This window comes from Perna viridis, chromosome 10, assembly GCF_037379345.1.
Source record: "Perna viridis isolate PV_CMFRI_1.1 ecotype Kerala chromosome 10, ASM3737934v1, whole genome shotgun sequence".
In the NCBI taxonomy this organism is placed as follows: Eukaryota; Metazoa; Mollusca; class Bivalvia; order Mytilida; family Mytilidae; genus Perna; species Perna viridis.
The window spans coordinates 34,691,321-34,835,499 of NC_142454.1; the positions used below are offsets into that span (position 1 = coordinate 34,691,321).

The window sequence follows — 144,179 nt, forward strand, 5'->3', positions numbered from 1 at the left end:
AACATAAACTCCTGACAATGTATGCACATCCCAATATAGTAATTAAACATTCCATTAATTTTCATAACAATCCTGTAAGTCGTTTAATCCAGTTCAGTTAAAAAGACAATTAAGCAGGAAGATGTTCCCATGATATTGTACTTCCATATAAGGCTACTGTCAAAGCATAAAACAATGGTGTGAAAAGTAGGAGCCGAGAAAACTGTAAAGAAAAAACATACCGTCAAAAAAGCCTATAGGATCAAGATATCTTGACAAGCCATGTATAGGTATACTACTCCTATAATTTATATCTTACCCCTGTGGAATACTGACATTTTTAATACGTTTTTTTTTATTAAGTCATATTTCTTTGGCCCTCTACATCTCCATAATTACTGTACACACCCACTAGGCCTTTGGGAGATACATGACAAGATCCATTTTAAATTATGGATGAAATTCATTCGTATTTCAATATGGATGAAACTGTGTTTATAAACCACTTCAACAAAAGTTACTAAAAGATATAAGTATACTATGGTTAAAGTTCTCAATTGTGCCGATAGTTTAAGTGTCAAATTCATGATAAGCAAGCATACACTTTAATTTCTATCAGGAAGTTGGATAATAAATTTGCTGGCAGAGTTAATGGTAAGATCACATGCAAGACGGGTATACTTTCCCCAATCAATATTTCACATGCTTTTACATAAATAAGATTTCTAATTGTATCTACGGTAAATTATTAACATTATTCCTGTCCACTAATCATTTTGTCTGTCCTCTTCTCTGTAAATAGCTAGCTAACTCAATAAATCCAAGTTGTGTAGCTCTTTCTATTGCAGTCATGTCTTTTAGTGAAATTCTTTCTTCTCCACTTTCATCACAACAAGCATACTAAAATATTAAGAAAACCCAGATTAGATTTGTTCTTGATCAGGCTCATACATCTTCAGTACAAGTTCACTTAATTGCAAAATGGAAAGCCTTCTTAAACTACATTTTTGTTGTATATACACAATACGTTACATTTTTAAAAAAAATATTTTTTATATATAGGATAAAAACAGACTATTATTTACATGAACAAATGCGATTTAGCACCAGCCTTGAATGAGTCTAGGTCTGGGCTAGTTGCCATCTGATATGGTAGGGAATTCCACAACTTTATTGAATGGGGAAAATGAGTTTGAATGGTAATTTGTGTGAGAGGATGGCTGTAAAATTTATGTTCTCGTGTTGGTATTAAATAGTTTGGTGGTACTATGATATTTACAAGTTGGTGTGTGATTTTATAAATCATGATGACAGATGTTAGGTCACGTCTTTGCTGTAATGTTGCCCATTTCAGTTGTGTAAGCATAGCACTTACCCTACTTTGAGAGTCGTACTGGTGTGAAGTGTACCTTGCAGCTCTTTGTATCATTTCTTATTTTTGGGCAAGTTGGTTTTGCCATGGGTTCCAAATAATGCTGCGATATTCAAGTTTTGGTCTTACGTAAGTTTTGTATGCTGTTTCCTTTGTTTTGATGCTGTTAGATCTGATATTACGTTTAATGAGTTTGCCTTATTTGAGATTGTGTTTAATATGACTGTTCCATGTGAGATGTTTTGTTAATGTTACACCTAACTATTTCGCTTTTTCAGTTGTTTTGAGGATCTTATTTTGAAGAGTGTAGTTTAAAATTACTGGTTTTTGCTTTCTTGTGATTCATATAATTCACATTTGCCTGGATTAAAAGACATGAGCCATTCATTCTCCCATTGTTCCAATTTTTGAAGGGTATTGTAATCAGCTATGGTTGATATAGTCAGATAAACAATTATGTCATCTGCAAAGAAGAGTACATTGCTTTTGTCGGTGTTTGGCATGTTATTTATGTAAATTAAAAATAGACAGGACAGAGAACAGAGCCTTGTGGTATGCCTGACAGTACCGGACAGCTGTTTGAGGTCTGACCATCAACTGCCACTTTCTGTGAGCAGTTTAACAGCTATGCATTGACCCAATTAGCTGTTTTGTTATTACTCCCATGCATTAATGCTTTGAACTGAGTCTCTGATGGTCGACCTTATCAACCGCTTTGCATTACAGCAGCATCAGTTTTTTTGCTACTGACCATTTCATCAATTTTTGTTGTGTAAATGAGTTGGGTTTCACAGCTGACTTTTGATCTCAAACCATGTTGCACTGGATATAAAAGGCTATGTTTGTCAAGGTGTTTCATAACTGATGATAGTACAATGTGTACGAGTACTTTACTAGGTTGATTGGTTGGTAGTTTTCTGGTTTTGATTTTGATCCTTTCTAGAAGACTGGTGTTACTAGTGCTTCTAGCCAATTGTTTTGTACTTGAAGACCGGTGTTACTAGTGCTTCTAGCCAATCGTTTGGTACTTGACCTGTGTTAAGAGAAGAGTTGAAAAGGTCTGTTATAACAGGTGCAATTTCATTGCAAACCTCTTTTAGGAAATGTGGTGATAAATTGTCTGGGCCAATGGCTTTTGAGGGATTTAAGTTTTTTTAGCAATTTTGATGTACCCTCTGGTGTTATAGTGATCTCATCCATCTCATGTTGGTGTTGGCCTGACCTGTTGTTTTGAAGTTCGCAGATGTTGCTTAATATTAGTGGTTTAGGCGTTGTAAATGCAGAATGGAATTGGTGCTCGAGTGCTTCAGCTTGTTCTATTGGTGTTGTTTTTGTTATACCATTTACTTTGAGTAAGGCAACTCCAATATTTTCACTCTTCTGGTTTTTCACAAATTACCAAAACTTTTTTCCTGGTTTTGTGTCTCCTGTTTTGCTATCCTCTGTTATAATTTTGTCAATGTGGTCCAAAAATGACTGTCTGAGTTTTTGTTGCACTTGGTTTTTGATGGATTTGTATTTTATCTACATTTTTCTCAGGTTTGCATGTTTTTAATTGTTTATGAGTGCGGTCTCTCTTGCTTATTAACCTCTTTCTTTAAAGTCAAGCCATGGAATATCTTGCTTTGATCTGATTGTCTTTTGTGGAATGTGATTTTTTATAATACTTTCTTTATTGGTTTTGATGGTAGTCCATCTGTCCTCAGTAGTATTTGATGGTGTTTGATTTGCAAAATATGTTTCTTTAAATTTTGTTACTTCAGATCTTATTTTTTGACAGTCTGCGTTTTTTGTACTGGTGTATTGTTCTTGGTGTTTTGTGCTTTCTACCTATAGGAATATTGAGCTCTTGGAATACAATATCATGGTCTGATGTTGCAAAGCTTGGAAGAGTTTTTTATATTCTGAACCGTTAATGGCTGGTTTGCAAAAAATAAGTCTGGGATGTTTTCTTGTCTAGTTGGAATTTTGACCACTTGTTCTAAGTTATGATCTTATATAATGTCCAGAAAATTGTGATAGGTGTTGACATAGTTACAATTTGGTTTAATTTCTTCCTTATCCCAGTCATACTTAGGTAGGTTGAAATCACCGAGTAACCAGATTTGGCTATTTGCTGGAATATTCTGTAGCGATTTTCTAAGTTCATTTTTGCTCTCAATGTCACTTTTTTGTGGTTTGTAGTAAGCCCCAATGCAGATGGACTTTATGCCTTTTATATCAAGTTTTGATCAGATTATTTCACAAATTGAGTCCAGATTTGGTTGCTCAGACGATAGAATGTCAGTTGTTATTGCAAGGAATACCCATTCTTAACTTATATAAGTGCTAACCTGGTGAGAAAACCTTTGTTATTTTAACATGCTATAGTTTTTTTTTAAGTATAAACGTTTATAAAATGACGTCTCCTTTACAAAGAAATCTTACTTTAACAATATTTATACCTATTAGGTATTTAGATACAATTTTAATAACTGTCTCATGTTCCAAGGTTAAAAAAGGTGATTAATAGCATTTAAAGCCCATTATTTATCCCATTCAAAAGTATGCCTTTGATGGATGACATGGCGTACGGAGAAGGTGATGCCAATGAACCACCCAATCGTTGAGTGGGGATATAATATAAGCAAAATTATTGTTTAATGTTATTCAGAAACATTACATTTCACAAGGTTTGAAAAAATTGAAGCACAGGCAAGTTTGGCAGCAGTGCTTTATGCACGTTTATAAAGGGTCTGGGGAGAGATGGTCTTTTGTTTGGACCAAGACTCTTAAGGTCAAATAATCCACAAATTGTTATATGTTGTTACCTTTTCTGTTCTGTTTAAGTCAGCACCAATGTCTGCAAATCTTTGAACTATGTCTTGTTTACCATAATCTATAGCTAGAAAAATCAGATCTCTGAAATCTTCCACAATAGGTGATAACTGAAAAGAAGAGAAATAATTACCTGATAAACAATCATCCCGTAAGTTATATTATGTTGTTAGGACTATTATTGTTTGATTGAGGAAAAAAGAAAAGTGTTTTGTTAATTCAATAAACTACAGCTAAATACATGGTTTATTCCCATTTGTCCAACATTTGTAAAAAAAACTATATTCCCAGTTGTCCAACATTCTTATAACAACAAATAATTAATTAGTGTTTTGACAAAGTTATAGTCTTTTTCTAGTACTCCACTAACACCATCTAGTCATATACATGTAGATACATATTTTTGATCGGAATTAAAAAAAATAATAATAATAAAAATAATAAGTGAAGTTAATCATTTTAACTAATTAAACCAGCAGTCATATAATAACTTTTAATAACTGACCACATTAATTAGCTAATCAATTTCTTTCTAAGTGGGCTTGCTTATGAGCAACATGCCACTTCAGCTTGTTGAAATCAATGTGAACACATCTCAAAAGAGGTATATATAGAAAGTAAAAATGTCAACTTGAATCAAAGTCAAAATGGCTAATGCACAACTAAACACAGAATTCATAGAGAACAGTAGAGGTGGACAAAGTCTTGTTTACAACAATTACCGTTTCCAGGTAAAGAATCGTCGTGAAGAAAGGGTTTACTGGCGGTGTGCTGTCAGAACATGCCCAGCTACTATAAGAACCTTAAACAACATACCAGTAGGTTACAACATTCAACACAACCACAGAGCAGAGCCATATAAGTTAGAGGCAGCAAAGGTGTTAACACAATCAAAAAAAGATGTAGAGAAGAAGCAACAGCTGTACCAAAACTCTATGATGAAGAGGTAGCAAAATTGAGAACACCTGAATGGAATGAAGAAGTACAAAATATGGTTGAAAAACTACCAACATTCCAGTCTTCTAGAAGCATACTTTATAGACAACGTTCCCGTCTACTACCAAAGTTGCCAACATCAACCAACGACATTGATTTACAAGGTCAATGGACCCAAACATCAGCTGGTGAACAGTTCCTTCTTGCAGATGACAACAATGGACAACGCATATTGGTCTTCGCAACGCAACAGAATCTTCAACTACTAGCCAATAACGACACCATCTTTGGAGATGGTACATTCTTCACCTGCCCTTCTGTATTTACTCAACTCTGCACAATTCATAGCAAAGTAAATGGTCAGATGTATCCTCTTGTTTATGGTCTACTCCCTGGCAAGAGTGAAGACGTTTACAGAAGGTTTTTTAGTATTGTACATACCAACTGCACAAACCAGCAACTTCAACTTCAGCCTTCAACTTTTGTTCTGGACTTCGAGACTGCGACAATCAATGCAGCAAAGACTGTCTTTCCTAGCATTACAATTCGAGGGTGTTTTTTTCATTTCACGCAGTGTATTTGGAGGAAGACACAGCAATCAGGACTACAAACACAGTACAAAGAAAATGAAGTCATCAAGACACTGGTACGCAGAGCAGCAGTGCTACCCTTAGTTCCTCTGCAGAGTGTAGAAGATGTGTGGTTTAATGCTTTGACTGACTTGGAAAATGCCGATATTAACATCAACACAATACCATTTACAGACTATGTAACAACGCAGTGGGTAGAGTCTGATCAGCAAATCTGGAACCACTTTGACCATGATGAATCCAGAACAACCAACCACTTAGAGGGATGGCATTCCAAGATTAAGAAACAAATACAGCAGGCACATCCGAACATCTACACATTCATTCTCATCTCAAGCAGATCCAGTCAGCCAATGAAGTAAATATCATCCAAATTAGAGCAGGGGGACTACCAACAAGAAAGCGCCGCAAATACAGAAATATTGACAACAGACTGCAACTACTCAAACAAAGACTACGCAACGGGGAAATCACAGTTGTCAATTATGCTGATGCAGCATCTCAGCTTATTCACCTTGGGTAGAAGTGTATGAACATTTTACTGTTTGTTTTATACTGTAATAGTGCATTATTATCATTCTCTGTTAATTTTTGTGAATCTTGTTATTTTCATAAATATTGAAATATATCATAAAGCAATTAATAAATATTAGAAAAAATTATTGTTGTTTCAATTATCACCCAAGGAGAAAAATATTAATATGGAAAAAGCATCATCAAAAAGCACAGTTCAAAATGCATTCAAACTATCCACATGGAATATCTCCCTCTGTTACCAGGCATCAGTACAAAGGATTGGAAAAGATCTATTTTATTTTATAATAAGTTACATAATTTATAGCAATAAATATACTTCAGGAACAATTTATCTATAGATACTACATAATACAATCAGATAATATTCAGAAAAAGACTATACATAATTATCTATTGTAATAAGGGTGTGAAAACAACTAATTAACATGTACACAATTCCCACTTGTCCCACACATTTTTACCTGTAATTATAAAATGTGGGACAACTGGGATGACACCAAATACATATTGGGGAGATCCCTGCAAGACAAGCATTATCCACAATGCTCTATTATTTGACCATTTCATCTACATCTTGTTGGCTAACTTTTTGCAATATCACACCACGGAAAAAATAATATGAACTAGTAATATAAAATAACAGTTGTTGTGTATCATTTTCTATAAAACCCGATTGGTCAAAAGTAAAATTAAACCGTTGCTAATGTTGTTATCCCGACACTATTGGTGACGCCATAGGGTTTGTAAGTCTCGATCTAGCTTTAGTTTCCATTCCGGAATCTCCAATGTAGAACATATTGAAATTCTGACCGATTTGCATTTTATTGTTTACTTCCAGGAAATCGAAACCCTGTATCACAATGCTAAATCCACTATTTTATGCTTTTCTTAACATTTTAATCCTGTAGAACAAGATATTTGTCATTTTTTATCGGTATTTTCACACAGAAAGATATTTTGCTTTTTATATTGAACTCAACGCTAAGTTAATGATGAATCTCCATGCATTTGAATGGTAGATGAGGAACCATTCTTATGAAACCACGGAGTCACGTGATGAGACTTACATATCCTATAGACGGACGATCGCTTTTCTGCTTTGACAGATGCTGAATGTAAAGTGTCCAAATTTTTTCAAAATAATCATAGAGAAAAAGGTTTTATAATTGATGAAAGTTGAATGTCACTAAATATCACACCATGAAACCTATAATTATAACACACACACACAAATTAGAAACACTGGCTCAAAGACTGAATGATACAATCTGTAATATCTGACAAAAAGAGCTATTTAAGCTCACCTAATTAAAATAGATATGAAGCTTAATACATCAGTACTCGGTTATGATAATAGCGAGTACTTGAAAAAGATTGGATTTAGGTGAAAAAAAAACTGCCTTTACTTGTGATAGGGTATATTTGTTATTGCCGTTTATACATTCAAGTTAAACTGTGATGACATCACCCCACATCTTAATGGAAGACAAATAAATAAACCCAGAATTCAAATAAAGAAAAGTACAAATTGCTTTTTTTTTTTTTATAAAAACGTATCTACAAATAACCTTTCATCATAATAGCAGTTATTATTTGTGTGTTTATTTACTTAATAGGAGGCATGTTAAAAAAAAAACATTGTCAAATTATGAATAATTACATAATAATTTGGGGTTTAATATTAAATATTTTGAAAACCAAGTGTCTTAACATCTCATTATTTCAACAATTCAAGGTAAGTGGTCTTGTTATTTATTGATGCATTCAATGAAAGCCTTGAGGACTATTATTGAGCTGCTATTCAAAACAAATTGTATTTTGTTTTTTGTTAATGAGTTAAGTTTTCATTATTATTTTTAAGCTTAGTAATTAGTTCTTTTCTATATGAATTGTAGGCTAGACAATGAATAAAGAAGTGCAATTTATCTTCTATTTGCCCAGTGGTACATTTTCTGCAAATTCTGTTATTTTGAGGGATATTTTTATAGCGACCTTTCTCTATTGCTAGGGAGTGGGCACGTAATTTATATTTACAAATTGTTGACCTATCAGTTGATTGATTGATTACTGGGGTTTAACGCCCAAGCAGCAATATTTCTGCTATATTCAGGCGATGGACATGAAATGGGATGATAAAATGAACATGAAATGATGATGATGAAAGGAAAAAAGGGATGGGACACAAGGATAATAGAGTCAACAAATTTTGATTGCCGCAAGGAAAAGGCAGGGATGGGTAGGGTCGGGCAATTTAGCCTCCTGTGGCGGAGCGCAAGGTTCCTACTCCTATCGAATACCACAGCAGGGTAAGCAAGTAAAAGAATTTAATTAATGTTTAAGCATAAGTGGTCAAATACTAGTTATTATAAGCACATCTATTATCACAGGTTTTATCATATGTTTTGTTTTCAAGGTTAGTAAATGGTTTCAAACACTCTCATAATTTCAGCTTATTCCATCTTCCTTCATTTCTATGAAGATTACATGAGTGAAAGTTAAGATAGATATAAACAAAAATATGTCCTTTTTCTATAACCCTACTTTAAAATCATACCAGGAAATTCTGTATCAAGTTACTTGCTGAGTTCCACCCATCATTTCAATGCAAGCTGTATACACATAATACATGTAGGTATTTGTGTTGGCTATAGAAATGAGCACCAGAGGTTCAGGGTTCTTGAATTTTCACTTTTATCATTTGCCTTACCAGTAGCTCATGTTATATGCTTTTGGTTTCAGTGGTATGTGGGAAGTCCGGAAATATAACAGTTCGTCACTGATAGGGAATATAACCAGTAATGTAAACAAATGACGCAACTGACAGCTTTGCAGAAATTTAAAATATGATTCCCTTAGAAAAGCAATGCTTTGATTTAAATAATACATTTTCAAAGGCTTGTTAAGTTCTTAAATTTCAAGTGGACTGGTGAGAAATATTCGTAAGTTTTCAAGATCAAATGTATTGCATGAAGAAGGAAAAAGATAAAGGAATGAATTTAAAATAAGTGTATTTTTCAATTAATAAAATTAACAGTAATATATTTTTATTTAGCGTCATTTTTTTGCCACAGAATTTCCCTGTAAATGCTATTTGAGCATTTTACCGAACCCAATCCAGTTTAACTGATGACTATCACCAGGTGGGCATTCAAAGATTTGTGTTCATAAACACAAATGTTACTGTTGAGCTCATTTTATGCCTGTTAATATCAGGGCTAGATAGATTGTATAAATCTATCAAGACTATGTGAAAACATACTAATAAAGGAGGAATTTTGGATAAAAAAACTATGTGTTTAAAATACACACCGAATTCTTAGAAAATGTTTTTTTTTTATGTTTTAATTACCAGTACTCTACATTCAATACCTGTTTTTACTTTTGTTAAAACTAGCAAATATGTGTTGATACCATCTGCCCCCAAAACTATACAGGAAAACCCAAAATGCATTTAGATAGAAAACAGAATGAAAGTCACATTGGATTCTTGTGATAAAGAGTGAGTATCAGTTTTATGATATTCCATTCAGGGTTCTAAAGGAGCGGAGGTAGTCCTTAGGATTAAGTCCTAAACCCAGACACCATCGGAGACAACTTTAACGGTAAATTTAAACCCGCACTGTAGACCAATAATACAAAATCCTATATCCCTTTTTAAATTTACTCTCGTCAAATAATTAGGATACCAAAAACTGGAGAGGCATTATAAACTATTTTGATTATGCCATGGATTATATTATTACCATTAGATATGCTTCAAGAATGAAAGATGAATGACGTAATCCAATAAAGATGTTAAACTATCATGATCCATAATCAAAGATAACCCTATGATAGAATTACAACCCCATTATACACAGAAGTGCTGTCTATTCAAAGAACCTATGTGAGCCGACGAGTACACATATTGGACTCTCAAATAAAAAAAAGTATTTAAAACCAATTCAAAGGGCTTTAATTCATTGAAAGTTACAATCAAAGTCATAGCAAAACGGTCTCCATTCTTAGTTTTTTCTTTCAGATGATGTTTAGGGTCAAATTTCCCCCCTTTTTCTGCGAATGGCACATAAAGTTTTAAAATTCATAATATTTATATAAAAGGGTTTTAAAAAAATATAATGCCGTTTTTAAAAGCATAATAATGTTACAGCCTGGAATTAATAAAACATTTTGGGTATCAGCACAGTTTGTCTAATCACAGTGTCCGGAAGTATTTACTTAAGTAGGATACACAAAAGGCCAATCTAAAATAATGAGAAATAGTACCATTCTACCTTCATGGAAGACTCGCATACCAAAAAATCTGCTCAATATCTGCAAGTATTTAGAAAGAAAATCCGGAAAACCGCTATTTCAGTAAAATTTCCCCAGTCCCGAAATTCATGTAAAAATCAGTGAAGCAGAACAAAACATAATGTTTACCTCTTCCTAAGCATAGTAAACTCACATACCAAAAATCAGCCCAATATTTGAAATGCGTTTGAAAAAGAAGTCTGGAAAACTAATGGTTGATTGACTGACTGACGGACGGACTGATGGATGGGCCAAAAACATTATACCCTCTGCAACTTTGCTGCGTGTGGTAAAGAAATGTACCCTTTTATAGACGAAAATATGAAAAAAAACTAATCCCAGAAAAGCTGATTCGATTTGTATTTAATCACCGAAGCTGCTATTGAACATTTTATGATACTGGTTTGGTTTAAATTTACTGAATAATATGAAAAATCAGTAATGCACGATGTATCGACACTTGGCTTAAATCATCCTTCTGGCCACAGACATTCTTCAAGTGTTGATACAGCTAGCCATACAGGTTTACAGTGTAATGTTCACTATAAAATAGCAATGGGCCGAAGACTTTGTAATCAATTTAAGAAAATACACATGCAATCGGGAATTCTAATAAATTTTTATGATGTTCTACAAACGTTAAATGATATATAACCTGATAATGCAACCATTAACACTAACTTTGGAAGAGAATTTATGGTGTAAAGATGATAATTCTAAAAGTTAATCATTTTCTTTTAATTGATCAGTACTTTGCCAAATTTTGCTTTTAATATACACTAAAATACTATGAGCAAGCTCACAAAGAGAGTAGTGCATTCAAATGCATAACCCCAAATCTTCTCCCTTTTGGAGGACTCTTCAGCAAGTAACTTTATTCCATCATGCTCACCTATTTCCCTATAAATATTTTGAAAAATAAAATATTTTAAAACAAAACTTACTATTTCTGGAAAATCAGCTACTGCATATCTAAAAACTTTTATTGCCTTTGAAAATGCCTCTAGTCCTTTTTTCTTGGATTTGATAATTTTCCTTAATTCTTCGTACTAAAAAAAAAGACATATGTAACACACAAGTTTGTTGAGAAAGGCAGCAGGAGTGGACCACTACCGTGAAAGAAATGGATAGTTAAACCATATACATGAACCATCCAGTTGCAAAAAAGACTGTATCACAAAAAGGACTGTGTCTACCACGGATTTGACTATATGAACAACTTGGCCGGAGTTTCTAGAAAAGCAGATGACGCTTACTCTACCGGTGCAAATGGTCCATGCTCCCATTTATGTGGCGTCTGAGTTACTCATTTACTTTTGCTGCTTTGTATTTAAGTTATTTTATGTTCTTTGTTGTGTGTGGCTGTTTTCCCTGTTTGGTCTTTGTAACTGGATTACATTCCTCTGATTTCTGCTAGAATCTTGGTTCCCTTGATAACTCTTTAAATAGATTTTTGGAAAATCGAATTATGAAAATATCTAATTCACTGAAGGCCAAGTAGTCTCGATATAATGATTTTACAGTGAAAAAAAATAAACATGCCTTGAAATTTGAAGACTGATAAATGAGTTAAGCTCAATCACTTTATAACAGGAAATAGAAAAAAAATGTGAGCACAGAACAAAATAAAACTGGTATGATACAATGTATTTAGGTAGCATTTAATACATTTGTTAAAAAGCTAGACAGCAGCCCACTGTACATCACCCGAACTTATGACTGATTTCTTCCTTTATAAAATGACATTTAAAAATGAACAATACTCGACAAAATCAGCAGTGCATGATGTACTGACATCCTTTAGGCCAAATATATTACTCAAGTGTTGATACAGCTTGCCATACAGGTTTGTAGTGTATTGTTCACTATAAAATATCAATGTGCCTTAGTCAAGAAAGACCAATTTATGAAAAAACGCATGCCATCAGGAATTCTTATAAATTTGTATGATGTTCTATAAATATCAATGAATATATAACCTGATGGATATCTATCAACCCCTGAGAATTTCAAATGCAAAAATAGTGTTTTTGCCCTGTTAGAATTGAAAAAGTCAAGTTAGGAATGGTGTTGTACTCCCGCTTTCCAGCACTTTAAAGAATCTAAAAAGGCTTGTTAATACTGTGAACAAGCTTACAAAGTGAATACTACCCGCTGAAGTTAATTTTTTACCCCTAGGATAACTTATCTCCCTCTATAGCCTTCCTATAAAATTAAATCAAAATCCCTTGAGTGGTTTAGGAGGATTTGCACTAACGAGGTAAAAAGCAAAGACTCCTTAAATAAAGTAGACATTCTCGATATCTCAATTACGGTTCTCAGCAATTTAACGTTTGTTTGACCAAGCTACGATATTCGGCATCTTTCCTAAACTGCAATGTATATAGATTTCATATTGTAATTGATCCTGTGTGTAGTGGCAGAGCGCCCTTTGAAAATGTTTCTTTTCATTCATTGTACTATAGTTCTGCTTCTAGTGTTTTATTGTCCTGTTGAATCGAATTCAATGTTGTTAATGCTAATGTAAACTACCAAAACAAACACTGATTAAACTGGAAAACTGGTTGAACTAGAAGTCTTGAATTCTGTAGAAGCCCAAATATTCTGAACCTAAAACCTGCTTAAGCAGAAAAAAAAAAAAAAACCCCAAAAAAAACAAATCATAAGTTCAATAGGTACGGTTTACACAATTTTTTCTGTCATGTTCCTTTACAGTTTACAGATATTCACCTTTTTCATGCACATCACTTCCTTAATCATTCCATATTTAGCCTGTAAAAAGGAAAACAAAATGACAAGTTTTCTAAATACAAATCAGGGAGAATGAAAGATATTTGTCAAAAAGCTTTCAATTAAATGTCATATAAAATCTCTCATATGAAAGATAAACAGGTAAAATCAAAAGTTTAACTTTCCTGAAAGTTACATGGAAAATATGACTATGAATTCAAGAATGTAAAATTAATTTACTATCAATAGTTTTTGAAATTATCTCTAGCACTAAAGAACCAAATACAATACAAAACAAAACAACAATCTGAACTTGAAAACCCCTTCATTACAAGGTCCAAATCTATGATTTTGACCCAAATTCATGATCATAATATATGCCGTTGTTAGGCAATATCCTAAACAAAAGATGTTATAATACGGGCACTACAAGAAAAATATGTTCAGAATAAACATAAAGACCACAAAACTTGTTTTAATACAATGGAATTAATCACATCTTACGTATGAATTTTTTTTTCACAAAAGAAAAAATAAAATTTTCTTATGAGCATGCACAACCAAATAAACGTTTTAGATATGCATAATCAAAAATAGTTGCTATGTATTTGAAAAAAAAAAAAAAAAGCTTTGCAAGGTAAAATATATAGGAGAAAAATACTTAACCGACTAAGAATTGTATGCTTTTTGTTTCTGGGGTGTGTGTACGATTGTGCCTGACAGCAAAATCATTAGAATCGTAAACAGTAAGGAATCTCTTTGTATGTATTCAAAAACAGACTTTGTGTGATAGAAAATTTTATTCATGGAATAGATCATCATGGTAGAATGAAATAGCTCCATGTTGATTGGCAAATATTCTTGTTACAAAAAAAAAACTAAATTCAACTAGTGAAAAAAAAATAATACCCCTCTCCTTGTGTGATAATATACACTTTTTCACCAATGACCTTGAAAATAAATCTAAATATTTTCATCAAAGGCAAAACCATGTTTCATAAATGACCCCCCCCCCCAAACTACACAAAGTCGTATGGTAAACATGAAAAAAAAAAAAAAAAAAAAAAAATATTCCTAATATCTAACCCTCCCCTTTTGTAGAAGCAGAGAAATCTGTACGAAAATTCCATTAGGCAGCACCATAAAAACTAAAACAGTCGATGGGTAAACAGGAGGCAGATGAGCAACGAATCTGACAAGGGGAAACATGATACAAGTCATCATGACAAAGCAATATTCCAAATATTTTATCATTTCCTTTTGAAGAAGCTGAGAAATCTGTTACGAATATTCCACTATGCACCATCCTAAAAAACTACATAGTCAATCGGTAAGCAGGAAGCAGATGACCAATAAAAATAAAATGGGAAACATTTGTTTTTGTCTGTACAAGTCATCAGGAGAAAGCAATACGAAAAAAAAGTGAAACGGACAAAGTGATTACAATATAGCCATCACCCCATTAAATGGGGGTATAAAAAAGACAATCAGACAAAAGTCTGCAATGGAAGTGCACACCTAAAACATTTAGTAAATAATATGTGAAAGTTTCATTAAATTCTTTCAGTGGTGTAGGATGTGCAGAAAAGAGATAGCTACCATAAGCCAACAAAGATGAAGTCTGTGTTACAATATGGAAATATCCCCCACTCAACCTCAACCCCAATCAATTAATCTGATAAATATTTGTAATAAAAGGTGTACTTCTTCAATATTTGGTAAATAATCTGTGGAAGTGGCATCAAATACCATTCAGTGGTGTAGGAGGAGTGGCAAATAAATAGGGTATTTCTCTGTGTAACAAAAGAGAGGACAAAAGAACACACACTCTTATCACTAATACCAGCAGTTCACAAGTGGGAGTATAATAATTATATTGGGTTTCTACATTTGAGAGATGGATCACTCACAAAATTTACTGTATGAAAGTCACAATTGCGAAACAATGCTCTTTTGTTCATTTGCGTAAGAACAACATTTATTAATGAAGGTCCAAACACATAGCGTCAAGGGATATCAGTTTTCATTTTATGTTTTATTCTCTTTTGAAGTCTGATAATGAATAAAAAATCTATTGTTGTTTAATCTAGTACAGCCATATGACTGATGGAAGATGTTCTTCTTTCGAGTCAAGGTTTCCAATCTAATATCATGGTAAAGGCTGGAAACCACTAATTCCACTTCCCATAGATAGGCTTCTATGCTAATTCCATAATATTCAATGGCTTCTCTGGACATTACCTTAACTTTAACCTGCAGAGGACTATATATCAGCATGATTCTACATATGTCAGCTCACAATCCTCAGAATGGCATGTAGGGGTTATTTGACTTGCAGTGCAGTACTGGTCACCGGAAGTGAATGGTCTATAAATAGCATGGGAAATCCCAGTGTTTTCACAAGATAGAGGTATATTTAGAAATCATTATGGAGATTAGGATTCACAACACAAGAGGCAAAATGCAGCTATAGAATGAACAGAAATTTTTTTTGTTTCAGAAACTGTTTAAATTTTTAAAATAAAATGAGAACTTTTTCCACAGCACTATGAGGAACAGGGGGTAATTTCTGTGTAGGACTATTTTTGCGTACGTTCCAAATGCTCATTGGTTAAATTGGTGGTCCGTAACCTAAACTTAATCTATCTTAACAAGAATAAAGTACATAGCAATTTGTTTTTGAAGTATTTCCACAAATTTTATATTTAAGATTTTGATTTATGTTCATAGCACTTCTTATAGTATTATCAATGTGACTATTTCCACCCTTTTATTTTAGCTCAATGTTAGCCATAAGTTTTCTTATTAGTGATTACTTTCATTCATACAAGATCAGATCAAGATATTTTTCAAGTTTTGTGGTGTTTGGGCCAGGAGATTAATATCCTATTTTGATTATTTGATATAAAAAAAATTCTAGAAATATTTCCTAGCATAAGAAAAATATTTTCAAATGCTCCTTTTCTAGAATCCGATGTTACAGATGAAAAGCGTTTTACCTATGTCAACGAAATGTATGTATGCCTGATATATACAAATTAGCTTTATAGCTGTCATGTACTTATGACGGCATTAACAGCAAAATATATAGCCAAAATTTGAATAGAAAAATTCCTCCCCAAATTAAATTAACTAAAGGTAAATTTATAGACCGTTTCCTGAAGGTCACGGCTACGAAGTCCTTCAGCCATGAGTAACAATATTTTTATTCAAACATTCTATAAATTTACAGTTTCCTCAACAGCGACAGCTTTGTAAAAAGAATATTTGAAAATTCATTTGATTTCATTCATAGGTGTCCCCATATCCATAATAACAAGGCCCATGTTTTGCTATGTTAACCCCCAAATATAATTCAGATCAAAATATAATACAAGGGGTGCACAATGAAAACATGTAATAACTATTCTGTGAAAGTTTCATTCAATTCCATTCAGTGGTGTAGCAGAACGGATAATAAATGGGCTCCTTTCGTGCAACAGACGAGAGGAAGGAAAGGATGAAAAACAGACAAACACCCCTAATACACTATAAACCACTTTGCAAGAGAAGGTATAATAATGCAGCTGAAAACATTATTTTTCCATTGCTTCATTATGTAATCAGAGTGTAAAATAGTCATAATCCAACTTATTTCAGGGATACATTCTTTACATACATTCATATCCATAGATATCCGCCGAAGGGCATACTTTAGTACTTAAGGTGTAAAAAAATCTCATTATCAATAGATAAGAATATATGTAACTTATAATATCAAATAGCAATTTGTTTTACAGTATTGGTGAAGTATAAGCAAGATATTTTGTCATTTCATTAGCATTTTGACAAAAAAAAACACCAGTTAAATCTAAAATGCCTTATATGAATTTCAGATCTTGTGAGCCTTTCTTGTAGTCTTGTTATTCAGTGGATACCATCATAATTGCAGTTTCCCAATATAGTACAGTAGTAATCAGATATTGGCAATACTTAAGCATTGATTTATAAACTTAACATTTTTTGTCGATATATTTTTTTCACTTTGGGGAATAGAAATAGTATTGTACTCTCTAATATGATTTGGCATTTTCAATCAAGGTTATGTTTTTATAACTTCTATATATTTATATATACAGCACATATAGCTTGATTTCCTAAACATACAGGTAATGTATGCATCATATTGTTGTACATTGAAGTAACAAGCTAATTACTACCAGTTTTTAGTTATGTTTCCCCGATGAAGTTTGTGGAACATGTTATTTATATTTCTTTAATAATACTTCTTTCTTCAAATATCCGCCCTCCTCACAGATCTCCTCTGAAACGGATGAAGGGATTTGAAATAAACGTAGTAAAGAATAGGACACCATACATATATCTATATATATATATATAGCTCATAACTTACATTTATCTCTTTCTCTACCAAATTTTCCTTGTTCGATAAGTCTTCATATTCACAGGGCACTTTATTAACCTGTAAGAATACAGAATATGATGTTGTTATAACCGACGCAACAATATACAAATGCAGAAAAAAACATCTGCCATTGATGAAAATATATGAATGAACAATTTGCCAATGACCATAAAAGGAAAATCAATCCACCAATCATAACAATAGTTGAGACTTTTATAATAACGACGCACGCTAAAAGTGCACTTGAAACAATTTGACCCGATGGTCGCAACAATGACAGTTCAATCAGGCCACCTGATTGTGTGTACATTTGACCTGGATGCCAAAATAAAAAGAAGATTTCACCTAAATACCAATAAATGACATCCAAAAAAACTTCGAAAAAATAAAGGTCTATACAAAGATTAATTTATTTTAGGATAATATAAAAAAAATCGTAAAGAAAAGCTGCCATGACGTTCTATGATTATTTAGACAGATCTGTTCAGCTAATCCCTCATCCTCTAACAGAATCTACTGACTGTCATAGTAATCATAGGCGGTCGCATGGGAGTAAATAATTTATAATAGGTGTAAATTGTCATAATGTGATTCTGATAGGAAAATTACCTATACTTTTATAGTAGAATTCAATTTAAATTTGGCAGTCCCTTCTTCAAAATACATTCGATTCTTCTACTTTTTAAATTATAGTATCATAATAGTTTAATAGCATAATATGGACACCTATCAAAGTGTCTTTGTGTCGTTATATTACTTTTTACTTTTTTGATTTTGAAGAAGTGTCATTATTTTGTGACCATGGCTTCTGTCGGGGTCTTTCAGAGCTTATTAAAAAAAGTGTTATTTGTAGAATGTTAAAGATATTTTGGTAATCTCTGAAAGTATTTTCTATTTTGTATTTAGATCAAATGTTGGTGCATTTGGTTCATTATATCATATGCAGTTTCACATATAAACTAATTATTTAGGTTTTTAATTAAAAAAAAAACGAAAAATTAAAAAAAAAAACTTTCGTAACTACTAACGTTGTCCTTCATATCTGGGTCAGCACCTGCATGTAGTAAATATTTTCTTATATTTCTTCCATCAATATCCAGCATATAGGAGTAATGCAAGGCTGTTCGTCCATTCTGTGAGTATAAAAATCTAGAATTATTTATACATGGATGATACAGGATGTTTGAAACCAACAAGTTATGATAAATGTGATGGTGACCTTATCATTTTTAATGGCAATATACAAACAATGCCAGTTTATGGAACATACAATTCGCTGTTGGAATGTTACTGTTATGCTTGTGAATTGTATATAGACTTTCTTTGAAGAAAAAGGATATTATCAAAACGCTTCTGAGACAGGGATATGTTAACCTTAGTAAGCAACACAACTGTTTTAAGTCTGCCATCACATTTCTATCTCACAGATGTGAAAAATATATAGAGTCCGAAGTCATGTCTTGACTTATTGACCCACAGAAAATGACACATACCAGATTTTTCACATGCAGCAGACAATTTTTTTTGTGCTGTCTTGTTTTTATCATCTTCAGTTTTTGTGTTGAATCATAATTCTAAAAAGTTCTCCTGTTTTGACGCTTTAGTATTTATTGCTGATATATAAAGATGGAATTGACAATGAAGGAGTTTTTAATTGAAAAATATTCTGAAAATTGCTAAATCTTTAAAAACAGTATTGCTTTTGTATCAAATTACATACATATGATTAGTTTAGTATGCAAATGTACGTGTTACCTGCACAAATGCTTCAATCAACCTTTTTAATGGAATTATACTTACACAATCCTGAAGATTTATATTACAGTGCTCAGTAAGGAGTAAATATCTAACAATATCATCTCTTGCATGCAGAGTTGCCAATATTAAAGGTGTCCTCCATCCCTACAAGTAAATTGTGCCACAACATTTAACTACATACAGGTGGACTACATAGAAGTAAAAAGGTAAGATGGTGACTGTTCGGTATTACACATGCACATTAGTCTTCAGACACAATATAGCCCAAAGGCCAGGTAGTCCGAATGTCCAATAGTCTAAAGCTAAAACCAAGTGGATGTTGGTTAAATCTAAATGTTTGAAAAAAGGTTGTTGGTTCAATCCCTAAACAAGTCTTACAAAACAAACTCATATAATGGTAGCCACTGGTTCTCTGCTAGGCACACAGCAGCAACTATTTCTTATTTAACATAAAGATCTGCATTATCAATGATCTAAATTTATTAACTGTTGAAGGAGAAAAGATGTTCATGACTTTCTTAGTAGAGAATGTCTAATAAGCTTCTGAACACGGATATTAAGCCTTTGTTGATATCATCATTACAGATGTTTTTTATTGACCCTTATGGAGTTTCTATCTCACAGATAAGACAAGATTATATTTTAACGTAGATTTCACATCTGCAAATAATTTTAGTGATATTTTGTGCAAAGCTTTCTAAAGGAAGCCGCCGCATGTTTCATTGTGCAATGTGTCTTCATTGGATATCGATTTCCTGTTTTCAAAAGACTTAAATATGGACATTCACTTGTGACTACGAAGCATGTATGTTGGTTTCAGGTGCAAACTGTGAGATTTATTAAAAGGGGGGGTTGACCCAGAAAGCAAACAGGAAATACAGAATACCATTTGCGCATTTGCACAATAATTTTCTTACAAACATCTTCAAACAAATGGGTGTGGTACAGAGTACAATTCCAGGAACTCTACTACTCATAAGGTCTACCACTGTGTTTCATGTACATATAGCTGATTTGTGTAAAAATGTTTACAATTCTAAGTAGACAATATTTTTTATCTATCAAAACGAACTGATTTTTTTTTTTTCAGTAAATAAATTAAGAATTCAGATTTATGGGCATTCAGCTATGGATATTGCTCTAAAGTATCAACTTTGTTGTAATAACATAAACATTTTCATACCATAGTAAAATATATAATATTAGGAGAAAAAGATTTGTGGCATTAGTTCGCTGAAATGATGTACGTCATTTAATACAAACTGGTGAGAACAGTAAATGTTGTTGTTTTCCGGACATATTTACATCAAGAAAACTATGTCCACACCCGAGAAATAAACTTAATATTCTCACATGAAATAAATCTTGTAATAACAAATGTACTCACTAAATATGAAGTTTTTTTTTGGTGTGGAACCATTTCCTTGCCAAAAATATGACCGGAAAGAGACCAAAAAGTACAAAACTACAGAAAATAAAAATTTTGGTAAACTAGCTACATGTACAAGCAATTCATTCATCCTTCTTATGCAAGATTTACCAGAAGCCTTTTTTTCATTTGTTAAGTATTCGAATTATAGTGTTCAAATGCTTCAGTGGTATTTTAAGAGATATTGAGTTGTTTTCTAGTGCTTGACAAATCTTTGATGCGTGGTTGGTGAATGCACGAAATAAAATTAAGATATTATTGAACATTTATTTGATCACAAAAAATCTGTTTGTTTTGTCATTAAAGTGATAATATTTAGTGGAATTCAAATTTCCATATTGTAATGATCCGGTACATTATCACTAATGTGTATTGTTACTAAATTTTGCAATAAAAACTGTTTAAATGCAAAGGACAATTTCAAGCATCCTTCATGGTACACTTTTCTTCTATTCCTGATCCTGTTACAGATTCTGTTTTGAAGGAACATTGTTGCAAACCTTACAAAAATATATTTGTACAAGATACTAACAAGAGTGGATAGTTTATACATTGTTAACTTGGTACAAGATTAGTGTGTTCATTCAGGTTGTGCAATGTGTTTTAGTATTATTTTCATCATATACAGGTATATTTAAACCACTTTTTTTTAAGTTACATCAGCTACATGGAAACCCACGACTTTTCCAATATTTGGCACTCTGTGTACATAGTAAGCAACACAATAGTATTTTTTTCCCTGCCATTCTATTTGTTTTCACGTATTTAAGTCTAAAAATCATACACATGTAAGAGTAATTAAGGGAACCAAGGTTCATGAAGTAATTAAAAAATGTAATCCAGGGACAAAGACCAGAGATGGAAAACAGACCTACATAACAAAGAACATAAAGTAACTAAAATTATAGATACAAAGTAACAAAAGCAAATGAGAAACTCGGACTCCACTAAAAACTGGAAGCATGGACCAGGTGTAAGGACCGCATCTGTCCGGGTGCGTTTTTCTTGCCATAATGATAATACAGCCAGAGCCCAAAAAGGAATAACACACAAAGAAGGCAATGGATTTACCACACTTTATTATTTGGAAAAGTTGTTAACTTATTAGTTATGCAAAACTAACATTTCTAAATGAATTTTAATTTTTATTTAAGTGATTGATGTAAAACAAGAAATATTTCTTAATTTATTCTTTCTAAAAAAAAACATGTTATGCCACAAACTGATTAGCATTCTAGTTTTGTTATAGAGGCTCATTAAAGGACGCTAAAATGACAATTAACATCTCGGGAATCTAAACCTTATAAATTATTCAACGTAGTATTATCATTTCGATCATATGTTTTGGTAAAGACAAATCAAGAATTTTTTAAAAGAAAGTACTTGTATTACCTTATCTCTACAGTTTGCTAACATCTTAGGTTGATCACATTCCTCAAACAGCCTCTGTATCATCCCACAAGGTTCACTTTCAACACTCTGTTGTAAGGATTCAACCTGGCACTGCAACCATAATATGTAATACGCAAGCATTATTGTTACTGTCAGCTATATATCTGAATCTAGTGAATTCCTTATTTGCTGAGGCTACTTCCCATACATTCCGTGCATAATTACAATCCTTAAAAAAGAAGTGTCATTACACTTGGTCATTCAATTACAAGGACTGTTTACACCTTCGTAAATTTTGCTGGATTTTCAAGAAGTCATCAGTCTCCTTGTAAAGATGTATATGATAAGCGAAAACAAATCCATTTAAAATATCTTACAAGGGTCACTAGGCCAACTCTGTTGTAATAACATAAAAATTGTTCAAAACAAAGCAGAACAAGCAGCTATCAGGATTCTGAATCACTCAGCTGGTTAAATTTTTGTCTTTCCAGGGCAATAAATTTAGCTAGGAGTTGTCTGACAATTTTGATTAAGAAGACTTCGGTAGAACTTTTCATAAAGATCATTGCATCAATCGAAAAGTTACTTTCTATCTACTGTAGTTATCAAGATGTTGGTTGAAGTCTTCTTAAACAAATATTTTTTACCTTTCAAGGTCATTAATTCTAACAAGAGGTCATCTGACAGCATTGATCCTGTGCAGACTTTTATAGACTTTATTATAACGATAATTTTCAGCAACCGAAAGTTTTTTCCTATCATATTTCAAGATATTTTATTTTCATGTTTCGAGAGCAATAACTCTAACAAGGAGATCTACGACAATTTTGGTCACTGCAGCAATTTGTTGGCCTTAAAATAAGAATAATTTTAGCAAAGAAAGAATTCGGCTAAACGTAACGGTTATAGATATAAACGAGAAACACTGCTGACAGACCCCTTTGATCTATTATAAGTAACAGAGGCCATGTTTTTCGACTGAATCAAAAATCCCCACATTACATTTAAGCAGAATACCCTAAGGAGTATCTTACTAAGTTTGATTGTAATTGGACAAGCATTTCAGAGGACAGGATTTTTTAAAGAAATAACATTAAAAAGGCCAGGTGAGCTGAAAATATAAACAGCATACTACATGACAAAATCTGTATCAAATGACGTACCAAGTGATACAGGTCAAAATTTGATACAGTATGTTAAACAAATTTTGACAAGTCCAATTCCTTATAATTCTCATATATTTTGACAACGCTTCAATTACGTTCAGGGTAGAGGTGCATTGTGGTATTCAATATAGTTCTGGGCGTGTGACAGAGGGTTTGCAATGTAGGGTAAACTATAAAGGGGTTAAACAGTCACTTATAATACATATGTAAAATAAACTTGTATTTCAATCTAAATATATGACATATGTAAATATCAGGAAAATTAATCTTCCTTTGACTTTAGTTTTTAGTAATGATGTCACGAATCATATTTATCAGCTGTTATAGATTCAATTTTTCAAAATTCACAATTAGCCCTTTCAACACTTGCGAAATTAATTTTCAGTTGTATTTTGGGCCAATAAAAGCCTTTAATGCCTCTTTTCATTATTAAGTAAAAATTAATTATTCAAATGTACTGACTAAGTGTGAAAAGTACATCTAAAGAAAATACTTTACAAGTTCACAAAACAAAACTCTTATACATAATAACAAAGTTTTTTTATTAAGTTTCGAAAATTTGCTTCTTATTTTGTTATTTGTTTGTGTATTTTCCATTTAGCTTTATACTCCGTGAGATGCAAATGGAAGCAGTTACTCGATATTAAAGAAAGAGCAAGTTTCAGTTTGAAGAATGTCAAATCAAAACAAGACTTTGCAGGCTATGTTATTTTACTCAATTCTGTAATATTCAAGTTTGTAAGTATGTAAGTGAGGAAATAGGAAAGGGGACACACAGTATAAGTCATCATGCAAAACATGTATACCGAATATCTAAGTATTCCCTCCAATAAAAGCTGAGAAATCAGTTATGAAAATTTATTATACATCACCTAGAAATTAAAGTTAAAAATTTGTCAACCCTGTTCTAAAGTTCCATGAGGTAACTCCGACAAAGTTCAGCAGATCACAAGCCCTAATAATATGCAGAACTACTTATCATGTACTAACTAATAACTATCAACACATTTTCATGAAATTTGATGCAGTAGTTTCCCAAAGTGGGGAGACATAACTATTAAGTTATACACTGAACAGAAAGTAGATAAGTGAAAAACCTGAAAACAACATTAAAAATAGCAAAAACATGTCAAAGGACAATAATTCCAATATGGCTAAACAGATTTACATGAAAATTTGACTACATATACACCTCATCATGGTGAACCTTTAACCCAATGTCAAAATTAGGTTATACATGTACCAAACAGTTAATGAGATATATAATACCAGGAACCTGAATCGCCCACCTGGTTGAATTTTGCCTTTCAAAGGCAATAAATTTAACAAGAAGTTGTCCAACAATTTTGACAATTTTTTCAAGATATATTGACTGAAAACTTTAAAAATAGTCATTTTCCTCTTTCAAGGGCATTAACTCTTACAAGGAGTCAGGTTTCACTAACCACTGCCGGGTCAAATGGCCACCCCCTCTATGTAGTACCAAAAACACACTGAACCTAGAAATATGGATTGTAAGTGCATTATTTGTGTGTATTCTGATCAAAAGTAGTTAAAATAAAGCTGAGAATGTGTACTTTAAAATCATATTTGTAATTTACTACAAAAGTGTATGAATATTGTTCACATGAGTAATTTGCCAAGCTTTGCAATGGTATGCAACTTTCAAGTATCATTTGTCCTGGGAATTCACAGTGAAACATTGAAAATTACTTGTTTAACAGGTAAAGTAATTGAAACTTTAAAAGTGGTTCGTGAGACCTCATTTGACAACTTTTATCCCTAAAGACTTTTGCAGTCCTAATAATAAGGAACATTTCAGCTATTGAAAGAATTTCGCTAAACCTAACGGTTTTGGAGTTATATGCAAAAAACTACTGTCTGACCCATACACTGCACGTCTGTTTTTAGTAACGGCTGCCAAGTTTTTTGATGGATCAATAATCCCCACATTAGTTCTATGCAGGATACACCAAGGAACATTCATACCAAGTTTGGTTCCAATTGATCATATAATGTCAATGGAGAAGATTTTTGAAAGAAATAACATTAAAATAGCAAAAATCGTTGAAAAAGGGCAATAACTCCAACATGGCTTAACAGATTAAAACCAAAATTTGACCAGATATAGATCTTATCATGCTGAACACTTTTACCCTGTCAGAGTTTAGTTAAACCTAACGGTTTTGGAGATATATGTGAAAAACTACTGTCTGACCCCTATGTTCTATTTTTAGTAACGACGATCATCTTTTTTGACATATAACAAATCCCTACACCATTTTTATCCAGTACACTCTAAGTAACATTCATACCAAATTTGTTAAAATTGGCTAAGTTGAACAACGACGACAGACGCTAAGTGATAGCAATAACTCACATGGTTTTTTTTAGGACAAGTGAGGTAAAAGGATTTAAGTCTCACCACTTCTAACGTTTCCATTACTTTTCATATTTAAAAAGTATTTTTCACTGTGAATTCCCAGGATAAATGACATCTTAAAAGCTACGTACCATTGCGAAGCTTGGAAAACAAGGATTTCATATATCAATTACACTAATGGTACAAAGTTTTTTTACAAAATTAACATCTTTTCTGCTCACGGACAGCATAGATGCAAATTACTCATTCATTTAAACATTATTCATATACTTTTGTAGTAAATTACAAATATAATTCTAAACTTCATTTTGACTACTTTTAATCAATACAAACACAGATTATGCACTTATAATCCATAGATCAATGTTCAGTGTGTTCGGGTACTATATACAGGGATGGCCATTTGACACGGAACTGAGGCCTTAAGCGATTTAAATTTTTACATGTACACAACATATAGTGAAACCTGTCTAAACCAAACCCAAAATAAACTGGAAATTAGTGTCATCTGAATCCCTTAAAACATATTTAGAATCTTTCAAACCTGGGTAAACCAAGACCCTGCCTCCATTGAAAAATTTCCTCAGTCATTTAGATTTAAAGCCATTTGAAATTTAATGGAAAATGAGGCAAGAGAAGCACATTTTTTTTTATTGGTGTGTTAAATACAAAAAACATGTGATAACGAACACTATGTGTCTTCTCTTACACATCAGAGCAAGATTAGATTTTGCACACTTAACACAAATGCAAATGAAATTTTAAACAGTAGACTAATTAGAAACGCAAGACAGATTACCAAGTTAGCAAACTACCAGATTTTATCCAGAAATAATGAGAAATTAAGATTGAACAGAAGGGGCATTTTCAATTATTGATCATGGGTCTTATTAAATCAGGAATAAATACATTGTAAACATTAAAAAGCTAGTAAGTTATAAACTATCCGGGTCAAACAGTAGAAGACTACTGACATTATTTTTGAAGGCTCCTTTAAAACAATCTCAGTTCCAATACAGACGATTTGAAACATTCCAATCTGGGAATACGCTGGCACATCCAGTATAAGTTCATATCAAGGACAAGGACTAAAATTGTCAAAACAAATATCAGACACAGAAAAAATGGTTCGATGTGGGAAAAAGCAGAATGACATATTGACAACAATATGCTCGTCAGAGCACCAAGGGTTGAAAATGGTTTTAAGGTAGCCAGTGATTTGAATATAGAGGCCACCTTCGTGTAACTTCAGGATTGTGGGAAAGGGACCTGCAACTTTCAAGGTTACAATCGTAGTTTTAATGTTAACTTTTCGCGATGTTGCTGCAACTGAGTTTGCAAAAAGGTTAAAAACTCGTATAACATACATGCAAAAAAGTCAACCAGAACATAACCTTTAGGAGCTGTCGAAAATAGATATGCCAAAACACCCTCAAGCAAAAACCAAATCAGAATGTTCCGGAAATCAGACTTTTGGACAAATAAAAATAGAAAACTTTACTCCTTGACAACTAAGGAACTTGAATACCATTTAAAATTTCATATCGAAACTTAAATTCATACCTATTTTGGATGTGGTCAGCCATCCGAGTTCTTCCTCAAATTCCTCAGTCACTGTTTTGGAGTTCTTGTGAAAATCGTGAATGACAGAAAGACAGAAGGATAGACAATGAAATTATAAGTTATTTAAATTAATATTAGATTTTAACTCCTTGAAGTACCCACGAACGTCCTGAGGCGAAGCCAGACGGTGTATAGGGCATTGATGGACGTTAAAGAGTAATCAAGGGAACCAAGGTTGTAGCGGTAATCAAAAGAATGTAATCCAGGGACAAAGACCAGACATGGAAAACAGACATACATAACAAAGAACATAAATCAACTAAAATCATACATACAAAGTAACAAATGCAAATAAGCAACTAAAAACTGGGAGCATATACCAGGTGCAGCGGTAGGGTAAGTGTCCTCTGCTTTTCTAGAAACACCCGCCGAGTTGCTCATAAAAAGTCAAGTGCGGGGTAGACAAACGAGGAAAGGAAAACTATCATCCGTTGAATAAATCAGTTTTCATGGTACAGATGGATACACCATAACGATTCCCGAGTTCATGATGACGACCATAAAACTTCTGTAGTGATGACTTCAATCTTGTAGCAACATAACCCTGTTCCAGAAGCCTATTTATTAAAGTTCTAGCGCGATACAAAAAGTCTGTGTAGTTTCGGCAAGCTCTGGCATAATGTATGAGTTGTGATATGAACACTCCATACACAGGTGCTGAAAGGGATGTTGCCACAGATGAAAGGAAAGTTAACAATTCTGAATGAAAAGTCATCATGTTTGTCGTAAAGTTTGGTCAATAGTTTTCCTTTACCATCGATTTCTAAGTGCCGGTCAAGATATGAGGCTGACTTCACAGTGTCTGTAGTATCCTTTATCTCAAGTAATTTTGGGTAGATGCGATATATCAAATTCCCAAAATTAGGATAATACGTCATCTATATAGCGGAAACTGAGATTGAAGGATCTAGCCAAACGATATTCTTTCTTTCGGATCAGATCAGCTATAAAGTCAGCCTCATAAGAGTGAAGGAATAGGTCAGCAAGTAAAGGAGCACAATTTGTTCCCATTGTTGAAAAACATGTCCGCCACACTGGACAAATATGTTGTCGATTAAAAATTCCAGCATTTTGTAAACATCTTCCTCTGTATATTTGGAAGATCATTTAAAATTATTTCTTACAAAGTATGAGGAATCTCTACCAAGAACTATATATTTGTATCTAGGTGTACCATCTTGTTGGAAAAACAACAATGTATAACGTTTTTAAGTCGGGATTTTTACTGAGTATGGGGAAAAGAAGTATACAGGGTTGAAAAATCATAGGTTTTAATGCTATTATATTCAGATAATAGTCTTGATCTGATGTCTCCAAAAGATCTTTCGAATTTTTCAGCATCCACATTGAATTAATACCACTACGGGAGTGTTGTGGTAGGACTGCAGACCCTCTTTGACAGTTGTGAGTATAGAAGTTAAAAGTTTTGAAAGAGGTTTGGTGGTACATTTTGCAGATCCAGCTATGAAACTTTGTTTGTATGGATTCTTGTGGAGTTTAGGAATCCAGTACATAGACGGTAATCACAATCATTGTCCTTGGTAGAGAGACCAAATGAGGATAGCACAGATTTATGGTTTTCCACAATCTCTTCTTTGGAGAGTGTGGTAGCAGTATAGGTCTTATCACTGGGGGTCTTTGAAAACTGATGAAGCCTTGGCACTCATTGACCTAGTTAAAACTTCCATCCGTTTCAAAATTAAAGACCTCACAGCTTTTAAACACTCTGACAGAGAATCAAATGTCTTCTTGTTCTTGTTTTATCCATTTTCTTGCATAGTCCTCGACGGCATCCTTTTCTTTTTTAAAGTCATAATTCCAATTTATGGAGCGTGGTTCACGGTACTTGGGACCTTTAGAAAGGGTGTTACGCAGAGATTTGTTTTTGATGATGGTTAAAGAGTAATCAAGGAAACCAAGGTTATAGCGGTAATCAAAAGAATGTAATCCAGGGAAAAAGACCAGACATGGAAAACAGACATACACAACAAAGAACATAAAGTAACTAAAATCATACATACAAAGTAACAAAAGTAAATGAGCAACTCAGACTCCACTAAAAACTGGGAGCATGGACCAGGTTACCGGTAGGGTAAGCGTCCTCTGCTTTTCTAGAAACACCCGCCGAGTTGCTCATAAAAAGTCAAGTCCGGGGTAGACAAACCGTAACGATGTGACCAGAAGGACCATATTTGAATGGAGAGGTTTTGCAAGAACAGTCAGGTGGTGTAGCCTTGAAGTCCTCAATCTTGAGGTTCTGCAATAGCCTTTTATAATTGAAAATTTTGGATGCAGTGGGTGAAGTATAGGAATATGAAATAATTGGTATGGATTTGTCTTTGAAATATGGGGGAATTTTGTTGGTAATGTTTTTGTGATGGAGGATGTTAGCCAAATTAATTGCATCTATACCTTTGTTGACAAACGGTAGTGGAAGAAATGATCGTTTTTCTTCATCTTGACTTTTAACACAAACTGGTCTAATGAGTCTGTGGAAACCAATATCCAAAATGATGGCAACAAGTCTGTATAATGATGAGGTGGAGTCAGAAACAGGCGTGTCAAGACTTGTTTTGTAAAGGGAGTGTAGTAGAGTGAGAGGTATAGCAAAAAGGTTGGTTCTAATGTGACGAAGTCCAAGAAGTTTTTGTATGAAAGGAAGGAGACCATCTATGGAGACATCATGTAACTTAGGTGACGTATAGTGGCGATGCCCATGACTCCTTTTCCATCTTGAATTTTTGTCAAATAAATTCAGCACATTTATGCTATTGTTATAATGGCTTGAAAGGTTTCCTATACTTTTGATGTTGTCATTGCATCCGTAAGTTATTACAGTACCTAGTCTGCGTATCCAGTGCTCCTCTCTTTCCCTACTATAGTTTTTACTTAGAACAGGACTGTTTGTAGGATGGTAAATTTTTTTCTAAAATAGAAACTTTCATGGAGAGGATTGAATGATCTTCTTAATTAAAGTGTTGATAAACTGTCAGGAGTTTGGTGGTGTTAATTCCTGAACGATGACAGCACATTCTTTTGTTTGATCGTTCTTGCATTTCTCCGACATATACTAAACCACATAAGTTGTATTCTAATTCATATATCAAGTTTGTTGATTTGCAACTTAAGTCATTGTGACTTTTCGTATGAAAGTGTTAAAATATTCATATCTACGGATATTAACGTGGATAACAATTTTATCCCAGGTCTTTGCCCAAATAGCAGCATTTAGGTACAAATGGATGCAAGTGTGTAACGTTTATGTGACCTTCTTCTAACTCTTAGCAAAAATAAATAGGAAAAATCGAAAATTTACATATTTTTTTGCAAAATGTAGGTATAACAAAAATCGGCAAACTTTAATTTGGTGGAGAACGTTGCCTGCTGCAACATCATAAGTGTGTGATGTCGAGGTGGGTCATTTGCATAACTAGGTCAGGAATTTCATTCATGAAGACGTCATGACATTTTCATCAAAGCACAGGAGATGAGGATATTATAGAGTTTCATGGAATAAAATCAGGAATAAATGATGAAGTTTTACAACAGACATATAAGTGCATCTAGAAAACAAACAGCAAATGGAGTAGAAATCATCCGCGATTTGTATATTTTGAACAGTGATGTTTGTCTTTTGCTTTCTTGGCCAAGGGGGTCACTTTTGTTACAATTGGGTACAGGGGTGCAGCTGGAGCTGGAGAAACACCTTATTGATATATTTGTCTAGCAAGAAAATCCGTCCCACTCATATATTTTCCAGTGCGAAAGACGTACCCATTCATATATTCCGCCACATCAATTTGAATTAAGAGAAGATAAGAGGAGACACTAATTGAAGATAGATTGGTGATAGTTTGTCTTTGCAATAAATTATACATTTAAATTGTAAAAAGATGACCCATTGATATAGTACAGCTCAGAAATAATAACCCATTCACATAGGAAAATAGAAAATTTATGATCCAATCATGTATTTCAACTCTAGAAAAACAAATCCATTCCAGCTTCCCGTCTGTATATAGAAAGTGACTCCCCCAACCCCCACCCCCTGCTTGGCCATGGCCATGTAAGTCGTTGGATCTACCTGTATATTTGGTATTGGCGAAATTATATTTACATGGAATTAGCATTTTATTCATGGTCTGGAATCGTAACAAATAATTATAAGTATGACATATCGATCTGAATTGTAAAATTCTATACCGTTATTTCGAACTACATTTACAATGTATTGTAAGCAACATCTTGTCCTGCAGTTATTGTACAAACTAAAATAAATTGTTTATAAAATATAGCAAGTCATGTGCACTTACCCTAAAAAAACCCAACAAAGTTAGATTCTCATTTGAGACACATTACTGAAACTGCTAATAGCTGCTAAAATGCGAACTATGAGTATCTCAAATTTTTTAGTGTTTAACTTATTATATTGTTAGAGCTAAACATTAAAACCCTTTGGTTCCTAGGTAGTAAGGATCCTAAGATAGTTGGTGTGACATGCACTTCTACTTTGCATTCATCATCTATGTGGCCTAAAATTTCAAAACATCAATCTTGTATTGACTGCACCCCCTTAAAAAAAACAATACAAAAAAAAAAAAAAACACAAAAACAACAAAAACAAAACACTATTTATGCACTCCCAATATGCATCATTCAAAAAGCACAATATGAAAGTTTGGATCGAACATGATAGGGAAAGTATCCCATTTTTAATGAATGAAACTATTCAAAATTTACAAAAATTAAATAAAGAAATAAGATTTAAAATACATACCAAGAAATCTGGAAGCCATTCTACAAATCTTAAAGCATCTCCTGTATTGTTTCCAGAAGCATAAATGAAAGCATCTCTGTACTGAAAATCAATAATGTAAGTAATAACCACTTGAGGAATTCAATCAAAATCTATAGTAATTAAAGAAGTATCAAACCATTTGAAATTCAGTGTGGTTCTGTTAAATGTCAACTGGGATGCTGCTTGATACGCCTACAAATATTGAACCCTGAACAATCAAAGCAAATATTAATTTGAAACTGGGTACAGCTCTTAATTTGGCTTATGATTAACTGATTGACACAGGGTAAGCATGAAAATGGACAAATGACTAAAATACTTTTAATAAGAGTAATTAAAGATAACATCAGCTAACAACAGATGGACAATGTAATATCTGTACGTCGCTTTATTTTGCATCTCGAAGGTATGATAAAGAAAAATCAAAAGGTAGTATAAGTAAATGGACACAAACTATTCCCCAATGTTTCATGAAAATTGATTGAAGATTTTTGGAGTTAATGTGAATGACGGAAGGACAGAAGGATAGACAACGGTATACCATAACATGTCCTATCTAACAACAGGTGTATCAAAATCATCAAATCACCTATTTTATTTTTCATATTCATTTTCAGTTGCCTAGAAATTTAAGACTCCTTAAAAATCCCTGCAATGTTTGTATCTCTAGAATAGATGTAAGCTAATTATGGTTAAGGATATAGAACAACTTTCATTTTATTTTGGTAACAATATAGATTCCCTGACTGACCACCTCTATTGTTCAGGCATCCACACATAATTTGTTTTTTAATTAAAAATTTTAAATGTTATTTTCACTGATATATTTGACAGTCGCTTTATAAATATAACTATATTGTATTTTAAGTTCTTTCATAAACAGTCCAGGCTTGAAGATAGCAAAGTTTACAAGTTTCAGTAAATGTTTGTCACTAAAATTAATTTGTCAATTTCAGGTTTACAATATATGACTCAAAATAAATTAGCTCCCAAAATAGCAAACAAATTTAGACAAGAAATGTACATTTTTATGGTGCTGAAAACTTGAAATTGACTTGATGTCTGATACCCAAGACAGACAGAAATTGTAACCATCAGCATGGATGAAAATTAAAATGTCTTCTTATATACACAATAATCAAATTTAGCTTGTGTAAACATACATTAAATTCACCAAGCAGATTGTCATATCCATCACAGGCTAACTGTTCCAATAACTGAATATCCGAGCTCCGAATTTTTGACACATAAAACTACAACAAAAAAAAACAAAAACAAAAACAAAAATCCAATAAAATTAGCGGTCAACAGTACAAATATTTTCAAAGCACTATACACAGCTACTTATTTTTTTAAATACTTTTCATCTCTCGTTTTAAACTAATTTTGATAATTAAGACTACAAAACTAAGTGACTCTTCATGTAGACATAGTTATACATTCTAAACAAATTTGAAAAAATAGTGTTTTATGTCCCCACCATTCTTATGTTAGAAAAATAGTGAGTAATGTCACATAGCGAATACCCAGTTTTTTTTTAAGTCTTAATCTCTTAAGCTATATTTTTTCTTTTGAATTCCTTCAACAAAAAATATATTCCTTCATAAACATCTACATATGATGCTTAACTTCCATTAAATTTCATCGAAATCTCCTGAGCGGTACAGAAAGAGTTTGGTGAAAAGAGGAATGGGAGAACAAACATACAGACAGGATGATCTCTATGTACTCCTCAACTTTGTTTACTGGAGATATAAAAAAGGTATAAATGTCATCAAAATTATTTTGCAGAAAAATTTTTTGCCAAGGAGATATATGCTTGCTATATTTGGTAACACAATTTATCCATATCTATTGATTGAGAGCACTTAACATTTTAAATAAGAAAGAACAATGAACATTGAAATATCATTTTTGCCTTAAATACTACTGAAAATTATTCACTTAGTGTTCAAAGTATTAATTGTCAATTTGAGTATTTGTATCTGAAAGTTCTTGCATTAAAAGTACAAAAGAGTCGGTTGAAGTTGACCAAAATTAAAATATTTTGTAAATTTTGTACTTTTTGGTAACTTTCTGATCTCATTTCTGGCAATGAAATTGTGGCAACACCCAAAAAACAACTTCAAATTTAATGAATACATTGCTTATTACATAATTTATCATATGTGAAATGATAAAGTTGTTTCTTGAGTTCGGACGTAGTTTTCTGGATGTAAATATGACCGGAATAAATGCCAACTTTCACAATTTTAAGAGTTTTTGTAAAAGATGTATAATTGTGCCAATATTGTAATGCCGATACAATTAGAAAAGCCACTTTCCTTATAGTAATTTTACTAAGTTTTGAGCATTTTTATATTGTTACAACAAAGTTGATATTTAAGGGCCGTTTTTTTCCCAGGGTTATAACTCTCAAAATATTAGCTTGTCCTGGTTAATTACCAGGCAAGAGGTTCATGGCAGCAACCTTTCGTGAAAATATTATCAAAAACTGTTAAGAATAGTAGGTGTGAAAGCCTTTACAAGAGAATAAAATTGTGAACGACATATGCCTCTAAGTGCATCACATTATACAGAGAGACAAAAAAAAAGTACAAACAAAATTAACTATAGAGAAAGTGAAAATAGTCTTCAAAGAGTAAACATAAATTGCAGACAAATTTGACATTATTTTTTAAGAAAATTTTATACTTTCAAACTACAGTTGTCATATATCCATGCACTCATATTTTTTTTTAAAAAGTTGTGTCTAATAAAGACACACTGATCCCCTTTTTAGATACATGCTATTATACAGTTCTTTTACAAGTTCTTTTGTCTAATTTTACATGACCAAACCTGGAGGAATTGTGCAAAAATGGCTTCCTAAAGTTCATTGCATAAGTGTACAAATTTCACAAAATTTTAAGACATGAAATTCAGACTGCTAAAATTCAGTAACTTTCAATATACAACAGATTATAAAATATGACAAAAAATATATTCATAATATGCTATGACTTACTTTGTCTATGAGGTCTCTGACATCAGATCTTTGGGCAAACAGTGCAATATCTCTTACAGTCACTCCTGTCTGAACAAAAAAAAAACAAAACAAGCAAACAGTTAAACCTGCCAAAAAAGTCATTCTAAAACTGAATAATTAAAGCTAGTATTTATGAGATATTCAGTGGTCAGTTTAGATGGTTATTTATGGTTAAGTTAAGATGGTTTTTCGGGGTTGAGTTCAGATAGTTATTCAGGGTTCAGTTTAGGTGGTTATTCAGGATTCAATTATGAAGGTTATTTAAGGTTCAGTGTAGAAGGTTATTCAGGGTTCAGTGTAGAAGGTTATTCAGGGTTCAGTTTAGAAGCTTATTCAAGGTTCAATGTAGAAGGTAATTCAGGGTTCAGTTTAGGTGGTTATTCAGGATTCAATTATGAAGGTTATTTAAGGTTCAGTGTAGAAGGTTATTCAGGGTTCAGTGTAGAAGGTTATTCAGGGTTCAGTTTAGAAGCTTATTCAAGGTTCAATGTAGAAGGTAATTCAGGGTTCAGTTAAAGCAGTTATTCAAAGTTCAGTTTAGAAGGCCATTCAGGGATAAATGTAGAAAGTTATTCAGAGTTAAGTTTAAATGTTTTCATTCAGGGTTCAGTGTAGAAGAATATCCTTGAATTCAGATTTCAGTTTAGAAGGTTATTCAGGGTAACTTTAGAAATTTTTTAAGGTTCAGTGTAGTGTGTTATTCAGAGTTCAGTTTAGATTATTCAGGGTTTAGTGTAGAAGATGATTCAGGGTTAAGTGTAAAAAGTAACTCAGGGTTCAGTTTAGAAGGTGTTTCAGGGTTAAATGTAGAAAGTTATTCTGAGTTCAGTTTGAATGGTTGAGTTTTCAAGGTTATTCAGTCTTCAGTTTAGATGCTATTCGGGTTTAGTTAAGATAGTTATTCAGTTTTGAAGGTCATTCAGGGTTCAGTCATGAAGGTTATTCTGGGTTCAGTTTAGATGCTTATTCAGGGTTTAGTTTGGATACTTATTCAGGGTTCAGTGTAGAAGGTTATTCAGGGTTCTGTAAAGAAGAATATGCAGGGTTCAGTGTAGAACGTTATTCAGGGTTCAGTTTAGATGCTTATTAAGGGTTTAGTTAAGATGGTTTTTCAGGGTTCAGGTAAGATAGTTATTCAAGGTTCAGTGTAGAAGATTATTCAGGTATAGAAATTACTGGATGTATCACATATGGTGTGTAATGTGTACAGATAAAGCTTACTTGATCTCTGTCTCCAATATAAGAACCATTTTTCAGTAGGAAATCGAATACTTCTAAGGAAAGTTTACCATGCGATTTGTCCAAAGCATACATAATTCCACTTCTTCCTCTCTTTAACAGAAATCCGTAACATTTGATTAATATTCAATCAATCTATCACAGTTTCTATTTGCGACTCTTCTAAAACCATTTGATTGAACTGAATGAAACTTGCAAACATTCTTTATCAAATGATGGATGGCACTGTGCACCTCCTATTTTTGCATTTCCATCTGAATGACTTTTGAGCTTTCCTTTATGGTTTCTGATAAAGGGATAGGGGTATTACCTGGCTAACAGTTTGTCTAGTTTTTGTACATCTGCAAATAATGCCTAAACTTCCTAAAGTTCAATTAAAATCCATTTAATAATTTAGGATGAGACAATGTGCTTACAAAATGCATAGGAGACAGATATACAGAGACAGAACATAAAAAAATGTTTGTTTAGGCTCTTTTTGATCCCTAATTCCTAAAAAAAGCAGCATAATCCAACACAGGTCTACCTTTTTTGGTATGGAACATTATTTTACATTTTTTAGAAATTCATACACTTACACACAAGTGACAACAAGTGTCATCTATGACAACAAGTTTGTAAAAAACTATCAATACATACAAATAAGAGTGAAAACTAGACATTGCCCCTAACAGGATTAACTTCCCGCTACAGCCTGTGAACCCTGTAAATTTAGGGACCAATGTGGACATACCATTCATATTGGACACAATTTGTATGGCGGATATTCTAAGCACTTAAAACATACAATTTGATTTCAATTCTATAATTATTCAATTTTGTCTGACAGAACATTTTTTTTCCATCTGACCCAAGACCTCAAGTCTGATTACCTTACAAATATCAGAAAAAAAATGTGTAAGTTCCAACGGTAAGTTTTTTTTTTTCACATTTTTTTTGTTCAAACATAAGTTTCTGACAATATGTACATCTATAGATGACATTTTAACACCCTTTTAAGTTTCATAACAATCCCGATGAGAGCAAGATTCGGTGAAAAAAACTGAAATCCAACAGCCATCATTTCTACAATTTTTGTCAAAACATTAATTCCTCACAACTTAACACCCCATTAAGTTTCATAACAATCATGCAAGTAGGTAAAAGGAGGAGTTTAAGTTCAAAACGTTAACTTTTGTCCAAGCATAAATTCTCGACAATATGCACATCTAAATGTACATCCCATAAAGCTCGGTAACGATGCTGCAAACTGCTAAAAAAATAGTGCAGACAGACACACAGAGAGGGTAAAACCGATTTACACCCCCCCCATTTCATTTGCAGGGGTAAAAGAAAGATTTTGGTTAATAAGCTAATAAAACAATATGATGTGGTTCATTAGGATATTGCTCCCACAAAACTCAGAAGTTTGAAAGTAACTGTACTGACTAACTACTTGATGAACTATGAAGGGACAAACAAGTCAAACTACATGTCAGCAAAAAATCAGTGTTGCACCATTAGATATCTAGAGGGAGGAGAAGATAAAATAAACCTTTTTTCATCAATTGTAGGGCTTCAAAATTGCACGTTATATAAGAGTAATCAAGGGAACCAAGGTTATAGCGGTAATCAAAAGAATGTGATCCAGGGACAAAGACCAGACATGGAAAACAGATATACACAACAATGAACATAAAGTAACTAAAATCATACATACAAAATAACAAAAGCAAATGAGCAACTCCAACTCCACTAAAAACTGGGAGCATAGACCAGGTGCACCGGTAGGTGCTTTTCTAGAAACACCCGCCGAGTTTCTCATAAAAAGTCGTCCAGAGTAGACAAACGAGGAAAGGAAAACTATGACCCGTTGAATAAATCAGTTTTCATGGTGCAGATGGATACACCATAACGATCCACGAGTTCATGATGATGACCATAAACCATCACTTAACTGTCTCAAACAATCTATATCACATACAAATGTATTAATATTAATGCCACAATTTAAAAATTATATGTGTAACATGATTTCAATAACAGTATACAGTAATACAAACCTCATCCTTCAGTCTCAAATTTGCACCTGCTTTTAAAACTGTCATCATAATGTTCTGTGGTGTATTACCGTTGATTGCATAAAAAAATAAAGGTCCCTGTAGAGTAAATTGAAATCTGTTAACAATTTAATTGACTTAGTTTTTTTAAAGTTTATTACTGGCCAAAAAATCACTTCAAAAGAATTAACCCCCCTGAGAGATTCATTGTCGTGCTTCTATAGGTTTTCCCATATCAATGTAAATATAACTCAAATTGGTTGAGCGCGGATATTATAATGAAATCAAGTTCTCCCAGGTATTTTCATTAAAGTATAGCATGACATATTCATGAAGTTTTCCCACCAAGGTTTTCAGGGTTCCTGTATTCATTAAAAATCGATTTCGTGAATTGTTTTCATGTAATCCATTAATAATTGATTGAACTAATTTATTATGTGTAATCCATTACAATCGATTATTTTTAAACATGTAATGGAAAACTACTTTGAATTACATTCCTCAGAAGCTACCATGGGCACTAAAGCGTAATTAATATCCTTTTTCTTTTGTGATTTTTTTCCGTACAATTTTTAATTTCTATGGTATAAACTAGGTGAAGTTTTGCAGAGTGTTCTTTTCAGTTTCTTTGTCATATTTATATTGTTCATTTTGATGTTTCCTCTGAAAAAGAAAGAATTATAATCTGAAGTATCATTTCACACCTTTCATATATATGACTTTATTACAACTAAAAAAACAACAGTAATTGTTAATTGTACAGATTGATTAGATGACCATTCATAAAAATGAAATTTTAGTTTGTTATAAGATATAAGCTTTTAAAAAACTAAAATTTCAATTTTTTACAATGGTCATTTAATCAATCTGCACAATTAACAAACAATCATTGTTTTTTCAGTTGTAACAAAATTATAAATAAGTAAGGTGTGAAATAATGCTACTTAAAAGAGAAGCCATTGCAACAATTAACTAAAGGATATAAAGAGCCTAATAAGAGATTTAAATACCCAGAAATATTCATTGACTAGCACTTTAAGGTTCACATCTGCTCCTGCATCACAAAGCACTTTCACTAACTTTGAGTCATTCATCTTAATGGCATATTGTAAAATATGAGGTTTATTGATAGACTGAAAGATAAAGATTGATCAAATGCATAAAAGAGTACTTTATCTTAAATTAACAAATAAAAATTACTGTTATTGATTAACTTTAAAATAATGCTACAGGCTCTAGCCTGGTCAAAAATAGTTATTTTTACTTTCTAAAGCTGGACTCTTGACCTCATGTACTATTGTCACATGAATCATTTCATCAGAGAGCATGTTAGTAGTCCAAGGGCAAAACTCCCATCATCCATCAACCAATCTTAATGAAAATTTCGGCATTAGTCTGTCCCATGCTGATCAATTTTACCATGCAAAAAATTGTCTAAATCCAAGTCGGGACAAAAATAATTCCAGGACCTAAAACCCATTAATCCATCAATGAAACTTTCTGAATATTTTGACATAGGTTTGATTCCTATTGTCTTTTTTTAGCTATGGCAACCATGTATACTCCAACTAACTAAAATCACCACACACAGATTGTTAAAGATGCTCCACATAACATCCATGTTAAGTTTTGTTTCAAACCATCCAGATGTTTCAGAGGAGATTTTCAACATTGAAAATGTAAAATTCAGAAAAAATCAATCTCAACACCATTAACTCATTCATTAGTCAACGGACTGTCTTGAAAATTTAGCATAAGTCCATCCTATCAAGCTGAACAATTTAGATTTTAGCTTCACACCACTATTTTTGAGTCATGTGCAATATTCTGAAATTTGACCCCATGATATTTTTTTAGTTGTGGCGGCCATGTTTTTGTTAGATGAAAAATCCCTATACAAGTATTTATAAATACCCTAAGGAACATTCATGCAATGTTTGGTTACAATCTGTCCAGTAGTTTCAGACTAGACAATGTTCGAAAAAGTTAACGTACGACGGACACATAGTAATACCAATAGCTTTTGGGCTTGTGGGCTAAATAAAGAATATTAAAAAAAAAAAACAAACAAAAAAACAAAGAACAAAAAACCCCTTACCTGTAAAGACGGTCAGAGATCCTTTAATGCTTTAATACACATGTTAATAATTGTGCATAGCTGGTAAATCTTTCCTGTCAGAACAAAGCCATGAGACAGCCGACTATATACAGTGTCTCATCATGGATACACATTGAATGGGATTGATCTCAGGCAGTACATGCATAGATTTGGGATTTTGGAGCAGAAAAAGCCCAAGAGATACAGTTTGTAGATCCATCAATATATAAACAAAACCTAGCAATAATCATCATTGCAGCAACAACAGGAAAAAGAAAAAAAATATTAACAATGCTAAAACAAAGGCGCAGAAGAATAATGCACAATTAAAATTTTAAGCACTGGACAAGAAAATTAACAAATGCTGCAGGAGTGACAAAAGATAATGTCTAAAATGATGAGGTAAAGAAATAGAAAAAAAGCAAAATGTATTCGGGGATATCAATACTCTTATATTTTATCACAAAAACATAGAGTAGACGTAAAGCCTAAATCAGTCAAAAACACAAATGGAAATTAAAAACTTACAAAGAAGAATGTAAATAGGTATAAATGGGACAAAGTCTTTAAATGTCCTTATTAACTTTAATGAGAACAGTAAAAAGCAGACAATATAAACAATTCCAAATTATAAATGCCTAAAAATCATTTAAAACAGCAGGCATTAATGGAATACCACCAGAGGCTTTTAAAGTATGGTGAACATCAGACATGTGAATACCTACATTGAAAGTGGACAAGATGTTTTTTAATCAAACAACAACAAAAAAAGGAAACCTTGGTTATCGTGAGAACTGATTCTCTTCTACCAATTGCATGTATCTTTGTGCAGAATAACATAACAAGAGGCTCTCAAGAGCCTGAATCGCTCACCTGGTTTAATAGCCTAAAAAAGTTGAATACTTACAAAAACTAAAAACGGTCGAACACCTTTGACAAAATTTGCACAGATGATATTTGTCTTGGTACTGAAATTTTTTGCTATTTACACTAAGAGTAATCAGGGGAAATCAAGATTCCAGCGGAAAACAAAAGAATGTAATCCAGAGCCAAAGAACAGATATGGAAAACAGACAAACACAACAAAGAAGATAAAGTTACTAAAATAATACAATGTAACAAAAGTAAATAAGCAACTCAGACTCCAGTAAAACTGGGAGCATGGGCCAGGTTCAACGGGAGGGTAAGCGTCCTCTGCTTTTCTAGAAACAATCGTAGAGTTGCTCTTGAAAAATCGAGTCTGGGTTAGACGAAAGAGGATGGGAAAACTATGACACGTTGAACAAATCAGTTTTCATGGTGAAGATGGATACAGCGTAACGATCCACGATTTCATGATGATGACCATAAAACTTCTGTAGTAATGACTTGTAATCTTGTAGCAACATAATCCTGTTCCAGCAGCCTAATTGTAAGAAGTATAGCGCAATACAAGAAGTCTGCAAAGGGTACAGCAAGCTCCGGCATAACGTATGAGTGGTGATATGAAAACTCCATACACAGATGCTGAAGGGATGTGCCACAGATGAAAGGAAAGTCATCATGTGTGTCATAAAGTTTGGTCAATACTTTTTCCTTTACCATAGATCTCTAAGTGTAGGTCAATATATGAGGCTGACTTCACAGTGTCAGCAAGTAGAAGAGCACAATTCGTTCATATTGGAATGCGGCAGTTTGTTAAAAAAAAAATGTGTCCACCACACTAGACAAATATGCAATTTAAAAACATCTTCTGTATATGTGGAAGACGATTTGTAATTATTTTTTACAAAGTATGAGGAATCTCTACCAAGCTATATATTTGTATCTAGCTCTACCATCTTTTTCAGACAACGATGTTTAATGTTTTTGAGTCGGGGTTTTAACTAAGCATGGGGAATAGAAGTTTACAGTGTTGAAAAAATCATAAGTGTTAATGCTATAATATTCTGATAAATATCTTGAATTCAGGGTCTTCAAAAGATCTTTCAAATTTGTCAGGATCCCCATTGAATCAATACCACTACGGGAGTAATAAGTGTTGTGGTAAGACTGGAAATCCTCTTTGACAGCAGTGGGTACAGAGGTTAAAAGTTCTGAAAGATTTGGTGGTACATTTTGCAGATCAAGTTATGTAATGTTGTTTATATGGATTCCTCCGGAGTTTAGGAATCCAGTGTATCATTCTAATTATGTTTACTAAATAGCAGGCTAAAAGTGAAAAAAGCAATTAAAAAATGCAATAAACAAATTTTCCCAAATTTGTACCAATCATAGATCTTTAAATACTTGATATTTTTAACAATTTACATTAATCATTAATATTGTTTTGTCAACAATGTGCAAACACTGAAAAAAATGGTCAAAACGACACTTTCTGGGACATAATTCAAAGAAGTGTCAACAAATTTATCAGAAATTTGAACAAAAAAAAGAAATACTGAAATGCTTAAAATTTTATCACCAAAATGCTTCCGTTTTTTTTTAAATTATAGGCAAAACTAATAAAAAACGTCAAAAATGACACTTTCAAGGGCCATAACTCCAACAAGTGACAACAGATTTTTCTAAAATATGCGCACAAAAATAGATATTGAAATATTGAACATTTTGTCAATTTATACATTAATCATCAATTAGCTTTTGTTTTCTATATAAAGGTAAAAACCGGAAAATTGTCAAAATTAACATTTTTAGGGACATAACACAACTAAAGGTAAAACTAATAAAGAATGCCAAGCTTTTTACACTAAAGATAAAGTTGATGGAGAATGTCAGCTTTTTTAACATAATAAATAGAGTAGTAAGTAATGAATACCTTTACCATACGAGATAAAGTGAGAAAAGAATATTTAGCTGTTTATATTAAAGATATAGTAAAAACAGAATTCCAAAGTACTATGTTACACATAAATCTTTTAAGGAAAGTAGTTCCTTTATCTCAAGATTTAAAACATAGCAATGTACATTCAAGGATATTACAAGTGTCTAAGAAAACTACAGTATATTCTCTCAAATAAAATAGTTTGATCCTAATGAGCCAAATGATGTAAGAGTTTTGTTCGATAAGTATAAATCACATGATAAAACTGACTGACCTAAAAATGATGGAGTTCAAGAGTTAAAAAAGGTCATCGGATAAAACCGGAAGCACCTCCGAATAGCCACTACCTGAGAGGTGTTTTATGTGGTATATATATCATGAATTTGAAACCTCGTGGATCGTTATGGTGTATCCATTTGCACCATGCAAACTGATTTATTCAACCAGTCACAGTTTTCCTTTTCTTGTTTGTCATCCGAATAAAGATAAAAAAGAAAAAAATAAACAAAATAAAAAATAGAATACTAAAAACAAGACAAGACTCCACCTTCAATATTTACCCTAAGAAGGGAGGCTATTGTAATACAAATTAGATACTGAAATCATTTCATCCTTAAAAGCAATTATTTGTAAAATAAACATCAACTTTAGAATAAACAAAATATCATTGATTATGCTTTTCTAGCCCAATTGGTTAATGCAACTGTGAATCTTATTTCCAAAAAAAATATATCTGCCTTTGACAAGAGGGAGATCTTTTACTCAATGTCTGCAAATGTCTACGGGTAAAGAGAGTACCTTGTTTATAAAGTTTACATTGCACCAAGACTTCTTTAATGAATCAGTAACTTTTTTATAGTTCCTTTCTTTCACACCATAAATGACATCCTGGAATGAATAACAGAAATGTGTTACATTTAAAGAAGATCTTCATTTATCTAGCCCTGGTTTCATGTGAAAACAAGTTTTCAGTTTCAAATGATTTGAATGGCGGATTTAAGTTGAGGAAGGATTGGAAGATAACATAAATTTGAGATGTTTTGTGAAACAGGTCTCTGGTTACTTTATGACTTTTAAATAGGTGCACAACTTCAATATCTAATAAGTATTCCGTAAAAACTTTATTGAATTCCTATCAGTAAGGTAGAAAGAGTAGTATATTTATAAAAGACAAAATCCATGTTTTGCTGTGTGAAATCTCCCTATTGAATTAAATCAAAATCTATCAGTAATACTGTGAGCAAGCTCAAAAAGAGAATACCCCCAATTCACTTAAATCTAATCTATAAATATTAAGATTTAGAAAGGATTTGACATTTGAAATGAAACCTTGAAATTTACATATGAATTAACCAAAACTGGTTTTAAATAATGCATTTCTATTTACCATGGTAGCTTTGTGTTGGTCAAGTAGAAGGACAATATCATGGTGTCTGTGTGCAGCTGCAAACTGTCTCAAAGAAAGGTCATTCTGTAAATAAAAAAAAACATGAACAAGTTTAATACACCAACAAATCCTACATTTCTTTCACTTTATTTGCCATTTTTCACACAAATCTCTTTCATCTCAATAATGAACAAAAAGAAAAAGATGAACAGGAATTACCGGTACCTCTAACAAGGAAAATAGATCTCCACACAGTCCATTGAATAGTCGGAATCGCTCACCTTTTAAACCATGCCCTATCAACTAAGTTAGTAAAGGCATCATGCTTTGTTACCATGTTTGACCAAACAATTACTAAAAAAGGGCACATACTGATAAATGCCGTAAGTTCATGTTGCTACAAGATTAAAGTCACTACAGAAGTTTTATAATCGTCATCGTGAATTCGTGGATCGTTATAGTGTATCAATCTGCCCCATGAAAACTGATTTATTCACTGTGTCATAGTTTTCCTTTCCTCGTTTGTCTACCCCAGACTTAACTTTTTAAGAGCAACTCGGCGGGTGTTTCTAGAAATGCAGAGGACGCTTATCCTACCGGTGCACCTGGTCCAAGCTCCCAGTTTTTAATGGAGTCCCAGTTGCTCATTTGCTTTTGTTACTTCGTATGTATGATTTTAGTTACTTCATGTTCTTTTGTGTATGTCTGTTTTCAATTTCTTGCCTTTGCCCCTGGATTACATTCTTTTGATTACCGCTATAACCTTGGTTCCCTTGATTATTCTTTCAACCGAGTACATAATTTTGAACCTCTGGAATTTTTGGGAAAATTTTGGCAGCCTCCACCATGCTCTGTAAATCCGCTGGATCTGAAGAGAGGGGGCATTAGCCAGTATACATATACTGAAAAAGAACATAAAATAGGTTAAACCATGGCTACACAACGTTTTTATCTTGACCATTCAACTCAGACCATGTTTACAATATCAACCAAATATCGTTGACATCAAAGCGAGTATAAAAATTCATGGGAAAATGACAGCCCAGAACAAACTTTCGTCATTACCATTCACCTTAGAGCACAATGTTCCCTTAAGATACCAAAAATAATTGGAATCCGAGCAACTGAAGAAAATGGTTGCAAAATGGCCGCATAAAAAAATTCAATACTGTAAGTATTCTCAGAATATAATATTTATCTAAGGAGTAACTTTCATCTTCTTCATTCTTCTATAGTTTATGAAAAAATCGGAAAAAGCATATTGACACAAAAGTTGTATTTTGAGCAACGACGGCCATTTTTTTAAACCGACAAAAAGTTTAAAATGATTAATTTGTGCAGGATACCATAAAACAACTTTCATTACATTGTGTCGCATGGTTTCAGTAAAGAAGATTTTTGAAGTTTTAAAAACCTGTTTAAAGAGCCATGACTCTAGCATCAGGCAACAAATCAATTTGAAAACTTAAGCATAGGTCCGTCTCCTGATGGTGACAAACTTTACCCTCATCAGAATCTTGTTAAATTCAACAGTTTTAGAGTTAATTGTAAAAAACTGTATTTTGACTCCTATGATCTATTTTTTCAGTAACAGCGGAGATTGTTTAACGGATCAGAAAACCAAACAGTCATTTTGAGTAGGATATCCTAAGAAATAACCATACCACCTATTATTGAATTCTGTACGCTAGTTTCTGAGGAGAAGACTTCTCAAAAGGAATAACATCAAAAACAGCAAACATCAAAAAATGTCCAGAAAGGGCAATAACGCCAACATGGGTCAACATATTTCATTAAAATTTGACCACTGATAGATTTTTTTTTATCTCACAAGACCTACAACTATGTGAGCTAAAAATAATGTACTTTGCATCTACACATAAACATCCCAAACCATTTCAAAGCTGTAACCCCCCCCTAAAAAAAACAACAAAAAAAAACAACAAAAAAAAAACTGTTGAAGGTGACAAACTAAGTACCCTTTACAAAAATGGACAAATGCACAAATAGTCTCTTCTAATGCTTTCATTACCTAACATGTTTAACAAGTAATTTTCATTGTGAATTTTCATGACAAATGATGTCTTAAAGGTGCATATCATTGCAAAACTTATAAAAAAATATGGAAAAATATAAGGCTTTCAAAACCATTAAGCAAATCGTAAGATAATCATTGAAGTTTCGAACAAAATTTGCGTGAATAACTAATGCTTAAAATTCGTATTTTAAACTTTTCTGCTGTATCATAAAAAGGAGGTTAATATATTACTTACACATATTAGCATATTTGTACACTTCTGTCGTAAATTACAAATAAAATTTTTGTACATATTCTCAGCTTTATTTTGCTACACAGACAGGGCATCAACATTGCATAGTTCTATGTTAGTTATGTTTTTGTAACACATAAAGGGATGGCCATTTGATCTGGAAGTGGTAAATAAGACTTCATGAACATTTTTGCTTTTATGTTTTGCTTTTTTCACATGACATGAAAGCCTGATGTACTTTAAGTCTAATAATACCAAAAGTAATAAAATTAGGCATAAGACATGATAGAAATGACCACTTTTAAAGCATGCCCTTCAGTGATACATGTATTTATCTTTAATTACTTATAAGGCTGTCCATGTGAAAGTCAGATCGTATGATATGAAGGACAGAGGGTAAATTTTATCCCACTGAATATTTTGATCTAATGTTATGTACATATATATGTATGTCAAATACTGTAAAATTTGTTTTCAATCGACAATGTATGGATAAAAATATTTTCAAGTTATCTAACAATGCAACCAAATTTCGCTCAATTTAAAGAGTTATCTGCCTTTCTTTGATGAATTTAAATGAATATTCGGCATAGGTCTGTTTCTCAATTATGATCAATTTTAACCATGAACAAACCATTTGGTGCTCGCCCTGTGAGGACCCACTAGGCAGGTGCAGTGCCGGGCTCTCTGTCTCGAAAAAGCCCAGCCAATGCTACCTTAGTTTTGACTTGTCATGGGGCAAACTGGGAGAGTTACTGACCATAGAAAGATCAAACTGAAAAGAAAAGAGCAACCACATATTAACATCATGCAGTGGCATGCAGAAGGGGTATCAAACAAGAGAGAAGAACTTCATCACTTCCTTCATGAAAACAATCTAAACATCTGCTGTATTTTCCAAGCTTTGCAATGTTATGTAACAGATGTCTTTGTTCTGGGAATTCATAGTGAAATTCTTGAAAATTACTTTTTTTTTAACGCGTAAAGAAATGGAAATGTTAGAAATGGTTAGTGAGATCATAACCTTAATTATGACATTTCAGAGAAGTGCATATATCGATGAAAATGGCCTTTTTGGTCAAAATTTCAATTTTCTCATAAATCAGTGTATTAAAATTGGTAGTCTGGCTATATTTTAAAAAGAGCATGGCACAAGATACTGTTAAAAACAATAGAGCAACACCATCTGTGTGAGTAAAGCTGACTCAAAACCTGACAAAATTCCTGAAATACATAATGTTACTATATGAGATATTCAAAATACTCAAATAGTCAACAGCACAGACTAAGAATCATAAAAGTTCTTAAGGTCTCACTCACTTCTTCCAGATAAAATGACCACCCCCTATAAAGTACCAAAATGCATATTGTATCTAGATCCATGCATTGTTAGAGCAAACTGAGTGTATATATTGATCTACAGTATTCATAAAAAAAGCTGAAGATGTGTCCTTTAAAACCGTTTTTGTAGTTTACTATAAAAGTGTATAAAAACGGTTAAAATGAGTACTTGCCTCCATGCTGTCAGTTAGCAGGCAATGTGAAAATGTGAATTTTATGTATTATTTATTCAAGCCGATTTTGTGAAAAAATTCTACAATCATCGTGCCATTAGCATATTGATTTTGAAAGTCTTATTTTCCCAGCTTCACAAAGATATACAACGTAAAGATATCATTTGTCCTGGGAATTCAATGTGAAACTTTGAAAATTACTTCAACATGTAACGTAATGGAAACGTTTAAAGTGGTTAGTGACACCATATTTTTTACAGTAACATTTACATTTTTGGGACATTTATCTACCCCTCCAAAAGGTATGTATGAGTAATTGGTTTTCAGTCTCATTTGGAAATCATAGGAACTGAGACACCTCTTTTTATGGTTTTTCAACAAGTCATCTTGTCACCTATAAAAAAAAAACCCTAATATCACATTAATAAAAAAAACAAAATGTAACCTTTTAACAATCAAGACATGAATATACATTTATCCTGTACGTTTATGTATATGTGTTCGTTATTCAAGTGAATGAATATAAATTCACCAAAGGAGTGTTTGTTATGGCCATTATAGTTTTATTATCAATTTCCTTAGGTGACAGTATAACTGTCCATATAACATTGATTGCTGAGCCAGACCAACACCAGGAACTAGTCCAATATCAATATTGATCTGGTTCCAACCATTCCAATTTGGATTATGTTGCGCCTTATACATCAAACATTTACATGTCGTGGGAAAGCATGAATGGAGTAAAAACAAGAAGATAACTGAGAGATGTTTTAGTCGAGGATATCTACAAATACAATGAATCAGCGCCTATTGTAGAGGAGACTATACACTACAATATTACATGTATTCGGAGAAATGATCTTGTAGTATAAAACATGGATAGTTATAGTACAGGAGGTAAGCTCAATCCTATACATGACTGTGATGAGGATATGGTCATAACAGACAAACATTCAAATGTTAATGATTCAAAAGATGGGACACAATTCTATATATTTTCAGTAGTATATAGGGATACCTTTATCCTAGAAAACTGAAATACAATCACAGATCATAAAACCAAACAAGTTGGCATCATAATAATAATGTCAAGACTGGGAATGAAAAAAAGAGGAAATGCCTTATGGAAAAATTACACGGAAATGATGAATATTAACTGACAAAGAGAAAGGGTCACCATACTGTCATGGTTGTGACTGTTGGTAAAAATGACCCATCTGCTTTTACATAATGAATTCTAAACAGTATGTAAATGCTCAAATGTAATTGCATTGCAAGTTTCAATTATCCATTTGTCCAAAGAGGGCTTAGATAGGCTTTTCCTGCTGCCTTATCATTTTCACTTTATGTAGAATCGAATATGGTTAAATTCAACGCAAGTTACCTTATAACAGTCAATTTTAAACCAACAGCTTAGTAACTCCTTCACTCTTTGAACATCATGATTAGCCACAGCTGTAAACATTCCTGGCTGAAAACATAAAAGATCAATACTCATAATAATATACTCCAAAATAATCTAAAACATTCGCACAAATTCAATTTTGTAATGTTCATCTTTTTAATTTAGGATATTTTTGCAAAAAAAGAATCCCTAAAAAACTGACCTATAGTATTTCAATAACAAATCCTCATCACTTATCAACTAAGTTTTCATATTACTTAAAAACAAAATAACATTCTGACCTAGCATGGTATAGAACAAACATTTCGGTACAAGATTCACACACTTACACTTGATTTATATGGTTATATTTGCAAGATTTGTTACAGATAGCAACATGATCCCTGCCGCCAAAAAAAAAAGTATAGCATGTACATATTCAACAAAGTGCCATAATTACTGTAAAATTTCTCAAATCAAAATATGATCAACAACATATAATTACTAACAGTCCAACAAAATTTGAACAAAACCAGTAGATTAGTTTCTGAGAAATCACATCAAGAGGAGTTGCGTCCCAAAAGTCAAGTGTGACGGACAAAGACACTGACGAACAGATGTACAGCGCGATTCCTATATATCTCCCATTTTCAAGCTGGAGGTATAACAAGCTGAAACCAAAGCGTTTGATATCAAATATGACAGGAAATGTTTTTTACTAAATTAAATATTTTTCCAAGGTTGTATTTTCTGTGAAAATGAATCCAAATTAAGAGTCTATTGTTACTAACAATTCACTAAATTTTGAAGGAAACTGAAAAAAAAGAAATTGTGATAGACGCACAAACAGGTAAAAATTTTACAGTTTGTTGCATGGGGTACAAAACGAAACAAATGATTCCTGTAGAAAATAAGTAGCAATAAGCCAAACATTTTACAGTCTGTATATCTGCAACTATTCTAAAGCAACATTTTAAAATTCAATCATGAAGGTTTATCGGACAAGCATGTTTAGGATAGAAATACAATTCGTATGGAAACTAGTAAAATGTATGCCTCGGTGCATAAATTATGAGCCATATAAAAAAAAAAGTCGACTAAGACTTCAAATATATAATAAAGGAAATGAAATAATATACGACACATCATTTGCTGGTACCAAAAATTCGAGGAAGGAAAATCAAATGTTTTCATAAATATTCACAATTTCTATTTAATAAAAATGAAAAGTTAGATTTTTTTTTAATGATGAAGTTCTATATAAATTTTGCTAACTGTCGATAAAATACCTGAAATATTAGGACCCAAATTATCCGAAAGCTGTTTTTCAATTATCACATACTATTCAATGTGTTCTAAACATTGACCTTTGAACCCACCTTGAAGTCAATAAGGTCGTCCTATCGCCTAATTGTTGCCACGGAAAATGAAATGGTACAGTGTTTAGGTATATACAAAATATAAGATAAATTGCTGTTAAGCTACCTTTATGGCCTTATAATAGCTAATCAAAATTTAACATAAATGAAAAGTAGTTCAATATAAAACAAAATCAATTGTGAATGGGGCTTATAAAGAACAATAAATCTGAGCTTGCAAAATGATAATCCCCATTTACCTCTAAAAAACCAAATGATCAAAATATAAACAAATGCAACATACACAATGTTACTTTAAATTAAAATCAAATTTCATTAAATGGGATATAAAGTGGCTGGGAAAGGTGGTTGCAGAGTAAACATTTGATATTTAATAAAAGACTTTAATGGGACCAACTTAAATACCAAAGCAGAGGCCGAATCATGAACAGTTGGGGCAAGTATTGACATATCATTTGATTATGATACAGCTTTAAATTTTGATTGTGATTAGATTTATTAATTATTTTTAATTCCTTTCATATAAAAACCTCTTTGACTTCATCATACTAGAACGAAACTCTATTCTATACCTCTCACTCTACTACACTCCCTTTACAAGACAAGTCTTCACACTCCTGTTTCTGACCCTACCTCACCATTATACAGACTTGTTGCCATCATTATGGATATTGGTTTCCACAAACTCTTTAAACAAGTCTGTGTGAAAAGTTGAAGAAAAACGAGCATTTCTTCCACAAGCATTTGTCAACAGAGGTATAGATGCAACCAATTTGGCTAACATCCTCCATCACAAAACCGTTACCAACCAAGTTCCCCAATATTTTGAAGACAAATCCATACCAATTATTTCATATTCCTATACTTCAATTACAAAAGGCCATTGCAGAACCTCGAGATTGAGAACTTCAAGGCTAAACCATCTGACTGTTCTTGCAAAAACTCTCCATTCAAATATGGTCCTTCCGGTCCCGTCGTTACTGGAGATTTAACCATAATTGAAAATGAATTTCTGCGTAATATCCTTTTTAAGGCCCCAAGAACCACGCTCCACAAATTGGAATTATAACTTTAAAGTTGTTATGGATGCAGCAAAGGACTATACAAGAAAATGGATAAAACGATAACAAGAAGACATTGACTCTCTGTCAGAATTGTTAAAAGCCGTGAGGTCTTTAATTTTGAAACCAATGAAAGTTTTATATAGGTCAATGAGTGCCAAGGGTACATCAGTTTTTAAAGACCTCGATGTAGCAAAAACATGACAAATATGTTGTCGTTCCAGCAGACAAAGCCCAAAAAACGTTGTTTTTGTCTGCTGAATGTTTCACATCCAATGTTTATTATCAGAGGTAGAAAATAATAGCAGTGATAAGACCTATACTGCTACCACACTCTCCAAAGAAGAAATTGTGGAAAACCATAAATCTGAGTTATCCTCTTTTGGTCTCTCTACCAAGGACGATGATTGTGATTTACCGTCTGTGTACTTGATTCCTAAACTCCACAAGAATCCATACAAACAACATTACATAGCAGGATCTGCAAAATGTACCACCAAACCTCTTTCAAAACTTTAAAGTTTTATACTCACAGCTGTCAAAGAGAGTCTGCAGTCCTACCAAAACATGTGTTACTCCTGTAGTGGCATTAATTCAATGTGGATCCTGAAAATTCAAAAGATCTTTTGGAGACGATCAGTTCAAGACTATTATCAGAATATAATAGCATTAAAACCTAGAAGTTTTCAACACTGTATACTTGTATTCCCTATACTCAGTTAAAATCCCGACTTTCAAACATTATACATCGTTGTTTTTCCAAAAAAGATGGTACACCTAGATACAAATATATAGTTCTTCATAGAGATTCCACATACTTTGTATAAAATAATTCCAAATCATCTTCCAAATATACAAAGGAAGATGTTTACAAAATGCTGGAATTTTTAATCGATAACATATTTGTCCAGTGTGGTGGACGCGTTTTTCAACAAACGGTCGGCATTCCAATGGAAACAATTGTGCTCCTCTACTTGCTGCCCTATTCCTTCACTCTTATGAAGCTGACTTTTAGCTGATCTGATCCGAAAGAAAGAATATCGTTTGGCTAGATCCTTACATCTCAGTTTCCGCTATATTGATGACGTATTATATTTAAACAATCCTCATTTTGGGGATTTGATACATCGCATCTACCCAAAAGAACTCGAGATAAAGGATATTACAGACACTGTAAAGCCAGCATATTATGACCTACACTTAGAAATCGATGGTAAAGGAAAACTAATGACCAAACTTTACAACAAACGTGATGAGTCCGAGTTGCTCATACATGCTTTTGTAACTTTGTATGTATGATTTTAGTTACTTTATGTTCTGTGTTGTGTATGTCTGTTACCCATGTCTGGTTTTTGTCCCTGGATTACATTCTTTTGATTACCGCTTTAACTTCGCTTCCCTTGATTATTCTTTGAAACACAAAAGAAGTAAAAACCTCCAAAATCCATCAAGTCTATCCTTTGGGGATTTCATAATTGGGGTACGATTTCAAATAATAAACCCTCTCGCAAAAAAATTTAAAAAAATTATTTTTTTCCCTTTGTGATTCCTTATTCTGTGCTCAAGTTCCATTTAAAGCTATGGTGGTATGGCACCTTGAAGTAAAATTGATATGAGATCCATTCATATTTACTCAAGTAACTGTCCGAACATAATGAAAATGCTTGTTTCAGGCCCACAACAAACAAAAAGTGGAAGTCAACTCCCAAAATCAAGCCCAGTAAACAAACAAACAGGCCCACAACAAACAAAAAGTGGAAGTCAACTCCCAGAATCAAGCCCAGTAAACAAACAAACAGGCCCACAACAAACAAAAAGTGGAAGTCAACTCCCAAAATCAAGCCCAGTATTCCGTTTTTAGTATGGCACCGTGTCACACATTTCCGAAGCGATCCATTCGCTAAAAGTCAAGTTATTATTTAGACTTCAGAATAATACATGTTTCTGGTCACCCTTTCCGGTCCTTTATTTCTAAAATGTTTTCAAGTCATAAGCTACAAAAATCAATACCCATCTGACCATTGTGATTGAGAATATTGTGGAACACATCATTACTTTGCTATTGCTTGAGTTATATAGCTAAAATTTATGTAACGCTGGCCCTTAATTCTCAAACAGTTCAGAACATAACCCCCAAAATCAATACCGACCTTCCTTTTGTGGTTTAAAATTTCACTGAGACCAACTAATATTCAAATTATTGCACGACAACCAAGAAACTATGGATGACGACAACAATGGCATGAACGATCACAGTGCCCTATCATTATACCACCACAAAACTTGCACCGTTCTTCAAAAAGTCTTCAAAATAGGAAATTGAAAAGGCTGAAATCTTGTTCATCAGAATTCACATTAGATAATTTTCTAACCTGATATTTTTCAAATGCCTGTCGCCAATACTTGTTTTCTTTAGCCATCTCCAGGGGTGTCTTTCCCCACTGAAATAAAACCACATAAACCATTAAAATGTTGATGCTATTTCACTTATTTTTGTTGTGGCAAGAAAAAAATAAATGAATTTGCTTAATGGTGAAAAAATATAATCTTGTATTCTATTTTTCATAAAAAAAGTTTGGGTAGAAAAAAAAATAGAAGAGGAAAGGAGAGGAGAGGAATCTCATGTACATATAGTGAATGTACCATAAACTGCCATTCAACATGTTAAATTATGTATGAAGAAGTATGTAACAAATGTCTTTGACATTAACATTTTACGGTTTTTTGTCGAAATATTCATTATACTATAATGAGCTACTAAATGGATGTCAATATCCAAAGACTTTTGTGTTATATCAATCCAGTTTGTTAAACAAACTATTAGAAAGATGCAAAAAATACAAGAAGTACCTCTAAACATTATAACCAATTTAGATTTTATCTCCAATAGAATAAAAGATAAGAATACCATGCCGTCCAATTATTCCCCATAGGGGAAATTGCGTAGACTTCTTGACTATGTTTTGCTACCTATAGTTAAAGACCAAGGAACTTATGTACGCATGTATACAAGCATGTACAGAAATGAACTAATTAAGGCGGTTGAAAACTTTCACTTTGAAATGGAAAAAGAAGACTATGCTATACTTATGAGCAATGAGAACTTACTTCTGATATTATAATTTGTTATATTAGAATTAATTCTTAAAACAATGTGCAATGAGGGCAGTACCTTGCCCTGACATATACAACAAACAACTGTAAGAACTTATTAACTTTAAGGTTGAAAAATTCCCAAACAAGCACAACATAATTAGCTCCGAGATGATGGCTTTATTGTCTTTAATGGGTCTTTTGATCAACTTCAAATGTTATTTAACATTGCTAATAAGAACCTGAACTACTCAAATTTACATACACGTTATCTAAGTCCTCAGTAAATTTCTTAGAGAAAGTACAATTAAATACAAATGGAACAAGGTGAAACCTTACGACACTTAAGACTAAATAGTAGTCCAATGTGCCTAATGCACAATCTCAAAAGTTTTAATTCATTAAAAAGTTACTCGACTGCAAAATATACAGCTTGTGCTGCCCACTAGCAGAGCGTGTGCTTTCAGACTTAAAAGTCAATAAAAAAAATAAAAAGTTATTAACATTTGTAACAAAATACTATCCAATATTACACACAATCTCGTGTTTGTAACAAAAGCACTGGTCTCATGTAATTAATGACCCTGAATGCTCTCAACCATTAGAACCACCACAAAAGCAGACCCTGGTCAAATCTTTATAATGCACATCTTTCATGAACAATTAAACTATTAATATTACTCCATAGCACTTTTAATCTGTCGAAGATAAAATCAACACATGTATATACCATTCTTTATATATGCTGCTTTTACATAATACATATAATTTCGAAACTAATTAATAGTTTACTATATGATCTGAAGCCAATGCAACATTACTGAAATATACTTGTGATATGTGTATATGTATCACAAAATACATTCGATTTCACGTAACTATAATTTTTCATCCGCCAATGAAACTTTTCTCCCTTAAGACTGCCTCAATGATTGCAAGGTGGAGCGTGGAGACATTATACAAAACCGGAAAAGCTGCCCACAGAAATGGAGCTCTACACCCTTGATATTTTGGGACGAAGTTTGATGAACATCATCTGGAGAGGTCATACTATCTACAAGAGAAACTATACTGTACTCTGGACCACAATACAAGGATGGTAACCATCAACATAGAGTAGAAATATCATTCAACATTACCAAATCATCATTCATCGAATGGAATCCTGTGAGTGAAAGATTTATTGTGGCAAGATTTATTTTAAAGATACAAAAAGTCATTCAATGCTACGCTCCTACCAACACAGCTGAGGAAGAAGACAAAGAAGAGTTTTACAAACAGCTCCAAGCTACCTAAGACTGAATAATACTTTGGGCATCTTGATTGTAATGGGTTACATGAATGCCAAAGTTGGAAAAGATAACACACGGAGAGAACTCATCACGGGGAAGGAATGAATTGGTAACATCAACGAAAATGGAGAACTCAGAATGCAGATTTTTGCTCCTAGAACGATCTGGTCATAGGAAGTACGACATTCCAACTCCCTCACAAGGATAAACACAAAACAACCCGAGTGTCTCCTGAGAAACTAGAAACCAGATAGAAACCAATTACAGTCGCTAGGAGATCCTGGAAATCCACACATAGCACCACATGCCAAGAATTAGGATTCTCAAAGAAGGAATGCAAGCCATCGTTATCTGATGATATAATCGAGACATCTGAGAAGCGTAGGTCTGTTAAGACTTAATTTGACCAAGTCAAGATAAGATGATTGATGAGCGAACATATAAGCGTTAGGAAAGAAGTAAAGAGAAAGCAACATACAGGATGAAAGAACCTACATCAAAAGCAAAGAATTCAGTGGGCAAAAAGGACACAAAAACTGAGTACAACATCACACGCTAATTGACAGGTAGAAAGACAAACACATAGAAACCAGTGAAAGACAAATAAGGCAATGTGATAACAAACCTAGATCGACCACTTTTAAATGGAGAAGATATATCAAATTCTCCTGATCTACTTCCTGGAGAAGACATCAATGTGGATACTGACCCAATCTCGAAGGATGAAATAAAAAAAGCCCTACGAATAGGGACTGGAAAAGCCCCAGGACCGAACCAAATTTCCATCTGAGGTCTTGAAGATCAACCCGAAAAAACCTACATCTCGATTGATTGATTGATTGATGGGAGTTAACGTCCAACCAGCAATATTTCACCTGTTCTGTTTACAATCGGACCTGCACGGGGCCCTTGCATGACCTGTTACTCACCACATTTCCATGCGGTCGATCATGTATTGACCAAATTGCCACATTACGGGTCATCATCGAGAAGTAAATAGAATGGCAATCAGCCCTCTATATAAACTTCGTGGACTTCAAGAATGCTTTAGCATAGTTATGAGAAATGCACTTTGGAAGGTACTAAGACACTGTGGAAGCCCTGTCAAATTGTAAAGATTATCAAAGGACTCCAAATGCCAAGTCATCCACAATTCAACACTCTCACTATCCTTTAGTGAACATACAAAAAATACTTTTTATTTTATTCAGAAAAAAGCACTTTTCTTTGTTTCAAAAAATATAACTTGAATGGAAATTAATCCTATTTTGCGTATCTATGATGCAAATTTTGTGATAGACTTTAAGATATAGACTTTATTATATCGAATAGAAACACTTTAAATGTGACTGAAAGAAAATCTGAGATATGTGACTTATTGGGAGACTAGCCCAATAATTTTTATATGATGTATTAAAGTAAATAAAATTTCATTAAGATAAAATAAAAAGAGCGTTGGATTTAGTGTTGCCGTAGATGTCACAGTGGTACAAGTTCGAAACCCACAGAGGCAACACCGCCTGCACAAATTCCAGCGCCCTAGACCACTCGGCCAGCCAGCGAAAGCTATGTATCTACATAGCAATGCACTAGCAAGTAAGATGGTAGAGTTACCACATCCCATTAGACTTATTATATGCCTTATATACTTGGTGTGGCTGTATTTGTATAAGGTTGCAGATCCTTTATTGTCTTACCCATCACAGGTTGTCCTATTCAGTTACATCATTTGCTAATGTTTGGGCTCTAGATTTACTAGGAAGTATCACCCCGTTAAAAAAAGCTAAATCCTACATAGCCTAGTTGGCCGAGTGTTCTAGAGCATTGGATTTAGTGCAGACGGTGTTGCCATAAAAGTCGGAGAAGTGGTTCCAATCCCGCTGAGGGAGCGACCGAATTTGCAACCTTGCATCGATTCTTTGTTGATCCTAGCCGTGCATGCTATATATGTTTAGGAAGTAATGCACTAGCAAGTAAGATGTTCGAGTTCCAACATCCCAATAGACTTCTTATATGAATATTACTTGGTGTGGCTCTATCTGTATTTCGTAGCAGACTCACTGTCCTACCCGATACCATCAGAGGTTGACCTATCAAAAATGCTATTTTTACACAGTCTAGTCGGCCAAGTGGTCTAGAGCGTTGGCAGTATTGCCATAAATGCCAGAGCAGAGAAGGTTCCGAATCCCGCCGAGGGAGCGACAAAAATTTGCAACTTCGCATCGGTTTAAGAGTTCGGATGTACCTGATAGACTTTTATGTATATCTAAATATACATTTATCTATCTTGTCATATTTATCATTCCAGAAAAGTCCAAAGTAACAAGAGTTTTATTCATTCAGCTTGTTGTCATGCAGATTTGACAATGATGTCAACAAATGAACAAGCTTTAGGATTGTTCAAAGCTTTTCATTATTTGTATGTATTGCACAATTTAAACTTTTTTTTAGAAAAAAAATAATATCAAACACTGAACCCAAATCCAACAAACAGTCAATGCCTAGTACAAAAACATTGAATGTATCTAATTTAAGTTAAAATCTAGACATAAAATAAGACCCGAATACATCTTCCAAAAAAAAATACCACAAATCTCTAATTCTAAATCTTAGAAGCAACATGAAAGGAATAAAAATATTCCATAGTTTAGTGTAGTGAAGATTCAGTACCATATAAATCAAGAAAGTGTTATCAGCATATTAACTTGCAAGCTCTTTTGAGTTCCCTCAATATATGTGCTTCTTATTCAGACAATATCTGTTAATTTAGTACATAACAACAATATTACAATGATAAGCCTATAACAGTGACAATGGGGTATCTTGTCTACAACCTCTACTTAGTGTAAAAAAATGGACATATGACACAACTCTTCGCATCAAAGTACAAAATCTCAAACTATTTGCAAAAACAGAAACACCAAATAAACTTTTTAATTTCTTTTCAGGAATACAAACAATTACTCCTTTGTTCTTCATAATTATAGTACAAGGATCTAAACAGAAAAAAAGACCTATATCCCTCAAGACAATTTATAATAATCTACTCTAAACCCATCCGATCCAGCTTCATTTTAGTTCTATACTCACCATTTTTTCTTTGATTAAGTGATAATTGATGAAATATTAAGTGATAATTGATAAAATGATATTTTCACAGCTACAATCTGGAAAAATTACTCCAGTCCCCACAATATGAAACACTGGTATTTGCAATGTTTACACAATATCTTAAAATGAATCATCAAAAAGCTTAGGTTCATCAGAATTATATATATAGGTTGCAACTACAGTCAGACGATATCAAAAAGGAAACATCTGCCACCCTGGTCAATAAAAGATTTATTAACTCAAGTCCCTTTTTGAACATGACATATATCCCAACACTCCTGTTACTAGGGTTACTTAAACATGAACCAAACTATTCCTATTCCCAAGTAATTACTTTACCCTAAATGTAACCTTTTTCAGGTAGTTTGTTCACTACTTTTTCTGCCTTCTGGGTTGTACCTTCTGTAATGTCTTTGTCTATTTTCTTGTGTGTTAAGTCTTTCATTTACTTCTTTATTCTTTCAATATAGTCATCAGTATGTAAGACACATATAACCAAGCCTTCAACACATACGTATTTTAATTTCTGCGACAGACAATAAATTAAAAAACCAATCTTCTTAATCCTTAGATGAATAAGAAGTATAAGTCTTTTTCACATCATTTACTACATCTTTAACTTATTTTAGTTTAATATTTTGTCCTTATAGTGTGCAACCATATTTTTTTCTCAGATATTTCTGTCTACATTTCTGCATCATATTCAAGATCAATTTGATAATTATTTCTATGAGCAAAATCTCTGGTAATCGTATTCGTCTTCCACATTCGACAACATTAGCAGTAAGCTCAGTCAAGTCAACACTGAACTTTAGAAGAACAAATTTCAAACACATGCCAGGCAAGTTTCCATGCAACTAAGTAAAACAAACTTCTTTGACAAGTTTAAAATGGCATTTTGACCAATGTGACTGGTTTTCTATTTTTTTACCCCATTTTTTTCTTACAATTCTTTTCAATTTATCTGTTTCTGATTCTGAAAACTCTGATCATTCATTTGTTACATTTTACTTTTTGTGTCTAAGGGTGTAAGCCTCTTTAGAATGGAATTTGTAAGGTTGAAGTGGTTCAGGTTGTTATCTTTTTTATATCCATTGGCATTTTTCGAGTAGTAATTAACTGACGAAAAAGATTTTGCCTTAAAAAACAAAGCAAATTTATGTAGATATTGTGTATATGAAGGAGTAACAATATCTCTTCATTCTTTCCAGCGTTCTCATTTCCTCTATCCATATAGCATTTTTCACCACATACCCTGTATACCCAGATAAAGGAAATGAGTCAAGTCATAACAGAGTGAAGTCCATGTTATAATTAAAAGATAAAAACATTTGAAAATACTAGAAAATGAAGCAATGGCCCTGACACTTTGCATAAACACTTCAAATGGATGTAGCCTTGATTTATATTATCACTGTAAATGATTCTGGAAGCAATGTTATGAAAAGAGAATCATTGTCACAAATTTGTTGACAATGCTTACAGCTCTTGTTAATATCATAACACCAGTAGAAAATACATATTTCTGTAACCAAAGAAAAAATGTGATAATGAAATAGGAAGAACAGAAGCATGTGCTATACTGCAGGTTTATCATCATTTTTGTGTCAAAAAAAAAGGTTTAAAGGATGATATCTTGCTGGTGTCAAAATATGGGATATTGTCCAAGCTAAAGACCTTAGGTAAGATAGTAATGTCTTGGACTGATAACAAAGGCAATGTGAAATAGGTCATGTCTCAATCTAAACAAGTCAGGAGAGGAATGCAAATACCAGGGCAATAATTTATCACCAATGTTTTCATTTGGTTTGCTGTATATATCTACTAGTTTTGTTGTGTATGAATTCATAATTCAATATGATTTGTAACAAGCTTTTTAATAGCTCGCTTCTCTTTAAACATAACTTGCCTTGGTACTGTGACGTCATTAATGTTAATCGGTCTTCACTATCCTAAAAATAATAACGTTTTGAATAAGGTCTTAATTATTTGATTTGAATCCATAAGAAGTTAAGATATAAGAAATATTTTTAATTTTTAACAGGTTATATGAAATAACTTGTAACACGCCAGTTTATTCATATTAAACACCGGATGGTTTATAAGTATAAACTGTCGCAAACCATTTTATTTCGAATCACCTGTTCAAAAATGAGAAATATTCCTTAATTATTGTAATTCCTATGTAAAATACTACCTGGTCCTTTATGTAAAAGTCAGCACCACATGCCATTATATCATACACATGCAAGCAGTTCTTTATAAATGTTGTCACGTGCAGTGGTGTGTAGCCAAACTATAAAAAAAATTACAATGATATAATATAGATCAAACATGAACTACATCTGATATTACACAAACTATCACACATGTATAATGTATGTTTGCATTATTATGGCAAATTCAGCATCTTAACTCGATTCATCACATTTGTGTTGCCTCTTATGGTATATGAGAGCCAGAAAACTATGTGTAATATACAATCTTACTAGCATTAAAGCAAGATATAAAAAGCATTGCAGAGCGCAGCATGATACGACCAAAGAGGTCGAACCCTCAACAATTGAGGCACAATATTAGTTCTCGACACACTGAAGCATAGGGACAATACAATTCATTATGGACACAATAAGTGATTTGGACACTAAATTGCAAAAAAAATTAAATTAAAATACTTTTTTTTTTTTTTAAATCAGACAAAAATAAAGAAGTCGATTTTTTAAATTGTTAACCCTATAACTCAAAAACCATTAGAGATATCAGAAATCAGATTGATAAATTATGGCAGGAAATTTTATAGAAAACCCAATAAAAAATGTTTTGAAATTGGACCAAAATTAAAATGAAGGCAGGGATGTTTTACTAAGGAATCGAACAAGCAATTAAAAAAAAATCAGACCAAACATAAAAATTCTACTTTTTTGGGGGTGTGGCCCCTTTGACCCCTTTTAACTCGAAAATGGTCCAAAACGTATGAAATCTGCTTGATACAATAGATTATCAGAATTAAATAAGGAACACAATCAAATAAAACAATTGTTTAACCCATTTTAGCCAATAATTTGTGGTAGGGGCCACAAATGCCAAAATTGAAAAGGAACTTTCCTTTAGTAGTTTGTAAAATCATATTATTTCACAACAATAGGACAAAAACATCTTAAGTTATCGCATGAAAACAAAGTGTCTACGAAGGTGGACGACACGGATGCAAAGACAGCCCCATACCAATATACGACTCATTTTTTTTACGGTCGTACAAAAACTCAGCTGTCTTAAAATGATGGTCCACATTATTTCTTCCAATTAGGTACAGAAGAAATAACTCTTATAATTGTTTGGACAAACAATTATTTTATATACTGAGTATCTTATAAATTAATATTAAACTGTGCTTTGACATTGAGACATATTTCAATTGAAGCGATTTTTCAGTTGGAGTCTTCATTAGAGTATATATGCTTCAATGAACAAGAGGCTCCTATAAACTTTAATCGCTCACCTGATTAAATTGTTACCTTTACATTGAGACATATTTCAATTTAAGCAATTTTTCAGTTGGAGTCTTCACTAAAGTATTTATGCTTCAGTGAACAAGAGGCTCCTATAAACTTTAATCGCTCATCTGATTAGATTGTTACTTTTTATAACTCCAACATAGAGTTGTCCAATAATTCTAACACATTGAAGACTTTCGTAAGACTTATAAGGATCTTTTAATCAATTAAGTCTATCTTTCTATTAAAGTTTTCAAGATATTGGGTGAAAAGTGCTAAAACCACCTTTTATTTTACCTTTCAAGGACAATTACTCTAACAAGGAATTTCCAATATCTTTGATCAAATGCATACTTTTGTAGAAATTATTATCAGGATCATTTCAGTAATGAAAGTTTGTTCCTATCTTTTATAGTTTTCAAGATATTTGCTGAAGACTGTTAAAAAACGTCATTTTTCACCTTCCAATGGCAATAACTATAATGTGGAGTCGTCCGACAACTTTGATCCAACTTTTGTAGGCCTACTAATGAGGAACATTTCAGCAATTGGAAGTATTTGGCTAAACCTAGCAGTTTCGGGGATATATCTGAAAAAAACTTCTATCTGACACCTACGTCCTGTTTTTAGTAACACTTAAATGTTTTTTCAACAAATCAAAAATCCCCATATTAATTGCATGTATAATACCCTAAGTTTGGTTCCAACTGGTCTAGCAGTTTCAGAGGATTTTTGATATTTTTGATAATATCATAATAAATAGCCAAAAAAAATTGAAAGGGGCAATAACTCCATCATGGCTAAACAAATTTACATGAAAATTGGACATAGATAGACTTCACCATTCCAAACATGTTTACCCTATGTTAATTGTCATCGACGATGGACGCCAAGTGATGGCTATAGCTTATATTACATATGGCTAGGTCAGCAAATAAGAGGCTCCCAGAAGCCTAAACCTCTCACCTAGTTAAAGCTCTTCTTTCTAGGGCAATAACTTCAAAAAGGAGTTGTCCAACAATTTTTACTCAAGATAATTTTGGTAGGGCTTACCAATATAATCATTTCAGCAATTAAAAGTTTCTTTCTATCTATTAAAATGTTGAAGATATTGGCTGAAAACTGTTAAAAAAAAACCATCATTTTTCATCTTTCAAGGGCAATAAATCTTACAAGGAGTCATCTGACAACTTTGATCCCTCAAGACTTTTGAAGGCCTTATAATAAGGATCATTTCAGCAACTTAAAGAGTTTGGCTTAACCTAACGGTTTTGTAGATATATGCAAAAAACTACTGTCTAACCCCTATGTTCTATTTTTAGTAACAGTGGCTTTGTTTTTGGGCCGATAAAAATCCCCACATCAGTTCTATGCAAGATACAGCATGGAACATTCATACTAAATTTGGTTCCAACTGATCAAGTAGTCAAAGGAGAAGATTTTTTAAAGAAATAACATTAAAAATAGCAACAAAAAAAAGTTGAAAATGGGCAATAACTCAACATGGCTAAATGAATTGAAATGAAAATTGGACCACAGATAGATCTTATTATACTGAACACTTTCAAACCCATGTCATAATTTGGCTAAACCTAACAGTTTTGGAGATACATGCGAAAAACTACTGTCTGACCCCTATGTTCTAATTTTTGTTGTTTTTTGTTTTGTTTTTGTTGTGATGGCGGTTATGTTTTTCGAAGGATCGAAAATCCCAACAACAGTTCTATGCAGAGGAACATTCATACCAAGTTTAGTTCCAATTGATCAAGGAGTAACAAAGGAGAACATTGTTGAAAGAAATAACATAAAAAATAGCAATATCAAGTCGAAAAGGGGCAGTAAGTCCAACATGGCATAGGTCTCACTAACCACTTCCGGGTCAAATGGCCACCCCCCTATGTAATACCAAAAACACACTGAACCTAGACATTTGCATTGTAAGTGCATTATATGTGTGTATTATGATTATAAGTAGTCAAAATAAAGCTGAGAATGTGTACTTTAAAATCATATATGTAATTAAGTACAAAAGTGTATGAATATTGTTTACATGTGTGAGTAATTCGCCTCCATGCTGTCATTTAGCAGAACAGGTAAAACTGTAGATTTTCTGTATAATTTATTCAAGTAAATTTTGTGAAGAATTTCTACAATCATTGTACCATTAGCATAATGATTTTGGAAGCCTTATTTTCCAAGCTTTGCAATGGTATGCAACTTTAAGATGTCATTTGTCCTGGGAATTCACAGTGAAACTTTGAAAATTACTTTTTTAACATGTAAAGTAATGGAAACGTTAGAAGTGGTTAGTGAGACCATAGGTCTCATTAACCACTTCTGGGTCATATGGCCACCCTCCTATGTAGTACCAAAAACACACTGAACCTAGAAATATGCATTGTAAGTGCATTATTTGTGTGTATTCTGATTAAAAGAAATCAAAATAAAGCTGAGAACGTGCACTTTCAAATCATATATGTAATTTACTACATAAGTGTATGAATATTGTTTACATGTATGAGTAATTTGCCTCTATGCTGTCAGTTAGCAGAAAAGGTAAAAATGTTGATTTTCAGTATTTTTTATTCAAGTGAATTTTGTGAAGAATTTCTACGGACATCGTACCATTAGAGTAATGATTTTGAAAGCCTTGTTTTCCAAGCTTTGTAATGGTATGTAACTTTAAAATGTCATTTGTACTGTGAATTCACAGTGAAACATTGAAAATTACTAACATGTAAAGGAAGTGGTTAGTGAGACCATAAGCTAAATTATGGCATATTTCAGAGAAATGCATTATTTGATGAAAATTGCCTTTCCTGGTCATCATTTCCATTTTCACATAATATCATTATAGTGATATTGGTAATCTGGCTATAGTTTAAGAAGTGAATTGTGCAAGATATTGTAAAAAAAACAACATAGCAACAAGATTTTTATTAATAAAACCGACTCATAACTTGACGTCATCCCTAAAATACCTAACATCACTGCTTGGGATATTCAAAGTACTCAAATGGTCATACAGCACAATTAAGAATCACACAGTGATGAAAGTATAAGTAATTAAAGTATAAAAAGTTGACAAAAAATACAAAACTGCTTCCGTAAATTTAAGGCGACAAAATGATTCGTAAATGGGAGGTATAAGGGTACCTAAAAATCATATTTTGGTGCAATGAGGATTATCTCAGCCCACATACTATTTCATTATATTTTTTTTATGTTAAAGCCGATCATGTAGTAACAGTCTAGGGGTATAATAGTAAAAGACCTAATTATAGACGTACCTTATTCTGAGCATTAATGTTGATTTTAGTAGCAGATAAGATGTGGAAGCAATCAGGTCTATACATGGTACAAATGTAATGCATGAATGTGTTACCTTTCTACAAATAAAAAAACATCTATAAAGAATGGTAAATACTTAAAAATAAAAGAAAGAAATTTCAATGACTTCAAATTATTCTGGACTTTCCAAGAATAATGAATGTTTCATATCTCTCTTAGTAGATGACCTGGGTGTTAGTAACTTCAAAGTAGCAAATTAAGACAAAAAATCTTTAACACAAAGGAGCTTCTTTTATAATATACATGATACTGTAATAGTTGCACACGTTATAATCCATAATCAGATAAAGATTTTTTTTATATCAGATCAGCAATATGGCCCTTTTCACCAATTATTTTAAATTTTTTTTTGTATATATATGCTTTACAAGCATACAATACAGCCGGGCTCTCCGAATTCGGGGCACTTGCTCATCTGACGATACCACTACCAAACATCTAGATGAACTCTGTGGTCATTTGTTATTGCGAGGCTACAAATCAACAGACGTAGATCAGGGATTTTAACATGCTAACAACAGCAGCCGAAATGATCTCCTTGAGTACAAATCCAAGAAAAAGAATGAATTTTGTGATTATGTTAATTTTCATGTTGTAAAAAAGTAGAAGAAGTTCTAGAATAGCATGTTTTTAAACATCTTTTGTTTCAATTTACAACATATTCCAACAAAGGTTATTTAAGTCATTGGAAGACCTTGGAAGGCAATGTAAACTTTTTGTTTTACTCATTTGTCATTATCATTAGGTTCTTCCCAAGTCAAGATTTAGGACTTACATATTTACACATAAGAATGTCAATTCATTCATTATTTCTATACATTATAAACTCAAATGTTCTGGAAACTTTTAATAATGCATACTTCTTTATGCATTTCTGTACTTAAAAAAATATGTAAAAATGAGATATGTTATTAAATGTGTCATTGTTTTCCTTTCCTCTTTCGTCTATTCTGGCTTGACGATGGGTGTTTCTAGAAATGCAGACACTGGTCATTAAAAATGCCTAATTTCCTTACGTTTTACCGAATTTAAAAGTGAAATGCCTAGTTTTTAGGATTTACATATTATATTCAATGTTCCGAGTTAAATTTGGACTTGTGCCGTTAAAATTAGAGTAAAATAATTAAATTAGAGTAAAATAATTAAATTAGAGTAAAATAATTAAATTAGGGTATCGATTTAAAATTCGGATATTCCCGATAAAATTATGTGTACAACAAAATTATGATACACAGCTTATTTAAATTCGACATTGTTCCCATTTAAATTAAACATGTTCTTAATTAAATTCGACGTTGTTCTCAGTTAAATTAAATTTTCACTTATTTTGTTTAAAATGTGTCATTAATTTCTTTTGTAGGGACTTCAGGAAAAAAAATCAATCTACTCGGAAATCCTCTTTCTCTGTTTAATTCAATTTACATGACCTTCACCTACAACTTCTTCTGCACAGGACAGTATAAATAAATAGAAACTCTAATGTCTAAATATAGGTCCACAGCAATGTCAACTTGGAAATGTTGTCAAAGTGGCATAACTCCAGTTTAAAATTCAACTTAAAATACAGTTCAGCAAATTATAGTCCATTTCAAATTCAAGCTCTGAAAATACACAAAAAATATTAAATGGAAATGTAAATGAACTTTTATAAATTAATGTGCATATTAATAGAGTGTTCAACAAGGGTTTTATAGTCTGTATTTAACTCCTAACACAAATTACAAACAAGTTACATCTGACTTCACATTTTTCTGTCATGATAAGATGTAACATATACATATATGTGTGTTTGTGTGTGTTTGATGTGTGATTGCATTTATTTATCTTTTTGCAATAATTTCTATTTTTGTTCTTTAATTTTGCCATAAAAATATATCTAAATCAAATAAAAAATATAAACAAATATTCAAATATGTACCCTACATGCAGCCAAATAAGATAAACATTTTCTATTCTGATTTACAGCAAACACACTAATCAATTATAAATTAATCCACTAACTCATACTTACAGTAATTTTAATGTTCCTTCTTCCAAATCTTCCTTCAACTCTTCAACGGTCATATCGTATTTTTCTAATTTGCTATCTTCTTTTTCATTTTTTTCGGTATTCCAGTAGACAACCTGAAATTGATAATATGATTAAATGTTTTGGTAGCATAACATTTTCAAAGCAAGTAACATCAAATATAATTAAACCACAACAACAGTAAAATATGAAATAATCATTAGATGCATAAAAAGCATTAAAAGCATATAACATTTACATCACAAGACAACAAATCATAAGCAATACTGTGTTAGAAAGCAACACAGACATAAAGAGTTATTATTAGTAAACAGTATGAAAATAAAGGCAGTTTTAAAGCACAACGACCAAGCTGATATTATTTTTTTATAATAAATGTGTGCAATAAAGAAGCAAATAACCTAAATGCACAACACTACAACCACACAGTCCAAGTAGCTACCTTTGGACCTATTTTGTTAAATTTTGGTTAAGTTCAGAGTCATCAATCTTATTTCTTACATAATCTATGATTTTCATGAAAGGAAGTGATGTAAATTTAAAGGAAGCTACTTTAACATCAATAAGTTATAACTTGTGATCAAAACTACATGTAATTCATTCGCTTTGTCATCATGCTTATTAATGCATTGATGAAAGAAGACTTTATCGATACATATTAGATAATCACATATTTATCAATGTGTATATACAATGTTCATGTACTCATCAAAATATTTACAATCCTCCTTAAGAACAATGTTACATGCAGGTGCTACAGTATTCATGCAGCAACAAAACATCTCCACAAAGTGCAGCTTCATACATCTGAAGATGTGAAAAGTCCTTAAAACCCTGAACTGTTGGGACAAACGTTATTATAACTATTTCATGTTTTAGATAATTCCTGAATAGTTTGCTGAACAATCTATACCATATGTATAATATTATCATAATAACTGTATGAGATTTCAAATGGAAGAGGTGAATATGTGCAGAATGTTTTAAAAGTAACTTTGTATCAGAATCAGATAGGGTATCATCACCAGATGAAAACCCTATGACATCAATCAGCTGATTGTTTTCTGATGAAGACTCATTTGATGATGTCTCTACAAAATCTAATAAAAAAAATCATCATCATCAACAGCAGCAATTATGCTTGCCTTCTCCCCACATGTATGGTAATTACAGTCTCCTGGATATGTGCAGGCATCGTGAAGTTCCTCAGGGATATTTTTATCTTGGAGAACTCCAAAATATTCACCAAAGATAAATCTGTACATTAATGCTGCATTAGCATCATCACCTTTTGGAAATTCCATCCAAAATCTTTTAATAAGACCACTTCCAGCAATTTTCTGTAAAATCACAGAATATGAGCGTTCCATTCTTATGATCCTGCTGAATTAATAAAATACAACCTTTTCCTTATAGTTAGGTTACTACAACAAAGTACACCTTAACAAGCATCCAAATAAGATTTTGTTTTCAATATGCATCTAAATATATATCAATCCAAATCATTTAATGGAGTTAACTAATTCAGTGGCGGACCTGGGGGTGTGCAAGGGATTAGTACCCCTCTTTTTTTACTATACAAATTAAATCATGTCCTAGCATCATCCTTTTTTCTGAGGAACCAAAGCTTGCTTTCAACATTTTCAAATTGTATAGATCCGCCACATGCTAATGTCAAAATATTAAATAATAACTACCATACATACCATTAAATGAGATGAAAAAGTATTTTCTTTGTAAAAGGTACTTTGTATTCGTATGCAGCAGGGAGGTCTGTTCTTTCTAACAAAAAGTACAAATATACTGCAAAAGATAAATCATATTAATGAATAGTGTATTGCAAGAACACGGTATAGGTTTGTATTATAAAATAGTATCTAATAGTTCACATTTTAGGGGAAAGACAACATCCAGAATAAACTGCTTATTTTTTTCTAATAATTTTCTTTTATGTGCATTCAGTAATTGTTTTTTTATTTATTTTTTTTTTGGCAAATTATTTGGAAAATTCCTGAGCTTGGTCACACTGTAATTGGCATTTATTGTAATGGTGTTTTGCATAATCCACAAACTTTCATATAGGATGGACAGATAATTAAAACTTAGCTTTGGTTACCACCCCCTTCTTTAATGATGAAATTGGAGTTAGAAAATCTACAGAAAATACTAACACACAAACAGTAAAATGTTTGTATTGAAGATTCAGTACGAATATATTGGAATTTAAAAGAAGTTGAGTTATGTGTATTATATGAACAAGACTTTATAAAAGGGAGACAGCTGATATCATGAATAATTGTAAAAATGACAAATTTATGTGAATTGCAATAAAATAACGCTTAAACTCAATCATTCTTAACTATAAAACTCAGTTTCATCGCTTCATAAAAAGTGCCAATGGGTGCCGTTCTCTACTTCATTTTTCATTTGCTAAGAAACATGATAAATGCGGCAAACAATTTTAGATCTACCACAAAATCATAATTTTAAAATATTTAAAGATTGTCAACCGTTTACAATTATAAGTAATACTTATAAACTATAAATAAAATATAACAGAAACAACTAACTTACCTTGTCCAGTACGTATAAGAAATAAATAACAACTTAAGTATCCACGTGAAGCACGACCCCGCGGAATCAGCAGATTTAGTCGATATTTACCGTTGGGTTATCTGCCCTTTTACTATGTTCTTCAGGTCTCAGTCTCGTATTAATTTTCCCATAGACTTCTATAGTGAAGTGCATATTTTTAGGATTTTTTTAAAAAATATGTAAAGGCTAAAAACCACTAATTCCACTTCCCATAGGCTTCTATGCTAATTTCACAATATTCAATGGCTTCTCTGGACTTTACCTTAACTTTAACCTGCAGAGGACTATATATCAGCATGATTCTACATATGTCAGCTCACAATCCTCAGAATGGCATGTGGGGTTAGCAGACTTGCAGTGCAGTACTGGTCACCGGAAGTGAAGGGTCTATAAATAGCATGGGAAATCCCAGTGTTTTCACAAGATAGCGGTATATTTAAAAATCATTATGGAGATTAGGCTTCACATCACAAGAAGCAAAATGCACCTATGAAATGTACAGAAATGTTTTTCCTTTCAGAAACTGTTTAATTTTTTTAAATAAGATGAGAACTTTTTTCACAGCACTATGAGGAACAGGGGTAATTTCTGCGTAGGACTATTTTTGCGTACGTTCCGAATGCTCATTGGTTGAATTGGTGGTCTGTAACCTAAACGGTCACTTTTTGTCTTAGAAAAAATAAATAACTATACAGGTATCTTCCTACACGCATACTGAATGCATTTGCAAAGTTTCAGTGAAATGTGACAAGCACTTTTTTAAATATTTGATTTTTAAATATAGGGTAACCAAGTTGCGCGAGCAAAAAAGTGACAATATTCTACCATACTTAAATGCATTAAATATTTGCAAAGAACTTTTTCTGACTTTTCAAATAAAAAAAATCAATCACAACTTGTTTTTTAACAATATTAATAAAGAGATAGATTTAAAAGTAATCATTTTCTGAGAAATTGGTCTGTTTTTAAAAATTTATTTCTGACATGCCTCCCCCTTTTTCTTGATCACATGTCAAAAATCCTAAATCTTTAAATTTTCACAAAAGGTGATATATTTGGCTTTAAATTTGTAAATACAGTGTTTTCACATTAAAACATGACCAGTAAAGGGCACCTAAAGCAAAAAAAGTACTCAATAATGGATTTTCCATGTTGCCATAGGGGAATGCTTATATGGCCTTAACCGCAGTAATGAAAGTGAGTTTTTCCTCATTTCTAACCTAATTTTTGCTCAAATCTACACAAAACTTGATTTCAAGTGCTTATTACCACCATATTTAGGTAAATATAGCCCTCAAAATTTAATATTTGATATTTTTACTAAATTTTCTACACTTTTTACAAGATAGGACATAAAAATCAGCCAAAAAGACCAATTTTCCATAATTTGGACCTATAACTTAAAAAAATGCATATTTTGAAGGATTTTTGTAGTGTATTCCTCTCATGGCAAAGTTAACAAGATCTTCAAGTAGTTTAAAGCTATTTCAAGAAACTTTTCATTTTGCCATGGCTTCAGCTTAAGGCTAAAAACCACTAATTCCACTTCCCATAGGCTTCTATGCTAATTTCACAATATTCAATGGCTTCTCTGGACTTTACCTTAACTTTAACCTGCAGAGGACTATATAACAGCATGATTCTACATATGTCAGCTCACAATCCTCAGAATGGCATGTGGGGTTAGCAGACTTGCAGTGCAGTACTGGTCACCGGAAGTGAAGGGTCTATAAATAGCATGGGAAATCCCAGTGTTTTCACAAGATAGCGGTATATTTAAAAATCATTATGGAGATTAGGCTTCACATCACAAGAAGCAAAATGCACCTATAAAATGTAAAGAAATGTTTTTCCTTTCAGAAACTGTTTAAATTTTTTAAATAAGATGAGAACTTTTTTCACAGCACTATAAGGAACAGGGGTAATTTCTGCGTAGGACTATTTTTGCGTACGTTCCGAATGCTCATTGGTTGAATTGGTGGTCTGTAACCTAAATTGATTCAATAAAACTTTCACTTATGTAGCATTTCTTGTGTGTTGGTGGCTTAAAAACCACAGGGTAGTGATATGCGTCTAGTGCAGTAGTGATCGAACGTCTCTAGATTGCTACTGACGCTGGCTAGTCTACTTGTAGACGAAAAGGGGAGCAGCGTAAGCAGAAGCCTTCCTCTGCCAGTACATAGCCTCTACACTACCAAGACTCCTTCAATTTGCCTCCCCGAGGTAACACACGGTAACTTGGGTCTAGTACTCAAGGCTAACATGAAGGGGATCTCGGAGTAACAAGGACCCTAGAGGTGCAGAGTGCAGGCCCACCGGCGCGTGGAACATGCCCTGGCTCTCACCAACCTTGCCCCACCTATGGGTTAAATAGATCGCTGCCTTGTGATGGACTGTTGAGTCAAAGGCTACGGGAGACAACACAGACAGAAAATGATGGTCAGACTGGGATCAAACCTTTGAAAGGGAACCTGTCTAGGAGAGGAAACTCTGATGTAAAACCTGGCTAGAAAGGAGTCGTCACCCATGGTAGGGAACATATCTAGGAGAGCTAACTCTGATACAAAAGCATGTGAGGGACTTGCTGACCACCACATTAAAATAAAGCTGAAGCTAGAGGGCCAACCCCCCACTAGTGGATACAAATGGTTACAGAAACGATTACAGTAAGTCATTCCTCGGACTCGTCAACGACTAGAGAAAGAGGACCAAACCAAACATCGAGGACAGCAAATGACGCGAAAGCCGATGAAGTTGTTCTCACCAAAACAACCAACAACCATAGGCACTTGGAATGTTAGAACAATGTATCAAAGTGGCAAAAGCTTGCAAATTGCGAACGAAATGGATAGATACAATATCGAAATTCTAGGACTCAGCGAAGTAAGATGGAATACAGCTGGAATGACAACACTATCTTCAGGTCATACGGTCATATTCTCGAGAAATCCAAATGAAGACGACATACATGACAAAGGCGTGGGATTCATGCTTACAAAGAAAGCCAAGAAATCGCTTTTGGAGTGGAATCCAATATCTGCAAGAGTGATATCAGCTAGATTTGACACTCGTTTCCAGAAAACAACATTTATACAGGTGTATGCACCAACAAACACCGCAGACGAAGATGATAAAAATGACTTCTACAACTTATTACAATCAGTTGTTGATGCCGTTCCTAAAAGAGACATCCTTATCATCTTAGGAGATCTGAATGCCAAAGTAGGTGATGACAGAGGAGGTAGAGAAAGGGAGATAGGACCACATGGAATAGGGCAAATGAATGAGAACGGAGAGATGTTTGCTGACTTTTGCGCTATAAACAGTCTAGGAATTGGCGGTACTTGGTTTCCACATAAATCTTGTCATAAAACCACCTGGATTTCACCATCTGGAGACACTGAAAACCAAATAGACCACATAACAATAAGCCGTCGATGGAGATCTTCATTACAAGATGTACGAACAAAACGTGGAGCAGACGCAGCATCAGATCACCACCTTGTAATTGGAAAAATTAAACTCAAGCTTTTAACAACAAAGAAAAGAGAGACTACAAAAAGGAAGTTTAATGTTGAGAAGTTTAAAGATCAGAAAGTGAAAGAAAACTTCCAAATTACACTCAGGAACAGATTTAGTACTTTATTAGATCTTGACAACGACAACGAAGAAATGAACAATGATATTGATGACATCTGGAACTCAACAAAGACAGCCATTCTAGAAGCATGCGAAGAAACAGTTGGTTTCATTCAAGTGAAAAGAAAGAAATGGATGTCAGATCAAACATGGGATACAATATCTGAAAGAAGGGAAATAAAAGAAAAGTTGATGAGTGCCAAAACCAGACAGCAAAAGAAAAACCTGCAAGACCTTTACAGCGCAAAAGACAGAGAAGTGAAGAAAAGCTGTAAAAGAGATAAAAGAAACCATGCTGAAAAGTTAGCAGTAGAAGCTGAAAACGCCTGCTTAAAAGGAGACATCAAAACATTGTATAACATCACAAGACAACTCAGTGGAAAGATCTCTCAAAATGAAAATTTACCAGTCAAAGATAAAAACAACAATACCCTCACAAAGCTAGAAGATCAGCTTGACAGATGGAAAGAACACTTTAGTGAGGTATTGAACAGACCACCACCAACAAATCCACAAATACTTGAAGAAGGTCCAACACTTAACATAGAGACTGACAAAATTACCGAAAATGAAGTAAGAAAAGCCCTAAAACATCTTAAGAATGGGAAAGCAGCGGGAATCGATGGCATACCACCAGAAGCCCTCAAGTCCATGAATGACACTACCATTCAATATCTTCTTGGGCTATTAAACCAGATATGGGAAAAAGAAAAAAAGAAAGGAAGAAAGAAAGAAGAAGAAAGAAAAAATTCCAAAAGACTGGCAAAAGGGACTCTTGGTAAAACTACCTAAAAAGGGGGACAAATCCAATTGCAACAACTGGAGAGGAATAATTCTTTTGTCCATTCCTAGTAAAATCCTATGCAATATAATCTTACAAAGAATGAAAAAAGAGATTGATAGCAAGCTGAGAGATGAACAAGCTGGATTTAGACAAGAACGATCATGTGTCGACCAGATTGCTACACTCAGAATAATTATTGAGCAAACGATCGAATGGCAGTCATCCCTATATCTAAACTTTATTGACTTCCAGAAAGCATTTGACAGCATAGATCATCAGGTCTTGTGGAACATTCTAGGACACTATGGGATTCCACCTAAGATTATTTCCATGATTAAGTTACTGTATGAAGAATTCTCTTGTCAGGTCATACATGCTGGTACATTGACGGATCCTTTCCCTGTAACAACTGGCGTAAGGCAAGGATGCATTCTCTCTCCCCTTCTCTTTCTCATAGTCATCGACTGGATAGCAACAACAGCTTACAACGACCCTCATGGTATACAATGGACACTAACATCTCGTCTAGAAGACCTCGAATTTGCAGACGACATATGCACACTATCGCATCGTCTTCAAGATTCCCAACACCAGGTCAACCATCTCGAAGAAACAGCTAAAAGAACAGGATTGTATATCAACACAGCCAAAACCAAAGCCATGAGAATCCAACAAAACCAGATGGATCCAATATTGGTAAATAACCAACAGATAGAGAATGTAGATAAATTTACGTACCTTGGAAGTGTCATGAGTACAACTGGAGGCACTGACGAAGATGTACAAGCCAGAAAGATGAAAGCTTTGCAGGCTTTTTCCATTCTAAAGCCAGTATGGAAAAGTAGAACACTGAGAACGGCTACTAAGATCATAATTTTCAACAGCAATGTTAAGTCTGTCCTGTTATATGGTTGCGAGACCTGGAGAGAAACAGAAAACACCATGAAATCTATACAAGTCTTTGTTAACAAGTGCCTAAGAAATATACTGAATATCAGATGGCCAGAAAAAATAACAAACAAGAAACTCTGGCAAAGAACAAAACAACAACCAATAGAAAACACCATTCGAACCCGAAAATGGAAATGGATTGGTCATACTTTAAGGAAGAACAATAAAAACACTACAAAGCAAGGTTTAGATTGGAATCCCCATGGGCAAAGAAAAAGAGGAAGACCAAAGAACACCTGGAGGAGGGGTTTGAACTCTGAACTGAAGAGAGTAGGACTAACGTGGAAGAATTGTAACACCATCGCCCAAAACCGAAGCGAATGGAGAGAAACTGTAGTCGCCCTATGTCCACCCATGGACGAAGTGGAGTAAATCAAATAAATCATGTAGCATTTCTAAGGACATGTGAAAAAATAATTTCCCGCAAAGAAAATAGGGTGAGTCCACGAAGATCGGACAGAAAAGTAGTCTCGAACTATAAATAGCCATTTTCCCTACTTTCACTTTCGTTTTGCACTCACCAAACCAACCTTTTCAGTGGAACATTTTTATGAAATTATTTAGATTTTCTGTTAAAAAAGTTCTTCATCTTACAGTGTGATGTTTGCTCTATTTTATAAGTCATTGTTCATATCTTTTGACAAAATATTAGTTTGTAGAGAGGCAAAAAGAAAATGCAGTATATTTTTATAGCATCCATGTTTTGACGTACACCTGCTCAGGGATATGCAATACGATACTGGTACCTATTAATTCGGACGGCGGTCACCTGAAGGTACGAGATCACAATTAATTCCCCTTGACTTTTCATTGTATACGAATATAGTTCCTTTTTTTTTAGTATGTTTTTTCCTGATTTTTTTTTTCTTTGCTGTCATAAACTTTATTGCTTAGTATTAACTGCAGAAATGTAGGGCAAGGATCAAATTTACAAGGTATTTTTTTTTCATTCTGTAATTTTATGTAGAAGTTGTGATTTGGTCCTATGGAAGAAGGTCAAAATTTAGGACATTTGGCAGTGGTCACTTTTCATGTCTACGGGGTCTCCGAAGCAAAGTTGCTAAAAATAAAAAATGATGGTGAATTTTTCTGGCACTCTCATAAAAATCTGCGTTTATACATGTTTCCTTATTGGTGAAGTTTGAATGAGTTTGAAGCGGTGAAATTTTTTTTATATGTCAAGATGGGTCTATTGAAACGCACTACGAAATTGTGTCCTCGTACCTGAAGTAGCTATCTTTTGAAACCTAAATTTTTCACGAGTGTAGGTGGCGCGCCTTCCGTAAAGAGAAAATGTTAGTGCCCAGAGTAAATGCTTTAAAGACGCGGTAATCTGTAAAATTAAAACGTCAACATGCTAAAAGGTGTTGGATTCAATGTGCAACAGCAAGGTATTTCTCAAGGAATAATTGTTGTAACTTGGAACTATACGCATGAGAGCAGAGTATAGACGAAGGTGGAATTCCATAGATTTTAAAATACTGGTGTATTGCTTAATTGTCTCGGGCCAGTAGATAGAGAGGTTGATGCTGTATTTTGTTGATTTGTATTGGTTTTTTGTTTGTTTGTTTTTGTTCTTGTTTTGTTTTTTTTTACTGTACGACAACCATATGAAATTCCGATTTCCTGTATGTCATATTTTTAAGCAGATTCGAACAGATTCGGCTAAAAACTAGTACTGTACGTGGGATTTTTAGCTTATTTATCTATTACGAATACATTGTGCACATTAAAAGTGTGTATATGGTGGTCGGGTCCATAGATTCCTAACTGTTGGGTGATCTTTCGAAGAAAAAAAATAGATATTATACAAAATTGGCAAAATTTTATAACATTCTATAGATTTTTGCATGCACACGTTGTTTCTTTTGATATTATTTACTAGTATTCGGCAGCTACCTACTGCATTACATGTCTCCACAGGTAGTGCCATAGACCTATAGTTACAGGTCTATGGTTGTGTGGTACTAAAGAAAACTATAATATTCAACTAAACTGTAAAAAGGAAATCTGGATGACAATTTAACTTCTGAAATTAACTTCACAAAGTATGTTCTCAAACAAATATTTCAGTTTTACTTAAAAATAATTTTGTAAACACGTACTTCAGTAACCGCAATACCTTTTCATCTTATAGGACTGTATCAAGGACTGTATATAATACATTGTATAGCTTTACTACTTGAGGTCACTAATTCCATGGTCAATAGTATTGTACGTACATTGTACATGCATATATTCTCAATCGAATACTATGTAATAACTTTTAAATCCTAGCTTTTCACAATGACAAATTTCACTTTAAGAATAAAAGGGGAAATTAGATGAGTGACACAACATACATGTATGATGGTATACATCAAAATTGTCGTGTTTACGAAAATATGCATGGTCGGTAACTATTAATTTCAATAGTGTTTTGTTACGTATCCATTGCTTTCCATTATTTCAAGTTTGATGAATATAAAATAAACAAACAAACAAACAAACAAAAAAAAACAAAAAAAAACAAACAAACAAACAAAAAAAAAAGTTAATTTGATTTAACAGAAGCCCATAATCCTCTCCACTGTGGTAGCAGTTTACCGCGTCCATCAGTTTCATCCCCTGCAGTGCAACCACACGATGTTAGTGTCTCAGCAAACTTATTCGGCAAGCTGTGGAGGAAAAGCATTGTTACGCACGACTCAAACAGCATTCTTCACTATGTATACCTATATGGGTCATTTTCAAAATGAGTCGTTCTTTAGTGGACGAGCCAATTTCAGTGAATTCTCAACTTGGAAACCTATTTTTGTGGTACTGGCTATTTGAACCAATTATGAGCAATGTTCGACAAAAACAATAGGAACAGAATCCTTGAAACAAAAAAAATATTAAAAGTTGGATGATCGATTTGGAGATAAAATACAATGTAAAAAGTTAACAAATTTGTAGTGTAAATAATAGAATTTTTTAAAGTCATTGTTTTATTTAAAACCAGATAATGTGCTATATTAGAGGACCCTAAAGGAAATAAATTATAACAACCGAAGATAACTTTCAATGAAAATATACATATAATTTTCATCTTAAGTCATGTAACTATCCCATATGTCCTTCCTGTTACCCTTTGTTAAAAGTAGCCTGTAAGAGTTATCTTTCTTCCGATAAAAATTATTCAACCATGTGAATAGGTACCTCACTTCCTGTCCAGAAAAGTTATTGGCGCCATTTTGTTCAAAGTTGTGGATGAGGAACAGTTGATGATAAAAGGTACGTTCAAGTATAAGTATAATTTTATTCAGTGTCCAACCTGTTGCCACGATTTCTTACATTTCTGATATAGAAAAATTCTTTTATTGAAGCATATGCATGACACACAAGTTTGTCTTTAATTAGGACATGTGACTGGTTAGGTTGAATACAGAGAGGTGTGATGGTGAGAATTTTTTTGTATGAAAGTCTTTCCTGTTACTGTCCCTCCTGTTACCACCAAAACAGTAACAGAAGACACAGAACTGGTTACAGGAAAGACAAAACATCCTGTAAGTGTAAATCAAAAACAAATTCTACATTGAATAAATTTTGCAACTAGTTTCAGATACATTATTGGTTAAAATTATGATTGATAAATAAATAACAATTAAAAGTCAATTTCAAAAATGAAGATGGCTATTTAAAATTAAATGTGGTAACAGGAGGGAATTAATGGTAACAAGAAAGACAAATCCCTAGATTATCTTGTTCAAAATATACAATATGGCGAATAGAATAAAATTTTCAGAGTTTAATACAGAAGTGTTAATGATATCATATCGGTTAATCTTTATTTTATAGCAAAGCAATAGATAAGGTAAGATTTTTATTCCTCTTTTATTTTGGTAACAGGAAAGACTGTCTTGATAACAGGAAAGACAAACATTGTACTATGTTACTTTTGCTTGTATGTATAAGGACTTTGTGTCATGAATTAAAACACCATTTCCAATCTTTCTCATCATAAGTATGTATATACCTTTTTATCCCTTTAACTTAATTTCTATTGCCCTTAAGGTTGGAGAAGTGTGTTGTCTTTTGACAGGTATTTTTGAGCAAATGCCTATGTTATAACGGGATTTACGTTGAACAATTCTTTCTTTCACTCAATATAGCAATACTACTTATAACAATTATGTTAACTGGACGGATGCAGAATTGATTTCTGCTCTTTATTTTCTACTTGATAATATTTTCATCCGTTTTGGGAATAACATTACCGACAGATAATTGGTATACCTATGAGAACCAATTGTGCACCTTTAATAGCCGATCTTTTTCTATACAGCTATGAATCTCAGCTCATGACTAAACTTTACAAAGACCCTCATAAGCAACACCTTGTAGAAACCTTCAACCATACTTGCAGATATTTAGATGATATTTTTTCTCTTAATAATCCACATTTTTCTAAATACACTCCTGATATCTACCCATCCGAACTTACCCTGAATAAATCTAATACTGATAAGGATCACTGTCCGTTTTTGGATTTAGATATCAAAATTGATAATGGAAAACTTATAACTAAAATTTAAAATTTTGAGCTTCACTTGCTTTTGTTGAGATAGGTGTACATTTTTATTTGTGTCTGGGGCCATACGTAGATTTACATACAGTGACTACGGTCATGTTGAAGACTGTATGGGAATCTCGGTATGTGACGTTGTAATTGTCGGGGGTTTAGTGTCTGGTTGACATTTACTCCATATCTCTTCATTTTTATCATAATTTGCAAAATGATGGTAGGTATGATGCCCATGTAGTAACTGCTAGGTCATTTATTACTTATTATTATGATAAAAAGATACCAATATGATAAGCTAATACTTTGAATTTTGTTTTCAGGTTAACCATGCCTTTGTCTGCTGCTGAAAAGCAAAGACGTTATCGTTTAAAAAGGGATTCCGACTCAGAAAGACGAAGAGAGTATATACAAAAGGAAAAACAAAAGTATCATGAGGACTTGGCAGTTGGAAAGAAAAGAAAAATTGACCAGTTGAGTGAAAGAGACAAGAGACAAATGAGGAAAAATTGGAGGCAGAAGAAAGCAGAGTACAGAAAAAGACGAAAAGAATTTGCAAAAAGAGAACAAGGCCTATTGACCCCAGAGAATTCACCACCAAATTCACCATTGCATGAACCGAATCAAAGTCAAAGAGGAATGCACATGACCAGAGAGAAGAAAAGGAATATTGCAAAATATTATCGAGATAACTCAAAACTAAGACAGCAAATTGAAAACCAAAAAAAGACTAAACAGAAATCTAAGAATGAAGCTTTACACAGCCAAACATGGAAATATGGGAAAAATCCCAGAAACACCTTGAACGACAACCAGAAAACTCCTGAGGAATTTTGGAAACAGTCCGTCAAAAAAGGAAAAGATTAAACGAACTTTTTTTCAACACTTAACTTTGTCGGAGGAACTCAGAAATAAGTATAGGGGAGGTTGTAATAGAATGAAGTCAACATTGGTAGGAATAGTGAAAGGGCAGCTGATGAGAAAATACAATCTTGTTATTTCCATGCGGAATCATCTAGGTTTTTTTTTTCTAGAAGTAGAAAATCAAGACACAATGGTGTGTTGAAATTAAGTCTCGAGAGGAAGATAAGAGACTTCTATGAAAGAGATGACAATAGTCAGCTAAAAGCAGGAATCAAAGAAAACAGTGACTAAGAATAAAGTTAAATATCAGAAAAGAGTGCTTCTTCATTCCATCGAAAGTCTTCACAAAAAGTTTCTCATGGAAAATGAAAATGAAAATATAAGCTATACATCTTTTAGCAGACGTCGACCATTCTGGATACTATCACCTAAAGACTCTGATAGAAATACCTGTATATGTAAACAGCATAAAATATGCTCTTTCTTTCTTCTTCCTTGTTTAGAAATCAAATTCTTAAAACTTCAGATCTTGTGATTCAAGGAATATTGAATGCATGTATGGCCGCTGTCCGAAATGTAAAGAAATTGAAATTCCATTGACAGAAGACGTTGATCAAAATAGAAAGGTCTCATGGTCCAAATGGCAAACTGTCAAAGAAAAAAGAATGATAAAATATGTAGAAAAGGGAATTTGGTGATATTGCTAAACTTGTTGAAATATTTTGCAAGGAGATGCCCAAATTCAAACTACACAGTTTCAATATTGCTAACCAAATAGACCATTATAGGAAAGTTAAAGAAAGCCTAAGTAACAAAGAGGTGCTCATTCACATAGACTTTTCAGAAAATTTTGAATGTAAAATGGCACGAGAAATACAAAGCTTTCATTTTGGTGCTTCAAAAAACAGATAACTCTACATACTGGTGTTTATTACACGGAACAAAGCATGGAAACTTTTTGTGCTGTTTCAGATTCTTTAGAACACGGTCCAGCCGGAATATGGGCATATCTCAACCCTGTATTAGATAAGATTGCTGAAGATTACAGTGAAATTGATACCTATTCTATTTCTATAGTGATGGACCTACAGCTCAATATAAACAGAAGGCAAACTTCTTTCTCCTACGAAAGTGGACATGGTAAAGGTATACCAGATGGTGTGGGAGGCTCAGTAAAAAGAAGTGCCAACAAGTCAGTTCTCCATGGAAAGGATATAACAAATGCTGCTCAGTTTGTTCAATGTATGAAAGACCAAGATTCTTCTATGTGTACGAGGTGACAGAAGACAGTATTGGTAGTATAATGAAAAATCTGAATTCAGTCTCACTCCGCCCTGTGCCAGGAACTTATAAACTCCACCAAATAAAAACAAGTAAGATTTGGGAAATATGGTACAGACCTGTAAATTTTACTTGTGAGGAAGGCTTTACTCATCCAGGTCATGAATGGAAATGCTATGATATATTGAGTAGAAAATCTCAGACTGTAAGTAGCCAGAACAGTGTAAAAACCCGTGCTAAGTCTGATCAACCAGTGTCAAAATAGTGATGGGCCTACCCATACACCACAAAGTCTGAAAAAGGATTCCACTGATGTTGCAAATAATCTGAAATGTAAAGCTTCCACTGATGCACCACAGAATCTAAATAGTTCTGATTCCACATATGATAGAACTCTCTTCTTTAAGTCATCGTTGGATAGATTAAGAGCATGTGCTGACTTCCCAGAAACAGAAAGAGAATGTATGAAAATAAAAGACCAAATGGAAAACTATGATATAGACTATAACTTTTATCCATCAATCATGAAATGTAGGTTTCAGGTAGATGAAGATGCAATTGATATACATCCTTCTGATGTTTCCGCAGATGACCCAATTTATCCTGTTAAAGTCACCGGAGATGGTAATTGTCTAGCTTATTGTGGAAGTATTTGTTTGTTTGGGGATAGTAAACATGGAACTGAAATTAGAGTACGAATAATCATTGAAGCTGTTACAAACAAGCACTACTATTTGTCTCATGATAACTTACAACATGGCACCTTAGGCTCAAAATGTCTACCAAAGGCATTGCAATGTATTCTGATGAATACACACCACCAAACAAACTAGGAATAGAAGACATAGAGATCATTTATGAAAAAGAAATTCGGAAAATATCAAAGGATAAAACATACATGGGAATATGGCAGGTGTATGCCCTAGCAAGTGTTCTCTGCAGACCTGTGTTTTCAGTGTATCCACAGCTAGGTAATCAAGTTGTCCGACGATATCTTCATCGTTTGATAAAACCTAGAGAACAAATGTCTGAAGGAGTAAGCTTTATCATGTGGTCCTCAACAAGAAAGGACATGGTCCAAACTAATTGGGTACCGAATCATTTTGTAGTATTGATGGCCATAGAAATCTCACCAGCAATGTCACTGAACATCCAGGGTTTGAAATTGATGCGACAAAGGAAACTTGAAAGAGACAGACATAACGCACAAACAGAAGAAACCAGTAACGATGATAAAAGTAAAGAAACCATTTCCCCAGACTTTCTTGTACCAAAGGATATTGTTAGTAAGCAAGTAATGGTTCGCTATGAGATGAGGGGCAGGTCTATCCAGGCATCGTCCTTAATTCTGTTGAAACAGAAGTCTACATTAGGTGCATGCACAGAGACAGATCTGCAGCAGGACAACATGCACACACATTTTACTGGCCTAAAGCCATGAAAGATGAATGTTGGTACCAAATGGAAGATGTCCTTACTGTTATAGAAAATCCAACACTTGTTAATCGAAAATATCATGTCCCACAGGATGTGTGGAACAAAGTTTGTGAACAACTGTGAATTTGATTTCTATATGAGACCTTTGTAGTTTTGACATTTTGATTTGATCTGTTCATTTGTTTATCTTTTGTCATATCCAGTTATAGAACAAACATCTTTCCAGAAAAAACTTAAGAAAATATAAATGTACAATCAACATTGCAACAGCGGTTACAATCTAAGTTATTGCGGTCAAAAGTAACTTTGATGAGGAGAATAATAAATGGCAATGTTGAAAACATTTAATACTAAAGCATTCAGATAAGTTGTTTTCAATTTTGCATTTTTTTTTAAATATTTAAAGATTGCATTATTATAGTTCTCATCACAGTATTTTGACTGCAATAATATGGTTTGTAGCCATTGTTATTAATTCGAATTTTGGTGATGGGTCCTTTTCTTTGAGAAAAAAAATTTGAATTGAAATGTTCGCCCTGTTATTGTCCTGTCCTTCCTGTTATCTCTAAATAATTGAATTTTCTATAAAGATTTAATTCTTCTTTTATGGATGTCCAAATAAAAGATTTTGCAAATTCTGATTAAATTACAAGTTGGTTATAGGTAACTTTCATTGTTTTCTTATAAGAAGATTGTTATTTTTGTCAAAATATCTTCCCTGTTACTTTTTTGTCCATTCTGTTACTAACGAGTCTTTCCTGTTACCAAGCTTTTTCTCTTTCTATGAAAAAAGTGTTAGAGCTACAAAGATAGAAATTGTCAGGCTTCTTTACATCTTGTATATTGTTATCAATCAAGATAATTACTTTGTTTGATTAAAGCTGCTTATAAAATGATGTGCATTCATCTGTTAGGAAAATTTACAGAAATCTGTTATGAGTTGTTCAAGTTTCTTCATGTTTTGTGTTTTAATTGGAATCATGATGTTTTTTTGTTTAATACAATAATTTTATCTTCCTTTTAAAAATTATTCATAGTTATAATCATGAAATATAAAAAAAAACTTTTTAGAGGCTTTTTATTCAGTAACAGGAAGGGCACAAAAAAGCCACCACAGTACCTTTAAATGTAAAAATGTTAAAAACTATGTTGTTTGTTTTTTTGCATTTTGCTTTTTATGTTCACTTTGATAACAGAGTTTATCAATAAAATGGTTTAAAATGTTTAAAGACTATGTTTAAATCCCAAAGCTACAGTTGCGGAAAAAGTGACATTTTTTTTATAATGGCCCATATATATATGTTTATTGACAGACCCGACAGGTGAGCTGTATAACGTTCAAATACACATACACCACAAGCACACACTACGTGCCGATTGATTGACGCTCCAGGCGTCGGCTTCACAAAAAGTCGTAAGTGTGAAATTGATCGTAAATCATTACGTCACAATGCTATTTTAGTTTATGACGTCATTACTTACGATCAATTTTACACTTACAACTTTTATGAAACTGACACCAGGGCACTACCTGTTAATTACATAAATGAAATACACATCCTGTTCCTAATCACGTATGTCTTGTTGAAAAATCTGAGTCTTCAACCTCGAGGTTTTCTTAGGGGGTAACTTCCGATGTGATAGGGATAAGATCACATTATCAAGTTGATTTCGAACAATTAACAATTCGTTTTCAGATAATCTTTTGTCATTTAAAGATGTGCAATTAAATATAAACTTTAAGAATATCCAAGCGATCAACATAAAATGAATGATACAATAAACATGAAATTATGATGAAATGAAAAAAAAAAAAACGGGGTGGGATACAAGGATAATAGGGTCAATAAATTTTGATTGCCACTGGAAATAGGGAGTGGCGGGTAGGGTCGGGTAATTTAGCATCTTGTGGCGGAGCGCAAAGGTTTCTACTCTGATTGAATACCATGCAGGGTTCTGTAACGTACGAGGAGCGTGGTATCTTTCCCAACAAATTGCACTTATATGATATGCAGTTGGGATTTCAGTATTTTTATCTAACGATCCAAGAATATAACATGCCAGGGTTACCCCATGTACACCTGGGGCACACAACCCTACTGCTCTGTGGGCAGAGCGCCCCGGCTCCCCGGTCAAGGTTCTAAGCACTATTTAGTCGTCTTTTACGACAAGCCTGACACTGCTGCCGTCTATTCTTTTGACACCCGGGCTAGAATTTGTTTTAAAAAGACAGATAAAACCCCTTTTTAGCTTACTGTACAATGCTATTATCTTAGTAGTTTCCAAAAATGAACACTTTACTTACAGGCTTCATTGTAAAAAATATTTTCTAATATTAAAAATTCATTTTCTAATACTACAAATTCCTGACTAAAAATATTATAAAATATCACACATTCTGTAATATTACAAATTGAATTGAAGTAATATTAGAAAATCACTTTGCAATATTGCAAGGTCAGTCACATTTTTTAATGTTACAAAATGATTTTCTAATATTAGAAAATCAATTTCTAATATTCAAAAATAGTTTTATTAATAATAGAAATTCAAATAAATTTTTAATATTAAAAAATGATTTTTTTTATATTAAAAAAGAGTTTTGTGATCTAAGAAATCAGATTTGTAATATTAGAAAATTAATTTGTAATATTAAAAAATTATTTTTTAATATTAGAAAATGCTCATTTTTGTCCACTTTGGCTTGCCATACATCCAGCCGTGGCGGATGGCAAACGTTAAAATTTCGAGTACTTAAATTGAAGATGAAGCTCAATTTTGTATTAGTTGTTATCATAATAGTTCGATAGAATATTTGTTTAGATAATAAAATTATTTCCATAGATGTATTTATATTACAAATGTTCATCAGTACTAACAGAGGGGCCAACATCAGTAAGCTCATAAAAACTGTGCAGGAGAAGGATATGTCATCTTATAAATTTATTATAATTCATATTGGAGGAAATGACTTAGAAAGAGGAGAAAATTATTCCACAATAAGAGACAACTATGCAAGTTTACTGCAGTTATTAAGGGCCGTATGTAGACCAGACTGTGTCTTAATGATATCAAGCATTACTCCAAGAAAAAAGATTAATGTTGACCCATTGAATCAAATGTTATGGGAGATGTGTAGTGACCTCAACATACAATTCATTGACCATTATGATCACTTTCATGACAAAAATGGTAGAGTTTTGCATTATCTGTTCCAAGATGGGTTACACTTTTCTAGAAAGGGAACACCTGTTTTCCTACAATCGGTAAACAATTATGTCAATATCCTAGGTTATGATATGAAGAATGGGAATTTTTGTACTAAATGTGGGGAACCAAACCATAATAGTAGATCTTGCAAGCACAGTCACAAAGTTGTCTGTTATTCCTGTAATTATTATGGCCACAAAGAGAAATTTTGTAGTTTTTACCACTAAGAATCTGGCAAAGAAGAAATAGCCATAGAAAATTTGACAAAAAACAATAACTATTTTACATTATTCTCATGGTGTCAAGATTGTAACAATACTACTTGCACATGTCCTAAATTATTAGATGGTTTTCTGCAAAGGAGTCTTAAATATTTTAATGATGATAAAAGTAAGGATAAAGCCATAAATCAGTTATGTTCGTCATCCACTACAGAAGGAATTTGTCTGCATGTCAAGATTCTTTAAACACTAATAGAATGAAGGACATGTTAATCACAGATCAGATTAAGTTTAATAGTGTAAATGAATTGCCTGTAACTAATTGTACCATATCACCTCTTGAGGTCTTTCCATCATTTGATATAATGTTGCATGTATGTATTATGTTTACTTTATCTATGATATCTTGTTTCTATTATCTGAATGTACAGGAAGTAATGACAACTGATCTATATAAGATGTATAATGAAAGTCCATATGGTTTTGGAAAAACAAAAGGATTGAAAATTTCTTCACATAATATTAATAGACTGGAAAACAAGTTTGATGAAATTAAGAACACTTTATTATTTCAGAAGAATCAGCCAGATATGATTGGGTTTTGTGAAACTTTTCTAAATCCAAATACTCTAGATAGAGAACTAATTATTCCAGGTTTTAATCTTGAGAGATAAGATAGGATGAAACTACATGATGGTGGTGGTATTTTAGTTTATCTTCATGATAATTTGAAATTTTCTAGAAGACCTGATTTAGAAATAGGTGGTATTGAGACTTTGTGGTTAGAGATCAAACCTTTCTGTAAAAGATCCTTTTTCTTGTGTTATGTGTACCGACCACCAGTCTGAATGGATAGATAATTTTGAAAAAGAAATGAGTATAGCTATGAATATAAATTCTGATGTTATTATTATGGGTGATTTTAATATGAACTTTTTACATCCGTCTAAATCTACACCAAAATGGTTAGATTTCATTAATATGTTTCATCTTCACCAATTGATAACTGAGCCAACCAGAGTAACAGAAAATAAAATAACTTTAATTGATCATATTTATGTAAGCAATCTAAACATGGTCCTAGATTCGTTTGTTTGCAATTCTGCTATCAGTGATCATTACCCGGTGAGTTTAGTTAGAAAAGAAAAAGGACATGAATTAAAAAAGACCCATTCAACTATTACATACAGAAATTTTATGTTTTTTGATAAGGAGTCTTTTCTTTCAGATATGATGAATACACCTTTTTACCTTATTGAGCAAGAAAGTGGTGCTTCTGTGTGTCTCGATTTATTTTATGGTATGTTAAATTCTGTTCTAAATAAACATGCCCCAATTGTAACAAAGAGAGTTAAAAGGGAGAAACAACCAGATTGGTATAATAATAAAATTTTAAATGCAAGAAAGCAGGGGGACAAATTCAAGTCTCTTGGTATGTCGTCAGAATATAGATTTTGGCGAAATAAAACAACGCTTCTGATAAATAGTGCAAAACAATTACTAAGTAAATCTGGTAAAGGATAGTAAAGACTCCAGAAACTTATAGAAGTGCATTCATAGTTTAAATCCTAAAGTCAAATCTACACCAAAGGAACTGAAACTTGAAAGTGGGGAAAAAGTAGTAGACAAAGAGCAAATAACTAATGTTTTCAATGATTACTTCACATCTTGTATTGAGAATTTAAGAACCCAGATTATTGTGCCAAACCATGATTTTCATAAACTACATAAATATGTTAAGGAAAAGATTAGAAACTATGATCATAAACAGTTTATGATACCTCCAGTAAAATGTAGTGAAATTTATGAAGCACTATTAAAGTTAGATAGAACTTAGTCATCTTGATATGATAATATTGGGCCTAAGGTGCTGCAATTAACGTCTCATATTATTGCACCAAGTCTTACTTATATATATAATCGTATGATTGATTCAAGCATATTTCCACATTCACTAACGATTGCAAATGTAACTCCTGTTTATAAGAGTGGTCAGAAAGATTTAGTATCAAATTACAGACCTATTTTAATACTTCCTTCATTGTCAAAAATAATTGAACGACATGTATCTAATCACTTGTATGAATATTTATCTCAATGGGAATTTTTAAATCCAGCTCAGTCTGGATTTAGACCTAAACACTCCTGCCAAACTGCTCTTGTGAATATTTCAGATAAATGGCTATGTAAGATGAATGATGGAAACATAAATCTGGATATATTTGTAGACTTTAAAAAGGCTTTTGATGTTGTTGATCATGATATACTTTGTAAAAAACTAATAATCTATGGTGTAAATGACAGTACTGTGCAATTCTTTAAGTCCTACTTAAAGGATGGAAAGCAGCAAGTAAATATTTTAAACACTTTCTCATAAAAAAAAACCTATTAGCTTTGGCGTTCCTCAGGGTTCCACACTTGGTCCCATTTTATTTTTTATATTTATTAATGATCTTCCTCTTGACATGCATAATACAAATGTTGATATGTATGCTGATGATACAACCATACACAAATCTGGGAAAACATTAATTTATTACAACAGGAAGTGCAAGATGATCTAAGGAAAGTTGAAAACTGGTGTAGAAATAACTGTATGTTTATCAATCCTAATAAAACTAAGTGTATGATTATTGGAACAAGACAAAAACTGTCAAATGTTGATATACCCTCCTTAATAGTTAATGATAAAGCTTTAAAATTTTCTTCATGTGAAAAACTACCTGGTGTAAAAATTGATGATACTCTAAGCTGGAAATGTCATGTTGATCATATATGCTCTAATATTTCATCAAGATTGTATCTCCTAGCAAAGATTAAGAAATATCTGAACATTGAAACGAGAAAAACTTTCTATAATGGGTACATTCTTCCACTTATTGACTACTGTTGTATTGTATGGAGTGGCTGTGGCTCTGAAAGATTAGACAAAATTCTTGTCCAAAAACTCCAAAAACGGGCTGTCCGCCTCATTCTAGATGCTGAACCCTTTTCTCCATCAGAACCCTTGTTAAAAAAATTAGGAATCATGAAAGTAGAAACAAGGATTAAATATCATAAATACCTATTAATCTATATATCTCTGAAATGGGGAAGCACCAAGCTACATATCAGAAAAGTTTAACTATGTTTCAAGAAACAAACCTTATTCACTAAGAAATGCTGAACAAGGAAATTTGCTAATCCCAAAAATTAAAACTGAACTTTTCAGACATTCATTCATACATTCTGTGTCTGTCTTATGGAATAAGTTACCCAAACATTTACGTAATCAAGCCACTGACAACTCATTCAAAATCAATCTAAACAAGTACCTTAACACTTTTGAATAGAGTATCTTAAAAGAGAAAATTGTTGCTGCTTACACTTTTTTTTTTAAATGTTCTATATTGTATTATCTTAAAGTGATTTGGTATTGTCAAATCAGCTTTTGTTTTTGTGTTGTGTTGTTTATTTTTAATTTCTAGTAGATATAGTTTTTGTGTGTGGGGGCCTCAGGGAAGATTAGCTTGTAAACTAACTGTGTAACCCTCTTGAAATAAAGATTTTATTATTATTATTATTATTATTATTATTATTATTATTATTATTACATAACAATGACACAAAAAAGGAATATATTTTTAATAGGACTGCTTTTCCTTTTTTGTTGTTGAGTATTTTGAGTTATTGATTTATTTTTCAGCCGTCGTTGGAACTGAGGACAATATTATTATCACAACATGTTAAATATTCAGTAATGTTCAAATGTTCTGTCATAGTCATTACTTATGTATATCATATGTTTAATTGTAATACAATATTTTGATTTGGTTTGATTGTTTGGTTTGGTAGAGTGTATCGTTAATTAATGACTTCGCCCCTGGGCCGGGATTACCTACTTACGGTCGGCTATGCAATACACACGATGTCAAGCGAATTCACTAGGGGTCTGTGGATACGGTTTTGTAAAATAAACGAACACACCTTGCACTGACAGTGATACACATGTTATTAACGGCCCAATGCACTTCATATTGTTTCTTATATTCCGCGTACGTGCATAAATCTATATATCTCGAAAATTCAAACAGTCGTTATGCCTCTGTTTTCTATGCTTCGTTTAACATACTTCAAGTAATCATAAAACTATTTTATCTACTAAAACGGGTCAGATATGTTTAATTCACATTAATGCTGTGGCCAGAGATGTTTGTCCATGGCCAGACTGAAATCGACACTAATCGTTTATATCAACTTTAAATAACTATTTTAGCTTTACATGTATCTAAATTTGGATTGTGAATATTATTTGACACAGAATAGTATTAGATCAAAATCACACTATCCTCTATTTTTCCCAAATTCCAGAATGGTTTCAATAACAGTTTTCAAGGTCAATCCCTTATTTAATTTTTGATGAGTTTAATACTGTGGTACAAATTATTAGAGGAGATCTATCCACTTAAATATTATAACATTAACTGTCTGGATTACAGGAAAAAAGCTTGTGTACCCCTTCCCCAATTGCCGAAAAAATCTATCCAAGCCTTTTTGTTTGTTGTACATGTATGCTATTTTTATTTCATTTTTTTAGTACTTCATACTATTATTCATACTTCTGATAATATATGTGAGATTAAAAAAAGTGGGGCAAAGGTCATTAGATCTTAGTTTCATTTCGTGTTAACGTTTTTCAAATTATATTATTTTGGTACTTCTAGTTAGTATAAACCCAATATCTGGAGGTAATGTTTATGAAAAATAAAGATTTGTTATACAAACAAAAACTTTTAATTTTAGGTAAGGGGGGTGTGCATCCGGCACACCCGTCCTTGGATTTATTCCGAAACCAAGGAGTTAAATATAAATCCTTACCAAAACAAAAATAATTATATGTAAATGAGTAAAAAAGCAGTCTTTGGTGGTCATATATATTGTTACCTGGGGATACATTTTAAGTAGCAGTCCACCTAAGAATCATGCAGTGGGTGATTTATCGATGTCAGACATTTGAACCAAATTGACTTGCACTATATAGGATTTGATGGAAAAACAAGAATTAATATAAACAAATAAAAAATGTTTTCACCGTAACCATAGCAACAACCATTCCTTAGCAACCACCAATTTTGGGTCTAAAAAAAAAACATTTCACAATTTGAATGTATTTGTTATATCTAATAGCGGAAATTTGTCTGACTACATAATTATATAAATGAAGTATGTCTTAGGAAAAAACAATTTACAATAAAGGACAAAGCAATCTGATTGGTTTAGATCTGGTTACCATAGCAACCAAAATTCTCAATTTTTGACAATTTGAAATGTACGAAAATAGGCTATGTTCAGACCCGTTTTGCTAACAAAAGCAGCAATTAAATATTTTAAACACTTTCTCATAAAAAAAACTATTAGCTTTGGCGTTCCTCAGGGTTCCATACTTGGTCCCATTTTATTTGTTATATTTATTAATGATCTTCCTCTTGACATGCATAATACAAATGTTGATATGTATGCTATTTTCAGACCCGTTTTGCTAACAAAAGCAAGACGATATTAATTGAATGTATGCATGGATGTGTAATAGGTGCTCTCCACGGAAACAAATCAAAAATAAAAATATGTAGCATATCTTTGTTTTAAGCTCATCTGGACCTCAAATCATCCCCATAAGTACTTTTCTTCTTCTTAACGTTTTTCATACAAACTTTGTTAAGACCAAAATTGTTTGTCTTTTGACCTAGACTTCTAATGTTTGGTATATCCTCTCAGGGTAGATTATCGCATACCAGGGTGGGAGACTTTTGACCTTGACCTTTCACCTCAAGGTCAAATAACATACAAATTTTGGCAAAATATGATACATAATTTTGTCTGAATTATTATTTTTTGGTCTTTTGCTTAGATATCTGATCTTTGGCATTTAAGTATATCACACCAAGGCAGGGAGTTATGTTATAGGTAGGTGACCTTTGACCTTGACCTTTGGCCCCAAGGACAAATAACAAAAGTTTTGGCAAAATACAATAAAAACTTTGTCTTGGCCATATTGTTTTTTTTGTCTTTTTACCAAGATATCTGATTTTTGGTATGTAAGTAAATCACATTCGGAAATGGATGATGTAAACAGCACACAATCCAATTACATCTACAAGCCGTAAATACAGTACATGTTTACAGGCAATTTCGTTCAGTTTTCACGCAGTACATATAAATTTGAAATATTGTATAAGATTCAAAATGTAATACCCAATAAGCGGGGTCTAGGTTAATAATGATGTGGGGGGGGGATGCATTTATTTTTTTTTTCATCATTTAAATAAATCTTCAAACTTAGACTATTAAAACCATGTCACATATGTTACATAATTTTGTTATTTCAGGTATACACATGTAGGTACTATTAATGTTTGTTCAAGTGTGTTTACCCCCTTTATAATTGAGAATTTAATCTATTTAAAGCAAAATGATGGGCATTTGGTAAGAATCGTCTTTTAAAATAAAACAAGCTGTTAATATCATATGTTTTTAGACATGACATGTATACATTTTTTGGTCTGTAATAAGCGCCCCTTACGGAGATCTTGATTAGTAGATATTGGCAGAGCCAGCTTTCGTGAAACCTGACCGAAGAACTCCGACAAATATGTCCTACTACATGTAACAGCCAAGGGGCTGTGTTTATTTCCTGGCTCACGCTCATACAAATGTACACTATGTGGGTCTGAGAGTATTAAACACGCTTAAGTAAGTCAACGTACCGAAGAGTGAAACAAATCTGGATCGGACCCCCCTTTTAATGTGATATGACCCTCCCCACTAATTTTGCAATGCTTTAAATAAATGAGGTCTTTCTCATATGACTGGTCAATTCGGTATACAGTATAACTCTTATTCTTTTAGTGGTTTCCATGTACCATGTTTTTAGCTCTGCATGCTCGCCAAGGGAACACTCTACTAACACTTTAGAATGTAATTTATAGGGTGTGAAACATCTGAGTGTTTAGAATAAACAAAGCTGATGTAATTAAACGTGATTAGTAGAATTAATTTGGAAACTGAGATTTAATAAACATCTTGCATTTATCACGAAAGTGACTTGATTGGTGTGGTAGCACCGTGCAGCTTCTTTTTTCTTTGAACAGTGTCGGCTAGCAACTTCCATTATCTGCAAACGCATTTCACAGTTTGCAATCTTTTATTTGATGACCTGCATCAAAAACAAGTATACGACATTATAGAATGCGGACATGGTTAATGGGTGTTTACTGGAGCTTTTAATACTATGAAAAATTTCTTTTGGAATTAGGTAAAATATAACTTTTATGGATATATACAATGTAAATGTATTTCAGTCAGTTTAGAATGCAAGTTAACTGTAAACATAATTCGGAGGTAGCACATCTTGTCGCTGGCAAGTTTTTTCCCTACAATTACCCGATAAATTGATTACATGTATTCAGTAAGATCTGTTATAGTATAATATTTTTTAAAATCAAACGAAGGCATACTGAATTCACAAAATATGAATAAAATTTTTTCATAACAACAAAATGTTTACTTTAATATATTTTTTTTAAGTAAATGTAAATAATTTTAAGAATCAAAATGAAAAAAATAATTTTGATATACATATTTTTTAAATACACACAATAACATTATCTGTTGTCGCACCTGCTTGCATCGATAGAAATCAACTGTAAAGGAACGTTTGTGCAACTTATACCCCCACTTAAAAAGTGAACACCTTGTCTGTCCGTCTGTCATTTCAGCAGGCCAAATATCGTCGGCTTCCAATATGGCTTGAATGATTTTAAATTTGGGGCATACGTTGTCAGTGATTTTGGATTCTCTCTGATATCCTGTTCTGTGAGCCTTTTTCACTTTCGCCTTTTTAAATTTTCACTTCAAGGGCTCACAATTGATGGGTCGGTTTTAAATTTGGTGGGTGTCTTTATATAGATGGCGCATACATACGACTTTTGGGGTGATGTCTGATATTAACTTCCTGTACAAGTGGCGATATACCTAAAGCGACAACGCATGTAATCTTCATGTTCGAAATGTAATTTAAATCCGACCATCAAATGATATATTTATTTATAAATATTTATTATTTCGTTCACATGCAAACACGTCACATTTTGTTGCGACCACTGACTTAAGAATGAGCGTTTTTTTTTTTGTTTTTTGTTTTTTGTTTTTATTATTGCGACTGAAGTTCTGAAATAATACATTATTCCTTATAGCCAGACTATTATGTTTTTGTTGAGCATTTTAGTAAAGACGGTTAAATATTTTTTTACAATCGTATGTTTTAAAATGAGGAGCTGAAATACATTTCTTTTATTAACAAATACCCTTTATAATGTATTTTTTATTTATTACTTCTTATTCATTTTCAATAATCAATTAATATTATCATATATGATAAAAATCTTTTTTTTTATTGTATGCTAATTTATTACTCACGTTAGCCTGTTCACGTTCAAATTTTACTAATCACCACGTCTTTAAAGCATTCACTTCGGGCATTCGCCTTTTCTCTTTACGAAAGGCGCCACCTACACTCGTGAAAAATTAAGGTTTTAAAAGAAATTAATGACACATTTTAAACAAAATTAGTGAAAATTTAACTGGAACATCACCGAATTTAACCGAGAACAACGTCGAATTTAAATACGCTGTGTGTCCTAATTTTATCGTACATACCGAATTTTATCTGGGAATATCCAAATTTTAAATCGATACCCTAATTTAATTATTTTACTCTAATTTTAACGGCACAAGTCCAAATTTAACTCGGAACACCGAATTTAATACGTAAATCCTAAAAATTAGGCATTTCACTTTTAAATTCTGTAAAACAAGAGGAAATTAGGCATTTTTAATGATCAGTGAAAGGACACTTACACTATCAGTGTACCTGGCCCATGCTCACAGTTTTTAGTGGAGTCCGAGGTGCTCATTAACTTTCGTTATTTTGTATGTATTATTTTAGTTACTTAATGTTCTTTGTTGTGATTGTCTATTTTCCATGTCTGGACTTTTTTTCATAGATTACATTCTTTTGATTTCCGCGAGAATCTTTGTTCCCTTTATTACTCTTTCATACAAGTACAATTTTTTTGGCCATTCTAATTTTTTTTAAATACACAGGCAAGGGAAATGGGCATTTCATTCCTAAATATTTGTAAACTGTTTCTTTGATATCTTGCCCAGATCCTCCCAATCTTTCGGTTTTATGGAAAATATATTTTAAATGAAATAAATAAGATTTTTGTGTGAGAAGTACAATTTCCTCAACCTAGAAATACATAGAAACAAACCTATATATGTATTAATGCAATTTTATATCAATTCAACATTTGGAGGACTAAACTATGATGTCAAGGAAGAAATTTTCATTTACATTTATTTTGCTGTAAAATGCATTTGCCATGCCTGTGCATTTTTGGAAGAAAATCCCAAATATCATAAAAGAATGCATCCGAAAAACCATATTGCATATATTTTTGTTAGAAGAAAAAATCTATTGAGGAGAATATATTGTATACGTGTTCCAGAAAGTTTCCCTCCATTTTGCTTTTGTTTTGTTTTTTTTTTTGTTTTTGAATTAATGAAAATATTGACAATTTAAGGTGTATTTGTGTGCGTTCTAGATATCAACTTGGGAAACCTTAATTACTTTATTCTTCATGGAATAATAGGCGCATTTAATATAAACAACTTTCACCACTTGATAAAACACACCCTGTCCTTATAAAACATATCTTGTCCTAATAAAACATACATTGTCCTTATAAAATAAAGCTGTCCATATGAAACATATCCTCTTCTAATAAAACATATCCTGCCCTTATGAAACATACACTTCCCTTATTAAATATATATCATATTCTGTCCTAATAAATATATCCAGTTCTTAAAAAACAAACCTTGTCGTTATAAAACATACCTTGTCCTTATAAAACATAGCCTTTCCTAATAAAACATATCCTTTCCGAATAAAACATACTTGCCCTTATAAAACATATCCTTTCCTAATTAAACATACCTTGTCCTTAAAAAACATACCAGTCCTGACCATATAAAACATATCCTGTATTCACAGAACATATCATATCCTTATAAAACATATCCTGTTCTTATAAAACGTACCCTGTTCTTATAAAACATTCCTGTTCTGATTAAACATACCTGGCCTTATAACCAAGATCCTGTCCTAACAAAAACATACCCTGTCCTTATAAAACACATTTTCTCCATTCTCTATTAACCATTTCAGCTCCACAAAGTTGTTGTTTCTTATGGCTTGACCAATTTTGGTCTAAAAGATACAACAGAAGTTATAATATCTCGAAATTGTAAAGCTTAAAGCAACTAGATATCATTGAGATGAAAGCCATCTCTGTGGGCCTCGCTGTCAATAACATGTGGTAAATAAGCTGATATGAAGCATTATTTGAAGTTATTACATAGCCTTGTTAACATTACGACATACCCTCTGGTGTTGGTTAATATACATGTCAAGTATAAACTTTGAAATCATAACGGTTCTCAAGATATAGAGCGGAAGTGATCTTTACCACAGGACATGCCGTTGTCAACTGAAACCACAGTTTTTTACCTTGACCTTTGACTTAGGAAGTTGTACATACATTATGACACACCTGGTGTTGGTTAATATACGTGTTAAGTATAAACTTTGAAATCACAACGGTTCTCAAGATATAGAGCGGATACATTCTTTACCACAAGACATGGGGTTGTCAACTAAAACCAAAGTTGTTGACCTTGACCTTTGACCTAGGAAGTTGTATATACATTATAACACACCCTCTGGTGTTGTTAATATACGTGACAAGTATAAACTTTAAAATCATAATGGTTCTCAAGATATTGAGCAGACATGAATTTGTTACGGACAGACAGACTGATCACTATAGGGCAACCCACCAAAGGTGTGCCCTAATGAAGCAGTCGGCTTTATTTCTATTTATTGCTTATACAAATGTTCCCCTTTCCTCAAATTCTAGTCTTTATTCTGCAAGTAAACAACGCCCCAATCATTTGTCAATCAAATACGGTGATGCATTGCCGAGTTAGATTGTATACAGAATGGAAAATAAATTTTGGACAGTTTAATGGTAACAAGAGGCTCCCATGAGCCTGAATTGCTCACCTGGTTTAATTTTGCCTTTCAAGGGTAATAAATTTGCCTAAAAGTTGTACAACAATTTTGACCTAAAAAGACTTTGGTAGGACTTATCATAATGATCATTTCAGTAATTGAAAGTTTCTATCTATCTATCTATCATAGTTTTCAAGATATTGGCTGGAACTGTAAAAACTGTAAAATAAAACTAAAAAAGCATCATCTGATAATTTTTATCCTTGTAGACTTTTGTAAGCCTTATAATAAGAAGCATTTCAGCAATAGAAAGAATTTGGCTAAACCTAACAGTTAAGAAGATATAATTTGCGAAAAACTACTGTCTGATCCCTATGTTCTATTTTAGTAATGGCAGCCATGTTTTCGGGATTTTTTTATTAGTCAACTCTGTTGTGATTTAGTTCAGTGGAAGAAGGTGAAAAATTTAAGACTTTAAACTCAGTTCATTTGTCATGTTTACCACATCTACGTCATATGTATTAATTTCAGAAAATTATAGTAAAATGTTCTACAATTTATATTTAAAATCCTGTTTGTGGGTATCTTTAGGCCAGAGAAGTTTTATTTAGTTTGTGCTGGTGGAATTTTAAAAATCTGCTCAAATGTGTATATTGAAATGCACTTGAAAAGTAATTGTGGTCTCCTGCCTTATTTTAATAAGATTGTGGGCTGGGTATTAGAATTGTTATTAGCTAGTGTTTTTCCAGGGGTAGTTTGATGTTTATTTTCAAGAATTCAGTAAATCTACACGTAATATGATATTTTTGGCCCTTTATTCTCTATTTTCTGAAATTTAAATAAAAACTATGGTTTCTATGGGATTTCCCATTGAAATTGTGCTTTTGCTAGGTTGCTAGGTATGAAATATTGACCAGGAGGAAAATATTGCACAGCTTTGAGTTTTTCTCCTCTAACTGTACAATAGGAACATCAAATCAACAAAAAATATACTCTATCATCAAGGTTTAGGCAGAAATCTGACAATTTAGTGTATTTTTATGAAACCAGTTAATGAAATATGGCAAAATCAGGGGTTTTCAAAACCTTGTCTTAGGATCTATAAAAACACAGATATGTGCTTCATTGGTCTGAATCTTTTGTCTTCACTAGTAAACAATATTAATAATGTAAAAGAGACCTCATATATTCATTCCATTGACATTCAGGCATCCAGTGTAAGTCACTACTTGTATATACTTTGTGATGTCTCAAAAACATCTAATTTTAGAGTACTGCATAAACAGTAAGGTTTCAAAAAAGACATTTTTTGTAGAAAGACTGGAAAAGTATAACAAAATGTCTGCTTACGTACCCAATAAGCTTAGAACCTTACATTATTTTACATTTGTTTCATTTTTTTTTTATCATTCCAAAATAAAGGCTGACTGAATATCGGACACAATCACACTTGAGCAAGCTTTGTACAGGTCTGGTTTAAAATGATCTGAAGTGACACTTCAGCTTCGAAACCACTTCTTATTGCTTTTAACGTACATTTGATATGTGTAGACCACTTTAAGTTTGAGATTGATCAATTAAAGGCACTGTCAGCATCATAAAATGAGTTTTCATATGTGTACCCCTATACATTGTACATGGTCTAAAAGTGCATTGCTCTTGGCTGCATGTATTAAAACACAATTTTTGGCCTTAAAGCAGCTAGAACTTGAGTAAATTGAACTTCATTGCATAAAATACACTTAATATGATGCAACCAGTGTAAAAAATCACAAAAATATTGCATTTAAAAAAAAAAAATTACAATTTAGAGGGGCCTTATTTCCTTCGACCGTTGGACATCCGAGTCGAGCAATGTACCACTGATACTAAATTTGATATAACTTTTATATTTTTCAACTAATCATGATGGAACTTTGTAGTTGAAGTAAAAAAAAAGTTCCATCTTGACATGAGTACAGTTTTTATTCAAAGTGAGCTAAATTACTGGTCCAATAGGTACGAGACCACAATTAATTCCCCTTGGTTTTTTGTAGTATGCGAATATAGTTCCAACTTTGGTAGTAGGTACCCACATTTTTTCTGGTAACATATTTGCTGAAGTTTTGCCACTAATTGGTAGAAAATAGGTAAAATTTAAACTGGATTTTTTTTATTAATCAATTCTGACTACAAGCTGTGATTTGGTTCAATGGAAGGTTAAAATTTAGGACTTTTAACTCCATTCATTTGTCCAATCGGCAGACCTCGGGTGACTCCGCTACTCTACCTCAATCCCTCGGATGTGATACAGGATTTGATATGTGTCTATTTTAGGTTACAGACCACCAATTCAACCAATGAGCATTCGGAACGTACGCAAAAATAGTCCTACGCAGAAATTACCCCTGTTCCTCATAGTGCTGTGAAAAAAGTTCTCATCTCATTTAAAAAATTTTAACAGTTTCTGAAAACATTCCTGTACATTATATAGGTGCATTTTGCTTCTTGTGATGTGAAGCCTAATCTCCATAATGATTTCTAAATATACCCCTATCTTGTGAAAACACTGGGATTTCCCATGCTATTTATAGACACTTCACTTCCGGTGACCAGCACTGCACTGCAAGTCTGCTAACCCCACATGCCATTCTGAGGATTGTGAGCTGACATATGTAGAATCATGCTGATATATAGTCCTCTGCAGGTTAAAGTTAAGGTAAAGTCCAGAGAAGCCATTGAATATTGTGAAATTAGCATAGAAGCCTATGGGAAGTGGAATTAGTGGTTTTTAGCCTCTACGCACTACATTTATTCACCGGAAGTTGACAGTGTCACCTAAGACCATTAGAAATATGGCTCGCTTGACCTAGCCATATGGTGTACAATACGCTCTTTCTATAAGACGTACATATCCGTAAAAATAGAATTAAAAAAGTTGTTAATTATCTTAGAAAACGACATGTTTATATTTACAAGCACACATTTTCCTATTTCAAATCCATATTATGGGCACATCCATCTTTAAATGAACATTAAATACCTCTACATAGATTTCCGAAAGTAGTTCCAATGGCAGCTGACGTAATACAGACGAGGTATGAGGAGGGTACGGACTCGGCCGAAGTTGCGACGATTGTTCATTTGTCATGTTTACCCCATCTCCGGGTCATATGTATTAATTTCAGAAAAAGATAATAATTTTTTTTCTATTTATGTATAAAATATTTAGGCTAGAGAAGCTTAATTCAGTTTGCCCCAATGGAATTCTTAAAATCTGCTCAAATGTGTATATTGAAATGCACTTAAAAATTAATTGTGGTCTTGTGCCATCGGTTTTATGCAAGATACACCAGGGAACATTCATACAAAATTTGGTTCCAATTGGTCAAGTAATGTCAGAGAAAAAGACTTTTAAAAATTGTTAACAACGACAGACGCCAAGTGTCAACAATAGCTCACATGGCCTTTGGTCAGGTGAGCTAAAATGGCAATTTAAAATGTAAAATCAACAATATTAAATGCAAATATTATGTTATCATCAAATTAATTCACATAATATCTGTTTTTTTTTTTCTTGTTATTTCATCCCACATTTTGCGATATTACAATGTTTGATCAATTATGAAATTTCTATGAAAAACTCTACTAGACTTTTTTTTCCAAAGTTTTGGTTGGTGAATTCACCAAACCCCTGAGTGAAAAAAAACACATAGTAAAAACAAGTAACAAAGGATGGCCTCAAATTTATCTAATATGACAAAAGAATTCTATCTATCTAGGGGCATTGTTTGCCAACCAGCAGCAATGCGACTTGCATGAAGCTTTTCTTAGCTACTGAGTTACCCTTTGTTTTTTTTTTTTCATTTTCATTTCTTTAAATACCAATTACTGTTTGGTACAGTAAATTTCAATCAGATTTAAATGCTTTAATCTCAACTTTTCAAAAGCTTTATTTTTTATTTGGAGACATGCAATTCCAGTATTTTATCTTGGCTGAGTAATTTTTTGTCCATTTCCATACAAAGAAAAACTTACGCACCTTAGCTAGCTGTGACATCTCACCAGCCATGTTATATAAACAACTTCCACTTTTAAGAGGGGTTTTCAAACACTTCTGAAAGGAAAATATATCAAGCATATCTTAAATACATACAGTGAAAAGCAGTCACACTTACTGAGAAAAAAATGTTCCCAAAAAAAAGTTCATTTTTTATCAACCTTATCAATATCTCCTCACATGGATTGTTAAGCATTCATTCAAGTTTCAAGTTTTTATTTCACTCTAGACAGATTACACTGTAACAAGAGGCATACATATATAATACATAAACAATACAATGGCGAACTTCAAACGAACATATAATACATAAACTGTACATATATATTGTTCACAACAATCTTCCTTATAGGTATGAAATTATTTTTTGTATAAAAATGGCCAAATTATTCAAAACTCTTACATTACAAAGTGAAAGCATACCTTTCATTTTTTCATAGCTTGAATTTGTTATAAAATATTGAGGTATGTATTTAATTCTGAACTGTTTAATTTCTACATGTGGACAAATAAACAGATAATGGAATTCATTTCCAATGGATTCAGTTTCACACAGATGACACAAACGATTTTCTTTTGGAATACCATTCCAACGACCAGTCTCGATTGGAAATTTCACATTTGAACATCTTATTTTACTTATAAAAATTCTTCTGTTTTTGTTAAATTTTAACAAATATTTTTCTAGACAAAAATCATTTTTAAATAATGCATAAAACTGTCCTCTAGATGAGTTGTCAATGTCACTATGCCACTTTTGGATAAACTGATCACATAATATTTGTTTTACACATATTTTTACATCAAAACTACTCAATGCACATTGACTATTCCATACATAGCTTAAACCTGTATCATCTAATATTGACTTTAAATAATTGACCCATTTTGAGTTACACATGCCTGTTTGATGCATACTATACAACAATTGATACATAATACTTGATAATTTTGTTTCATTTGTCAGTAGTCTAGACCAAAAATTCAACATTCGTAACTTAATAAAAATCTCTAAAGGAAATCTACCTGTTTCACCGTATGTCATAAAGTTGGGTGTACTCGACCTGATAGATAATACTCTTTTAAGAAAGCCAAGTTGAACTTTTTCCAAAATATCTATATTTTCAAAACCCCAGATCTCACATGAATATAATAAAATCGGTGTAATCAATTAATCAAATAATTTAAGCTGCAGATCAATGGGTATCGAAATATTTCTAATTTTTCTGTACAAAGCAAACAGAGCTTTTTGTGCTTGTTCAACTAGTTTCTTTTTTGCTAATGTAAATCTACCATTATAATTAACAAGTACACCAAGATATGAATAAGAATTCACTATTTCTAAATTTGAACCATATAATTCAAAATTGAATACATTTCTATTTTTCCTTTTCGAAAATATCAACACCTTTGATTTGTCAGTATTAACTGACAATTTCCACTGAGAACAAAAATCTTCAAAAACTTTAAGACAAATTTGTAAATCTTCCGCAGATTGAGCTAACAGTATAGTACCGTCCGCGTAAAGTAACACAAAAATTGATATGAAGACTCCTAGATGGTCCTGGCATTTTTCTGAAACTTTTTGAAGGCCTGTAATATTATTGGCATTCAAAAAGTCTTCCAAATCTGAGAGAAAAATAGAAAATAAGAAAGGCGATAAATTTTCGCCTTGTCTTACTCCAAGATCACACGAAAAAAATCCAGATATATCACCCCCTTGCTTAACACATGACTTAATGCTATTATACATACTATAAATCACATTAAGTATTTTACCACTAACACCCTTTTGTACCAATTTTTGCCATAACCCAAGTCTCCATACCGTATCAAATGCCTTTTTAAAATCTATAAAGGCACAGTATAATTTTTTACCAAATGACATATATAGTTCAGTCAAAACATGCAAACAGAAAATGTTATCAAGAGTTGAGTATCCCTTCCTAAAGCCTGCTTGAGCGTCAGGAATAACGTCAAATAAATCAGCATATTTTGCCAATCTGTTGTTTAAAACAGCAGTAAAAAGTTTGCCCATTGACGATACCAGGGTTATACCTCTATATGAATCTGGATTCAGGGGATCACCCTTGTTTTTATAAATAGGTAAAATGATTCCCAGAGTCCAAATTTCAGGAACAACACCGGTATTTAGTATTTTGTTGAAAAGCTTTACATACAAGGGTAAAAATAAATGTATCGAAGACTTAATATACTCATTCACTATCATATCATATCCCGGTGCTTTCCCGTTTTTCATATCTTTTACGACTTTCAAAATCTCATCTTCTGTAATATTGCCGTTTAGTATATCATTAATAACATCATCATTACAATCTGGAATGTCGAAATCTTTATCCGATTCGACATCTTCGGCGGCAATATTAAGATTTTTAAAATACTCATATAACTCATCAATAGATATCTCTGATTGACTATCGGCTGATCTATTTATCTTGTTAAGTATTTTCCATAATTCTCTCGGTTCTGATTCGGACGTGGCACGTAAATCGTTTTCGAGCTTAAATTGGTACTCTTGATAACATTTATTCATTTGAACTCTATATGCTTTCGCAGCGCATTTTAATTCTCGACGACTGTCATCGTTTTTCAAGCGATTATATTTTTTCTTCGCTTTGTGAAATTCATTACGTTTTTCATGACATTGACCATCAAACCACGGTTGATCAATTTTTCTTTGAGTATTCGAATAAACAGTCCTAGTACCAAACGTATCTACAGCTGAATCTAGGTACAATTTATTCAAATCTTCTATAAAAGTATCTAGATCGGTTTGAAACGAAATACTGTTTACATCAAATTCATCAATCCGATCAGTAAGTTCATCTACATGTAATAATAAGCTATTTTCAACACTGTCAACAAATTGATTTTTCTTGTCACTAATCCAACGGACAGGTTTACTAACACCCACCGTTGGACCTTCGTCATGCAAATCATTTGTTGTCAAAATAGAAAGTGTGACATGTAATCGACAATGAACGTCAGAGATCAATGGATCAAAATCTACCGCTTGAAATTGTTATAAAGGGAAATAAATCTGGCGAAACAATAAGATAATCAACAATGCTAGTTTCACTACATGTAACTTTACCTATACCTGCATCATCACAAATTCTACCATTTGCTATAAAAATACTATTATTTTTGCAAAAATTTAACATTTTATAACCATAATTACTACATCGACCTCTATCTTCACTACTTCTATCCACAGGTATACCCTTTTCTTGCAGCTTTTGAAATTCATACAAATAGTTATGCACATCATTTATTTCATCAATATTCAAAAACCTCATTAAATTGTCATCAGGTACAACATAATCAGCCAGTGTACTAGATCTGGCATTAAAATCACCAATCAGTGCTGTAACAGTACTTTCAGTTTTTAATGACAAAAGTTCTGCTTCAATTTGGTCAAGACTCTTGTGAAGAATATTTAGAGTTTTCTGGGGGAATATAAATGCACCCCAAAAGTAAATGTTTTTGTTTAATAATATTTTCAATGTTAACCCATAGCACAAATTCACAATCAGTATCTTGAAAATTAAGTATATCTTTTATATTCTCTTTGAAAATAACAGTAATACCTCCTGATTTTTTTGAAAATTGTTTTCTGCACTTCGAAAAACTACTATACCCTTCTGGTAAATTCAACACATCTAAATTATCAATTTTTGATTCAGTACATATAAAAATGTCATTATTTATTATAATATCATTGAATTCTTTGAATAACAATTTATTCTTTATACTACAAACATTTAGACATGAGATTTTAAGATTGTCAGAGGATTGATCAAAAACAAACTGTCCCCTTGTTGGCCTGTCCTATGTGGAACCGTTTTGAACATCTCCACCTTGCGGGTGTGTTGGGAAATGGTCCATAGGAGCTTGCATGTTTTCATTGTTCACACGTCTACCGTTAAATGTATCCCTGCTGTACTGATGACCTTGTGTTCGCATTTGCTGCACATCCTCGGGATAAATTCTTTGACCATTTACATAAAGTTTATCTTCTTTAAACTTAACTTTTTTCCCCATCCTTTGTTCCCTTTTAAACACTGGCCACAGAATATTCCGTCTCTCCATAATTTCGTTCGGGAATTGCTCGTAGACACTATATGGAGAGTCTAGGTTTACCAGGGGCTGCTTTTAAAACGCGGTCTCTATCCCTACGCCTTTCGAATTTCGCAACAATGGTACGAGGTTTACGATCACGTCTTGGTCTGAGCCTGTGCACAACATGAAACCTGATTTCATCATCAATACCCAGTTTTTCTTTAATAAATTTTTGTAATACGTTTTCAGTGTTGATGTTGTTAGGATCATTTCTTTCGCTCTCGTGCTCCTCAACACCCCCAAACAAAAGATTTTCCCTCATTGAACGAGATTGAACATCAACTAGCCGTTCCCTCAACTCGTCATGTTCATACTTCATTTGGTCTCGTTGCCGCTCAACCATATTCAGCCTTTGTGTAATATTTGTAGTGTTTATTTCTGATCCTGCTGCCCTGTTTTCTAATTGCTTTATGTCACTTTTTACTTGCAGTATTTCAGTCTCAATATGTGAAAATCGGTTTTCAATTGCACCGAGTCTTCTATCTATAGACGGCAAGGCTTCAAGGTTACCCAAAAGAGCAGGGATAGAATCGATTTTATTCAATTTCGTATATATGTCACTTAGAACTGCTTCTAATGATAGACTGTTTGTGTTGAAATTTTGGGGGGAGGGTTGATCAGAGAATATCAAACGTTGTGGAATCGGTATTTGGTTTAATGCTGGAGTGTTACATGGTACATTATTTTGTGTATTGTCATATAAAACTCTACGGGCACTCTCTATCGAGTTTCCAACAGGTGTATTACAATTGACATCCTTTGTGTTATTGTTTACTAAATTGTGTTCAGCCATTTTGGACAACGAAAACAAAATAGAGTCCGATTAAATGTAAATAACTTCAACTACCTTTTGTGTATCTTCAATCCAAATATTATGTTACAATCCATAATCAATATAAATCAGTCCTACACTATTATATAGCCATGTAAATCCCAAAAACACTATAAATACATAGAAAATTTTCGAAGCCCATAACTCACGTCCGAATAGTCCGCCATTGCAAAAGATCATGCTATACGTTTGGCTACAATCCATCCTACAAGTAGTCTTAGAGGACAAGATTTTCAAAGATGAAATGTAAAATTCGGGAAAAAATCAATTTCAGAACCTATAAATCATTCAACTGATCATGCTGAACAATTACAATCTGCCAAATTTTAGCTAAACAGAATACATTTTGAGTTATTTGCATAATTCTGCAATTTTACCACTATGGTCTATTTAACAAAGGTAAAATCTGAAAATCCATTCCACATTCAAAACACAGGGTTTGATACATAAAATTGTCTAAAAAAATTGTAAAAAGGGAATTTAGTTGAATTTTAGAAAATTTTATGGATCAAACTCATGAACTCAAGCCCCTGTGATTCAAAACTATGCCTACTTTTCAAATATAGGGTATAATAATATTATTAACTCCCTCTAGGATGTTAGGTGAGTACATCAATAAATGGTAAATTTTTGATAATAACACTATGATTGCAGATCATTTTTGTAAAAGCATTACACAAAAAAGTGTGGAAAACACGGGCGGAAGGACAAACACACAAATGGACGCCTGGCATGTCAATGTCTCCTTGCAAGGCGTCGTGGGGGACACAAATGTCTGTCCAAAGTCTTCAATGAATGATGAGGGAACCTGCACACCATAGATCAGGTTGCAGTTATAAATTAGATGTGTTGACATGACATAAATGCCTGCACCTGCAGTATAATTTTTTTCAAGTTCAAGAGCCATTACTACATCAAACATAAACCTGCATACTAAACATCAGTTGAATATTACCGGTACAAGCCATTTAGAAAAAAGTGTCACTGTTTGGGATATTCAAAATACTCAAACAGCAATACAGCACAGACTATGAATCACACAGAAATGGGTATGATTTTGATTGTTGAAATATGTCCTTTTTTCATAATGATCAATGCTATTTACAAATACAATTCCTTTAATAATCATAGATTTCAAATTGGCATGACAAGTTAGCTAAAATTGTCATTTTAAGTAATTTAGGGAAAAATGACAGAGGGCCATGATATAAAGATGGCCATTTAATTGTAGTCAAATGTCTGATTTTGATAAGTTTTGTCTCATTAGACTTGCAGTACCACAAGCTTCCATAAAAAAAGAAAACATATAAAATCCAAAAAATGTTCTTCAGGTCTCACTTACCACTTCCGGGTCAAATTCCCCTGTTATATACATGTAGTACTAATTACACACTGAACCTAGATCCATGCATTGTAAGAGCATAATATGTGTGTATGCTGGTCAAGACAAGGCTGAGAATGTGTACTTCAGAATGATGTTTGTGATTTACAGCAAAAGTACATGAATATTGTTTACATGTATGGGTAATTTGCCTCCATGCTTGAGTAAGCAGAGAAGGTTAAAAAAAATGTGGATTTTCAGTTTAATTATTCAAGTCCATTTTGTGAAAAATGTTAACAGTTGTAACATTAGCATAATGATTATCCAAGCTTCGCAATGGTCTGCAACTTTAAGATGTCATTTGACCTGGAAATTCACAGTGAAACCTCGAAAATTAATTTATACCAGTAATCGGAATGTTAAAAGTGGTTAGCAACACCATAATATGAGGTGCACATCTTCAATATGTAAATAATAATTGCGTAAAGTTTAAATAATATTGATTTCACACTTTTTGAGTTTCAGATTACACAATGTATGTACCATTCACAAAATAAAGTGACCAAAAAATGACCAAGTCAAAGAATGCTAAAAATGTAGTAAAAAATTAATCAAATTTCTCCATAACATGAGGTGCACATGTTCAATATGTATGTAATCACTGTGCAAAGTTGGCATGATATTGCTTTAATTCTTTTTAAGTTACAGATAACACAAAGTTGGTATCATTCACAAAATAAAGTGACAAAAACTGGCTCAGTTCAACATGCTAAAAATGTGGAAATACTTTAACAAATTTCTTCATAATTGGAGTTGCACATCTTCAATATGTATGTAGTCAATATGCAAAGTTTGAATAGTATTGCTATAATACACATACAAATGTGCATATTGAGTTACAGATTACACCCAGTAGGTACCCCTAAGCGAGACAGATAGATGGTTGGATGAATGGATGGACAGAGTTGAGCTGCTACTAGACCTGCTTTCACTGTTGGTAACCTGGAATAATGACTGTAACAATAATTTTTCAAGTTAATGGGGCACAACACATTCAAAAGTCAAGGATCTAAAACAGAATTCAAAACAGATCTGTAACTCATTAATAAATCAGTTAAAAACCTCAAGGTGTTAAGAAAATGTCTACTGCTGCAGGACTGAATGATGGACAAGGGTAAAAACAGATGACCCAACCACTTTGTGCAGGATTTAAAAATAAGTCATTGCTAATACTTACAAAAGCTGCATCCTAAGCACAGAAGCAGGGATAGCCATTATATACATTTTTTTGTAAGACTATAGCTAGGAATTTAAGTCACTGTCACACAACTTTCTTCACAATCAAGGCAAGCATTCAAATTAGCAGATTTACCCAAAATCCACTACCGTCTACGTACTAACGGCTGACTTGGACTATTGGGTTCTTGGAATACTGGCCATTAACAATACCAGACAATAACCTTATTTTCTGTATAATAGGTTCTTACATTATTTTAGCTATAAAATATCCAAATAGGAAATTTCAGATACATGTGCATGTAGTAAGATCAAATTACCACAGGGACAAATATGAAGGACTTGGGTAAAAGCTCTAATAAAATCTTGTATGGAAAGTAATATTGGACAGGGGGATAACTCCTTAAAAATACTGTTTTTCTCATTTTTGTTCCTTTTTTTATCAATTTGTTATAAAGTATGACATTTTGATGGGATTGTATTTTCCTTATATTTATTGACTACCTCTCATATTATGTTGCACATGATGTGTAACAATTTAAATGGGGATAAGAATATTTAAATTTTTGGAAAATTTTTAATTGCAGAAATTGCTTACTAAATATTTTCTGTCACTCCCATCATTTTGAATTAAAAGTTCTATCTTTAACAAAAACCTATAATTTTCTACATTTCATTAAGGAAATAACACACTTTTTGTAAGTTATCAGTATTTGTCCATTCTGGAAACATAATTTAGATCAGGTGACTTGCATTTCCATGGAAGAGCTCTTCAAGGTCAAAGGTTAAAAAGCCAAACTATACTGACTGTATCGGAAAAACAATTTGTACTGTGTTTATTTCTGCAAGCTATTTATCAACAATTTTGCCTTTGTTAAAAGAATCTTCTAACCACAAAAAGTAGAATTTTTACATCATCATTTTCTTCAAAAGATGAATTCTTTAACTTAATTATCTTGAAAAATGGACACATGGTTTACTGAGAAGTTTGTAAATCTAAGTTGTTTGGTAAAAGATATGAAAATTCTTCTTAAGTACATGTAGCTGTCTTTGTAACAATCATGCAAAAATCTGAAAAATGTGATACACCCCAAAAAAGGCATATATATTGTATTTTTATTTTTGTAAGTAAGTAGTTTTATGGGTCTATACTATGAAATGTGTAATTATTCATTCAAATCTGCCTGCTTGTAGGAGATAATCAACATTGAAAATCCAATAGATTCTATTGGTCTCAGTATCGTATTAATTTTCCTATAGACTTCTATAGTGAAGTGCATATTTTTAGGATTTTTTAAAAAATATGTAAATTGATTCAATAAAACTTTCACTTATGTAGCATTTCTAAGGACATGTGAAAAAATAATTTCCCGCAAAGAAAATAGGGTGAGTCCACGAAGATCGGACAGAAAAGTAGTCTCGAACTATAAATAGCCATTTTCCCTACTTTCACTTTCGTTTTGCACTCAACAAACCAACCTTTTCAGTGGAACATTTTTATGATATTATGTTAGATTTTCTGTTAAAAAAGTTCTTCATCTTACAGTGTGATGTTTGCTCTATTTTATAAGTCATTGTTCATATCTTTTGACAAAATATTAGTTTGTAGAGAGGCAAAAAGAAAATGCACTATATTTTTATAGCATCCATGTTTTGACGTACACCTGCTCAGGGATATGGAATACGATACTGGTACCTATTGTATTTAAGTGTCATTTACAGAGTTATCTCTTAATTTTAAAATCTACAGTGCATTTTATATAATTTTAATCTCCTAAGAACACAGCTTCTATGAAAACTGAATGCTATTTTTGTTTTCTATGGCAAATCAAACAAAAGATCAAAAAATAAAAATATGTAAGCTTTTTACCCATGGATCACATTTTACATGATGCTTAGCTGGAGTGCTATGTAAGTTGTCAATAATCCTGTAATCAATTCTAAAATATCTACTATCTCCACATTCTATCTATCAGAAAAAATGTATTGATGATTTTGTATCAAATTTCACTATTATTTCAGACATGTTGACAGAATTACCTCCCCTTTCCAATGGTCATTTCCATTGTAGATTTTAAGTTTTGGCATGTTAGATTTACATGTAGTTTCAACTTTTTTATGTGCTTATTTTGGTCACAATGCTATAGCTTAGAACTTAAGTATCTTCTATTACAATTTGTTTAGATTAAAGGCAAAATTTTGCTTGATTGACTGGACTAATGTTCTGAATTGTTGGAACAATTAAAATAGGAACCAATAATGATGCAGTGTGAACTAAATCAACAAAAATTACTTTATGCAAAATGATCATCAAAAATGTGTTAATATATATGAGGTTATTTTCTTTTTGAGTTCAAATGCAAAAATAACTTTAATAACAACTGAATTATAGACCATATTGAAATTCTATTCTCATTCATAATAAAATATGGAAAGATTCACTGTGTTTTTTTCTCAATGTAAATATTTTAATCAAAATTTACATGTAGTGCACAAAAATTGATACCCTGTTTTATATTTCATCTATCTTTATAATTTTACTGTTGAAAAAGAAAAATAAAATCAACCAAACTGTTCTGATATTGACCATACTCCTATATCTTCTGAAAAACAGATAAGGTTAAGAGTGATTAGCAGTATGCAATAATGTTTTTTGCATAAAAAAGAAAAAAAATGTCATTGTGATAATCATGTGATTTAAACAAAATAGTTCTGGAGAGCAAATGCATTGTTGCTTATCAGTCCTTTCCTTCAAAATTTTCCACAACTAGCCTGAATAATAGAGGACTGTATAGGATTCAACTGTATGTGCGTACAAGGATGAAACAACAAATGTGGGCTGAGATAACCCCCCCCCCCCATGCACCCCCCACTAATCAACCAAAATATGATTTTCAGGTACCCTTATACCTCTCATTTACAAATATTTTTGTCGCCAAAAAATAAACTGAAACATAATCGAATGATACAAAATTTTAGACGTCTTAGTTGAGTAATAACTTGTGGAGTCGAATTTATGTGACTTCTGACCGAAAAATCGAAAATCCAATTTTTTGCATTTTTTTTTATATATTCTGACTACGAAAATTTCCAAAAATCATCAACAGAAACCCAGAAGTATGAATTGTGATATTACTAAACAGAAAATACCATATAAGCCATTATTTACAGAAACATTAATACTCTAGGGGTTTTGACATTGAAAAAGATGTCAATTTAAGCAATTTTTCAGCAGGGTAGGAGTACAGTTTTTTCATTTTAACGCAAAACCCTTAGTGTTCCCACAACTTTCTTAGTATCATTGTAAAGCAAGACATTTAGCTACATGATGATACCTAAATGTGTTTAGTTTGTTCTCACATGCTGTCCCAGGAAAGCTTAGATGCTCAAACAATTGAGTCAAAAAAATCTTGGCTTTTTGACCCAGTGGGGTACAGATATAGGCTTATAGTATAAGCTTTGTCAAGATGGAAAAATCCATTTTTCTAATAATAACTATTTTATTTTATTACGTAACACACACTTCCTTATATAATGTGTCATTCATGCTTTACGCAAAAGTGACTAAAGCACTCAAAATCCTAGCTAGAACCCTGCTTATACTGAAAAGAATCCGAGAATATTCTTTGGCAACAAATTGATTCAGTAATGGGAGGTACATTGTACATGTATAAAAGTACCTGAAAATCACCATGAAGTTGATGAGTGTGTGTGGGGGGGGGGGGGTGCATTGTGGACCCTTCCAGCCCATGGACTAAAATGTACATATCATTTCATCCCATTTTACTGCATTGAAGAAGAAATATTTGTGCTTTCCTTTCTCCGAAAAAATTTTGCCATAATTTTTTGCATGATAATGACAGGACCTAGTTCCAAAGTTCAGACAATTAAAATTAATTTACAACTTTGTTGTAAATAATAAATCAACTAATCAATTTTTTTGCATCATTTAAGGTCTGCATCAAAACAGGTACCTGGTTCATATATTTTGCTGATTGGGAAACATGGGGATAATAGGTGTTACAAGATAATTATTAAAAAATTATACCATGGTCAGACTCAATTTGAAAATCTTCTCTTTAACAATGAATGCACAGCACAAAGTCTAATCAGTTGGGCTACGCATACTACATTCATGAGAAAAGAGTCATAAGAAGCTAAATAATGCTTTGTCCTTCTGTTTTTTGTATTTTAACCAAAAAGTTACCTTCTTACCTAAATTATTATTTCAATTAACATACATGTATGACAAACTACTGTTATCTTTAAATACATGTACAGTACATATTTCTGTCAATTTACATGACTTAACTAGATTTGGAGGTTGGCAAAGGTCCTCTTATGTCAAAAACTTAATCATACTGACACTTAAATTTTCATCAAAGCAAAACATTACATTCTGATCTATTAAAGCTTTAGAAAAAGTCCAAAATGCTACCTACATGTATAAAAAATGTTTTAAAGATGTAACTGTCTAAGATACTTGATCTGAACTGCTAGGATATTTAAAAAAAAGCTACATGCAGTTGAAGAGATAGGGATAAAACCAACCATTCTATGCAAATCATGGAACTGTTGAACCCATAACTTAATAAATATTTGGAATGTCCTTTGCCTACTCCAACATATGATATATCCTAACCAAACTTCATAAAAATGAAAAATGGCATGAAATCTACTATTTTGTTCCAAAGGGAACCTAGTACCTTTAATGTGCTCCTGACTTTGCTTGGTTATAAAACAAATACCTCCCTAATAGCAAGCACAGAGAGACAATGTGACCTCTTCCGTTACATGTTTGTTGGGGGGTTTAACGTCCGAGCCGCAATATTTCAGCTATATTCAGACGATGAACATGAAATGGATGATAAAATGAACATGAAGTGAAAAAAAAAGGATGGGTCACAAGGATAATAGGGTCGACAAATTTTGATTGCCACTGGAAAAAGGGGGGATGGGTAAGGTCAGGCAATTTAGCCTCCTGTGGCGGAGTGCAAAGGTTCCTACTCCTATCGAATACCACAGCAGGGTTCTTTAACGTGCGAGGAACGTGGCATCTTTCCCAACACAGTGCACCACTAATGGTTTGTGGTCAGGTTTTCCGTATTATAGCCTGACAACCCTAGCATGTAACACGCCAGGAGTACCCCATTCCACCACCTGGGGCACACATCCCAGTTGCTCTGTGGCCAGAGCGCCTAGCCCCCGGCTAGGTTTCTGAGCACTATTTAGTCGCCTTATACGACAAGCTTAGCGCTGTTGCAGGCCTATTCTTTTAACACCCGACCTGCACGGGGACTTCCGTTACAACATGTATATTTATTTCCCTAATGGTTTCCCAAAATACCAACAATTCTTTAGCCGAATCAATTAACTGGTTAACCAAATCTACTACCCACTGCAATCCTTCAACTGAAACATTACTAAGGTAACGAAGTAAAATTCAGTGTTTCTCTGATGTGAAGAATGACCGCAAATATGGGTCATTTAAATTGAAATGACATGGCCCAAATGACAAGTGAGAATTAATGTTTTGTCCGGTCTTACTATTTTATGGTAGTTAATTGTTTTTTAGAGTGAGGAAAAACAGGCCTTTGGAAAGAGGATTTTTATTCTGACTGAAGCTAATACAATACCTTACCTCTCATTGCATTTAACTCATTTTTCAGATGCAGCACCTTTAACACTCAGTGATTGCTTGCAAAAAGTTAAGGTAATTTTATATGTGTTAAAATTGATCATGGTAACTTTTCAATTCTTATTTCATCTTCATTCAGTTGGAGAACAATTATCTGAACATGACCATCTGAAATGGGAATCACTCATGGCTGATGCACTAGCTGTGGTTACGCGAACTCTTGTTTCATCAGGATGATTGAAAATGGTGTCCTTTTTGACAAAGCTGTAAGGCCATTGGACTCTTCATAAGCTAATAGAAGAAGTAACTTTAAGAGGGGCAGTCACCACAGGACACAAAAGTGACTTGATTAACAGGTAACTATTCTTAAGTTATTTATTCTTCAGATACAAGCATGTAGGTAACCACCTTTGGTACATGAGCAACATCTATCGTGAAAATTTACGTTAATGTAAAATGTACAGTACCTGAACTGATCTGTGCAACAAAAATTGCGACCAGTTATCGATCACTGATCAGTCATAAATCCGTCAAACCGATCCAATAAACTGGTGATCGCATCACATTCCACAGAGTAGTCACTGTAATTTACAGTCTTTTGTTGTTTTCTTTGTCAATTTTACACATATCTTATAAAATGCAATAGATTTTAACATCAATTTATACTTTTACTTAGCATTTCTTTTATTTGATACAAATCATCCATCACAACAAAACTGCAATCAGATAGGTCACCAGTCATTGGTTATCGATCCATCAGCAGTCATCGATCCGTCAAATCATTGTACAGATTGGTTCAAGGACTGTAACGTCCCATTATCTGGCAGAAATTGAGAAAATCACCCAAAAAAACCTTTTAGTTGGTCCCTTATTTTCCTGTCCATGAGAAAACTTTTTGTGGTTTCAAAGTTTTTTAACACTTTGTTCCTAGATCAAGTACAACAAAATACTAAAAATCTGTACCGTTCAGCCATACATGATACAGTGATACAGCGGGACAGGCGATATTATGCCATTTAATTATGGGAACAGACACTGTATAATTAGAACTGCTGTGATGCTATTTTTTTTTCTGATTTGACCCCAACAGTGTGTAGTAAAATCAGTTAACAGCTTCAAACACTAAACACAAAAGAAATAAAGTCGTCTGAGTAACGGGTCGACGGAATATACCACAACGTACCCTTTCAGGCCTTTGATTCCTGTCTTGTTTACACCGGATGTTAGTGTCGCAAGGGAAATGATTGAAGGTGTACTTGGTTCTGTAAAACGGCATACGCCAACCAAAGTCAACCGGAACCAATAGTATGAAGTATAAAGCTTTCGTTTAAACATATTCGATTGCAATAATAGCAAATGGATCAAAAGTTATACAGTCCGTTTAACACCTAACAATTTATTATTTAAAAAAAGTTTTCAATTTTTTTTCCATTTTTGATCAAGGTTTAAAATTTTAAAAACTTTCCAGGCTTATTTTTTTCCGACGCAGTCGGTACAGTTTCGCTTTTTACCCTTTGACCTTAAGGACGCTTTTCTATGGAAACAGTAATCCCTTTTGGGATTCGGCGCTGGAGATATTCCGGGTCGTTTCGCCCTTTTTCTCCTTCGCCCTGGGTTCTTTCGCCCTTTATGTGAGTTGTTTCGCCCTTTATGGTGGGTCGTTTCGTCCTTTCCTTATTAATAAGGAATTTCTCCTTATAAATATTATTTACTACTATTTTAGCCTTCGTTCTCGATGTGAGTCGTATCGCCCTCTCTAATTCGTTTATGTATCATTACAACAAATAAATAGTTGATGATACATTAAAAAGAGTTCGTTTATGTGATGAGTCATTTTATCCCTCCATTTTTATGTATTTATTTCTTCTGTTAAAAAAGATCAAAGATTTTGCCCCTACAAATGTTGAATAGTTTGTATATTTATTTAGATCTCTCTCTCTCTCTCTCTCTCTCGGAATATTGCGTAACTGCATAGACAGCTTGTCAAAAACAATATAGAATGCTTTATCTTTTCTTTTCAATTAAATTTTTGCTAATTTCATTCACAGCTTCAGCAATTAAATCAATTAATGTTTAATAGTAGGTTATTGACCCATATTTAATTGTATTCACAGCTTCAGCATTTAACATAATTAGTTCTAAATTGATCTACACTATACCTTTGTATAATTGAATTCACAGCTTCAGTATTAAACTTAATTAATTTGTAATAGTATATAATGTTTTAACCCGTATGTAATTGCATTCACGGCTTCAGTGCTTGATTGCGGTAATCGTTTGATCTTAAGATCGAATAGCTTGGGCATCGTTCACCGAGGTGCTTAAATACAAGTTCCATGGGATCATCCGGCATTCCCAAACAACTCCAGTATGCCTACTGAACTCTGCATAGAGTGTTCCCGACCAGTAACCGGCCGACAGCACGCCATTACATGCGATGTTTGTCAGAAATGGCAACATCGTATATGTAACACGGGTATTACACAACTGCAATACCGCAATGCCGTTAAGTCAGGTGCAAACATCCACTTTGCTTTATCTGAAAGAAAAAGGAATACCAGTACAAGTATCTACCAATTTAACAATTAGATCAACCCCTACTATACAAACATTCAAGTTTTTATTCACAGAATAAACATGTATTCTTACCTGTCACAACACAAGCCATTTAACAGGAAAATAAATCTAAGGTCAGTAAGGAGGGCGAAATGACCCATTAATAACTCGGTATATATCAACACATGTATATCTAATGAGGGCGAAACGACCCTACAATAAGGGCGAAACAACCCGGACGAACGGGGAAAAAGGGTGAAACAACGAGAGGGCGAATGGGAAAAGGGCGAAACTATCCGACGCCCTTGAAATGCCCTATATGTAGTATTCGGGAAAATTTTACAACTCGACCTCGACTCGAACCGGGACTGATTGCGCCGACAGCAGCACGCCAAGGATCCGGGACGGTGGATGGTTTGAAAGTAGACATATTTTGCTATGCAAGTATATCAATTTGAATACCAAAGTCCACCTTATTCGTTAGCTACAGCACGTTTTTCTCGGACGACCGCTTCAAATTGTCTGGTGGCCGCCATCTTTGAGTATATTTAAACTGATCATGTGACACACATTCTCGTAATTTAAATACTATAGTCTGTTTCGTTTTGACATTTTTCTCCTACCAAATGGATCGAGTTAGAAAAAAAAATTGGAAATTGTTTTTACGCTTTAAAAGACTAAAATTAAAAGAATATAATTAATGCACTGCTTCTAAATTAGTATTAGAAACAGGGGGCTGACATATACGTTTAATAAAACACGAAACTACATATGAGAATAATTTCTCTTTTTTCGGTGGGATGTTAATTTGGGCACATCACGTTTTTTTTTAATCCTTGTTATAACTGACTGGTGTCAGAGTTTAAACTGTCATATCTAGGAAACAGGAGCAAATGTCAACACAGAAACCATCCCAAAGGGCGTTTGTCAAGAAATTTTTAAATGTTCCCATCCGAAAAAAATATAAATGGGGTTGTTCAGGCTACAGTGCGCTGTTTTACGGTGCCTATGTTTTCCAACCATACCCCAAGGCTCTGCCACTGCATGTCCTGTTTTAGTCCATTTTCTTGGTGTACAAGTCCCTGTGCACAACAAAACATACGTCAACAATTTTTAAATACACACCAAATCAAGCTATCTTTCCCGAAGTATTCTGTCAGTGTAACGCTGGTAAACGGTTCTATGCCATAATGGTGTATGTGAATAACCAAATCCGGGACATTTTTTTACAAGTAGTACAGACTATCAGTTATGATCTTAAACTGACCTGAAAGTGGGCAAACTGCATCTTCCTTTGAAATACATTAAACAAAAAAAAAAAAACAAAAAAAAACGGGTATTTACGAAGGTCAGTTTATCGCTTTCAGTACCTCCGTTATACCAGAACTTGATTCATGGATTTTTTTTACCGTGTAAGCCTTCTGGGACAGGATCATGTGACTGCAAGATGTTATCACTACGAAAGCTGTGTTGTAGTCACCATGGAACATAGGTATTATCCAAGTGCATGATAAAAAAAAAAAACGATTTGTTCATCGTGTTTTCCTTCCTCTTTCATCTACCGGGGCGTGAAATTTTATGCTCGAGTAGTTCGTCGGGTGTTTCTAGAAAGATAAGTGAATGTTTTCCCTACCAGTGCACCTGGTCCATACTCCAAGATTTAGTGAAATTCACGTTACTCATTATACCCCCGCAAACGAAGTTATAGGATATACAGATTTTACGCTGTCTGTCCGCTATTTTCTAAGCAGCTCCCCGCTTTGTTATTAAACTTTGGAGATGTGAATACTGTCAGGAATTTATGTTTTGACAAAAATTGTAGAAATGATTTATGTGAAGACAGTTTTTTTTTGGCATTACTTTGTCTCGTGTTGTCTACAACTCCTCATTAACGACTTGCAGGATTGTTATGCATAACTCAATGTAATGCTAGATTACCATATGGAGATGTGCATATTGCTAGGAACTTATGTTTGGGAAATTGTGTTTCAAAAGTGCTTAGTCTATCATTTGTAAACATGCATCATGCAAAATATCTTACAGTATACAATGACCAATCATACGGTTGAAAAGGTCAACTTTTAGGAATGAGAATATAGAATATATCAGCTAAATATTGCCAGGTAATGAAATGTCTAATGGAAATACGCATTAAAGAACAGTGTAAGTTTACTATTTTGCATGTTTAAGCATGGAAATACATAACAATATGACAATCTATATATATTGCGTTATACATTGTAGAAAAAAACTATTTCCATGATCTATTGTGATAATTATTTAAACTTCCTTTACTTGTTCAAATATACTTAAAATTATTGAAATAATCATCTTGGAGTTTCATATTCTTACATGTATTTCTACCTACATTTTTGTAAGGTAGACTCCTCGTTTAACTGTGTTCAAAAGGAAGAAAAGGTTAACTAGTTAAAAGTAAGAGTTTAACTTCAATATAAAATATTATAGAGGCATTAATACAAATTGAAACTGTACGAAATGTCCACCACAAGATTGGTTTCAACATTTGAACAATTAAATCAGCAACAAAAATATATTACCGGTGAGCAAGTTTCTTTTGTAAAGAAATCAAATACTTGAGTTGCACACGTTGTTTGTTTGTTTGTTTGTTTTTGTTTGTTTTTTTTTGGGGGGGGGTGGGGGGGGTGCGGTTGTATTTCACATAGAAATTGACTTGCCATGAAGCTGCGTAGGCGTTTTATGAACAGTTAAATTATATATGTAATATATGTAATGGTCAAAGGCACTTTCCATCATCAAATAGGAAGGGGGTACCAATTAAAGAATTTAGTGGTCATTTTTGTAGTTAAAACAATAAAATACCATATTTGCATTCATATGTGCCATGTTCAACAAGTCGTTTTTTTTTGTTTTTAAAAAATGGGAGTTTTGGGTCTACTTGTCAAAGTCTTGCGTAAAACATCCATAGATTCGTTTCTGTGCAGTTACGCAATATTCCGAGAGAGAGATGAGGATTCATGTATGTTTATTGCAATTTGTGTTGCCGCATAAATCATAAGAGATTTCAACTGCATGCAGATATGTAAAAGTTGATATGATTTTAATAAAAATAAGATAAAATTAATCGTATTAGGGTGCCGCTGGTGGAGTAGGTATACGCTTATAAACGCTTTCGGAGAACTCGGTGTCATGCAATCCCGTTTTATTATTATTTTTTTTTTTTGTTTGTTCTTTTTTTTTTTTTTTTTTTAATTTTTGGGGGTTCATAAAGTAAGTGCTTTATGGAACTACTACCATTTTATTTTAATAAGGGGTTTGGATGAAGTTATAAGACAAAAATATTGGATTTCTCACTGTTAGAATATATGTAATTAAATGAAAAATCTATTGTGCACAGGACCTACATGTACATTTCTCAAAATGCAAGATTAGAATAAAAATTCCATCGAAGCAAACCCCCTTAAAAACAAAATGAAAGGTAGCTCCCTTGGTGACTGTGTGCTGTCGTTTTCTTTTATACTGAATATACACGTATATGTTCTTATTCTGCTCTCTATATTGTGTATGTAAATTGCCTCTGTTTTCAAGTTTTCAACAGGTTTTTTGTCGTATATTTTGGATTTGTTGATCATATCATGTATTGTTTCCTTACTCTTTTCTTTTTAAGCTACTATAGAAGTGATCAAAATAAATTACTGGCCAGCCGACCCCTGGCCATATGACTTACTTGTAGACCGTCTTCCTTATCCTAATTCTGTGGTAGATACTTTATATAAGTGATCAAAATAAATAGCTTGTCTGCCCCCTCTTTTTACTCTTTTTAATACTAATTGAGAAGCATTCCATGAATTATATTCTTTTAATTTTAGTCTTTTAAAGCGTAAAAACAATTTCCAATTTTTTTCTAACTCAATCCATTTGATAGGAGAAAAATGTCGAAATGAAACAGGCTATTCCCTACTTGCGGAGCTCGGGATGCAGCCATATTTTATCCTGTTTTTTGCAGAGTTACCCCCCGTAAGAGCAGGTAGAATCTATTATTTCGAAGTCTCTCTAATCGATTTAAGAACTCCTCCAAGACGAAGTAGATGTTGATGAAATGTATCGTATATTTACTGATATTTTTGCAGGAAGCTAAAAATTTATGTGGAGGGTTACTGCCATTCCCCTCTCAAGAGTGGTCTGTTTTACCTTACTACGTAGTTATTTGAAAAGTTTTTTAAAAATAAAAAGTCTATAAATATAATTTCTACTTTCATATCGGTACACCGGAACTTCTGTCATCTGTTATTTTTTTTTTGTTTTTATTGAAAAAATTATGATTCATGAACATGATACACAAGGAGCCAATAATTTATAATATTATGTTATAACTTAAAGTATACAGATAGTTTAAACTTTTCCCATTTTTTTACTGGGTTCTTGTGTCTATCATCATTAACACGTGTATACATCTACAATGTACAATGGTCAATCCAAAACGACGGCGGGGTCCAGTTTTTGACACACCCTTTTTATTGAAAAAATGGGCATTTACATATGTAAGATCTATAACAAATGGCAAATGATTTTGAGCAACCTCGGCAGGTGCCCTTCTTTTTCAAAGAGTAATCAAGGGAACCAAGGTTATAGCGGTAATCAAAAGAATGCAATTCAGGTACAAAGACCAGACATGGAAAACAGACATACACAACAAAGAACATAAAATAACTAAAATCATTCATTCAAAGTAACAAAAGCAAATGAGCAACTCGGACTCCACTGAAAACTGGGAGCATGGACCAGGTGCATCGGTAGAGTAAGCGTCCTCTGCTTTTCTAGAAACACCCACTGAGTTGCTCATAAAAAGTCAAATCCGGGGTAGACAAACGAGAAAAGGATAACTATGACCCGTTGAATAAATCAGTTTTCATGGTGCAGATTGTTGGTCAAAGTGTTGGGATCCGGCCCTTTGTTTGTGACTTCATTGTTTTATAAATGCTTTATTATTTCGTAATATTAATTAAGTTCAAATACTTTGAATTGTTCCATGAAAAAAATCCATGCATTTCAATCAAAAACGGGGATCACCCATTCCATATGTGATGTGAACTCAAGTGCCAATGATTTATATAGAGCATTTAACTCCTTTATTTTACTATATGGATATTTATCATTTCTATTATTTCTACTGAAGGAAAACTGATGGTCTGCACTACTTTTTTTGAGAAATAATACAGTAAACAAATAATAATTTATCCAGGATTGTTTAGTATTCAAAATAAAGGGTGCGGGGGTTAATTGGATATATGTGATCCAATAACATGAAATCAGAAAAAAAATGACAATGGATCTGGTACATGCAAATTAATGCATAAATAAATTTGATGAAAAATTGCTAATTTTAAAGTTTTTTTTTATGAAAGTTTCCAAAATTTTGGAATAACTATGAAAATTTGGAAAATTTTGCAATATTTTGGAAATTAAGCAAAATATAGCTATTTCTTAATGAAAATTTGGAAAATTTTGCAATAATTGGATGAAGATTTGCAAAATTTTGCAATTACTTGATGAAAAATTGCAAATTTTAAAGTTTTTTTCGAAGAAAGTTTCCAAAATTTTGGAGTAACTCAATGAAAATTTGCAAAATTTTGGAATAATTAGATAAAATTTTCCAAAATTGCATGAAAAATTCCAAATTTTAGATATTTTCGTTGAAGTTCTGAGAATTTGCAAAATCTTGCAATAATTCGTTGAAAAATTGTAATTGTCTAGTTTTTTCGATGAAAAATTGAAAACTTTTGCAATATAAGTTGAAAATTTGCAAAATTTGGAATAGTTAGGTGAAAAATTGCCATTTAATTTATATGTCAATGAAATTTTGGAAAATATTGCAAAAATTTGAAAAAAATATGCAAAATTTTGCAATAATTGGTTGAAAAAATGCTAATTTTTTATTTTTTCTTTGAAAATTTGTAAAATCTAGCAATGATGAAAAATTGCAAAATTTTGAAATTATTTGATGAAATATACCTAAAAATTGTTACAAATCGATGGAAAATTGCAAATTTTCAATGTTTTCGAAGAATAATAGGAAAATTTTGCAATAAATTGATGAAAATTTGCGAAATTTTACAATAATTTGATGAAGAACTCAAATTTTTAATTTTTTCAATGAAAAATTGCAAAATTTTGAAATGATTTGATGAAATATTCCAAAAAAACTTTACCAATAATTCATTGCTGAAATGGAATTATTTAATTTTCTATGAAAATTTGTAAAATATTGCAATAATTTAATGTAATATTGGAAAATTTTGCAAGAATTTTATGAAAACTTGCGCGGTTGAAATCGATCAATTTATCCATTTTCAAGGATAAAAATGAAAAAAATCTTCAAAATGGAAAAAGCACATTTTTTTCTGGTCACACTCACCAAATTTCAAATTATGTCCCGAAAGAGCATAAATACATCGAATTTTGGGTTTAAAATCACAAAAAATATCTTCATTCGAAGAAAATTAACTTTGTTTGCGTATGATATGACAATGTATATTTTTGCAAATGTTCTGGGAAATCTAAACATATTTGTACCGTGGAAATCGATCATTTATTCCACTTTCAAGGAAAAAAATTGAAAAAATCTTCAAATAATAAAGCACACTTTTTTTCGGTTATAATCACCAAATTTCAAATTATGTCCCGAAAGGGCATCTATACATCAAATTTAAGGTTTTGAACAAAAAAAACATCTTTTTCCGGAAATTTATCCATTTTTATAATGATATGTAGAGAAATGTACTTTTTTTGCATATGATTCTGCAATTAATGTTTTTGCAGATATTTTGGGAAAAATGTTTGTACGGTGGAAATTGATCATTTAATCCATTTACGAAGAAAAAAATTGAAAAAATTAATGATTTATGATTTATTCCACTTCATCCATGGGTGGACATAGGGCGACTACAGTTTCTCTCCATTCGCTTCGGTTTTGGGCGATGGTGTTACAATTCTTCCACGTTAGTCCTACTCTCTTCAGTTCAGAGTTCAAACCCCTCCTCCAGGTGTTCTTTGGTCTTCCTCTTTTTCTTTGCCCTTGGGGATTCCAATCTAAAGCTTGCTTTGTAGTGTTTTTATTGTTCTTCCTTAAAGTATGACCAATCCCAGACCCATCGAAATTTTTTTAAGCACATCTGACATTCGGTCAGACACAAGGTGATGACTTGTCTGACCGAACGACAATTTGTCTGACCGAAAAAACTCTGAAAAATTAATCGACACGCTAACATTTTTGATGGGGGGTGGGAATCTCCAAGTACATTTTATTATCAAGCTGATTTTAAAACTACTGGGTATGGGCTCTTGAATTTGTTAATTTGTCACCATTATTCATTTTGGCTAGAGTGTATCTGATGAGTCTTCATAAACGAAACGTGTACTTTGTTTTGAGTTCTTTGTATTATATATTGTTGATTTTTTAAATTTGAAATAAAGTATTGTTATTAAATTATAAAATCTATTCTCAATCTCTGGAATAAAACATAATCATCATCATTGTCTTTGTCACAAAGGCTCTCCACAATGTTAAGTGTTGAGTTAACTTCAACTTGTACATTATCAATATCATTCTTTTCCTCATCAAGTATTTCAACATCTGCATCATTAGTCATTATAACATCAGTATTTTGTGTTTCATTTTATTTTTTTCATTATTATTTTGACAATATAATGACTGCATGTTTCACATGTAAACAAGTAGTGAGACAACGGAAGGGACGATATATAAAAGGACGAAATGACGTGTAGAGAATGAACCGGAAGTTACATATTATTGTTTACAATCAAATTGATTGACTATCTCGCTAGACTGTAGACTAATTCACGTAATTATTAAAACGTTCTAGTTTTATTATTCACAAAAAACACTTCAGTTTTGAGAAAATCTTCTTTAACGTAAGAAAAAAACATCGGACACCCGGGCCGACAAGCAACGTGTATTTACCGGACCTGGGACAATTTTACCGGACAGGTCCGACGGTCCGGCAGGTTTCGATGGGTCTGATATCCAAGTGCATGATAAAAAAAAAACGATTTGTTCATCATGTTTTCCTTCCTCTTTCATCTACCGGGGCGTGAAATTTTATGCTCGAGTAGTTCGTCGGGTGTTTCTAGAAAGATAAGTGAATGTTTTCCCTACCAGTGCACCTGGTCCATACTCCAAGATTTAGTGAAGTTCATGTTACTCATTATACCCTCGCAAACGAAGTTATAGGATATACAGATTTTACGCTGTCTGTCTGCTATTTTCTAAGCAGCTTCCCGCTTTGTTATTAAACTTTGGAGATGTGAATACTGTAGACTTGCAGGATTGTTATGCATAACTCAATGTAATGCTAGATTACCATATGGAGATGTGCATATTGCTAGGAACTTATGTTTGGGAAATTGTGTTTCAAAAGTGCTTAGTCTATCATTTGTAAACATGCATCATGCAAAATATCTTACAGTATACAATGACCAATCATATGGTTGAAAAGGTCAACTTTTAGGAATGAGAATATAGAATATATCAGCTAAATATTGCCAGGTAATGAAATGTCTAATGGAAATACGCATTAAAGAACAGTGTAAGTTTACTATTTTGCATGTTTAAGCATGGAAATACATAACAATATGACAATCTATATATATTGCGTTATACATTGTAGAAAAAAACTATTTCCATGATCTATTGTGATAATTATTTAAACTTCCTCTACTTGTTCAAATATACTTAAAATTATTGAAATAATCATCTTGGAGTTTCATATTCTTACATGTATTTCTACCTACATTTTTGTAAGGTAGACTCCTCGTTTAACTGTGTTCAAAAGGAAGAAAAGGTTAACTAGTTAAAAGTAAGAGTTTAACTTCAATATAAAATATTATAGAGGCATTAATACAAATTGAAACTGTACGAAATGTCCACCACAAGATTGGTTTCAACATTTGAACAATTAAATCAGCAACAAAAATATATTACCGGTGAGCAAGTTTCTTTTGTAAAGAAATCAAATACTTGAGTTGCACACGTTGTTTGTTTGTTTTTGTTTGTTTTTGTTTTTTTTTGGGGGGGGGGGGGGGTGGGGGGTGCGGTTGTATTTCACATAGAAATTGACTTGCCATGAAGCTGCGTAGGCGTTTTTATGTACAGTTAAATCATATATGTAATGGTCAAAGGCACTTTCCATCATCAAATAGGAAGGGGGTACCAATTAAAGAATTTAGTGGTCATTTTTGTAGTTAAAACAATAAAATACCATATTTGCATTCATATGTGCCATGTTCAACAAGTCGTTTTTTTTTTGTTTTTAAAAAATGGGAGTTTTGGGTCTACTTGTCAAAGTCTTGCGTAAAACATCCATAGATTCGTTTCTGTGCTAACAACGTCACTGAACAATGGTAATGTTGTTGCTGGAAGTACTTGGAAATTTTGAAAGAGATTGCAGTCCAACTAACCACATATTTTAACTTCTTATCATTTGACATTGTAATGACAAGAGTAAAGCAATTTTTACAGAAAAAAATATGTTGCATATACTTCTTAACTAATTTCTTTTTTATTGAAAAACAAGCATGATATTGTTCAGGAAGAAACGAATTAAAAGAGTAAAACGGATTTATCGTAACGTGAAAATGTTGCGTTATTTTATACGACTGCAAAAAAAAATGCGGTTTAAAAATGGTATGGCACTGTCTTCGTTGTACAAAGTGATCCACGATTGCACCCTTGTCCGATTGTCCAATGAGTTGTGTCCATAAGGTTACAGACCACCAATTCAACCAATGAGCATTTGGAACGTACGCAAAAATAGTCCTACGCAGAAATTACCCCTGTTTCTCATAGTGCTGTGAAAAAAGTTCTCATCTCATTTAAAACATTTAAACAGTTTCTGAAAGGAAAAACATTTCTGTAAGTGCATTTTGCTTCTTGTGATGTGAAGCCTAATCTCCATAATGATTTCTAAATATACCCCTATCTTGTGAAAACACTGGGATTTCCCATGCTATTTATAGACACTTCACTTCCGGTGACCAGTACTGCACTGCAAGTCTGCTAACCCCACATGCCATTCTGAGGATTGTGAGCTGACATATGTAGAATCATGCTGATATATAGTCCTCAGCAGGTTAAAGTTAAGGTAAAGTCCAGAGAAGCCATTGAATATTGTGAAATTAGCATAGAAGCCTATGGAAAGTGGAATTAGTGGTTTTTAGCCTTCATGAACTGTAAGTCCCTATGTTTTGTGTGCCAAAAACTAATATTGTGTCCACATTTCCTCGTGTGTACATAGTTAGACTTCCTGCATATCTTGCTGCGCTTATTTTGTATTATGTACGCATTAATATTTGAAATTATGTATGAGAATTCATGTATGTTTATTGCAATTTGTGTTGCCGCATAAATCATAAGAGATTTCAACTGCATGCAGATATGTAAAAGTTGATATGATTTTAATATTTTTTTTTTTTTTTTTTTAAATTTTTGGGTGTTCATAAAGTAAGTGCTTTATGGAACTACTACCATTTTATTTTAATAAGGGGTTTGGATGAAGTTATAAGACAAAAATATTGGATTTCTCACTGTTAGAATATATGTAATTAAATGAAAAATCTATTGTGCACAGGACCTACATGTACATTTCTCAAAATGCAAGATTAGAATAAAAATTCTATCGAAGCAAACCCCCTTAAAAACAAAATGAAAGGTAGCTCCCTTGGTGACTGTGTGCTGTCGTTTTCTTTTATACTGAATATACACGTATATGTTCTTATTCTGCTCTCTATATTGTGTATGTAAATTGCCTCTGTTTTCAAGTTTTCAACAGGTTTTTTGTCGTATACTTTGGATTTGTTGATCATATCATGTATTGTTTCCTTACTCTTTTCTTTTTAAGCTACTATAGAAGTGATCAAAATAAATTACTGGCCAGCCGACCCCTGGCCATATGACTTACTTGTAGACCGTCTTCCTTATCCTAATTCTGTGGTAGATACTTTATATAAGTGATCAAAATAAATAGCTTGTCTGCCCCCTCTTTTTACTCTTTTTAATACTAATTGAGAAGCATTCCATGAATTATATTCTTTTAATTTTAGTCTTTTAAAGCGTAAAAACAATTTCCAATTTTTTTCTAACTCAATCCATTTGATAGGAGAAAAATGTCGAAATGAAACAGGCTATTCCCTACTTGCGGAGCTCGGGGTGCAGCCATATTTTATCCTGTTTTTTGCAGAGTTACCTCCCGTAAGAGCAGGTAGAATCTATAATTTCGAAGTCTCTCTAATCGATTTAAGAACTCCTCCAAGACGAAGTAGATGTTGATGAAATGTATCGTATATTTACTGATATTTTTGCAGGAAGCTAAAAATTTATGTGGAGGGTTACTGCCATTCCCCTCTCAAGAGTGGTCTGTTTTACCTTACTGCGTAGTTATTTGAAAAGTTTTTTAAAAATAAAAAGTCTATAAATATAATTTCTACTTTCATATCGGTACACCGGAACTTCTGTCATCTGTTATTTTTTTTTGTTTTTATTGAAAAAATTATGATTCATGAACATGATACACAAGGAGCCAATAATTTATAATATTATGTTATAACTTAAAGTATACAGATAGTTTAAACTTTTCCCATTTTTTAACTGGGTTCTTGTGTCTATCATCATTAACACATGTATACATCTACAATGTACAATGGTCAATCCAAAACGACGGCGGGGTCCAGTTTTTGACACACCCTTTTTATTGAAAAAATGGGCATTTACATATGTAAGATCTATAACAAATGGCAAATGATTTTGAGCAACCTCGGCAGGTGCCCTTCTTTTTCAAAGAGTAATCAAGGGAACCAAGGTTATAGCGGTAATCAAAAGAATGCAATTCAGGTACAAAGACCAGACATGGAAAACAAACATACACAACAAAGAACATAAAATAACTAAAATCATTCATTCAAAGTAACAAAAGCAAATGAGCAACTCGGACTCCACTGAAAACTGGGAGCATGGACCAGGTGCATCGGTAGAGTAAGCGTCCTCTGCTTTTCTAGAAACACCCACTGAGTTGTTCATAAAAAGTCAAATCCGGGGTAGACAAACGAGGAAAGGATAACTATGACCCGTTGAATAAATCAGTTTTCATGGTGCAGATTGTTGGTCAAAGTGTTGGGATCCGGCCCTTTGTTTGTGACTTCATTGTTTTATAAATGCTTTATTATTTCGTAATATTAATTAAGTTCAAATACTTTGAATTGTTCCATGAAAAAAATCCATGCATTTCAATCAAAAACGGGGATCACCCATTCCATATGTGATGTGAACTCAAGTGCCAATGATTTATATAGAGCATTTAACTCATTTATTTTACTATATGGATATTTATCATTTCTATTATTTCTACTGAAGGAAAACTGATGGTCTGCACTACTTTTTTTGAGAAATAATACAGTAAACAAATAATAATTTATCCAGGATTGTTTAGTATTCAAAATAAAGGGTGCGGGGGTTAATTGGATATATGTGATCCAATAACATGAAATCAGAAAAAAAATGACAATGGATCTGGTACATGCAAATTAATGCATAAATAAATTTGATGAAAAATTGCTAATTTTAAAGTTTTTTTTATGAAAGTTTCCAAAATTTTGGAATAACTCTATGAAAATTTGGAAAATTTTGCAATATTTTGGAAATTTAGCAAAATATAGCTATTTCTTAATGAAAATTTGGAAAATTTTGCAATAACTGGATGAAGATTTGCAAAATTTTGCAATTACTTGATGAAAAATTGCAAATTTTAAAGTTTTTTCGAAGAAAGTTTCCAAAATTTTGGAGTAACTCGATGAAAATTTGCAAAATTTTGGAATAATTAGATAAAATTTTCCAAAATTGCATGAAAAATTCCAAATTTTAGATATTTTCGTTGAAGTTAAAAAAATTTTCAAAAATTCTGAGAATTTGCTAAATCTTGCAATAATTCGTTGAAAAATTGTAATTGTCTAGTTTTTTCGATGAAAAATTGAAAACTTTTGCAATATAAGTTGAACATTTGCAAAATTTGGAATAGTTAGGTGAAAAATTGCCATTTAATATAAATGTAAAATTGCCATTTAATTTATATGTCAATGAAATTTTGGAAAATTTTGCAAAAATTTGAAAAAAATATGCAAAATTTTGCAATAATTGGTTGAAAAAATGCTAATTTTTCTTTGAAAATTTGTAAAATCTAGCAAGGATGAAAAATTGCAAAATTTTGCAATTATTTGATGAAATATACCTAAAAATTGTTACAAATCGATTGAAAATTGCAAATTTTCAATGTTTTCGAAGAATAATAGGAAAATTTTGCAATAAATTGATGAAAATTTGCGAAATTTTACAATAATTTGATGAAGAACTCAAATTTTTAATTTTTTCAATGAAAAATTGCAAAATTTTGAAATGATTTGATGAAATATTCCAAAAAAACTTTATTAAGTTATTGCTATCCAGTCGATGACTATGAGAAAGAGAAGGGGAGAGAGAATGCATCCTTGCCTTACGCCAGTTGTTACAGGGAAAGGATCCGTCAATGTACCAGCATGTATGACCTGACAAGAGAATTCTTCGTACAGTAACTTAATCATGGAAATAATCTTAGGTGGAATCCCATAGTGTCCTAGAATGTTCCACAAGACCTGATGATCTATGCTGTCAAATGCTTTCTGGAAGTCAATAAAGTTTAGATATAGGGATGACTGCCATTCGATCGTTTGCTCAATAATTATTCTGAGTGTAGCAATCTGGTCGACACACGATCGTTCTTGTCTAAATCCAGCTTGTTCATCTCTCAGCTTGCTATCAATCTCTTCTTTCATTCTTTGTAAGATTATATTGCATAGGATTTTACTAGGAATGGACAAAAGAATTATTCCTCTCCAGTTGTTGCAATTGGATTTGTCCCCCTTTTTAGGTAGTTTTACCAAGAGTCCCTTTTGCCAGTCTTTTGGAATTTTTTCTTTTTCCCATATCAGGTTTAATACCCCAAGAAGATATTGAATGGTAGTGTCATTCATGGACTTGAGGGCTTTTGGTGGTATGCCATCGATTCCCGCTGCTTTCCCATTCTTAAGATGTTTTAGGGCTTTTCTTACTTCATTTTCGATAATTTTGTCAGTCTCTATGTTAAGTGTTGGCCCTTCTTCAAGTATTGGTGGATTTGTTGGTGGTGGTCTGTTCAATTCCTCACAAAGTGTTCTTTCCATCTGTCAAGCTAATCTTCTAGCTTTGTGAGGGTATTGTTGTTTTTATCTTTGACTGGTAAATTTTCATTTTGAGAGATCTTTCCACTGAGTTGTCTTGTGATGTTATACAATGTTTTGATGTCTCCTTTTAAGCAGGCGTTTTCAGCTTCTACTGCTAACTTTTCAGCATGGTTTCTTTTATCTCTTTTACAGCTTTTTCTTCACTTCTCTGTCTTTTGCGCTGTAAAGGTCTTGCGGGTTTTTCTTTTGCTGTCTGGTTTTGGCACTCATCAACTTTTCTTTTATTTCCCTTCCTTCAGATACTGTATCCCATGTTTGATCTGACATCCATTTCTTTCTTTTCACTTGAATGAAACCTACTGTTTCTTCGCATGCTCCCAGAATAGCTGTCTTTGTTGAGTTCCAGATGTCATTAATATCATTGTTCATTTCTTCGTTGTCAAGATCTAATAAAGTACTAAATCTGTTCCTGAGTGTAATTTGGAAGTTTTCGTTCACTTTCTGATCTTAACTTCTCAACATTAAACTTCCTTTTTGTAGTCTCTCTTTTCTTTGTTGTTAAAAGCTTGAGTTTAATTTTTCCAATTACAAGGTGGTGATCTGATGCTGCGTCTGCTCCACGTTTTGTTCGTACATCTTGTAATGAAGATCTCCATCGACGGCTTATTGTTATGTGGTCTATTTGGTTTTCAGTGTTTCCAGATGGTGAAATCCAGGTGGTTTTATGACAAGATTTATGTGGAAACCAAGTACCGCCAATTACTAGACTGTTTATAGCGCAAAAGTCAGCAAACATCTCTCCGTTCTCATTCATTTGCCCTATTCCATGTGGTCCTATCTCCCTTTCTCTACCTCCTCTGTCATCACCTACTTTGGCATTCAGATCTCCTAAGATGATAAGGATGTCTCTTTTAGGAACGGCATCAACAACTGATTGTAATAAGTTGTAGAAGTCATTTTTATCATCTTCGTCTGCGGTGTTTGTTGGTGAATACACCTATATAAATGTTGTTTTCTGGAATCGAGTGTCAAATCTAGCTGATATCACTCTTGCAGATATTGGATTCCAGTCCAAAAGCGATTTCTTGGCTTTCTTTGTAAGCATAAATCCCACGCCTTTGTCATGTATGTCGTCTTCATTTGAATTTCCTGAGAATATGACCGTATGACCTGAAGATAGTGTTGTCATTCCAGCTGTATTCCATCTTACTTCGCTGAGTCCTAGAATTTCGATATTGTATCTATCCATTTCGTTCGCAATTTGCAAGCTTTTGCCACTTTGATACATTGTTCTAAAATTCCAAGTGCCTTTGGTTGTTGGTTGTTTTGGTGAGAACAACTTCATCGGCTTTCGCGTCATTTGCTGTCCTCGATGTTTGGTTTGGTCCTCTTTCTCTAGTCGTTGACGAGTCCGAGGAATGACTTTTACTGTAATCGTTTCTGTAACCATTTGTATCCAGTAGTGGGGGGTTGGTCCTCTAGCTTCAGCTTTATTTTAATGTGGTGGTCAGCAAGTCCCTCACATGCTTTTGTATCAGGGTTTGCTCTCCTAGATAGGTTCCCTACCATGGGTGACGACTCCTTTCTAGCCAGGTTTTACATCAGAGTTTCCTCTCCTAGACGGGTTCCCTTCCAAAGTTTTGATCCCAGTCTGACCATCGTTTTCCGTCTGGGTTGTCTCCCGTAGCCTTTGACTCAACAGTCCATCACAAGGCAGCGATCTATTTAACCCATAGGTAGGGCAAGGTTGGTGAGAGCCAGGGCGTGTTCCACGCGCCGGTGGGCCTGCACTATGCACCTCTAGGGTCCTTGTTATAACGAGATCCCATTCATGTTAGCCTTGAGTACTAGACCCAAGTTACCGTGTGTTACCTCGGGGAGGCAAAAATTAATAAGTCGTTGAAAGAATGGAAATTTTTAATATTTTCTATGAAATTTTGGAAAATTTTGCAATAATTCGATTAAAATTTCCAAACTTTTCCAATAATGCATTGCTAAAATGGAAATTTTTTAATTTTCTATGAAAATTTGTAGAATATTGCAATAATTTAATGTAATATTGGAAAATTTTGCAAGAATTTGATGAAAGGAAAAAAATGAATGAATTCTTCAAAATGAAAAAAACACATTTTTTTTTGGTCACACCCGCCAAATTTCAAATTATGTCCCGAAAGAGCATCAATACATCGATTTTTGGGTTTGAAATTACGAAAAAAGATCTTCATCCGAAGAAAATTAACTTTGTCTGCGTATGATGTGACAATGTATATTTTGGCAAATATTTTGGGAAATCTAAACATATTTGTACCGTGGAAATCGATCATTTAATCCATTTTGGAAGAAATAAATTGAAAAAATTAATGAGTCGTTGAAAAAATGCAAATTTTTAATTTTTTCTATGAAATTTTGGAAAAATTTGCAAGAATTTGATGAAAAGTTGAAATCGATCACTTTATCCATTTTCAAGGAAAAAAATGAATAAAATCTTCAAAATGGATAAAAACACATTTTTTTTTGGTCACACATGTCAAATTTCAAATTATGTCCCGAAAAAGCATCAAAATATCGAATTTTGGATTTAAAATCACGAAAAAAAGATCTTCATCCGAAGAAAATTAACTTTGTCTGCGTATGATGTGACAATGTATATTTTGGCAAATATTTTGGGAAATCTAAACATATTTGTACCGTGGAAATCGATCATTTAATCCATTTTGGAAGAAATAAATTGAAAAAATTAATCAGTCGTTGAAAAAATGCAAATTTTTAATTTTTTCTATGAAATTTTGGAAAAATTTGCAAGAATTTGATGAAAAGTTGAAATCGATCAATTTATCCATTTTCAAGGAAAAAAATTAATAAAATCTTCAAAAAACACATTTTTTTTTGGTCACACATGTCAAATTTCAAATTATGTCCCGGAAAAACATCAAAATATCGAATTTTGGGTTTAAAATCACGAAAAAAGATCTTCATCCGAAGAAAATTAACTTTGTCTGCGTATGACGTGACAATGTATATTTTGGCAAATATTTTGGGAAATCTAAACATATTTGTACCGTGGAAATCGATCATTTAATCCATTTTGGAAGAAACAAATTGAAAAAATTAATGAGTCGTTGAAAAAATGCAAATTTTTAATTTTTTCTATGAAATTTTGGAAAAATTTGCAAGAATTTGATGAAAAGTTGAAATCGATCACTTTATCCATTTTCAAGGAAAAAAATGAATAAAATCTTCAAAATGATAAAAACACATTTTTTTTTGGTCACACATGTCAAATTTCAAATTATGTCCCGAAAAAGCATCAAAATATCGAATTTTGGGTTTAAAATCACGAAAAAAGATCTTCATCCGAAGAAAATTAACTTTGTCTGCGTATGATGTGACAATGTATATTTTGGCAAATATTTTGGGAAATCTAAACATATTTGTACCGTGGAAATCGATCATTTAATCCATTTTGGAAGAAACAAATTGAAAAAATTAATGAGTCGTTGAAAAAATGCAAATTTTTAATTTTTTCTATGAAATTTTGGAAAAATTTGCAAGAATTTGATGAAAAGTTGAAATCGATCACTTTATCCATTTTCAAGGAAAAAAATGAATAAAATCTTCAAAATGATAAAAACACATTTTTTTTTGGTCACACATGTCAAATTTCAAATTATGTCCCGAAAAAGCATCAAAATATCGAATTTTGGGTTTAAAATCACGAAAAAAGATCTTCATCCGAAGAAAATTAACTTTGTCTGCGTATGATGTGACAATGTATATTTTGGCAAATATTTTGGGAAATCTAAACATATTTGTACCGTGGAAATCGATCATTTAATCCATTTTGGAAGAAATAAATTGAAAAAATTAATGAGTCGTTGAAAAAATGCAAATTTTTAATTTTTTCTATGAAATTTTGGAAAAATTTGCAAGAATTTGATGAAAAGTTGAAATCGATCACTTTATCCATTTTCAAGGAAAAAAATGAATAAAATCTTCAAAATGGATAAAAACACATTTTTTTTTGGTCACACATGTCAAATTTCAAATTATGTCCCGAAAAAGCATCAAAATATCGAATTTTGGATTTAAAATCACGAAAAAAAGATCTTCATCCGAAGAAAATTAACTTTGTCTGCGTATGATGTGACAATGTATATTTTGGCAAATATTTTGGGAAATCTAAACATATTTGTACCGTGGAAATCGATCATTTAATCCATTTTGGAAGAAATAAATTGAAAAAATTAATCAGTCGTTGAAAAAATGCAAATTTTTAATTTTTTCTATGAAATTTTGGAAAAATTTGCAAGAATTTGATGAAAAGTTGAAATCGATCAATTTATCCATTTTCAAGGAAAAAAATTAATAAAATCTTCAAAATGATAAAAACACATTTTTTTTTGGTCACACATGTCAAATTTCAAATTATGTCCCGGAAAAACATCAAAATATCGAATTTTGGGTTTAAAATCACGAAAAAAGATCTTCATCCGAAGAAAATTAACTTTGTCTGCGTATGATGTGACAATGTATATTTTGGCAAATATTTTGGGAAATCTAAACATATTTGTACCGTGGAAATCGATCATTTAATCCATTTTGGAAGAAACAAATTGAAAAAATTAATGAGTCGTTGAAAAAATGCAAATTTTTAATTTTTTCTATGAAATTTTGGAAAAATTTGCAAGAATTTGATGAAAAGTTGAAATCGATCACTTTATCCATTTTCAAGGAAAAAAATGAATAAAATCTTCAAAATGATAAAAACACATTTTTTTTTGGTCACACATGTCAAATTTCAAATTATGTCCCGAAAAAGCATCAAAACATCGAATTTTGGGTTTAAAATCACGAAAAAAGATCTTCATCCGAAGAAAATTAACTTTGTCTGCGTATGATGTGACAATGTATATTTTGGCAAATATTTTGGGAAATCTAAACATATTTGTACCGTGGAAATCGATCATTTAATCCATTTTGGAAGAAATAAATTGAAAAAATTAATGAGTCGTTGAAAAAATGCAAATTTTTAATTTTTTCTATGAAATTTTGGAAAAATTTGCAAGAATTTGATGAAAAGTTGAAATCGATCACTTTATCCATTTTCAAGGAAAAAAATGAATAAAATCTTCAAAATGGATAAAAACACATTTTTTTTTGGTCACACATGTCAAATTTCAAATTATGTCCCGAAAAAGCATCAAAATATCGAATTTTGGATTGAAAATCACGAAAAAAGATCTTCATCCGAAGAAAATTAACTTTGTCTGCGTATGATGTGACAATGTATATTTTGGCAAATATTTTGGGAAATCTAAACATATTTGTACCGTGGAAATCGATCATTTAATCCATTTTGGAAGAAACAAATTGAAAAAATTAATGAGTCGTTGAAAAAATGCAAATTTTTAATTTTTTCTATGAAATTTTGGAAAAATTTGCAAGAATTTGATGAAAAGTTGAAATCGATCACTTTATCCATTTTCAAGGAAAAAAATGAATAAAATCTTCAAAATGATAAAAACACATTTTTTTTTGGTCACACATGTCAAATTTCAAATTATGTCCCGAAAAAGCATCAAAACATCGAATTTTGGGTTTAAAATCACGAAAAAAGATCTTCATCCGAAGAAAATTAACTTTGTCTGCGTATGATGTGACAATGTATATTTTGGCAAATATTTTGGGAAATCTAAACATATTTGTACCGTGGAAATCGATCATTTAATCCATTTTGGAAGAAATAAATTGAAAAAATTAATCAGTCGTTGAAAAAATGCAAATTTTTAATTTTTTCTATGAAATTTTGGAAAAATTTGCAAGAATTTGATGAAAAGTTGAAATCGATCACTTTATCCATTTTCAAGGAAAAAAATGAATAAAATCTTCAAAATGGATAAAAACACATTTTTTTTTGGTCACACATGTCAAATTTCAAATTATGTCCCGAAAAAGCATCAAAATATCGAATTTTGGATTTAAAATCACGAAAAAAGATCTTCATCCGAAGAAAATTAACTTTGTCTGCGTATGATGTGACAATGTATATTTTGGCAAATATTTTGGGAAATCTAAACATATTTGTACCGTGGAAATCGATCATTTAATCCATTTTGGAAGAAACAAATTGAAAAAATTAATGAGTCGTTGAAAAAATGCAAATTTTTAATTTTTTCTATGAAATTTTGGAAAAATTTGCAAGAATTTGATGAAAAGTTGAAATCGATCACTTTATCCATTTTCAAGGAAAAAAATGAATAAAATCTTCAAAATGATAAAAACACATTTTTTTTTGGTCACACATGTCAAATTTCAAATTATGTCCCGAAAAAGCATCAAAACATCGAATTTTGGGTTTAAAATCACGAAAAAAGATCTTCATCCGAAGAAAATTAACTTTGTCTGCGTATGATGTGACAATGTATATTTTGGCAAATATTTTGGGAAATCTAAACATATTTGTACCGTGGAAATCGATCATTTAATCCATTTTGGAAGAAATAAATTGAAAAAATTAATCAGTCGTTGAAAAAATGCAAATTTTTAATTTTTTCTATGAAATTTTGGAAAAATTTGCAAGAATTTGATGAAAAGTTGAAATCGATCACTTTATCCATTTTCAAGGAAAAAAATGAATAAAATCTTCAAAATGGATAAAAACACATTTTTTTTTGGTCACACATGTCAAATTTCAAATTATGTCCCGAAAAAGCATCAAAATATCGAATTTTGGATTTAAAATCACGAAAAAAGATCTTCATCCGAAGAAAATTAACTTTGTCTGCGTATGATGTGACAATGTATATTTTGGCAAATATTTTGGGAAATCTAAACATATTTGTACCGTGGAAATCGATCATTTAATCCATTTTGGAAGAAACAAATTGAAAAAATTAATGAGTCGTTGAAAAAATGCAAATTTTTAATTTTTTCTATGAAATTTTGGAAAAATTTGCAAGAATTTGATGAAAAGTTGAAATCGATCACTTTATCCATTTTCAAGGAAAAAAATGAATAAAATCTTCAAAATGATAAAAACACATTTTTTTTTGGTCACACATGTCAAATTTCAAATTATGTCCCGAAAAAGCATCAAAACATCGAATTTTGGGTTTAAAATCACGAAAAAAGATCTTCATCCGAAGAAAATTAACTTTGTCTGCGTATGATGTGACAATGTATATTTTGGCAAATATTTTGGGAAATCTAAACATATTTGTACCGTGGAAATCGATCATTTAATCCATTTTGGAAGAAATAAATTGAAAAAATTAATCAGTCGTTGAAAAAATGCAAATTTTTAATTTTTTCTATGAAATTTTGGAAAAATTTGCAAGAATTTGATGAAAAGTTGAAATCGATCAATTTATCCATTTTCAAGGAAAAAAATTAATAAAATCTTCAAAATGATAAAAACACATTTTTTTTTGGTCACACATGTCAAATTTCAAATTATGTCCCGGAAAAACATCAAAATATCGAATTTTGGGTTTAAAATCACGAAAAAAGATCTTCATCCGAAGAAAATTAACTTTGTCTGCGTATGACGTGACAATGTATATTTTGGCAAATATTTTGGGAAATCTAAACATATTTGTACCGTGGAAATCGATCATTTAATCCATTTTGGAAGAAACAAATTGAAAAAATTAATGAGTCGTTGAAAAAATGCAAATTTTTAATTTTTTCTATGAAATTTTGGAAAAATTTGCAAGAATTTGATGAAAAGTTGAAATCGATCACTTTATCCATTTTCAAGGAAAAAAATGAATAAAATCTTCAAAATGATAAAAACACATTTTTTTTTGGTCACACATGTCAAATTTCAAATTATGTCCCGAAAAAGCATCAAAATATCGAATTTTGGGTTTAAAATCACGAAAAAAGATCTTCATCCGAAGAAAATTAACTTTGTCTGCGTATGATGTGACAATGTATATTTTGGCAAATATTTTGGGAAATCTAAACATATTTGTACCGTGGAAATCGATCAATTAATCCATTTTGGAAGAAACAAATTGAAAAAATTAATGAGTCGTTGAAAAAATGCAAATTTTTAATTTTTTCTATGAAATTTTGGAAAAATTTGCAAGAATTTGATGAAAAGTTGAAATCGATCACTTTATCCATTTTCAAGGAAAAAAATGAATAAAATCTTCAAAATGATAAAAACACATTTTTTTTTGGTCACACATGTCAAATTTCAAATTATGTCCCGAAAAAGCATCAAAACATCGAATTTTGGGTTTAAAATCACGAAAAAAGATCTTCATCCGAAGAAAATTAACTTTGTCTGCGTATGATGTGACAATGTATATTTTGGCAAATATTTTGGGAAATCTAAACATATTTGTACCGTGGAAATCGATCATTTAATCCATTTTGGAAGAAATAAATTGAAAAAATTAATGAGTCGTTGAAAAAATGCAAATTTTTAATTTTTTCTATGAAATTTTGGAAAAATTTGCAAGAATTTGATGAAAAGTTGAAATCGATCACTTTATCCATTTTCAAGGAAAAAAATGAATAAAATCTTCAAAATGGATAAAAACACATTTTTTTTTGGTCACACATGTCAAATTTCAAATTATGTCCCGAAAAAGCATCAAAATATCGAATTTTGGATTTAAAATCACGAAAAAAAGATCTTCATCCGAAGAAAATTAACTTTGTCTGCGTATGATGTGACAATGTATATTTTGGCAAATATTTTGGGAAATCTAAACATATTTGTACCGTGGAAATCGATCATTTAATCCATTTTGGAAGAAATAAATTGAAAAAATTAATCAGTCGTTGAAAAAATGCAAATTTTTAATTTTTTCTATGAAATTTTGGAAAAATTTGCAAGAATTTGATGAAAAGTTGAAATCGATCACTTTATCCATTTTCAAGGAAAAAAATTAATAAAATCTTCAAAATGATAAAAACACATTTTTTTTTGGTCACACATGTCAAATTTCAAATTATGTCCCGGAAAAACATCAAAATATCGAATTTTGGGTTTAAAATCACGAAAAAAGATCTTCATCCGAAGAAAATTAACTTTGTCTGCGTATGATGTGACAATGTATATTTTGGCAAATATTTTGGGAAATCTAAACATATTTGTACCGTGGAAATCGATCATTTAATCCATTTTGGAAGAAACAAATTGAAAAAATTAATGAGTCGTTGAAAAAATGCAAATTTTTAATTTTTTCTATGAAATTTTGGAAAAATTTGCAAGAATTTGATGAAAAGTTGAAATCGATCACTTTATCCATTTTCAAGGAAAAAAATGAATAAAATCTTCAAAATGATAAAAACACATTTTTTTTTGGTCACACATGTCAAATTTCAAATTATGTCCCGAAAAAGCATCAAAATATCGAATTTTGGATTTAAAATCACGAAAAAAGATCTTCATCCGAAGAAAATTAACTTTGTCTGCGTATGATGTGACAATGTATATTTTGGCAAATATTTTGGGAAATCTAAACATATTTGTACCGTGGAAATCGATCATTTAATCCATTTTGGAAGAAACAAATTGAAAAAATTAATGAGTCGTTGAAAAAATGCAAATTTTTAATTTTTTCTATGAAATTTTGGAAAAATTTGCAAGAATTTGATGAAAAGTTGAAATCGATCACTTTATCCATTTTCAAGGAAAAAAATGAATAAAATCTTCAAAATGATAAAAACACATTTTTTTTTGGTCACACATGTCAAATTTCAAATTATGTCCCGAAAAAGCATCAAAACATCGAATTTTGGGTTTAAAATCACGAAAAAAGATCTTCATCCGAAGAAAATTAACTTTGTCTGCGTATGATGTGACAATGTATATTTTGGCAAATATTTTGGGAAATCTAAACATATTTGTACCGTGGAAATCGATCATTTAATCCATTTTGGAAGAAACAAATTGAAAAAATTAATGAGTCGTTGAAAAAATGCAAATTTTTAATTTTTTCTATGAAATTTTGGAAAAATTTGCAAGAATTTGATGAAAAGTTGAAATCGATCACTTTATCCATTTTCAAGGAAAAAAATGAATAAAATCTTCAAAATGATAAAAACACATTTTTTTTTGGTCACACATGTCAAATTTCAAATTATGTCCCGAAAAAGCATCAAAACATCGAATTTTGGGTTTAAAATCACGAAAAAAGATCTTCATCCGAAGAAAATTAACTTTGTCTGCGTATGATGTGACAATGTATATTTTGGCAAATATTTTGGGAAATCTAAACATATTTGTACCGTGGAAATCGATCATTTAATCCATTTTGGAAGAAATAAATTGAAAAAATTAATCAGTCGTTGAAAAAATGCAAATTTTTAATTTTTTCTATGAAATTTTGGAAAAATTTGCAAGAATTTGATGAAAAGTTGAAATCGATCAATTTATCCATTTTCAAGGAAAAAAATGAATAAAATCTTCAAAATGATAAAAACACATTTTTTTTTGGTCACACATGTCAAATTTCAAATTATGTCCCGGAAAAACATCAAAATATCGAATTTTGGGTTTAAAATCACGAAAAAAGATCTTCATCCGAAGAAAATTAACTTTGTCTGCGTATGACGTGACAATGTATATTTTGGCAAATATTTTGGGAAATCTAAACATATTTGTACCGTGGAAATCGATCATTTAATCCATTTTGGAAGAAACAAATTGAAAAAATTAATGAGTCGTTGAAAAAATGCAAATTTTTAATTTTTTCTATGAAATTTTGGAAAAATTTGCAAGAATTTGATGAA

General features: G+C 32.5%; 3 protein-coding genes across 11 annotated transcripts; 1 reads left to right on the forward strand and 2 right to left on the reverse strand.

Moving 5' to 3' along the window:
- Positions 1-316: 316 nt before the first annotated feature.
- Positions 317-117,921, reverse strand: LOC148605553 (uncharacterized). Of its 9 annotated transcripts, XM_088548470.1 has the most exons (24): positions 71,355-71,745; positions 70,487-70,583; positions 68,763-68,875; positions 68,185-68,352; positions 66,691-66,789; positions 62,104-62,202; positions 54,783-54,851; positions 49,971-50,057; positions 44,803-44,886; positions 44,214-44,303; positions 39,525-39,647; positions 38,518-38,613; positions 36,458-36,568; positions 35,216-35,284; positions 33,372-33,461; positions 32,188-32,268; positions 22,239-22,349; positions 19,460-19,561; positions 18,688-18,792; positions 17,648-17,716; positions 13,255-13,296; positions 11,469-11,573; positions 4,162-4,278; positions 317-879 (listed from the first exon to the last, which is right to left on the reverse strand). In XM_088548470.1, the coding sequence occupies exons 5-24, from the start codon at positions 66,772-66,774 to the stop codon at positions 751-753; spliced, it is 1,863 nt and encodes a 620-aa protein (XP_088404596.1). In that variant the 5' UTR covers positions 66,775-66,789; positions 68,185-68,352; positions 68,763-68,875; positions 70,487-70,583; positions 71,355-71,745; the 3' UTR covers positions 317-750. The 9 variants fall into 9 exon arrangements, with proteins under 9 accessions (XP_088404596.1, XP_088404587.1, XP_088404591.1 ...); XM_088548461.1 differs by lacking the exons at positions 68,185-68,352; positions 68,763-68,875; positions 70,487-70,583; positions 71,355-71,745 and adding exons at positions 98,528-98,617; positions 103,443-103,517; positions 117,814-117,915; XM_088548465.1 differs by lacking the exons at positions 68,185-68,352; positions 68,763-68,875; positions 70,487-70,583; positions 71,355-71,745 and adding exons at positions 98,528-98,617; positions 103,443-103,517; positions 117,098-117,782.
- On the forward strand, positions 79,959-86,064 carry LOC148605554 (uncharacterized). The gene is made up of 2 exons (XM_088548471.1): positions 79,959-80,004; positions 81,616-86,064. The coding sequence occupies exon 2, from the start codon at positions 84,213-84,215 to the stop codon at positions 84,876-84,878; it is 666 nt and encodes a 221-aa protein (XP_088404597.1). The 5' UTR covers positions 79,959-80,004; positions 81,616-84,212; the 3' UTR covers positions 84,879-86,064.
- A 15,963-nt stretch (positions 117,922-133,884) lies between the features above and the next one.
- LOC148605555 (protein CFDP2-like) lies at positions 133,885-134,676 on the reverse strand. Its single transcript, XM_088547597.1, has 2 exons — positions 134,638-134,676; positions 133,885-134,424 (listed from the first exon to the last, which is right to left on the reverse strand). Exons 1-2 carry the CDS (start codon positions 134,674-134,676, stop codon positions 133,885-133,887), a joined length of 579 nt encoding a protein of 192 aa, XP_088403723.1.
- Positions 134,677-144,179: the final 9,503 nt, after the last annotated feature.

Excerpts from the sequence above, each read along its gene's own strand:
- LOC148605553 (XM_088548461.1), bottom strand. The coding sequence starts at position 117,906 with ATGCCGTTTTACAGAACCAAGTACACCTTCAATCATTTCCCTTGCGAC. Across the intron at positions 17,717-18,687 it reads ACCCAGATATGAAGGACAAC|GTTAATAAAGTGCCCTGTGA; the intron begins GTTAGTAGTTAC and ends GTATTCTTACAG. Across the intron at positions 11,574-13,254 it reads AAGTGATGTGCATGAAAAAG|TACGAAGAATTAAGGAAAAT; the intron begins GTGAATATCTGT and ends CTTTTTTTTTAG.
- LOC148605554 (XM_088548471.1), top strand. The coding sequence starts at position 84,213 with ATGTCTACCAAAGGCATTGCAATGTATTCTGATGAATACACACCACCA.
- LOC148605555 (XM_088547597.1), bottom strand. The coding sequence starts at position 134,676 with ATGGATAGATACAATATCGAAATTCTAGGACTCAGCGAA. Across the intron at positions 134,425-134,637 it reads AAATTCTAGGACTCAGCGAA|GTGTATTCACCAACAAACAC; the intron begins GTAAGATGGAAT and ends ACATTTATATAG.